Source organism: Hippopotamus amphibius, chromosome 11 (genome assembly GCF_030028045.1).
Source record: "Hippopotamus amphibius kiboko isolate mHipAmp2 chromosome 11, mHipAmp2.hap2, whole genome shotgun sequence".
Classification (NCBI taxonomy): Eukaryota; Metazoa; Chordata; class Mammalia; order Artiodactyla; family Hippopotamidae; genus Hippopotamus; species Hippopotamus amphibius.
In genome coordinates, this window is record NC_080196.1 from 13,806,076 (window position 1) to 13,950,254 (window position 144,179).

General features: G+C 40.2%; 1 protein-coding gene, 1 non-coding gene and 1 pseudogene across 2 annotated transcripts; 1 reads left to right on the forward strand and 2 right to left on the reverse strand.

The window, feature by feature from the left end:
- Positions 1 to 1,441: 1,441 nt before the first annotated feature.
- Positions 1,442 to 78,160, forward strand: RNF144B (ring finger protein 144B). Its single transcript, XM_057698827.1, has 8 exons — positions 1,442 to 2,527; positions 13,853 to 14,056; positions 41,141 to 41,245; positions 51,973 to 52,033; positions 66,871 to 67,075; positions 68,958 to 69,102; positions 73,303 to 73,392; positions 74,519 to 78,160. Exons 2-8 carry the CDS (start codon positions 13,889 to 13,891, stop codon positions 74,657 to 74,659), a joined length of 915 nt encoding a protein of 304 aa, XP_057554810.1. The 5' UTR covers positions 1,442 to 2,527; positions 13,853 to 13,888; the 3' UTR covers positions 74,660 to 78,160.
- Positions 41,426 to 41,498, reverse strand: TRNAG-CCC (transfer RNA glycine (anticodon CCC)). Its single transcript has one exon. It is a non-coding gene; the product is annotated as a tRNA-Gly (tRNA).
- A 56,768-nt stretch (positions 78,161 to 134,928) lies between the features above and the next one.
- On the reverse strand, positions 134,929 to 136,153 carry LOC130831130 (heterogeneous nuclear ribonucleoprotein A1-like; annotated as a pseudogene).
- Positions 136,154 to 144,179: the final 8,026 nt, after the last annotated feature.

A 144,179-nucleotide genomic window follows, 5' to 3' on the forward strand; every position in this document is an offset into this window, starting at 1 on the left:
ATTTGTTAGGCAGATCTGAAAGAGTTTTGATTACTATAGCTTTGTAATGTAGTTTGAAATCAGATAGTGTGATTCCTCCAGCTTTGTTCTTTCACAAGATTGCTCTGGCTGTCTGGGGTCTTTTGTGGTTCCATACACATTTTGGGATTGTTTGTTCTATTTCTGTGAAAAATGCCATTGAAATTTTGATAAGATTGCATTGAATTTGTAGATTGCTTTGGGTAGGGTGTACATCCTAACAACATTAATTCTTCTAGTGCATGAGCATGGAATGTCTTTCCATTTATTTATGTTTTTTTTTCAATTTCTATATCAGTGTCTTGTGGTTTCAGTATTCAGATCTTTCACCTTCTTGGTTAAATTTATTCTTAGGTATTTTATTCCAGATCTGAAAGACTTGTTAACATAATGCTATAGTGTTCTACATGTTTATTATGTCCTACTAAAATTTGAATGCAGATTTTATGAACTTGAAAATAATCGGTGTCAATATTATTTAATTATACAGTATAGTTTTTCCTTCCATCTGCCATTTGCAGCAGCAGGAAGCATGATTATTGCTTCACCCATGTTTTCATTCATATTAGCAGTAGCTTCTTCCCTTATCCTGTTGACAAGAGATTCTAAGAGATTATAACTTAATTGCATGGCTATTGAAAAGTAGATTCTGTTGAACTTTGGTTTAGGGCCCCAAAGTTTTATATTGACACTGATGGATAAAGTAACCTCTTAGAGGGTGCTTTGTTTATCTTTCCGGATTCCTGTACATCAATAATGGTCACTACACCAAGAAAATCCCTTGAAATTGATTATCCCAGAACCTAAGCCACTGCTAAATTTGAAGTTAGACATCGTGGGGTGGTTTTCATTAACAAATACCGTTTTCATTCTAACACAGATTTAGGTCTTGTTCCAGCTCTGCCCCTATGTGGTTCAAGCCTACCACTTAAATCTCCCTGGACGTTAGTTTCCTCATTGTTAAAGTTAGGTGTTTGGACTAAATTAGCTAGAGAGACTTTCCAAGCTCAACTATCCTTCAGTCCTATTATTTTGGGTCTCCACTGTATGTTCTCTTACCTTCTCATCTCCCTTGTCCTCCTCCCTTCCTCCCCCACTAGTGGACTGATCCTCCTGCCTGTCCTGCCATCATACACAGAGATACACTGCGTTCTTCTGCACTTGGCTTTCACCTCGACGTTTTCTTCAACTCGGAGAGCCGACGAGCAGTTTGCTTGTGTCCTTTGGCGCAGTGCCTACGGCCGATACTTCACTGGCACGCTCGGATTTCTTCCACAAAGGGCTGTGAGTCCCTTCCTTTTAGGAAGCACATTCCTGACTGTGGTTGCAAAAGTAGAGTGAGGGTGCCGAGGGAGCTCAGAAAGATTCCATATGGGAGCAGCGACATTTCTAAATTGCAGCTTTCACCAGATTTGGGACTGTGACTGTGACCTATGGGGAGTGTGGGGAGTGAGTAGGTATGTAATCTGTTATAAATATCACATAAGCTAAGTGTCTGAGGTTTCGGAGTGAGGAGGGCACATCCTAGTACCCCACAGCTCCTGAATTACCTCGTTACATTTTCTTTAGCTGGAGTGCAACCTGTTAGGTTACTAAGCAGTTCCTCACATAATTTGTTGACTAAGTACTTCCAGCAAAACCATTGTTTCATAAAAGTGTGCGGGTAAACTGACTGTCCTGATTTGATTTGCCTGCGTTCTAACTATCTTTAGATGCGAAAGGACAAATCAGGTACAAGGTGTTTTGGATGAGATGCGCACGGGAAGTGTTTCTACAGAAACAGTTTTCTGGCGAGGTGGGAAGGCAACCCTGGGTTATTAGAAGTAGAAGCAAGAGACTTAAAGAGCTGGGAAGGAGGGAGTAGAAGTAGAAGCAAGAGACTTAAAGAGCTGGGAAGGAGGGAGGCAGTTGTCCTGGAAGAACGCGTACAGAGAAGCAGCGAGTTCTGAGAGCCAGTAGGCGAAGTGTCCCTGTCGGGGCAGAGGGAAAGGACACCCAGGGACTGTGGCTGGTCACCCTGCTCGGGATTTCTGCAGCAGCCGTCCCAGAAGGACAAGAGAGAGGTCCTGCGCAGGAGGGCTGGACGGCTTGGGCGCGCTAGCAGCCGGATTCAGACAGGGTTAAGACCATCACCTGCAGTTGAAGTGCGACCCAGATGGGAAGTAGGAAGTGCCGCGCCTGAGCTTCCTGTATAAATAACCGCGCGGCTCCCGGCGCTGCTGCTGGCGTGCTGAGCCCCACGCTCTGCAAGGTTCCCGGGCATCGCAGCTGCGCCCCGAGGCAGGAGGCGGCTGTAGGTACTCCTCCTCCTCCAGCCCAATAGGTCTGGGAGCCCGAGCCCTGTTGCAGTCCTGCAGAGTGCAGAGCTGTCAGCCGCGGAGCTCGGAGGAAGAGGGAGAGAATGCAACAGCTCCTCGTCCCCAGCGTGCGAGCAGCCCCGGCTGGCGGTGCGCGCGAGGGAGGCTGCTGAGAAGCCCGGCGGCCGGGAGGAACGTAGCTCTCCCTCCAGGTAGGTTTAGCGAGCTTTTTAAACGCACCAGGCACTGCAAGACAGCTGTGGGGTTGGGCTAAGAAAAGAAAAAAGGACGGGAGACTAACTCTGATACCACGGTTGTTAGCTTCATTTTCTGCCTCCAGTGCTTAAACCGTACAGAACTGCATGCATTCTGAATGCCTGAAACACCTGTTAACTTAAAAAACCAGGTATCTTTGTAGAGGTAAAAAGAAACGAGTTTAATTTTCAATAAAACAGTTTCTACAGAATGTATTGTAAAATTCAAGATTAAATCAAACCTCCCAGTGTCTTCAGCAGAGACCAAAGTTGGTATAATCTCAGATGTTTACCTTCTGCTATTTGGAAGTACACAATGATACGTTGACATACCTGGATATGGATAAGATGTTATGTTAGTGGAATCTTGGTCATATATTATGCTGGTTATTTTGTTGTGTAATTGCTGATAAAACGGGGTGAAACTGATCTTATACTGCTGTTCTCAAGTTTAAGTTAAAATGAAACTGATTCCTGTATCAGCAGAGAAAAGGTATCTTTAGCTTAGCTCTTCCAGGGTACCTTTTGTTTTTCTTATTAGTTTCAGGCATTCTGCTGTAAGTCTACTCCTGAAGCATGTACTTCTCACACTCGGATTTCTCAGAAATCATTTCCCCTTTCTGGAAAAATGTTCTCTGTCTGCATGCTTGCCCTATAGTCTCACTTTCTTACTTCTTCCTGCCACACGTATCTTATCAAAACATTAGCTGGGGATCGCAGTAGGACTAGCAGTGTTCTTCTGATTTGGCATCTCTGGAGGTTTATTTGAACTATGAATTAAAGAACAATGTATCTAACATTTCTGAAGCAGCCAATTGGGGGTGTCTAGGCCCAGAAGCAAAATAAATGAACTTTGAGATGAGTCAGGTTTTAGGGTGTGGGTAAGAGGCAAAAGGAACCCAGCCAGTCTTCACTGAGTTGCTGGCTGATTAAAGTATCTGGCTGCTGTAGCTTTCACTGAGATGAGCCTCTTGGTCCCCAGTCCCTTTCACATCTAATTCCTCTGCTGGTCCCTCCTTCTCCTTCCTCTCTTCTCCCTTTTCAATCCTAGTCCTTTTCATGGGTAACAGTACCTTCAGTGTTTCTGAAGCTATCTTGGGGAGGAGAGAGAGGGAGAAAAAGAAAGATATCTCTAGCAGATCCACAGGGCCACATGGAGAGAATTGTGTTAGGAAACCCCAGACTGCATTTGCATGAAACTCCTGCCTTCCTTTTGCACACCTGTAACTGGAATTTTATACTTTGTGTGTGGGCATAAAGGCAGAAAAGTGGGAAAGAAAATAAATTGTTTCAAAAAGTAGCCTCTGCCTAATTGGAACTCTCTTGATGAGTAAACAAATTCAAGGTATGGAAAATGTAAAAAGATATCAAGTAGCAAAATAGAATTGCTTGGCTTTTTATTTAAAACAAACAGGAAAAAAAAATCACCCCTCCCCCCTAGGCCCCCCCCCCAAACCAATCACCCTAGATAACTTGCTTCTACAGTACTGTGCTGGACGTGAGTTCTGAATGTGGTCAAACACTGTCCATTTACCCAGAGTTTTACAAATATTTACAGTCATCTATGCCAAATATCTTTGTGCTGAGCCCCGAAGAACATTCTCAGCATTCAAAAGCCCCATTCTCATGAATGGTTTCAGTTCATTGGCAACTTAAAGGCATCCAGGCTTCCAAACTAGGTCAGTTTAAGACATGTCTTTTTTTAAACATAATAATTAGTTTTTGGGTCTTCCAGATTATGATCCAGGTTTTCAGAGCCAAACCCTACAGCAGAAAGGAAAGTATGCTCTATCAGAAGGAGAAAGCTCATTTTATTTATGTAGTAAGACTATTTAGCTTTCTGGAAACTATCTGTATCTTCAATAATACAAATATTTTAATCTGAGAAATTTATATTTAAGTTTTCCTTTTTGAAGAGTTGTTTCAATATTTTCGATGTTTAGGAACGTTTAGGACATCAGAATCATTGCTCTGTACTGTTTCTGCTAGTCCTGGCTTCTGTGTTTCCCCTGGCCTTGACTTCTGATATTCTTTCTTGTTGAGTGAGATTCTTAGTGTTTGAAATCTCTAGTTTGAGGTAGAGGTCAGCAATCATGCTGAACCCAGATGTTAGTAGAGGAACAAAGTCCAGACAGTTTGGGGACTAAACCAACTTTGTGCAACTGATTATTTTGGAGATGGGAAGTGGGCCAAGCTGAGCTTTGGGAAGCAAGTATCTGCAGCCACTGCTCTTAAGTATTGAGACTTTTTTTTCAGGGATGCCTGCCCACATTTATTGAAGTGTCTTAGCTACAACAAATTATCAATATTTTAAGCTTTGAATTTCTAGAAGTGAATACAGATGAGACTCAGGCCCTGAATGTTTTCTCTCCTCCATGTGCATTGGAGAAGTTATCTACTGTGGTAGTGAGTGACTAGAGGTTGAGGATATAAAGATGTATAAAATGTAGCCTCTGTCCTGAAGGAATTTGAGTAATCTTGGAAGTGACTTTAGACTAGAATGATAATTTTTTTTGGCCACTCCCCTCATTATGCGGATCTTAGTTCCCTGACCAGGGGTAGAACCTGTGCCCCCCCTGCAGTGGGAGTATGGAGTTTTAACCACAGGACTACCAGGGAAGTCCCTAGGATGGTAATTTTTACTCATGTTGTTTTACTTGTGAATGAAAAATACTTTGATGTTTGTCATCTCAGTTATGTTTTTATTTTTTTGTGTTTTTTTGGATGATGTTTCCCTGGTATCATCTGAGCGTTAAGTAATTTGAAGAGGCACAGGAGCACCTAAGTTAATTTATTTAATTACTTTAATTTTAAATCCTTTTTTTTCACATTTAGGCATATGTGGGTGATCTTGTACTAATGTCTTATTTTTATTAACATTGGCATTTGCTCTTTACTTGGTTGATGAGTATATCTAAACCCAATTCATCATGCTATAGTAGTTATTAAAAAATGGAAAGCTAGATATTAAAGAGTGAAAGTGATCAATACTTGTGCAACATGGAATGAGAAAATTCTCATCTGTGATTGGATCCCTTCCTTGAATTGAAAACATAACAGTCTAAGTGAAATATGCTTCTCTTATTCATAGCTGGGGATACTTCTGATCACATGGCTTGTGGTAGCTATTAAAGAACATGCTTTGAAAGCTGTGTCTCATTGGTTTCTAATTCCTCTGCAGTCATGAGTTTGAGTCTCAGAAGACCTTAAGTCAACTGGTTCTTTGTCTTTCTTGTAAAACAAGACTATCTCGTTTCTTTTTAGTTGGACTTGTGACTGAAGCTATAAACCCACAAATTGTCCTGTGTATGATTATATAAAACTGTCTGTTGACATCTCCTCAACTAGTTTACTCTTTGTAAGTGTGGAATTCGATTCTTTGTGGCTTGACCTTATTTCCTGCATTTTGCCTTTTCCTGCATTTGATTCCCTGAGAAACTAATTTGGCAAAGATGTACAAAAATACACACCCTGCACCTTGCTTAGTGTGGGTTGGAGGCATTCTTTTCCCAAACTGGTTTTAAATTTGTGTCTATAAAATGTCCATATAAAACTTTTAACTTTCACAGGAGAGGGTGATATTTACGCATGCTTTTATTCATTTGCAGAAAACATTTTGATTTAGATATTTGTTCTTTAGCAACTGTAGTTTCTTGGTAATGTCATGACTTGGGAAATCAGCCTATCTTGCTCTATGGGGCTTTCTGAAATAACACTTCTCCTTGATCTGTTAATTACATCATTGTCTGACCTGCCTTTAAGTGGCGTTCCTTCCTGCTTCTGAGCTTTGTTGTTATGCCAGGCAGGGGGAAGGCAGTTATTCAGCAGGGCTCTAAGAATAATTGTGGGAGGCAAGGGAACCACTGATTAAAAACGACGTGGGCAGGGCACCGCGATGGTGTTGAGGAGGGACCTACAATGATGAATGTGAAATTACAATGCCAAAAATATCATTGAGCTGTTATTCTCATATTCACTCCTACCTTCTCTGATAAATTTTTATTGTTAGAAAAGCTGGGAATGGATTTCTGCCTCTTGGGCCTTACTTACCTTGTAGTGGTAATGAGAACATGGAAAGAAGGCAAGGAAAAGAAATGCACTTTTTAGAAGAGGGATAGGCATTTTGCAAATGTTGAAACTTAATATCCCAGATGCCCTGTACTCTATAAGGTTTAGAGTTAGCTTATCACAATATCATGTACTTTGTTGGTCATGATCTCATATCTCTTTCCATATATTTCTCCTATATGTTTTGTAGGAAAAAAATATAAAAATTAGATCTGATTATTCTCATCTTAAAAAAATAACTGAGGTCATAGAAATGTTAAGTAACCTTATTATGCTAATCATTTCACAAAATATATATCAAATCATTATGTTGTATATCTTAAACTTACACAGTTTTTTGCATCAATTATGTCTCAATAAAGTTAGAAAAAATAGACATTAAAATAATGGACTTTATTCATTACATAATTTCAAATAGCAAAGAGACTGACTAGAAAACGGTTTTTGATAATATTCCAGATTCCCCTCCTAAGGGAGTGTCTGCCCTTTTCACCCACAAAAAAATTAATAGAGATATATTTGTATATCAGTTCCTTTTTTAAAAAATAAATTTACTTATTTATTTGTTGGCTGTGTTGGGTCTTCATTGCCGTGCACGGGCTTTCTCTAGTTGTGGCGAGCAGGGGCTACTCTTTGATGTGATGTGCTGGCTTCTGATTGTGATGGCTTCTCTTATTGCAGAGCATGGGCTCTGGGTGTGAGTGCTTTAGTAGTTGTGGCACATGGGCTCAGTAGTTGTGGCTCACAGGCTCTAGAGTACAGGCTCAGTAGTTGTGGTGCCTGGGCTTAGTTGCTCTGCAGCATGTGGGATCTTCCTGGACCAGGGCTCGAACCTATGTCTCCTGCATTGGCAGGTGGATTCTTAACCACTGCACCACCAGGGAAGTCCTCAGTTCCATTTTTAGAAGAAACTGGGTCTCCAGGTTACAAAATTATCATCTTATTGTCATCCTGGAACCTGTCAAGACAAAGATGTTAAAACTAAAGAATTTTAGACTGAATATTTTTTCATGTCTTGATTTCCCCTGAATGAAGCTGTGAAGCAGTGGGGAAGAAAACAGAAATTCCCTTTCCTATCATAGTGATAAACAGTGTTTTGCAACAATGCTACCAGCTCACAAAGCCTGAGTACATGAATATTTACCTCCATTATCTCTAAGAATTAAGCATTTCTTGGTTTTTTTTGGTACAGTCAGCCCTTTTTATACAGTCAGCCCTTTGTATTGGTCGTGGTTGGTGAAATCTGTGGATGTGGAAGCTGCAGGTGCAGAGGCCGACTGTACTAGGCTGTTTTATATAAGGGATTTGAGCACCTGAGGATTTTGGTATCTGCCAGGGGCCCTGGAACCACTCCTCCACGGATATCTAGGGACAACTACTACAGAATAGTTTCTAGTCTATTTTATTGTTTTCAAATAATGATAAAGTATCTTTTGTGTGATGCTATGTATCTAGTCATTGGCCTTAAGCATTATTTAAAAAACAAATAGGTATAAAATATACTTGAGTAATTGCATTTCTGTGATTACTAGTGAGGCTGCCTGTGTTCCCATTTGTTCTTACTCTCTCTAAAAGTATTAGAACTGTTTCTCTGATGTTACTGGTTGTGCACTGGTGCATCTAGTCCTTGAATGGCTGGAGAGTGGATCAAGGATGTAAAACGGGAGTAGAACCACAGCACTAGCCAGTAAGGAGGTCTGCATAATTCCTTGCCTCACTCACCACCAGTGTCCATAGCCCTTGCTACTCTACCAGCCAGCTGGTCTACCTTCCATTCCAGACTGTATTTAGGGTAGAATTTCAGCAAATGGCTAACAGCTGATGATGGTCAGCACTTTATTAGGTTCAGTCAGTACCATTCGAGTCACTAATAGCTTTTGTTTAGAACGTGAACCAGCAGTGAAATAAATCATTGCACTGGGCAGAAGTGCCAGGGTCAACACAATGCTAATTTTCAGATGTGTTGAGCTGGTTGCCTGACATGTCAGTCTTCGTCGATATGGGGAGGGCTTTTCTAACAAGGCAGAGATGGGACCCTTTTTTCTTTCTAACTCTGCTAGAGTATTGGCTTCCTGAGGATCTCTCTCCATCATACAGGCAGCACTTCAGCCCTGCCTTCCCCACCACCTACCCTTCCTGAAAACACTTCCCTTTGTTAGCTCCCTACTTCTCAGGATGACTCAGTGTCTTGCATGGGCATGTAAACATTTTGAGAACATTTCATGTGTCTTTTCTTCTGTTTTGTCCCTTGTTCTTGAGTAACTCTTAGACATTCATAGCATGGCCTGGAATTAAGACCCCTCACCACAGATCAACTGGATTTTTACATAAATTAATATTCCTATTACATCAGTAACGTCCAGCTGTTTCATAGTGTTAGCTTCCTTTTTCTCTTAGTCCCTTTAATCGTACTTTACCAATTTATCTAAATCTTAAAGTTTTTGTAGATGATGTAAAAATTCCTAAATAACTAGACAAGTGTCCTAGGAAAACATTATCCTCTGTAATCATGTTATCTTTTTGTGCAGTGGAATAACAGCTATGATTTTGGGTAGTGAAATAGACATAAACTACATTAGTTAAAAGTACTTTAAATGTTGGCTCCCTCACTCACTGTATTTTTGGAGCAGATTGCTTTTTCAGGCCGCCAGCAGAATATGAAAATTCCTTATACATCCTGAGCTTTCCAGCAGTTTCTGAAGCATTCCTTTCTTTGGCAATTCTAATGAAAACACAAGAGGGAAAAAGTGACTTTCCTGTTCTTTCCTATCAGAAGGTAGTTGCTTCTCATATAATGAACACTTTGTAGGGCAAGAGACGCTCAGGGAGTAGGCAGAGCGGCTGATTCCCTTTTCCTGGTAATTTAGTGCAAAATCAGGTGCTTTAGAGTGGCTTTCCTTCCTTGCATGCCCCAGCCAATCTGTCCTGCTATGTAGTTACTTATAGTTAAGCAAATGAGACTTCTACAATCTGGGTGAAGCCTGCCCTCACCACTCCACCCTCAACCCTGCCACTGACTTCAGAACATTTGAACTTGAAGTCAGCTTGTCAGGTTTTTCTTCTTCCTAACATGGCTCTTACATTCTCTAGCAACATTCTTTTCCCATTGAGTTCTTGACATTCAGTAAGAGGCTCAGTCACACTTGTACTAACTGTAAAAGTAATTATAATTGTTACTGTTTTAAATCAAGCAAGAGGGTGGAATGTTCAAGTCACTTTCTTATTTGAGGTAAAATGCAAGGTATGAGGCAAAACAAGTTGAGCAAGCCAGTAAGAATGAGTTCCTGGCTCTTTGGAAGGAAGACTTTTCTGGAAGCCTGGAGGAGAGTGTGTGTATTTTTAGTGTACCTATGAGGATGTGGTTCCATGAGAGGGTCAGTCGTCCTCTGGCTACCACCTCTGTGCTTCATGCCGGTTAGTTTAGTAGTTTATGGGGGAGCGGGGGTGGGCGGGGTGAGTTCTACTAGTGGTGGTTTCATGTTGTGGAGGCCAGTGAATCTTAATAAGAGAAAAATGAAGAAACACTAGGACACCTTGGAGCCATTCACAAATATCTGAAGTGTGGGGGAAATTCATCTAGAGGACTTCGGGATTCTCCTGATCATTGCTTGAAGAGCTCAATTTCTAATGGATCAATGGTGAAAAGATTTCTTGTTTGATATTCTTTTCCTGTGATGTGCTCACTGTGTATCACTCATTTCTAAAACATGCATTATTGATTTTGCCGAGAGTGAAAACCAAAGGGCAGATTTTCAAACCATGCATGGTGAAGCTTTCAGCTTCCGTGATGGTGTCTGGGAAGCTGCTGAGGGAAAGGTCAAGGGCACCTGGCTGGGGTCTCCCTATATTGTCTCAGCCAGCGCTAGTCTACCTTATCTCTTTTATCCAGTGGTGGTGTACTTAAGATTTTGTTTCTATAAAATTCCATTGCTTTAAAAATATTTGAAACCCTCACTTTGGGGAACTGGGGTTATTGTACATAGAAGAATAAATCACTTCTTTTTGAAGAATGATTTTGAATTGTTCACATCTCAAAGAGATGAAATATGTGACTTCTTTCCTCTGTCTCAGTCACAAGTTCTGCCTTGATTGGAATGCTTGGAATTTTTTAAAACAAAATCAGTCTCTGCTTTGTAAAAAGTTTTTATATTATAAAAAATTATATATATTATATATTTTTAAAATTTTATATATATAAATTTTAAGCCACTTTATTGAGGTATAATGGATGGACCCAAAACTGTATGTATTTAATGTATATAACTTGATGAGTTAGGAAATAAGTATATACCTACGAAACTGCATAATATCTACGGTTAACAATACTGTATTGTATACTTAAAAATTTGCCAAGGGTAGATCTTATGTTAAGTGCTTTTAGCACGCACCAGAAAACAATAATAAAGGGGCAGGAGATGGAAATTTTTTTATTTTTACAACTTTGATTTCATAGCCCGTAGGCATGTAACTCACAAACTAAGGAGTAAAAACTTAAGTATATGGCAAGAAACCAGATTATGTTTCAGATGTCCTTGATTCACACTTCTCAGCCTGCCTTCAAAAGAAGACAATTTTGAAGAGATAACCTTCTAAGAGGTACCCCATTATGTCTTCGTTGTTTGAGTACATCAGCCTGTTATATGGCTCCTTCTAAAAAATGGGTTGAGACTGTGAGAAATAAATGTGAGACTTTCCTGAAGAACACCTAGCTCTCTTGCTAGGTTGGGAGAGCAGGAATTATCTATTCTCAACAGCTTCCTCCACACGGGCTGTTAGTGTAATTGGCATTTGTGGTGTGGGATGTTTCTGGCCTGTCATTTCCCACCTTCCCTACTCAGGAAGCATTTACTGGCTTAGTTCTTCTTGTTGTGTGACTTGGGATCCCTCTTTTTGAGGGGGAAGAGAATTCAGAATATGAGCAGTGTTGGGGAAATAGAGATGAAAAGACAGATGAAAAGACATTGTTGATAAGATGATGTGTGTTACCAGTGGGGGAGTCTTGGAGAAGAAAACAGGTGATAGTTGTGTAAGCATAAACTGGGAAATGGGGACAAGTAAAATCATTCACTTTTACCCCTGATTGACCCTAAAGGGAATTTTTTTTTAAACTTCAAAATCCTGAATTTAATGTGCAGGTTGATTTGAATTTAATTTGCTCTTGGATGATGGATCATCAGTAGTTAATCGAATAAGAACACTGTGTCTGGAACCGTATTGGTCTTTTCCCAAGAAATATCTGTCATATTGGAACCCAGTTGTTGGTTAGCTTCCTATTCAATTTATTTTTGGTCAAGTCTTTTACTACTACTCAAGGAGTAGGTGATGAACCTTGAATACTTCGGGTGACTACAGTTAGAAACAGTTGACTCTTTCTGATATGACACTAAGAAAGTTAACACAGATAGATCTCATAGATTTTTTTCTTTCTAATCCAAATCTGTTTTTTCCTCCCATATTTTAGTACTGTAATATGTTGAGACTTAAGTCACTGGGGGACTATGTAACAAATGCTGAATACGTAAAATAATTTCTTTTGCCCAAAATTGGGAGGAAGAGAGTTTGGTTCTTCTGGAGGGAGAGGATACAATTATTTCTACAGCCAAATTTATTAGAATTGGCCATACTCTATTAAAATAGTAAGAGGGGGACTCGAGGGGGGGGAGTCAAGGAAGGGAGGGAATACGGGGATATTTGTATAAAAACAGATGATTGAACTTGGTGTACCCCCCAAAAAATAATAAATAAATAAAATTTTAAAAAAAATAGTAAGAACTTAAGGATTTTGCTTTTATTTAATCAGAACATGAAATTTCTTGATGTGATATAAACTATGGATCTGTAGGGAAATTGTTCTCACAATTATTTTACCTCTTTATAAACATTCTGAATAAAAACAATCTAATGGAAGGGCTTCAGTTATAATTTTTATTTTTTCGGTGTAGAAATGTCCTTTCCTATATGGTATGTATAGAGATAAATTTTATTTTTGTGCAGTTTCAGTGATCTTATGATAACCATAGTCATGGAATTCATGTCTCTCTCCTTTCTTTCCCTCCCTCTTCTCATATCTCTCTCTCCCCCTGCTCTATCTGTCCACATAGTATCCATTTGTGAGGCAGTTCTGGTGTAATGGACTAGGTGCTGGACTTGGCCTTGGAAGATGGAGATTTGAGTTTTGCTCCTCCGTGTTTAAGTTCTGAAAACTTTGGGAGATTACTTAACTTCTCAGGACCTCAATCCATCTACACATTATCACTGTGGTTGCAAAAGATTAAATACTACATGTGAAGGAACACAATTAACACTGACACCTTATTGGAAATTTTTTTATTGGAGTAAAATATACGTAACAAAATTACTCATTTCAACCATTTTAACTGTAATTCAGTGGCATTAAGTACATTCACAATGTTGTGCAACCATCACATTTTCCATTTCCAGAACTTTTTCATCATCTCAGAAACTCTGTACTCCGTTAGTGATAACTCTCCACTTGCCCTTCCTCCAGCTCTTGGTAATCACCTTTCTACTTTCTGTCTCTGTAAATTGGACTGCTCTAGGTACCTCATATAAATGGAATCATGCAATATTTGCCCTTTTATGTCTGGCTTACTTCACTTAGCATAATGTCTTCAAGGTTCATCCGTGCCATCGCATGTGTCAGAATTTCATTCCTTCCTAAGGCTGAATAGTATGCCACAGCATGTTTATATCCCATTCTGTTCATCCATTCATTCATTGATGGACATTTGGGTTGTTCCCGCCTTTTGACTGTTGGGAATTAATGCTACTATGAATGTTGGAGTGCAAGTATCTGTTTTAGTCCCTGCTTTCAACTCTTTTGGGTGTACACCCGGACGTGGGATTGCTGGATCATATGGTAATTCTGTGCTTAACTTTTTGAGTGACATTCTGTTTTTAAGTATTTTTTGAATCTGTTGAATTGATCACAGCAATGCGATTCGTAAATGGTGTGCTTCTTCCTAGTGGTCTTCTAATTTCCATAGTTAATATGAGTCAGGACACTTACATTTCCAAACTCTAGGAATAGGTTGCCAAGGTGGCAAGCTCTCTAGCCCATGGTTCTCAGAAATGCATTTGCTGTATGCTTAGATCATTGAGGGTGAGGATTTGCCCTGCTGGTGCCCAGATGTGTTGGTTAAACAAGAGCTATATCAATGGATATAATATTTTCTGCTTTGGGCCTTTCTGTAGGGACTGAGGAGACTGAAGGACACTGAAGACAGGCTGATGGGCTCAGTTGGTAGGCTCCACTATCTCACCATGACTGCCGCCGAAAATCCCACGCCTGGAGACCTGGCTCTGGCCCCCCTCGTCACTTGCAAACTCTGCCTGTGTGAACAGTCTCTGGACAAGATGACCACGCTCCAGGAATGCCGGTGCATCTTTTGCACAGCTGTAAGTTTTCCTTGAGGCTTTCATCAGGAGAAAATAGAGGGAAGAACTATAAAAGTATAGGATATATTTCTCTGGCTTACTGAGAAGCCAGAGTTTGCTACAGTATGATTCTGCTTGGGAGAGCAATTCCACATTTGGATATGATTCCAATTCTTGAATGGTAAATCCGATATTTACTGAGTTTAAGGTAGAGTGTAACGTGTATGAAATTTAATTAGTGGTTGAATAAGCAGCGTCTTTCTGTTCTTAAAGCTCTAGCTAAGGAACAAAATAGACATTTTTAACATGCCTTAGTTAACTACCACCTGTAAGAAGCTTATCAGGTGTTTTGAATGATGGAGAAATAGGTAGCAATTTACTGAATTTTCTTTCATGTACTTGCTCATCTCCTACAAAGCACATGGTATACAACTGTTTCGCTTTGTTGAATTTCCTTTGTAAATTTTTTTTCTATTTTCACAATATGCTGAATGCTGCTTATTCCTCATTATAAATATAACCCTATAAATCTTCAGAGGTGGGCTTTTCTCTTTTAGTTTGGCGCTTGGTATCAATGCCCGTGACCTTGATTGCATGCATCCCTTGAGGTTGGTTGGTTGAAGAATAAAGATAGGAAACAAACTGATGGGTTCAAAGGGACTACTATAAGTGTGAACCAGATGGTCTTGTTCAAATTTTCATTTATTCAAGCATTTTTTTGAGCTCTTACTATGTGCTAGGCACTTGATGTTGGGAATAGAAAGATAAATAAGATACGCCTCCTGGAAAAGATGGACACATTGAAGGAACTATACAGGAGTTTGGTGAAATCAGGGATGGCTAGAAGTAGCATACGGCAGGAGTGCCTCACCCACGTTAGGGGTGGGAAGGGGCTGCCTGGTGCAGTGCTCTCTCAGCTGAGGCCTTAAACAAGAGGTTGATTGTAAAGCAATTATACTCCAATAAAGATATGAAGAAGAAAAAAAAAAACCCAAAACCAAAAAACAAGAGATTGCAAACTGACACCCTTGGGCCACATCTGGTCTCAACACATTTTTGTTTGCATCCCCAGTTGGGAAATTTCAAATAACAAATTGATAAAATTTTTATGAAACAGTGAAAAAGTAGCAAGATATAGCTACGCTGGGCCTGTATTCATAGGTCCAGAAACAAATGATCTTTCCTCTGTTTATGGTACCTACCTCTCTCCTGTGTGTTTGAATCAGCTACACTTTTAAACTAAGGATGGATTAAGAGTCAGCTAGGAAAAGTACCGGGCATTGCAGCATGGTAGAGGGGAGGGCCTGATGCCTAAATTATAATAGTCACCATTTATCTTTGGTTTGGTAGGCCTTGTATGGGCAGTGTTAATATTTATTATAGAATAAGTAAAATAATCACCAGACAAATGTGGGTTTAATACCCCTGACTTGTGAAGGAAATTGACCAGTTTAGTTACAGTGGTCAGTGCTTCAATCAACGGGAGTAAGGAGAAAGGAATCATTTAGGAAGTACTAGAATCACTTATAAAAAGGCATTTTACTAAGCATACTTAAAAAAAAAAAAAAACAGCAAGTTAAGGTGAAATAACTTTTACTCTGTCTCTTTTTTTCCTAAGTTAACTAACATGACACGTTTTCTAGCTAGTGTATATCAATTTTCCTAAATTCTTTTGGATTGAAGATTAGGTTAGAGAGAAGGCTTGGAATAATTTTTAGATTGAAAGGAAAGCGACTAAAATCCTTTCCTTATGTTTTGAACTATAGGATCCAAAGATGGCAGAGAACAGTATCATTTATCCCTTCATTCAGCAGATATCTAGTGAGCAGCCTGTGTGTCCTGGGAATTGTTCTAGGCACTAGGATTTTTCAAAACCTGAAGAAACAAAACCCAGCAGAGATCCTTGCTCTTAGGAGTTACGTAATAAACAATAAGCATAATAAATAGGTAAGTTACAGAGTAGTGGGTAATAGGGGCTTAGGAAGAAGGGAGAGCAGGAGGCGTGTGGGACCAGGACGTTACAGTGATAGTTGGGTGGACAGGAGGAGACTTCAGTAACTGATGTTTGTGCTGGCTCTTCCTCATCTTGTCAGCGTGTATTACTTTACAGGAAGTGAGGAAATGGCCTTGTCATCACAGGGCAGCTTCAGTTTCCTTCGGTCTTGCTTTGTTTCTGAGTGCTGTGCTTCAGAACTGTTTTCTCTGACTTTCTCACCTTGGTTTCGGACCCTTGCTAATCCTTGAAACAAATGAGTCAGAAGCAACATTTGGTTAAAGCCAAAGTGGAAATTTCTGTCTGAGGGTTACCGATGTTTAAAAGCAGGATGTGGAATTCACTTTTTGCAGTGATATCTCAAAGAGCAGAATTCAAATTTGAGTGTCAACGTTGGGTAAAGAGAACAGACACAAGCAAAGGCTGTATTTCATATTCACAGATTGCGGACACTGCCATATTATTGTTTCCACAGCTCTTAGTTCCCAATTAAAGACAGCACAACTTCTCATTTCTCCTGCAGCAGTTTGTGGGGAGGAGTTAGTACAATTAGTTTATTCTGGCATCTAGATTCAGTCTTCTTCATTGTTGGGAGTACTCAAAAGCAGAAAGTCAAATGGCTTGGTATTTTTGGTATCCCTCCAATTTGGGAACTTTTCATCGCTGTAAACATTTAACCTTCCCTGGCTTCCCAATACCCCATTTGCTGTAATCTGCCAAAACAGGAAGCTGTACGTGTTTGATTACATTAGTGTCTGTAAATTTCCTATTGATACCAGACTCACCGGAAACACTGTCCTAACTTGTTTTTTAAGCATTCTTATTTCTTCTTTTTAAAAACCAGTTAACAAATGTGTCTGAGGGTACTCATGCTAAAAACCAGTTAAAAATACCGGTTAAAAATGTGTCTGATTCCCCCCAGATTTTGATTTACATTTGAATGAAAGATATTAAATGTTTTGTGTTTTCAAGGTTGAAAAGAAACCTGTGACATTTTTTAATAGGCCATATACTACTAATGCCCAGTTTTAAATGTGATTGGATGACATCTTCCAGTTACTGGCTGGGAAAGCCTTTTTGTACATACCATATATTTAAAATGGTTTTTGCTAAGTAAGATAGTTCTCTCTTCCCTCTCTCATGAGGGGAATGTCCAGATGTAATGCTTCTGCTAGATATGGTGCTATATACTTGTATATTTTCAGCAATTCAGTGAAGCTTTTTATACCTTCTGTCCTGGTCCTGTCCCTAAGAAACAGTGTGATCCATGTGCTTGGGGAGAGCAGAATGGACGGTGTCTGACTTGACCATTGGCTGTTAGCCAGCTCAGACCTGGTCCTCGAGTAAGTGTTCCCCCACCGAAGTGTGTTCCATGTCCCTCAAGCTCTGTGAAATAGAGATGATCCCTGAGTAAAGTGCTTCAGAGTCAAATTAGCTTGGAAACGGGTATGTTTTCTATTCTTCTCTTGGAGGCATGTAGAGCATATTTGCATTTCAGAGACTGAAATCTTGTGGTTAGGAAGAAAGCAAAGGGATCCTGTTGAACTTCTCCTGAAGAAGCATTTCCGTTTGACCAATGCTACCTTTTTTTTTTTAGTGGAATACCTATTAATTTCCCCACAACCAGTGCATGGAGGAATGCTGCTTTGACTTCCTCCAGGGAGGTAATTCTTGATTTAAAGGACATTCAGAGAAAGGAATGTGACAGATGGAGCTTCAAATAATCCATCGATATATCTAGTTTCTTGTTAAAGGAAGCTTTACCGTGTTCTATTTGGGAAGTTGGTTTCTGTTAGACTCTTTGCTCAGATTTAACGTAGAGATGAAAGTATAGGATAAAGGAAGGGAAGCTAAATTTACAGGACAAAAACGGGCGGAGCTCTCACTAGCGTGCCTGAAGTCATGAATCATTAGGTGTGTGTTGGAGCCAAAGAAGTTGATATTGTGGGGTTACAGAGAGACATGTTGGAAAATTACTTGTACTTGAAAATTAAATATCTCAGGGATGTTAGTCTACTAACTAATAATATGGAAAAAGTCTCTCTCCCCGCCCTCCCCCCAGATTTAAATAATGCAAATATGAAAATTCAAATTCCGCTTTTCTAGCTTTTGCAACACTCTTTCAGATAATATCACACAATTATAATTCAAGTGAAAGGAAAAAAATTAACAAAAATCAGTTATCAAAGGAGGGAAAATTTGTGGGTCGCTCCCTTGTGAGCAATATTTGCCTCTCTGATTTATTTTGGAAGCTATTTCTATCAGCCATGAATTAAAGAATAATGAAAACACAGTTGTTGCTTGTTTTCATAACCTAGATAATTTCACCTGAAAAGTGTTGGTATGTTGGCATGGCCTATTTACCATCCAGATTAAAGACAGGATGTTCTGAGCAAAAAGAAAATAAAGTCCAGCCATATTCTTGCCTTTTTTCCATTACGTTTTGTTGGCTCTAAGTAGTTAGAACTCCTTTTACTATTCATTTCTCTGAGCCAAATGGATTTTCCAGTGTTTAAAAAAGTGAGAGGAAATATAAAGCTTTTTAGACCAAGCCCTTCTTTTCCTTGGGGCCTGTTGGGTGACCTTTAAGCAAAGCCCACATATGGCCTGGGAGACATTTACAGTGTGGGAAGATTTGCAGTGTGTGTGCGTGCATACGTGTGTATGTTTCTGAGTACATCCAAACATATATGCGCACCCATACGGATTGGTAACTTTCAAATGAAGCAAAGAACCTGCAGTGGTTTTTTCCTGGATTCTAACCGGTATCTGCATAAGGAGAAAAGAATGTCATTTTTCTATCCCCACCTCCATTCTTCCCTTCCAGAGTTGCACGTAGGGTGGTTAAAAGTACAGCTACAGAGCTAGGAAGACCCAGGCTCATTTTCAGGCTTTGCTGTTCACTGACTAATGTATGACTTTAGGCAAGGTCTTTGGCTTCTGTGCAACTTAGTTTCTCAGCTGTAGGATGGAGGGAGGGTAGTGGGGGGTAGTACCTATCTTAGATTGTTGTAGGAAGCATCAAATGAGAATCCCCGTACAGCAACTAGCACAGTCCCAAGCCCCTAGTAAGTAAGCATTACTATTCCTCTCTTTCCTCAGTTGTCAGTATGCTGAGCTGTCCTGTTTTTCAAAAATATTTTAGAGGAAGGAAATCCTGTAAAGACTTGACTCGCTTCCTCGCTAGCCTTTTATAAAGAGGTGATTATATAGGTGATTTTAACTCACTACTATTCTGAGACACCCACAGACTAGCAGTTAGGATTGAGAAAGAGAAATTTCTCTGTTGGGTTTGTCCAAAGAGCGTCTTATGGCTGGATGTTTCAACTGAAGATCTAGCAGTAGGACTTACAGGAAAAAAACAAAAACCAATACAACGTGGAAAGTGAATAGATGAGCACGTTTCTGGTGGATGTAAAATATTTCAATTGGAAGAGTGTCTCGAGCTACCATTTAAGAGCTTCTGACCCCCGATAAGAATATAGTAATGTAATTATTTACTGGCTTGATATGTTTAGTCTAGGATCATTTTAAGTATCTTTTATTGAGAACTCTGTGGAACTGCAGGAAACAGTGAGGCAACTTACTCCAGCAATGTTATAGAACAATTTTCCCTCCCCTCTTCTGGTCATGTGACCTGCCAGCCGTTCCTGAAGCTTTAAAATCTCCAGCTCCCTGAATTCCCATGTCTTCTAGTAATATTAAATAGACAGAAGTAAATTCTGCCAGTTCAGAGCCCTCTCTTGCTCTTGGTTTCTGGCACTAAAATATACTGGCTTGCAAGGTCGGTTTCATGCTTTCCCGTATCTTGGATGATCAATGGTGAGTCGGTGAATTTATCTTTGTGTTTATTTGTAAATGACCTCAATATACTTGCTGCTTATGCTTGTTTAGAGTTTTAATGATAATACTGTGATGGCTTTTATGTTTGTCAGTCAAGCCACTGGTTTAAAACCCCAAGTTTTGATACTCTGTTTTTTCCTCTGACAACTGAGCCACTGCAGGTCAGATAGCATCTGAGGAATAAGAGCAAACTATAGCAGCATGAGAAATAGATTAGAGATGACTCAAGGAGGAGCTGGCTTCCTGGACCTATGATCTCATCCATTGCCTAATGCTTACCACTTAGTTATTTAAGGAAAGTGGTAAAATGTGGCCAGAGGAAAGAGCAGCAAGAGAAACGTACTTTTAAGGCCCTAATGATGGTGTCATGGCATCACAGTCCTAGCATTGGAAGGGACCTTAGATCTAGTGGCCCTACCCTCCTAGTGAAAGAAGTTCTTTTCCTGGATGCCAGGATGGCTTGACATTTAAGAGAATAGGTTTCAGATCTGGTTGTCTGGGCTTCATTTACTCAACAAAGATTTATTGTGCCGTGCATGGTTTTGATGGTGAAGATACAGTGGTGAATAATCAGATCAAGGTCTGGTTTTCAAAAAGGTCACAGGTTAGTGCAAGACACAGACACTAACAAGTAAATGCAGACTTCAGATGATGATATGTGCTCTGAAGAAAAACAAAGTGGGGGGAGGGGGATAGGGAATGCTAAAGGAGAGGGGGTTTCTATTCTACGTTAGATGGTTAGGGAAGTCTCACCGACGAGGTGTCATAGTCAGCCCTCTGTATCTGTGGATGTGGAACCAAGGAATATGGAGGGCCGACTGTACTGGGCCATGGCCATGTTATATGAGGGAGTCGAGCAACCATGCATTTTGTTATCTGCCAGGGGTCGTGGAACCAACCCACCTACCCACCCACCTCATGGACACAGAGGAATGACTGTATTTAAGCAGAGACCTGAAGAACATGGGGAACAAACTGTATAGATGCCTGGGAGAAGACAGTTTTAGGTAGAGGGAAGCAAAGGTCCTAAGCTGAAAGTGTGCTTGATATGTTTGAATACAGCAAGGAGACCAGTGCATGTGTGTGTGTGTAGAGAGCAGTAGGACATGAGGTCAGAGAGACAGTGGTATTTGTGGGTAGGGCCTTGCAGGCTATGGTAAGAATTTTGACGGTAAGTTGATGTGAGAACAGAAGCCTTGGGAGGGTTTTAACCCACAGTGTAATGTGATCTAATGTTTTTTTTTTTCCCTATTTTATTTTATTTTTTTGATCTAATGTTGTTTTAAATAGATCCCTCTCTTAGTAAGCGTTCTCCAGAGAAACAAAACCCAAAAAAGATATGTATGTTTGTGTATATATACACACTCTTACATATGGGTATGTATATACATATGTATGTATGTGTATATATATAAGAGCGTATATATACATACATATATACACAGACACATACATACATATCTTTTATTGGTTCTGTTTATTATTAGGATTCTGTTTTCTCTTAGATTTATTATAAGGAATTGGCTTATGCAGTTACAGAGGTGAGGTCTCCTGACCCACGATAAGCTAGAGACTCAGCAGAACCAAAGCTGTGGTTCCAGTCTGAGTGTGAAGGCCTGAGAAGGAGGAGAGCCAGTGGTACAAGTTCCGGTCTGAGGGCAGGAGAAGACGCAGTCAACCAGAGAGAGTGAATTCTCCCTTCCTCCACTGTTTTGTTCTATTCAGGCCCTCAACTGATTACATGAGGCCCATCCACGTGGTAGGGGTGGGGGCAGGTGGATCTGCTCTACTCAGTCTACCAGCTCAGACGCTGATCTCACCTGGGAACACCCTCCCCAGTACACCTAGAAATAAGGTTTAACCAAATACCCCGGTACCCCGTGGTCGAGTCAAGTTAACACGTAAAATTAACCATCACAGTCACCCTGCCAGCTGTGTGGAGGATGCACTACAGGGGCAGGGGTGAAAGCATGGAGACTAGTTAGAAGGTAAATATGATAAGGCAGGCCAGAAATGGTAGTGACTTGGACCAGCCAAGCCACTGGTAGCCATTTATGTCTTTGTATAGTCTGAGTCTTCATTTTCTTGAATATAATTTAGGGATAATAATAAATCATCCTTGAAGGTTAGAGAGAAGATCTAGCTAAAGCACATAGTACAGTGCCTGGAACACAGCTAGTATGTGTAGCTCTGCTGGTTTTGGTGTGATGATCTAGATTTTGCTTGAAAACATTCAGAATTGGGACACACCATAACACTGGCTATTTGGTTAATGGAGATTCTAATTCTAAACTGCCTTTTTCTTCTGCATTGATTTGAAACCTGTTTCTATATCAGTTCTACCTGTTAGTGTGAGTTCTGTTCTCTAGAATAAAATCAGTTGAAATCTGATTTTTATTCTACTCACTAGCCCTGTATTATTTGAATGCAGGTTATCTTTCTGTTAGAGGGCAAGGAAAAGGTTACTCATTAAAAATTCACCCACAGTGCTCCGTCCAATGTGGGAGTATTAATGCATTTGTTGCCCCCTTCCCTGCTTTGGTTGACACAATTCTTCTGCAACAAGCTTCATTTGCACAACGTTCTTGACTTTGATCATTGCGGGAACAAGTATTTTAGGCTTTTCTCTTAGAAAACCACATGGTATCAGGATGGGGGGGTGGTGTTAGAATATGGAACCAGATTTAATTTCCTTTTCACAAAGAAGGGTATAAAAAGATGGGATGTTGGTAATCTGTCTCACCTAGACCTGAAGTTCACCGAGGGCAGAAACCCAGGAAAGCAATTAGGTATCATTAATCATCATCGTTGTTGTCATAACAACAGTAGCAAGCATCTATCCAGCTTCGTGTGAGGCATCAGTCTGAGTCCCTCAGCTTATTTCATCCATGTAATGACTCAAATCAGTCATTTAAAAAATCCCTGTATAGTAGTTGCCTATTTACTAGTATAACAGTGTGTTGGATTTGTGTACTCATGTTTTGAGGCTTACTCAGCCATCCCAAGTAAATCATTCACCTGATTGCCAATTTCCAAAAGTACTGAGACAGGCAGGGACAACTGTGTGAGGACCAGATGGCTACTCCAGTTAACTTCAAGTACTTCTACAAAGTTTGCAGTGATTTCAGGGTGACATATGAAAGATTTTCGTTCTTCTTTTATCTCTTTGTAGAAATAGGAAGCCAACAGGGAAATGAAGGCCCCTAACAGAAGGGAAAGCTACATGGCTGAGTTCTGTCTTCCCTTTAGCTGTCAACTCAGAGCGGCTTTCAGTCTTAGACTGAGACCTCAGCTAAATGCAGAGGTTTTGGTGGCCAGTTTCATATTCGCTGATGGGAGTGGAGAATTTAATTAGAAATACAGTGAAATCCCAGTTACTGTTATTGTCTTCTCTTCCATTTTTCCTTATTCTCTTCTTTTTAAATTAAAGACTAATTTTGCATCTCAAATGTAACGTGCACGGGTTTTAAAATAAAATAAAAAACTTTTCAAAGTATTGATTATATGAACAGTTCACCTGTACCTCCTTCTAGACTCTTTGTGTGTGAATATAGGAATACACGGATGGATAGTATATTCATACTCATCACTTAGAGAAATGGCATCTGTAGCTTGAGTTTTACAAATTTAACCTAGTGTTTTGTGGACATGTCTCTATGTCATAATATACAGACCTAGCTTCCTCTTTAAGTGTTACGTAATGTTCTAGGGTATGGCCGTATCTAAATATATTTAATTAGGCCCCGCCTAATGATGGGGCAGTTTTTGCAATTGTAAGTGAACATGTTTGTACTTACAAAAATGTGAAAATATATCCAAGATAAATTTCTAGCAGTGGAATTGCCTAATCAAAAGCTGTGTGCATTTTAAATCATAAATCATTACGTGTTGCTACATTGCCTTCCTGGACTGTTGTGTCAGTTTACATTCCCACCAATGGTGTCGAAAAAACACCTTTCTTTGACACTCTGGGTATTTTCAAAATTTTCACCTTCTCTAATATGATATGTGAAAAGAACATACTATCTCATTGTTTAATCCATGCTTCCTTTTTTAAAGGAGGAAGTTAATTGCAGCAAGACAAACTTGTTTCATGAATCTATTGGGTTGGCCAAAAAGTTCATTTGGGTTTTTCCGTAACATCTTATGGAAAAACCTGTGTGAACTTTTTTTTTTTTTTTTTTTTTTTTTTTGGCACACGGGCTTAGTTGCTCCGCGGCATGTGGGATCTTCCTGGAGCTGGGATCAAACCTGTGACCTCTGCATTGGCAGGCAGATTCTTAACCACTGCGCCACCTAGGAAGCCCCTGTGTGAACTTTTTAACCAACCCAGTGTCTTTAAAAAATATGTGGCTTGTCCAGTGCCAGTACAGTTTCAGCTGATATTACACCTTGGTATTCACAGTGCTGTCAAAGTAGAAAAATGGGCCATGTCTAGAAAAGTATACACATCAGAAACATGAATGAATGTAAAAATAACGCTCGTAGCGGTGGTCCTAAGGTGATGGGAGATGTGCTATCACACTCACACACACACATGCAAACTCTCTGGTCAGTGACAAGATGTTACTAAGTAGGAAAAGAAACTTTTAAAAATTTAGACAAGTGGCAGCCGAAAAGGTTGTGAGTTATCTAGAAAATTCAGTTAACTCTAAAATACCATTTTCTGGACATTTAAGTTAATGAGCGATTGGTTAGGATGTGGATTTTGGATATGCATGGAACCTCTTGGAATCAGGCTGGACACAGTCAGTGCCCCATTTCCATGGAAATAAATAGCTCTGTGTTAATTGAAAACATCAGTGGTTTCCCACCCCCCAGTAAGGAGGTCCTTTTGGTTTGCCCCTTCTGAAAAGTGTTTGTGAGTTATTAGCCACGTGCATGTAGGGTTTTAGTTCAATCTTTTTGACCCTCTCTTTGTTGACCTATAAAAAAAAATCAAGGAGAGACAAGAGCATGTGAGTACTTGCTATGTAATATGTATATTGCAAGAGAACTATTTTCCCCCCATTTACTCTTATGCTGCAGTTCACAGATCAAGAAACCAGTGCAGAATTAAATTGCTTTGCCCAAGATCCATACTTTTAATTCCTGAATCATAGGATAGTTTGGATGAAATAAGAACAACCTCTGTGAAAATACATAGTGTACTGCTTAGCACATAGTATGTGCTCCCTGAACTTTATCTGTAAGCATGAACAATGGATGAAGCCCATATTAGGTTTCTGTGATCCTAAAAGTTTCTAAAGCTGGACAATAGCCTTTCTAATGCAAAACGGATAATTGGTTTTTATGTACATAAAAGGTGAATCAGTACAAAGAAGATGTAAGTAGCAAATTATTTTTTAAAAATCCAAGGAATTCTGCAGACCAGAGAATGTATGTATAATCTGAATACATTGGTGGCCATAGCCCCAGGTTGAAGGGATCAAGGGGTATGCTCTGAACTTTCAACTGTGTGACCTCAGGCAAGTTATTTGAGGAAACCAAGGGCTGAGAGATTAAGAGATCTGGTTTATACACCTGGAAGCTTCCAGTGCACTTAGTGTATATTTAGATGTTGAAACTGAAGTCAGGGTTCAAGCCTAGAATCCCTAATTCAAAAAATGGGTGTTTCACCTGTTCCAGTATCATGCTTGTGGAGTTACTGGTGTTCCCTAGAGGACCTCAATCTTCTAATTGTTTCCAAGTAATTCCTGTGTGCTGAGGGTAATTAATGAATGAGGGACTCTAAAGCCAAGAGATCTTTACTGCCACTGGAAAAAAAAATATTTTATAGCTGTAATATCTGCTTTTCCTGGGTACAGTGTGACATACAGATCATTTTAATATGGAATGGTGTCTAGTTTTTGAAACATTCTGTGGTTTATGGGGTTGATAACCTTCAGAAGGAACACAAGTAGTATTTTCAAGTTATAAAGATTCCAGTATTTTCTCATGCTTCTATTGTAATAACACAGAAATCATGGTGAGGTCGGGGAAAGCAAGCAAAGGCTGTGTCTCCATTAGACTTTGTTTAAACCTCAATTCCTATACTTACCAGTCATGGGAACTTAGGGAAAGTTAGCGAACTGCTTTATGTAAGATTGAGATCATACTGTCTCAAAGTTGCTATGAAGATGAGACGAGATAACTTTAAGACGCATACCACAGCTATCACAGGAGCTCGACAGATTTTCTCATTCCCATCATCTCCTCCTTTCTCCTGCCTCTCGTGTAATGAATATTTTAGTCCTGGGCCAGCGGTCCTGAAACCAGCAGCATCAGCAGCAGCTGTGAACCTGTTGGAATTACAGATTCTTGAGCCCCACCCTAGACTTACTGAAACAGAAACTCGGAATGGGGCCCTGCAGTCTGTGTTGCAGTTCCTCCTGCAGGGCCTTCTGACGCCCTGGACCAGGGTGTTTGCAGAGCACTCTGTGGGCGAAGCACCTATGAATTGCTTGCTATTGTGTTTTGAAATAATATGCTCCCTCTATCTCTTTAGTGACCACTGACACACATTTCTGAAACAGCCGGTCATGTGGCTTTGACTTAAGATCTTTGCTTTGATCATTTAATTTGCTAGAATATGGTGCTAAGTCAGAACATTTGGAAAGTGGCAGTTTGAGGAGAGTAACTAGGTTAGAATTTAACAACAGTGTCAAGAGTGTTTGGCTATGTAGGCCTATGGATTTACTAAGAGAAAAAAAAGGAAGACTGGTTCAAATTATGACAATTAAAATGGGGAAAAAAAAAAGAAAGAAAGCAGCACATGAAACCCCCGATTCTAAAAGCTTGCTTTTTTTAGGAAATGTCGGAAAGATTCACATTTTTTACAGAGTAAAGTCTTGGGGAAAAATGATGAGGTGAGAATATTTGCAATTTTGTTACCATCTAAATTATAAGTAGGAAGATATTCTGATTTTGCTATGGATAATTGAACAAGATCATTTCAAATAAATTTTGAATAAAACAAGATTGCTTGTTTTCAATCTAGTCACTGTGGGTCATTGTCCAACCTTTACAGAATTCACGTTTCTTAAATCTAATAAATTCTCCTTCTAGCCAAGGAGGAAATTTGCTTAAGGCAACTGAAGTAGGTCTATACTACACTGGTGGTACTTAGTTCCTAACCGTCACTCCATGTAGAGAAAGAGCATCCTCTTTAGGAAACTAATAGCATCACTGTTGTTCAACTGCGGGATCATTGATGTGAGCTCTTTTGCATGCTGGCTTTATAGGTTAAATCCTGTAGAAAAAGATGTAGTTAATGAGTTAGCTTCAATTTCTCATTTATCTAGTGTAAATATTCTTTTAAAATTTCAAAAATTTAGATAATTATTCATTAATAATTACTTCCATTAGTTTTAATTAATAGCTATTTCGCTATAATTTATTCAAAATCTGGTTTAAATATGAATGCAGATATTGGGATCTTACATAAAATATAATGCTTTAAGGAACATTAAAATCTGAGATTTAATGAATGGTATTTTTTTCTTTTCAATTAAAAAAATTGTACAAGTTTGCTATGAAATTTTTCAAACATAACACAAAGATGAAAGAATTTTAACAATGAATGTCTGCATTCCCACCACCTCTTAGATTCTAACTTTAAGTTTTTACTCTCCTTGCTTTGTCACACATCTATAACCCATCCATTTCATTTATCCTTCTATCCTTTGTATGGTGTAGTTTTTTGTCATTGTTTTGTTTTGCTTTGCTTTTTGGCTGCACAGTACAGCTTGAGAGAGCTTAGTTCCTTGATCAGGGATTGAATCCGTGCCCCCTGCAGTGAAAGCTTGGAAAGCCAGGGAATTCCCTGTATGGTATAGTTTTAATACTCAACTGTGAATTCTCTTGTAGAATATGAGTACTGCATTCTCCAGTTGTTTGCTTAGATTGGTTGAATGGTTGTATTTTATGCAGATAACTTGCTTAGCCTTGCATCATGGCTAAAGGAGTTTCTTGACCCTTTATTAATTTGGGATTTGTTCCTTTCTGGGTTGCTGAGACCTTGGGTGCATTCTGAGAGAGTCAGAAGGGCTGTTAGAGAGTTCAAATAGGGACTCTTAAGGGGCACAGGAGGAGGAGGAAGAAAGTGATAAATGAGTTCAGTGGAATCTACTGATGTTTAATCTGGGATGTGCTTATTCTCACTGAGTGTCCTGGGCCTGTTGGCTGGGGCTTTGGGGCCAGCTGAGGGCTGGCAGTTCTGAGGTCTAATGTTTCTTTGGAGGAAATGGAAGGATGTAAACTTGGCAAGCCTTCTTGTTTTTTTTCCTCCTGGAACCATTGGTTGCTTTTCTGGGTGTACTGTGTTGTAAGATAGCACCTGGCACAGAGGGATCTCTTTGGAACTGGTGTCGGAATTGGGGCCTGCCTCTGTTAAGAAAGGCAGCACAGGTGGGACAAAAGGGAATGCCTCTGGAAGGTCAAGTGAAGAGTTATTGAATTACTCATGTTGGAAGCAGGTCTTTACGATCCTAGTGCCTGCTCCCTGCTCTGACTGAAATGTTCTTCCAGTTTAGCAGATTTAATTGGCTTCATTGTGAGGACCGGACAGGACTGCAGCATTTCCAATGGATTTCTCTTCAGAGCTATTACTGTCACCAAGTTTCTTAATTTAGATGTTTCATGATCACTTGAGATAAAGATAGAAGCATTTGATCACTCTTGCTTGGTGGGAACTGGAGGTACTTTAGATTGGGGCCCAGATTTAATCTCCCATATTGAATGACTGTTCTCAAACTTGCAGGGTGGATCTGAATACCCTTTCCCAGAAAAAGTAACAGCACTGTTTTGGGGTAAAGTATTTCAAGATACTTTAAATTTTCATATATATTTAAAATTTGCATATATAATTTCCCCTTTAAACTTCTTTTACTATTTCTTCTGGAACTAGTTGATGCATGTGTTCTCTATGAAGATGTTGGCTAGCAAGGAGTCCTTCCTTGCTCTGGAGATCATGCCTCTGAATTTTCCAAAATGATCTAAAGGCAGTGATAATGGACATATTTTCCTTCATTAGACTTGAGGGCATGGATAGTATTGAACCTAGTAGTTCTGACTTGGTTGCACATTGGAATCACTTTGAGAGTTTAAAAACACTGAAAACCTTGCTATTTTAGCAAGGTTTCAGAATACAAAATACAAAAACCAATTATATTTCTATACACTAGCAAAGAATAATATAATGGCATTGACAACAATTAAATTTACAATAATATCAAAAGGAATAAAATACTTGGGAATAAATTTAACAAAAGTACAAAGCTTATACTCTGAAAACTACAAAACATGTTGAAAGAAATTCAAGAAGACTAAATAGAAAGATACCCCATGTTCATGGATTAGAGGACTTAGTATTGTTAAAAATGACTGTATTCCCCAAATGGATCTACAGATTCAACCCAATTCCTATGGATCTATGAGCTGATCGTAAATTCATATGGAAATTTGATGGACCTAGAATAACCAAAGCAATTTTGAAAAAGAAGCACAAAACTGGAGAGCTCACTTCCTGCTTTCAGTCTTACTACAGTGCTATAGTAATCAAAACTGATACATCAAAAGGATAGACAGATAGATCAATAGAATAGAATTGAGAGTTCAGAAGTAAATTCTCATGTCAGTTGATTTTCATCAAGGGTGCCAAGGCAATTCAAAGAGTACAGAATAGCTTTTCAGCAAATGGTGCTTAGACAACTGGATATCCATTTGCAAAAGAATGAAGTTGGACTGCTTCCTCACACTACTGACAAACATTAACTCAAAATGGATTATAGACCTAACTATAAGAGCTAAAGCCAAAATAATCTTAGAAGAAAATATAGGAAACAGAAAAAAATTTGATGACCTTGGGTTAGGCAAAGCATGAACAAAAGAAAAAAAATTAGACTCTATCAAAATTAAATACCTTTATACTTCAGTGGACACCATCCAGAAAGTGAAAAGATAATCTACAGAATGGAAGAAAGTATTTGCAAATCATATCTGATAAGGGGCATATGTAGAATAAATGAAGAACTCTTAAAACTGAATAATAAAAACAATTAAAAATGGGCGAAGAATCTGAATATTTTGTCAAAGAAAATCAGTGAGCACGTGAAAAAGTGCTCATAATCATTAGCCATCAGAGAAATGCAAATCAAAACCACTGTGAGATACCACTTTACACACATTTGGATAGCTAGAATAAAAAAGAAAACAACAAGTTCTGATGAGGATGTGAAGAGAGAATTGGAACCCTCATGCTGCTGGTGGGGAAGTAAAATGATGCAGCTGCTTTGGAAGATAGTCTCACAGTTCTTCAAAAGACACAGAGTTATCATATACCACATGATAACCACTCCTACGTATATACCTAAAAGAAAAGAAAACGTAAATCTGCTAGTGAAAGAAGCCAGTCACAAAGGACCACAGATTGTATGATTCAGTTTATATGAAATATCCAAAATAGGCAAATCCACAGAGACAGAAAGTAGACTGGTGGTTGCCTAAACCTGGGGTGGGAGGATTTGGGGGAAAATGGGGAGTGACTACTAATTGGCATGGGATTTCTTTTGGGATTATGAAATGTTCTAAAATTGATGTGTGATAGTTGCACAACTCTGTGATTATTTTAAAAGCCATTGAGTCAGAGCTATTAAATGGGCAGATTATATGGTATATGAATTATATCTCAATAAAACATACATACATATATACATATACATGTGTATATATCCTGATGCCTGGTCCTTCCCTCTGAAATTTCTGAATTGATTGGTCTGTGATGTGACCTGAGCATTGGACCTTTGGAAAGCTCCCCAGGTAATTCTATAAAACACTCAATGTAGAGAGTCTGTTACTAGACTTTCTTACTCAAGAGTGTATTCTCTGTGCCAGCAGCATCAGTAAGACCTGGAAGCTTATGAGGAGGGCAGAATCTCAGACCCCACTCCAGATCTACTGAATCAGAATCTGCATTTTTAATAGGATCCTTGAGTGATTTGAATGGACATTGAAGTTTGAGAAGCATTTTCAGGAACATATTTGAATAGTAAGGCTGGTGAGTGTTATCTTTGAAATTCACTACCTTTCTGTTGAAACACCCTTCTTCCTTCTACCCAGGGCTTCTCCTTAAGGCTACTGTTTTGGGTTCCTATACCCCATTCTAACGTGTGTGTGTGTGGGGGGGCCTTCCCCAGGCGCCACCAAGCAATTTTTTTCGAATACCAGCAGAGTCTGGAGATAGTATTATATTCCAAAGGTTAAGGGTTCAGTTGTACAGTACTCCCCACCTGCCACCCCTGCAACCCACACACCTGCTCAGTTCAGACACCAGTCACAAGCCCAGGTTGTTACTTGGGCTTCTGATGACTGGCTACAGATGTAGATTCCTACGACTTCCTCTGTAGACTTCAGACGCCTGTCTCAGACCCAGTTACTCTTGTTAACTGTACTCCTGGCTGATTGGCTGAAAATCAGAGGTTCCCATGATCTCCTCCTTGGGTTTGATTAACTTGCTAGAGCAGCTCACAGAACTCAGAGAAACATTTTACTTACTAGATTACTGGTTTATTATAAAAGAATATCACTCAGGAATAGCCACAGGGAAGAGATGCATAGGGCATGTATGGGAAAGGGCATGGAGCTTCCAAGCCCTTCCCAGCTCACCACTCTCCCCAAATCTCCATGTATTTGCCAACCAGGAAGCTTTCTGAATCCCATCATTTTGGGTTTTAATGGAGGCTTCATTACATAGGCATGACTGATTAAATCATTGACCTTTGGTGATCAATTCATCAACTTCCAACCCTTTTCCCCTTCCTGGAAGTTGAGGGTTGAGACTGAAAAGTTCCAATCCTTTAATCATAGCGTTGGTTCCCCTGGCAACCAGCCCCCCCATCCTTAGGTGACCAAGGGGCATTCCAAAAGTCATTTCATTAACATAACGAAAGACACAATGATCTCTCTTACTTAGGAAATTCCAAGGATTTTAGAAGCTCTGTGCTAGAAAAGCGATGAAGGCCAAGTATGTTTTTCTTAGTGTAAATCACAATATCACAGCTGCCCTTCCCACTGGTGTCCCATAGTTTCTAGTGTTTCTTTTCTGTGAAAACATATTGTCTTATATCCTTCTCTTTGGGGCTCTGCGCTCTGCTAGGGAATCACTGGCCTGTCTGACTAACCTGTATTAGTATCTTCCTGCCAGAATTCCTTGTGATGGTGACAGGAACATTCTAGAGACAAGGTTTTAATCAAAGAAATCTAAAGGTTGAAATTTCTGATAATGTTGACAGGATGAATGAGTGAAGAGAGTGAAATTTTGGGGGGGGGTATATAATTATATACACCTAATTTAAAAATCCTAATTATAAAAAGTACAACAAAGCAGAAATAAAGAGTACTTACAATCACAGAAGTGGTTTAAGCAAGTGAGAGAAGGTATCAGAATTAGATTTTTTAAACATTTCTTTTGCCTGCAGTGTGGAGAATTAGTTAGAAAGAGGCAAAAACAGATACAAGAAGACCAAGATACAAGAAGAATGGGCTAAGGCAGAAACCCAGGTAAGAGGTAACGGGAAGTGGCCTAGGGTCTTGGCTGAAGAGATTGAGAGAGGTGAACAGCCCTAATCAATATTTAGGAAATTGGATTGATAGGACTTGCGGATTTATTGTCATGCAATAATATGCTTTGTAGTACCGTCCATTGATAACGTTTTCTTTTTTTCTGGGATCCATCAGAGAATAAGACAAAGCGCTTGTGCTTCTAGCTGACCTTCTAGTGGGGCAGCAAGACGTTACACACAGTATTAGGTAGTGGGCGAGTGCCATGGAGAAAGATAAAGCAGGGTACCAAGGCTGGTGGAGGAGGGAAGCTTGGCCTTTTTGGCCAGGGAAGGCCTGTCTGAGGAAGTAACATTGAGCAGAGCCCTGGGTGAAATGCGAGTGAGCCGTCTGGGGGAAGAGCATCCCAGGGAGAGGAAATGCAGGTACCTCTTATGGTGATTGCGTTATGATGGTACCTTATGTCTGTCATAAGGTACAGAAAAACCTTATGACAGGAGCAAGTTGGACATGTTGGAGGAAAGAAGCCTTGTGCTCCCAGAATAAGGGGGGAATATGGTGGAAATGAGGTTGGGGCTGTAGCTTGGAGTTGGGACATGTTGGACCTTGTGGGTCATGGTAGGGAGCTTGAGGGGCAATCCAAGTGAAATGCACATTCTTTGCAGGGTTTGGGGCAAGAGGGTAAAATATGATTTATATTTTAAAAAGATGTATAAAGAGCACTCTGGCTGCTCTATGGAGTAGAAGCCAAGAGACCCCTGAGAAAGCTATTGCAGGGGTCTTTGAAAGAGTGATGGAGACTTGAATTGCAATGGGAGTGGTAGGAAGAGGTTAGATTTGGGACCTGTTTTGATTGTGGAGTTTGAGGAAAACAGGAATCAAGGATGACAGTGTTTTTGATTTTGTTTTGGTTACACAAGTGGGTAGTGGATTCCATTTACTGAGATGGGAAGACTGGGGGTATGGAGAAGCAGGTGTGTTGATGTGTTCAGGAAGGTGGATTCCAAGGGTCTGTTGAGTCATGTTTGAGACTGTGATTAGAAAACCAGGTGAAGATGTCTAGTAGCATTTACTGGATATACGGGTAAGGGAGGAAGAGGTATCATAGATGACTCCTGGGTTTCTGGGTTGTACGGTGGGGTGGATGGAAATGCTATTCACAGAGATAGAAAACACAGGGCAAGGATTGGATTTTGGGGAGGGGATCATGAATTAGCTTTGCATTTGAGTGTGAGGTCCCTGTGAGCCACTCAGGGCCCAGTATGCTAAGTTCCCAGTTTTATGTGCCTCTGTGGAGTGCCTGAGGAGAGACCTGGCCTGGACAGATAAATTTGGGATTCACTGATTTATTGCTTGAGATTTGGATAGAAGTCACTCCAGGTCTTTCAAAACAGGAAGTTTAATATAGGCATTTGGTTATAAAGGTAATGGAGGATTGAAAAGCCAAATAGGGCACTGAAGCACCCAGAGATTAGCAACAACAGGAAGCATTCTACCCTGGAAGCTGGGGGACCAGAGGGAGAAAAGGTATTACTAGAATAGGAGTTGGGGTATCTGGTGAGGGCTAGAGCCATTGTGGGAGCTGGCACAGTGGGGAAGGGTCCTATCCAGGAGGAGTGGGAGATCAGCGGGGAGGTCAGTACAGAAAGCAAAGGGTGGGGGTGGAAATGCTTAGGCTCCTTCCCTTCTCCCATCCTTCAGTTTTTCAGTAATGCCTCCCACTGGCCAAATGTCCCTGGAACCTGGGAAATACATTCTCTGTGTTATGGAGCGGAGCAGGAAGTGGAGAATGGACCCGAGAGCAAATAGGCAGTGGACCAAATAAATCACTAATTATATCTAGTTAATGAGGTGACCAAAAAGGAAGTGTAAAGAGAAGAGTTTCCATTCCATCCTGAAATTCCAGCATTTAAAAACCTAGTAAAGTGAAAGAGATTGAGGAGGAATGGCCAGAGAGGAAGAATGAAACTCAGAGACGTGTGTAATTCTGAAGGCAGAGGGAGGAGAAAATTCCAAGAAAGTGGGGGTGGTTCGCTGGGTCTTAGACCACCAAGAGGTCAGGAAGAAAGAAAATGTGTATTGGAGGTAGTGACATGGAGGTCGCTGGTGACTTTAGCAGCCACTTCAGTGAAATTGCAGGGGAGAGACGGGGCTGGGACTGGTGAAGGGGGTGAGAGCGGAGGGCTCTTTCGCACACTTGACTGAAGAGAGGAAGGAAGAAGGCAGTGTACAGCCAGCGAGAGGAGTAAGGGAGGGCTGTTTTTCTGTGCTGCTTTATTATTGTTTTTCTTTAATTAGGATATTTTTAGACATGTTTAACTGCTGAAAAAGAACCCAATAGATAGGGAAAAATAAAAAATCTAAGAAAGAAAATAGATAATCAGTAGGGCAAATTTCCTGAAAGGCAACAGGGAATGGGAACTAGAAAATAGGGGGGCTGGCCCTGGAAGGTGGTATTGGCTCATACGTGTCAAAGGAGAAGAGAGGGAAGGAAGGCTGCAGGTGGGGTGGGTTTATGTTTCAGTGATTGGAATGGAAGGAGTTGTTGCTGCAAAGCTGGTAGGTGGTAGATACATGCTTACAGCTCCCGTGGAGGTCAGTGTCTACCATGTACCAGATCCTGTGATGGGTGTTTCTGGAGGGTATGAAGAGGAATAAGATAGGATCCAGACTTTGAAGGACGCCTGGGCTACTGGAGAGACATGCAAGTTCACTGTCTCCTGCAATGTAGGGTGACACATGATTTCCATGTGCAACATCCTTCAATTGTTAACATCTGGTGTTTCCTAAGGTGCTGATGGGAATATTGGCAAGTAAGGAGGAAAATCCAAGTCTTCTGGAGAATTGGAGGAGAGGAGGCAGTTGTATAGTTTATAAAAGTCTCTTGGGAGGGCCTGATAGTCTGATAAATCGGGAAAATGCCATAACACCAGCCCCACTGACGTTGAGAATCACACCGTTCTCCTCCTTTTGATGGATTTGTAGGGATTCCCTTTGAAGGGGAAAATAATTTGAACCCCAATATTGAGATAGTTTTAAATTATTTTTGTTTTAGTCTCATTTAAACTGATACAAACACAGTACAAGGGATAAGCACGTTGGACGTCTATCCCACACGACAAGAACATCGGAATAAAAGCATAAGCTGAATATTAACTAAAATTATAGCCCAATAACATTTAAGTTAACATTAATGTGATGGATGATGTTTAGTTTCCACTAAATCACTTTTAACAGTTAACCTCTGAGTTTGGTGTGTTCCAGGGAGCAAGTGGTAATTCAGTGATCTTGCCACTTTTCTCTGTTGGAATCACTAAAAATCTTGATTTGTACAGCTTTCGCTTGGCTCACATACTTCCATTGTTTTCTCATCTGCCTGTGACAGTGAAAGCATCCCTACTTGGCAAAACAGGAATGTACCACAAACACAAGTGTGAGCATTGAAATTGAGTGGGAATGGGTGTCCTCTGCTTTTATCGATATCATTAAATAAACATAAAATGGGGAAAAAAAGACCCTTGCCATGGAGAACTTGGGAGCTCCCAAGAATGCACCTTTGTACCCAGTTTGAAAAGTACTGTGCTAGCTGGGCATCAAGGTGCTGCGAGAGGAGACAGGCCGGGCATTATATCAGACTGGGGTCCAAGGCAAGGAAGGCTTTTTGAATAAGAGAAACTTAAGGATGAGAAATGTAAAACTAAGCTCTCTTTTTAACATTAGTTATGGCTTATTGTTTGACTTGGGGCTTCTTTGTAGTCATCTGGTACCAGGTTTTCCCATCAGTCCTCTGATGTCCTGTGTAGTTGGCAAAGGGCTGTGAAGGTGATCCCTGTCACTAGGAATGTCGTATTTGTGAAAAGTCAAGGTTTCCGAAAGAGGTTTTATAACAAAAAAGGTTTAGGATCGTGCTATACCAGGAAACAACTTACTGCTTAGCTGTGGGTTGTTGATTTATTTGACTTTTTTTGAACCATTATGTGTTTCCAAGCCAGGATGCTTTGGGTGTGTTAAATGGCTTTTTGAATTGGGAGAGATACCGTCTCGAGTTGTACTAATAATTTAACTCAATCGCATCCAACAAAGAAGGCTTTATTCTTGGATCCTGAGCAGACATCATAGTCTGAACTGGAGTAAACAGAATTTTGGCTTCAATAAGAGATGTTATTTAGAACACACTGGAGACATTGTGGTGTAATTGTGTACTGAGACGGAGAAGTGTTATTCTACGTTTTATTAAATATCCATTTTAGTGTACAGCATTGTACCAGGAATGATAAAAAGCAAAACAGATACTTACTCAAGGCCTGTCTGGATTTTGGCCTTAAATATTGAGTTGGCGAAAAAGCCCATTCAGTTAATGAATACATTGTTCAACAAAATTCTTGGTGAAAATGAAAAATGTGTTTTATTTTTGCTTAAAACCGAATGAATTTTTTGGTCAACCCACACTTCCCCCTCATCACTTTTTTTCCCACCTGTGGCTGAGCGAGGGATGAGAAACCCTAAGTCAATAGGTCACCACCTCAGCTTCAAGCCACGTGGCCTGCCCGTCTTTCTTTGCCTCAGAACCCCAGAACCGGCATCTAGAAGTGTCTAAAATCCCGGGGCTCAATTTAAACTTTCAATTAATGGCACTCGTGACCTCTTTCCGCCCAACAATACCTATTCTCCTCTTACCTCCCCTCCCCGCCCTCTTGGGGTCATATATCTTTTGGGTCTTTCATTTCTGTGTGCCTGCCTAGAATTCAGAGACATCTGTTCCATTCTCTTCTTTTTAAAAAAAAATGTTTTTGTTAATTAATTAATTAATTTAGCTGCATTGGGTCTTCATTGCTGCACACGGGCTTTCTCTAGTTGCAGCGAGCAGGGGCTACTCTTCATTGTGGTACACGGGCTTCTCAGTGAGGTGGCTTCTCTTGCGGAGCACGAGCTCGAGGTGTGTGGGCTTCAGTAGTTGTGGCACGTGGGCTCAACAGTTGTGGCTCGCAGGCTCTAGAGTGCAGGCTCAGTAGTTGTGGCGCACGGGCTTTGTTGCTCCGCGGGCATGTGGGATCTTCCCGGACCAGGGCTTGAACCTGTGTTCCCTGCACTGGCAGGCGGGTTCTCAACCACTGTGCTACTAGGGGAGTCCCATTCTCTTCTTTACATTTGCATACCTCTTTCAGTTTTCAGAGTATTTTCATGTAGTTATCCTCATGGAGGACTCTCCATTTCCCTGAGAGTAGGCTAGGCAGGTGGTACTGTTCCATTTTGTAGTTGTGATTGCTTCAGGGGGAGAGGTTGATGACTTGCCCAAGATGCAGAGGAGGCTTTAGAGCTTGTACTTCAATTTGGATCATTACCATTCAGTTCCATCAACTATTCATTGTAATGTTTTTTTTTTTTTTTCTTAGAAAAAAGCCTTTAAGAAAAGTATAATCCAGTGACAGAGAATGAACAGCTGGGTAGTAAATATATTGATGTGTATGTGTGTGTAATTCTTGTGGTGGATACATAGGAGCTTTGTCTGGATGTTGTAGCCCCTTTTGCCTTGTCCACCTAATAGATGAGAATACCTCATGAAGAGTGCCCTTTGGTAAACTGGAAAATAACATCCCTGAATGGAGCCTAGAAGAAACCCCTTTCTGGGAAGACTCCGTTGTACATAATTCACAGACTCTCAGGGTTGATGGTTACATCTTTGGCTAGATCCCATCTGAATCCTTGAGGGCTGTGGAATGCTTTTGAGGAACAATCCTTATTATTATACATGAGCTTTAATGGCCTAAAGATGTTTCTATGTTCTGTTGAACTAAGTGAAGTGTTGGTAATTTAAAAGAAAAAATTGTTTCATTATTTTTTGGGTCATCAAGATTTTTAAAAAGTTCGGTTTTTGAAACATTTCCCTTAGAATTTGTTAGCTGTTATGAAAAGTACATAATTAGACATTTGTTTAATGCTGTTGTTTAATGGAATGTGATTTTTTTTTTTTAATGTGAGTAAATGATGGTAGTTTTCTTTTTTCTCTTTCTGTGTTTCTCAGTCTCTATTTACAACCTAGATGCCATTTCTCCCAGAACTGTTAACCATTGTATGTAGATTTAGTCTGTGTTAATATGCACAGGGGTTCATGTGAATGCTTATGGTTCTTCTGTGCTTTAGCCAGAGGTATTAAAGAGGAGAGGGAGGGTTTGAGATTAAATTTTAGTGAAAACTGATGGAAGACATGTAATGAACCTAAGGTACTTGAAAATTCAGTAAGAGGCCATAACGAGGGCTGGTTGTTTTCCCTCTTTGCCTTTGAATGGAAATGCGTGCTTGTTATAGTGGAGTGTCGATGCCTGTGCTGTAGCATCACTTAGCAACTTGCACTTACAAATCCCTATCTTGAACCAGTGTTTATCAGAATTTTAAAAAATGGGTCATATACTTAGAGCCTGTAGTCGGTGTATACAGCTCTAACTTCTCTCCGAAAAGCATGGGGTCAGATAATATTATGGTCGGGAGAGTCTTTGTGGGAAGCTTCAAAATTCACTGGGTTTGTGTATTGTGGTTGCAGTGTACCTAAGAGCAGTACATTAGCAAATAGAACATCCACAATAAACGCTTGGGAAAGCTTAGATTTCAGCTTTACAAATTTGCAGTATAAGTTGAGATGAATTTTTTGGCCTACAAAGAACACATAGTCTCTTTAGCTCCTGTCTAACCCCAAGCCTTTTCTATAGATGCAGATAGTTTCTACAGAGAGGCTTGACTAGCGGTGCCTGTGATGTTGATCTGCTCTGTTTATGGAGCTTCTCTATCACAAGCGGTTTAACTGGTTTCCTGAAGGGAGTGGAGGAAGAATAATCTCAGAAGGCTAAAGGTGTAAGATTTCTCCACAAAGTTTTTGGAAGTCTAAGACCAGGTGAAATGCAGTAGAACTATGACTAAATATTCTCCGTTTTGCACACGTCCGAAGGGCTTCCATGTATAAAATTTTAGGTTTGTGTTTGTGTATATGAGGGTTTTAAGTCCTTTGAAGCAGCTGTAACAGGTATTATTATCCCCATTTTAAAAATTAAGGGAGGCAGAGCAGGGTCATGGTTTAGGTAATGTTCCCATTGTCACCTGGTAGAGTGGCACTGAGGCTAGAGCCCATATATTAGGATTTGATGCCCATTCACTTTGTTTTTCTCAGATATCTTCCCCTTGAGCCTAGAGACCATACATTTTCACTCTTTCTATATCAGTTTCCAGTGGCAGGCAGGAGAGATGAAAGGCAGGAACGCTGGGATCTATGCGGCAGATGGAAGGCCGAGAGGTCCCCAGGAGCAGAGCTGGGTGGACAAGGCTTCACGTCGTTTACTCATTGATTTGTCCCTTAGCGTGACACTGTTTTTCTTGAGCCACATGTGCAGTTCCTCTCGAGTTGTGCCTGTACGTTGAAGCTCTTCCCCACATTTCACTGCTACTGCTTTCTTACCATCCTTCCTCATACTGGAGGCCATGTTTGGCACAGTAACTCAAGTGATTTCTCACTCTTCTTTTGAGCAAAACAGTGAAAGTTAAAATATCTATATGTGGTCAATTGTAAGGGAAGAGTGACTTAAGACAATATCTGCTCTCAGGTGTTGTTTATTCTCCCATTCATACCAAATCAGCTTTTATTCCCCAATTCAGTACTAAATCATAAGCATTTTTCCATGTCTTTAAATATCATTTGAAAATATTTTTCTTGATTTTTCAGCATTCTATTGCACGAATTTAGCATAATTTATTGATGTGTCTTTCTGTTTTGGATATTTAGGTTATTTTCTAGTATTTTTTTTTTTTGTGGTAAAAAAATTGACTCCTTGGAAAAGGGAATTTTTAGTACTTAAAGAGTTAAAAATTTGGTTTAAATGGTTTGCCCTAGTCATTAATTCATTAGTACGTTGTGACAGTAATTTCAGTCAGATAAATATGATTGTTTTTCTGAAATAATACAATTGTGATAGTTTTATTTTAGATGGGGAAAATGCATAAAGATGGCCAAAGAAAGGAAAAGATTTCACAATTATGTCACTGGGATTTATTTACTAGTTAAGCTTTTACTAGTGACACCAGTTTGTCCTTGGTATTCTACTACTTCTCTCTGGGTTTCTTATATCCTATCCAATTTTTTCTTTCCCCAGGTTCTACTCAAACTTCCTCATTGTACCATCTACCAAGGCCCATAGTTCTGGGAAGGTCTCATTCTCCCAAATTGTCTTTGCCATTTCCTTTTCCAGGTGTATTTGCTGTTGAGAGTATTCGTAGATAAGCCAGTGCCTTAATCGTATATTGATTTTGTTTGGTGAGCTTGGCATGAGGGTCACAGAGTTCTACTTCTGGGTAAATTTTGAGGGAGAGCACTACTGGGTAAAAATGAAACTAGGAAGTCACATAAGTTAAAAACCAAAAAGTACAAAGAAGGCTTTTGCCATTAGTGCAAAAGAGTGTTTCTCCTTTTCCCAATCTGTGGTGAATAAAATGTGTGAGCATGCAGGAATTTGACTTGTTGCCTTGGATAAACTCCGTATTCTTAGGATGAAGTCATGCATAATTAATACCTGTGTCTGCATTCTTTCCAGAGTGATGGCTCTTAGTTTTCACACTCATGATAACTTATGTTTCTTGAGTACAAGAGCCCCAGGACTGCCAATTAAGGAAGAAGAGGCAGTGGTGGTTATATAACCTTGGTGCTTCTGTAATGTGGTGGGTAATTGTCTTTTTTTCTTCTTAACTTCTAGTGCCTGAAACAGTACATGCAGCTGGCAATCCGAGAAGGATGTGGGTCTCCCATCACTTGCCCTGACATGGTGTGCCTAAACCACGGGACCCTGCAGGAAGCTGAGGTATGGATGAGTGCCCTGATCTTTCCCTCTTTCTTGTTGACATGATTTCCTAGAATCTTGATTCTTTATGTACTTCTCTGGCAGGGAGTCTAGAAACAAAATGCAGAGGTTAACTTTTTTTTTTTTAAATAGTTATTTATTTGGCTGTGCCGGGTCTTAGATGTGGCATGCGGGATCTAATTCCCTGACCAGGGATCGAACCTGGGCCACCTGCATTGGGAGCGCAGAGTCTTAACCACTGGACCACCAGGGAAGTTTCCAGAGGTTAACTTTTTAAAGGAGTACTTTATTGCTACACATCTTTGGATTCTTTATAGAAACTGTTAAAGCTGTTATTTACTTCTGTTCTATTTATAAATGTCCTCTGAGTGTTGAAGAAGCTCTAGAAGAGGCTAAGCTGCTAGAAATCAAATTTACCAAATGTGAGGCTTGGAGGCTGAATAGTCAGTGGCCTTGGGATCTTTAATACTTTAAAGATAAACAGATTAGCCACAGTTATAGATAATATAAATTATTGTGATTCTGTAAAGGTAGCCTGAGTCGAACCACTTCCAAAGAGCAGAGAAAGGCCTTTCATTCAATTCTTATCAGGCATAGAAATATCTTTTTTGAGTGAGTTCTTCTCGCATTGTATTAAGACTGTGATGTGTCTTTCCTTTGTTTTTTCAGTCCCTGATTAGTAGCTTGCCCTTAAGTCTGTTTTTAACCTTCAGGTCTTGCTCACTTTAAATCTTGTCTGTGTTCATGTAGTTGCTTTCTTAGCCAATACACCATCTAATCCTTTTAACAGACTTATAAAACTGAAGCCCAGAGTGTCTAAGTAATTTGCCCAAGTCCATATCTAAAAAGCAGAAGAGCTAGAATTCCAATCCAATTCTTTCTGACAAATTACATGGCTTTAAGAGTAGATAAATAGAATGCATGATAAAGGACTTGATAATTGAAAGCCTAATAGAGTGCATATATGTGTGTAGATATATATATATGTGGGTATATATGTATCTGTGTGTGTGTAAATATGTGTGTGTAAACACATACATACAAACATATGCTTTATATACAAATATATAAACTTTTACATATATTGGGTTGGCCAAAAAGTTCATTTGGGCTTTTCGTAAGATGTTATGGAGAAACCTGAATGAACCAAATTTTAGCCAACCCAATATATCCTATGCTTTGTAAGCAAAGCAGTCAGAAAGATATTATAGACCATTTTTAACCAATCTGCATCTGGGTGCCCTGTGTTTAGCTTATGAAATCAGGTAAGTAGTACAAGTGAGCTTGAATTGTTTTTTGGGGAAGAATAAAAGGAATACATAATGGTTTAGAAGTTGTTCATTTTAGGAAAGCCTTGAAATAAATTGAATTTTTAAAATAAAAAGGTAATATTGAATAGTAAATCTGGTGGTGAGAAATGTTTACTTTTGTGTGAGTAATGAGTAGAAGAACATTAAAATGGGGAAAGATTAGGTTATCCACCAAGAATAGTACTGATCTGTGCAACTTAGAAATGGTTTTTAAAATGGGACCCAGATTTACAGTATCATCTTTCTATATATAATCCTTCCAGGGAACATGCTTCCTTTTTTGACTTGCTTCCGTGATGTCTGATCAGTCAACAAGTATTTATTGAGCGTACAATGTGCCAGGCCCTGTTCCAGGCCAGGATGGAGAGGTGAATAAGACCATCCCAGTACTGTCCTCCTGGAGCTTCTGATCTAGCAGAGAAACATTAAACTGATAAAGAGCCAGATAATTGTAAGAGCCAACAGTGTGAGATGCAGTAGGCAGCAAGAGCTGTGTCTGCCTTGGAATCTTATTTAATTCTTTGTGCAAAATCTGTTAACCATAAATGAAGTGATGTTTCTGAACAAGCATTTGAAATTAATCACAGTCTCTCTTCTAGGTAAGCCTACATGTGGCTATTTACATCTAAATTAAATTAAAATTAGAGATTCATTCCTTTGGTTGCACTGATCACATTTTAAGCACTCAGTAGCCACATGTCGCTAGTGGCTACCAGGTTGGACAGCACAGAATAGAACATTTCCATCTTTGCAGAAAGCTCATTACATAGTGGCGTTCTAGACTTTGAATGAATGGTAACCATTAGCCATTGACACTTTGGATATCAAATGTTAGGGCTAATGTGTACAGATGAGTGAAGGCCGGCTATGATTTGTCTCAAAGATCCCTAGAACAGAGTCTGACTTTTCTGATTTTTTAGTATAGGTATTCTCTGGTCATCTTCCCCTATAGTTCTCTTCTCCTTCTTAATCCTTACTTTTCCTGCTGTTCACATTCTCATTCACACTTCCCTAGTTCTGATTCCATTTACCCAGCTCTACTCTAAAAACAATTTTACTTTTAGGCTGCATTAAAAGCAAATAAACCCATAATGGATCTTAAAAATGACAAAAGGATATTTGAAAAACAGAACGAAAACATACTCCAAACTAAACTATGCTATTTCTTATATTTTCCAAAGTCTGTTTCCTATTAGATGAGTAAGAGAAACGCCAGGGTATTAAAGGACCATTTCTGTATTTCTAGGTCTTGCTAAAAACCTGACTGAAGATGGGTGTGAATTACAGTAATCAAATGCGCTTAATTAACTTGCCACTATTTTTTTTCCAGAGTAAAAAAAAATGTGGTGATGCTGGTGATTCTCTCCTTTTTGAATTGAGAAATGAGTAGATTTTAATGAAGCTATTGGTGGCTTCATCAGTTTATGTGGGACTATTCCTTTCAAAGCAAATACCTTACGCACATGAACTTGAGCTGTAACATCTCCCTTTCTGACTTACTTGACATCAAGCTTTTCTCATATACCATTATTATTATTATAATACATGGCTCTTAATCTAGATATTATTGAATATATCACAGTGGGGCTTATCCACATTGTGCTTGACTGGGTTCTGTCTCTGTGACTTCTTCCGTCACTTAAAAAAGTGTTTCTTTTTATAGGTAACACATAAATGTACTTTGCTTGTTAAGAATAATTCTGGTTAAGGCTCAGGTTCCCTTTGTGCTGCTGCTATTTATGTTATAGTATATGGCTCTTCTCCATTCATTGTCTTATAAAATACATGTAAGTGTAAAATTATTCATCTTCAGAAGACACCAGGAATTTAAGCTCTTCCCTCTGAATGCTCTCCCATGTAAGTCTAGCTCACAAAGCTGATTGTGCTTCATGTGTGTCTCCTGCAAGCTTTCATGCTTCCAAATCAGCTCAGCTGTGGCTCTGCCCCTGCACTTCTCTTATCAGGAGTAGCTCCATCAGCAAAGCCTTCAATGCCCCATCCAAAGACTGTCTGCTTATGCAAGAAACAGTAGAAAAGGCAGCTTCCCTTCAATGTCATGGAAGCTGGTGGGAGTCAGTGACTGGTGGACTTGTGTCCTAGAGATGCATCCGCCTGGGAGCTGGGGAAGAGGAAAACTTTTCCTTTCTTGCATCATCTGGTACTTTCAGCTGTTGCTCATCAGCGTCTCGAATGCACTTGATCCAGGAATCTTGTCCAGCATGGAATTATGAAAGGCAGGGCACAGATAGTTGGCTCTGATAACATTACTTCAGGCAAGGGCCCTGCTTGAAGTTAGTAGTCCTGTTAAAAAGGTGACGACACCTTTAAGCAGTTTTCTTACTGTGTTAGGGAAGTAACATACCATCACTTACAGAGAGAGCCTGAGCCATTTGTCTGGGCCGTGTCAAATTTGAGTGGCGAGCACCTACCTGCCATTACATGGCCTGAGATGCTGAAATTCTTCCCACTGCCAGTTGGCGGTGGACGGCAGGGAACAGCTTCTCACCTACCAATCCTTCTTCCAAGTCCTGGGGCATTAAAATGACCTGCCTTCACTGCTGGTGCCACAGCATGCACCCTGAGGATGAATGGGTACAGCTGTTCTTGTCAAGAATGGTGGCTCCAGAATTGCTATAGAAAGGGATTTAGGGTTGGAGCGCTGTGCAAGGACTGGGATGGGGGGATGAAGGAGTGGGTGCCAAGAAGTGTGAAGCTACATTTGCAAAATAAACACAGTTTTTACTCATATCACATGTTTATTTAGGGTGGCTTTGGTAAAGGCTGCTGGAATTATTAGAGATCCTGTTGTTCCCCCCAAATCACCCTTTAGCACTGTCTCCACTTGCCATCGTTTCATTTAACTCTCCCCCCCCCCCCCAATTATCTGAGTATGAAGCTGGGGCAGAGGAAAAAATGAGGATTCCCGGGCAAGTGGCCATGTTGCTGTTCCTGTGATTTAAGGATCTGAATGGGAAGGGACTGAGCATGTCTGTAACAGGCTTTGGCTATAAAACATGTTGGCTGGAGAAGAGTAAAACTCCGGGGTGGCGCAGCATAAAGGAATCTGCTGTGCTGGAGTTAATAGACATGTTTGAGATTCCAAGCTGACTTTTGTTTGAGAACCTATTTAAAACATATTTAAAACTTTGTTTAAAAACTGCATAAAGTGGACAGTGATGTTTCTAAGCTTCTCTAACTAAAGGCAAATAGAAGAAGAGTAATCCGCAGTAGCAGTGGGGTGAAAGTAGCGGTGCACGTGGGCACATCCCTTTTACCCACCGGTGGGCTGAGAGAGAGAGGCGGGGGGTGATGTGGGAAGACATACTGAGGCCTCTCAGAACAGGGGGAAAAAGAAGAGCAAAAGCAGCCCTTTTCTGGAAGATTCCTGGCCCTGGAATTCCAGGTCTCTTCCATCTTTCACTTCTCCAATGAGCCCTGCCTTCTGGCTCTCAGACAATGATGCCCTCTTGTTTCTACAGCTAGGATTTGATAGCCGGTATGAGCGTGGTTTATTACAGTTAGATGAATTGGTGAATGTGCCGGTTCTTATCTTCTAGGTTGCAATAGGAAACATTCTTAGTTTCTGTGTTAGTGCGACAGGGCATTTATCCGTAAGGCCAGTACTATTTCTCTTGCCGGTATTTTTGCAAGTCATAGCCTTTCAAAAATTGCCAGAACCTTGACATGCTATAATGATCAGTTCCATCTCCAGATCTACTGATGTTTTGTATTCGACGTTCAGCCTGTTCCTTTATTTTTTGAAAGCAACCATAGCAAAAGTATGACTTAAAGGGTCAACTCTAAGTAAAGTCTGGCCTATTTCTTCCCTCTTCTGTCCTGGCTTTCCAGACCTTGATGGGTAGTACATACGTGAAAGCCAATCCCCAGCTTTTGTGCTTTAACCATTTTATTTTTCTAACTAAAAGACAGCATATATTGTGTTTATCAATATAATGAGAATACACTACACTGTTAGCATTAATGCTTCTCTGGCAAGCAGGCTTCCCTGTCTGCCCTTTCTTTTTCTTTGGTTTTTGTAGGGTTAGTGTCAGTGTAGGTGTGATGTCTGCTCCAATATTATGGTCATAGTTAATAATGGCCCACAAGGGTGTGTCTTTTCTTTCTTCTCATTTGTAGATGTTAGATATATCCAATCAACTGTTATGTATGATAGTTCCAGTATCCCACACATGCATATATTCTGAATTCCCTGCTTATGCTCTGCTATAGGTAGAGGGGGGTGGAAAAGTGCAGACTTTCAACAGAGTAAGAGATGGGTATTTAATAAGTATCCCCAGGTTCATTTTTAACAACAACAACAACAACAACAACAAAAATACAGGGATTGCAGGTAATTAGTAGCTTTTTGTTATTATTCTGATATTATTTTTTTTCCTATTAAAATGAAACTGAATTTGCCTTCTCTTTGAATTAAAATTGTTTTTCTTTTTGGAAATAATTTTTATAGTGATGAGGAGAAAACATGGTCTTTTATGCTTGGCTAGGAGGAGAGAGCAATTTTTGTTTAACAGGTAGATTAGTACAAATTTCAAAGGAGGAATAATGAAAAGTCACTTTAAATCAAGTTCAGAATTTTGTAGTAGTTGATTTGAGGGGAGTGTTCCTTCAGTAGTTGAGAAGATACTTAGAAATTTTTGTTTCTGATGCTTGAATATGAGTTTTGTTAGGAATGGATTAGAACTCACTGAGTAAAATAAGTCCCATTAGTCCATGCTGACCTAAATAAATAAATGAATAAACAAATACATGAGGGATAGGGACAACTCTTCCTTATAATAGAATTCTAATTAACAAATACATAATGAATGATGGAAATAGAAAACCATCATTAAGCAAATACCACAGTAATAATTGTTATAGGCAAGAATTATTGATAGATTCAAAAATTAGTGGGAAAAGGTGTGAGGTACAAGATATTTGCACAATCTCAAAATACCTCCCTATAAGATACTTGTTGGTTACAAAGAGTGGAGAAATCTGTTAAAAACAAGTTAAAGACCAAATAGTAATGAGATAGTTTGTCCTCATGTATCTCCTGATGGCCCAACATCACTTCTGTGATAGTCTTGCCAAAAATGTACAACTTTGGAACTTCCCTGGTGGTCCAGTGGTTAAGACTCGGAGCTCACAATGCAGAGGACATGGGTTCAATCCCCATTTGGGGAACTAAGATCCCGCATGCTACACAGTGAGGCCAAAAAACAACAACAATAACAACAACAACAACAACAAAACCACAACCTCAACCTAATCATGAGAAAGCATCAGACAGACCCACATTGGAGGGACCTCCCTGGTGGCACAGTGGTTAAATATTCACCTTCCAATGCAGAGGATGTGGGTTTGATCCCTGGTCAGGGAACTAGATCCCATATGCATGCCACAACTGAGCGTTCACATGTCACAACTAAGGAGCCCACCAGCTGCAACTAGGGGCAGACGTGCTGCAACTAAGACCCGGTGCAACCAAAATTAAAAAAACAAACCCACATTGGAGAACATTGTACAAAATACATGGTCTGAACTTTTCAAACATGTAAAGTTCATGAAAGCCAAAAGCAAACTGAGGAACTGCCATAGATTGGAGAAGGCTAAGGAGACATGGCGGCTAAATGATAGGTGGTATCCTGAATTGGATCTTGGACTGAAAAAAAAAAAAAAAAAAGACATTAGTGGGACAATTTGTGAAGTTTAAATATGGCCTTCATATCAATGTCAATTTCATTATTTTAATAATAAACTATGGTTATGTAAGGTATTCCCATTAGAGGAAGTTGGGGGAATGGCATTTAGGAACTGTATACAATTTTTTGCAAGCTTCTGTACGTCTAAAATTATCTCAAAATGAAAAGGTTAAAAAGGAATGTCTTGGTATGGTTTTGAATGACTTGGAATTTCTTTGATGGTAGGAAGAGAATAATTGTATACATAAGACACCTCATTATAATCTCTTTCATTATTCTCTAGGATTTTCAGGGGTTTTTTAAATTAATTTATTTATTTTATTTTTGGCTGCGTTGGGTCTTCATTGCTGTACACGGGTTTTCTCTAGTTGGGGTGAGCTGGGGCTACTCTTTGTCGTGGTGCACGGGCTTCTCATTGCAGTGGCTTCTGCTGTTGTGGAGCATGGGCTCTAGGCATGCAGGCTTCAGTAGGTGTGTGTGAGCTCAGTAGTTGTGGCTTGTGGGCTCTAGAGTGCAGGCTCAGTAGTTGTGGTTCATGGGCTTAGTTTCTCCGTGGCATGTGGGATCTTCCTGGACCAGGGCTCAAACCTGTGTCCCCTGCATTGGCAGGCAGATTCTTAACAACTGTGCCACCAGGGAAGCCCAGGATTTTCAGTTTTGCAATCAATTGTAGTGTCCTTGTGATTTGTTTCTATTTTTAAGCAGTTGTCCCTTAACCTGTGGCCTGACTGAACCTTCAGTAATCATCCTAACACATTTATTTCAATCTTATAATTGTAAAAGACCTTGAGCAATGGGGACTTAGCTCCAAAGAGCAATGGAACCAGGAATTTAATAGTTTGGATCAGCTCCCCACCCCCCGCCCCCTCATCGGGTTCAGCTTTCTCTCATCTGAAGTCAAAGTATATAAAAACATTTCAGAAAATTAGCTCTAATCTGTGAGATCTAACAAATGATAAGATCGAGGAATAGATCTTTTTTTAAATTTATGTGTACCTATTGCCTCCTGAGTAATTTAAGTTTCTCGACAGCACCTTCAGTGTCTCCTTCCTCTTTTGTATCCCAAGCTTCCAGCCAATGCTTTACCCATAATAGACTCTCAATGAATATATGGAGAAAATGCAAGTCCAGGACGTAGGGGCTGGAGAAGAGACTGGTGTGTTTTGTGTTAACTTTATTCCAAAAGGATCAGACAGAGTGAGAAGGGGTGGAACTTTTTATGATCAAACATTTCAATAGAAAAATTGATTTACCATATAAGACCTAATTCCATACAAACATTTTAGCTATAAAATAATAAATAGGAGATACAAAGTAGAATAAGAGACAAAAAAAAGTTAGAGACCGCTGACTTCCCTGTTGGCAGTAATATGTCCTCAGATGAAATTTATCTTTCTAATTTAAAATTTTTTAAAATTTATTTTTATTCATTTTTAGCTGTGTTGGCAGGCTTTCTCTAGGTGAGATGAGTGGGGGCTACTCTTTGTTGCGATGCGCGGACTTCTCATTGTGGGGGCTTCTCTTGTTGTGGAGCTTGGGCTCTAGGTGCATAGGCTTCAGTAGTTGTGGCACGTGGGCTCAGTAGTTGTGGTACACGGGCTTAGTTGCTCCATGGCATGTGGCATCTTCCTGGACCAGGGATTGAACTGTGTCCCCTGCATTGGCTGGCAGATTCTTAACCACTGTGCCACCGGGGAAGTCCCCTCTAATTTAAAATTAAACTTCCATCACTACCGTTGTTGATTTTTTATTGCATTAATTTCTGTCATTTTTCTCATTAGAACTTCATCTGTGTCTAAAATATCTTTGCTTTATTTTCCATCAACTCTGTTGGACTTGGCTGTTACATAAATTGCTTGTCATGGAAAAAAATCAGAAGTTTTAGAGGTTGACTTTCAGGGGTTTGAAGAAGGTCTTCATCAGTCCAGAAACTATTTTAGGTGGTGGCAGAGTACAAGACTGTCCCATATAATCAAAGACCTCACGTAGCCTTTTTTTTGGGGAGGGGGGGGGTTGTTAAAAAATAGATTTCTAGAACATCACTGAGGTCTGTCGGGCCCAGATAACATCATTCCCCAAGGACCCTTGGCCCGAAAGTTAATGTCGTATTAGATTATTTGCCCACCTGCGGTGAATCAGTGACCAAGTCAAGAATTATACTCTGATTCCTTAATGCCTCCCATCCCTTCACGAGCCTGTGCACCTTCTGTCTCCAACTCTAAATTTAATTTGGGACATCTTTGTCTTTCAGGAAAGATGTCCAGGTTAGTATTATAACAGATGAAACAAAACTGGCTTTCAGTATGATAAAAGCCTAACCATACTTTTAAAGAAATTATGGTAAAATACACATCATATAAAATTAACCATAATTTTTTTCCAATGATTTCTAAGGAGCTTTTATTTAAAGTGCCAGATGAAAATGCAACATTTTTCCCTCAACTGGAGAAAAATGTTATAATTAACTTTATGTTTTACCAGGTTTTACTTGGCACGTAGAAGACTGAACTTGCCCATTTTGTGGGTCTTCCTGCATTTTAGCTAACTTAGTGTAATTCATTTGCAGGATAAACAAGTTGAATTTTTTTGTGAGGGGGAGAATTAGATTTTCATTACCTTTTAAAATGTATTATGTTTGTTAAATGCCATTTTAGATGCCTCATTTTTAAACTCAGGTTTTCTCAAAGCAGACTTCCATTAGTTGCAAGAACTTTCATCTAGATATATTTTATACCAAAAATATGTCATGTTTTACAGTTGCAGTTGCCAAGGCTGCACTGTGTCCTTCAACAATTCGCTGAATGTCTGAAAACCTAAAGTCGTTTGATTTTCTCAGTTTTAAGTCTTTTGAGCAATGTCAGTATATTTATATGTTGACGTCAGTGGAATTGTTATTTTTAGAATACCAGTTTAAGAGCAGTTAGCTTTTCCTGCATGTGCCTTTGAAATGCAATTTAAAAATGATTAATCTAAAATGTCAGTTAGATATGAATCACTGTTGGTTACTAGTGCCACCTGAAATGGAAATGGGAGTCTAGCCACAAGAAATATCTTAGGCATTTCTTTTCTACCAGGGCATGGATGGCAATGAGAATAATCACCAAGGGCCCTATGAAGTGATTTTCATCAGAAGAAATGGTTTTTCTGTTGCTTAGAAAGTATTCTTCCCTAGGTGATTAATGACGTTTTCATTATTCCTGAGGCAGTAGCTACATGATCTTAGTTTTTCAAGGTTCTAAAGCTAGAACTATCATCTTTTTTTGTTTTGTTTTTTGTTGTTTTGTTTTGATGTCACCCCAGCCACTCCCTGCACTTGAATCTTCAGGCTTAAGAATGATGCGCAGTAGGTTAGCACTATAATCTTTTAAAAATGTCTGAAGAGAGAAGAGGAGCATTGTTCATATACGTGCACAGATAATTTGGGAAGTCCAAAAATTTGGTTGTCTGGTCTTGTTAGATGCTGATAAAAGAATGGGAGGTGATCACTGAGTTCTGTAGTTGATGCCTTGAGCAGGGAATCCTAGCCATGGCAGAGGACTGGGGATGATTTGGGAATTGCTGCTGTATGAACAGTATACGGAGAAAGAGATGTGCAGACAGCTGGTATAGAGAGGATACAGTAAGACAAACAAGAAAAGGGATCATAAAAAGACTGATACCTCGGGGCTCTGTGATGACTGAAATCTCATCTTTCCAATGTCTCTGGTTTCAGATTGCCTGTTTGGTACCTGTGGATCAGTTTCAGCTTTATCAGCGGTTAAAATTTGAACGAGGTATGTACACACTCTTCTTTTTATCCTGATAGTGAATGTGGTTTTACATGTGTCCTCTTCACACTAGCCTGCGTGGAAGATTCAGACAGCTCTGAGCTGTCAGTAGAGCCACCAGGGTACTCAGAAAAAGGCAAACAGTAATTGCAACATAAAATTTCAACTTTCTCAGCCACAGCCAGAAAAAAAAAAAAAAAAAAACGCAGACTAGCAGGAAATAGAATTTAGCTTATGTTGGTTGTTTTGTATTTTTAATTGGGCTCATGTGAGAGAAGTTCTGCAAAAGTTGGGTGGTTTCACAATAATAGTATGACAAAAAGAAAGTGACCCTCAAAATGGGTTTTACCGCCAATTTTCCCTGCTCTGGAAGATCACTTCAAAACATTAATCCACCCAAACATTTTCACTGCTCATTGTAATAGTCAGCATTTGTTCTTCTGATTACACTTGTAATCATAGTGATGGCTGAGTATGTCATTCTAATACTGTTTACAATGTATTGGACTGATTTTCTTTCTGATGTTAGACTTGGGGTAATTTATACAGCTTTTCTATTTATACTGCCTTTTTATCTGAAGGAATCATTTTTTTGGTGTGTTTTTCCGTATCTGAGAAGTAGGAGAAAATGGTTTCCCCTGGAACTCATAGGACTGGTGTGGCTTCGTTGAGTATATAAAATAAACTAATCTAGCATGAACATACAGTTTTCTGATTGCTAGCTTTTTAATCTGGATTAATAAAGTCTAGAGGTAAATGGGTTAGGGAAGAAAGGAACGTTTTTTTTAATGTGTCCCAGTAAATTTGGTAAACGCGATTTATCTCATTTAATTTTTGGAATTACCCCGACAGATAATTCTTATATGAAAGAAAGAAAGCAAACCATGTAGAGCATAAAGGGGTAAGAGTAGGAGTATTTGCAGGAGAATCACAAGATGGCATTCTCTACCTTTGACAAAAGTTTGGTTCAGTCTCATAGGCTTACTTTTTTCAGCAAGCCAAAACCAGATTCATCTCTCCTGGGTATATCGTTTAACTGAATTTATGAGACTGATATATTAAGGTGGAATTTATTTAAAAATTCTTGGGCTACATTACTTTGAGTTGCACTTTTGCCCTTTGGGAAGATGCAAATAGGGTATTGTTGAACGTGCTCTCAGAACCAGCTGAGTCGGATGAGTTTGAGGTTTAATGGATGAAAACATGGCCTGGTACCCTGTCTGCACTGTCCTGTGTGGATTCTTGAGCTCACTAGAGGAATTAATGATGAGGTAGTTTATCTTGGCCTCCCTAATCCATCCACATAGGCTGATTAGACTGAGCATTGTAACATCAGATGCCGATGAATGGTGTCAAACATCTGCCCTGCCAGTCTTCCACTTTATCCCAATACCCTCCATTATAAAAATAAATTACTGCTGGAACACAGGCATTCACTCCGTGGGTGGATGTGGCTGGTAGCCAGTGCCATGATTTGAGGGCTGTCACCTGGTGAAGGTCAAAGGCGTTAGATTTTCAGACTTCTTAAATAGTGAGACCTGTCAGTCTCACCAGTCCCCCCCCCAGTAACCAGAGCTCAGCCCGTTTATAGGGCTCCCTTGCCCCAGATGCACCTCTCCTCCAGACCATCAACCTCTTCCCCACCCACCTGCTGCCCCATCTGTCAGTAGGCCTTATTCCTCGTTGTTTACATTTTATTAGATAAAATGTCTTTTGTAATTAATTAGATTCTAATAGTACCAGAAATTAAAACTTCCTGTGAGTTGGTTCTCAAGGATGAATATAAATTTTTAGTGTATTCTAAAAACAGTGGCTAAGAGCCTTTGTGCAGGCTCCACCCCTTACTAGCTGGGTGACCTTAATTTCTGTACCTCAGTTTTGTAAAATGAGGATGTTAATAGTCCCTATACCGTGGGGTTGAGATGAGGGTTAAATGAATTAATACATGTAAAACACTTCCTTGAGTCCTTCCTGTGTCTCAGTGTTCAAAATGTTAAGTTGCTGGTAATAAAAATGCTAACAGCTTAAAGTATATTCAGTGTTTGGCTTCTATTCCCTTTTTCCTACGATGAGATAATCATAACAGTCTCTAGGAAAAATCCTCATATTGAAATAGGTATTATGATTGTCTTGTTGTCAATGGGATTAAAACACTTGAAATTAATTGGCCACATCAATTTTTTTTTGGTATTGTACATTCTGTGAGTTTGGAACAATTAATGATGCTATGTATCTACCAATACAGTATCACACAGAGTAGTTTCACTGCCCTGAAAATCCTCTGTTCTCTGCCTGTTTGTCCCTTCCTCCCCCTTAACCCCTGCCAACCACTGATCTTTTTACTGTCCATAATTCTGCCCTTTCCAGAATGTTCTATAGTTGCAATCATACAGTATGTAGCCTTCTCTTATTGGCTTCTTTCACTTAGTAACATGCAGGTAAGTGTCATATCCATCTTTACAGTAGGAATAGGCTTGTTATATGCAAGATACACAAGGAAAATTATTGGCCAGATTCTCACTCTGCCCCAGATAGTACTTGGATAGATGCTACCTCACTTTGCCTTCTGACAGGGATTTTTTGAGGTTCTCGTGTTCAACCGTATTTCTGACTGGCTTATTTCTTCATTGGATGTGATAATATGTTCAGTCTGGTTACAGGTTAAGCAAGTTGAGTCAGTCTTTCTTATCAGTGGCCTTGCATATTTCTGATGCATTATACATCAAATAGTTTTACTCATACATGGAATTTAGCTTTTCTCCCAAGTTCTAGGCAGATGCCCCATACAGATCCCATGAATTGACAATTGATTTTATTATTCCTATTTTGTAGATGAAGAAACTGAGAATTGAGAGATTGAGACTTGCCTAGGACCACCTAGGTGTGTCTGAGCTTCCTCATCTATAACATTTTTTGAGTTCTATAATTTTGAATTCTGTAATTCTATTATTGGGGTAAAATACAACATAAAATTTACCATTTCACCCATTTTAGGTATACAATTCAATGGCATTAAGAACATTCACAATGTTGTACAGCCATCACCACCATCCACTTGCTAAACTTTGATCACCCCAAGCAGAAACTCTGTAACAATTAAACAATGACTTTCCATTTCCCTCTTCTCCCAGCCCCTGATAATCTCTAATCTACTTTGTTCTGTGAATTTGCCCAGTCTAGGCATTTCATATAAGTGGAATCATACAATATTTTCCTTTTATGTCTGCTTATTTCACTTAGTATAATGTTTTGAAGGTTCGTCCACACTGTAGCATGTATCAGAACTTCTTTTTCTGGCTGAATAATATTCCATTGTATGTAATTTTGTCTATGCATTCATTGTTGACGGACACTTGGCTTGTTTCCACCTTTTGGCCATTGCAGATAATGCTGCAGTGAACATTGGGGTACAATCCCTGCCTCGATTCTTTTGGGTACATAGCTAGCAAGTGGAATTGCTGGGTCATGTGGCAGTCCTATGTTTAGTTTTTGAGGAACTGCCAAACTGTAAAACTCTGTGGTTTAATTAGACATTTATATTATTGCAAAGTATGGAAGTATTTTAAATTTGGAAGTATGTTAAATCTGGTGACCATTTGGTTCGACTTCCTCATTTTATAAAAAAGGAAACTGAAACCCAGAGACATTTTGATCTTAGGTGACTTTGGAAGGCAATTTGTAACCGTGTAATTCTTCCTTAGCATCCATTATAAATAATTATTATTAGAAAATAGACATTCCAAGTAAGAATAAGTTTAATACATGCTACATAATGCAGTTTATGTGATAGGGATAAACTTTAACTAAATTGTATACCTCCTTTTTACCTAATAGACTTCATATGCACCTCTAACTCAGCACTTCCCAGCTAGGTGACTTTGAGGTCTATGTGGTGAAAATATTTTATGTGGAACTGTTTAAAAGAAGATCTTGAGATGTATTAAATACTAATATTATGAATGGGTTAAATGACTAACGGGTGGAAAGTAAAACTCATTGGCTGGACTTTGAGATAGAATTAGAGAGATTGTTTTTACTCTGGAAAAAATGTAGAATCAGATTAGTGGCAGCTGTCTATCTTAGAAAAATTATCATTAGTGTTGTCCAATTCTTATTGCCTACCAAGTTTCTTTTTAGTTTTTAGTTTGTCATAGTGTTCTAATTTTCTTCTACCTTATGTTACGTAGGTGATTAACTTGTCTTTTATGTCTTTGTTTTCATCTTTGTCTTTGTGGGGAAAATCTTTTAAATAGAAATGGTCCCAAATCATCACTCTGTTTACACAAAGCAGAGAAATGCCACTTGGCACTGATTAGTTATTCTATGAATTCACTTTCCATCCATCTGTGATTTTTCCATTGGCTACTGCTGTGTTTGTGGGTTTTCTTTTCTGCCTCTGTCTTCCAATATTAACAAAGAGAAGGGAATACTAAGTTTGGCATGTGTTAGTGATTATTGCTTTACTTTCTCCTGGTTCTCAAAGCACACGTCTGATGATTAAGGCTGGAATTTTGTGTGTCTCTTATTTCCAGAACCTACTTTTTCAAATTAGTTTGTTTTGAAAGCTGGGTTAAGATTATCCATCTCTAGTCCTTAAGAGCTTTTTCTAATTTTCGTGACCCTTTTTATTTACTGTAATTGCAAGTTGCTTCAGTTCCTTGGTAGGTGAGTGTGTCCGTTCTTGGGTTTTTGTATTATTATATAGTGGTTAGAAACTCTTACAAATGGTTTAAGTGCCATTATTGTTCTCCTTCATAAAAAAGTGAATACAATAGGAACTTATTTTCCTGTTATCTGTTAATCCTACTGCATTCACTCATGTATTCAATATGTACTTGTTTATGTACTGAGTATCTATTGTGTGCCAGGTGCAATTCCAGATGTGGCGTCAAGCTATGGTTCCATCTTTTTTTGAAAGCTCTTTTGTTCTCAGCATTTTTCACAAGCCTCCTTTCATTTTGAGTCTTAACATTTATGAGACGGCTCTTCGAATTTCATCTCGCTCTTGTGTTTGTCCTTGGTGAAATGCTCCCACTCCATCTTTTCTATCTAATTATTAAAGTCTTATCTCACCAGAGCTCCCTGTGTAGCTATTTGGTTTCTTTTAATGTTTTTGCTTTTTAAGATGGGGTGATACTAAATGACTTTATCATCAGTTCAGTTTTATTTTTTAACGCCTCCCATCTCTCATTAGTCACCTTCCTTTTCATGATTTCTCATCACATGCTCATTCCTATCATCTGTGAGTGTGTGTGTTTTCTTTTTAAGCCTGATCTTCTGGTGTTTTGTGGTAAATGTATGACTAAGTCTAGGGTTTCCTTCCCAAGCTGTTCTGTGCTTTCAGATGGTAACACTTTCTCCTCAGCGTCACGCGTCAACTTCACCATCCCGTTCTATTTTGTTGATTGGTTTTAAACCTAAAACAGCGCCCTCTAGATATTTCCGCTCTCCTCTGAAAAACTGAAGTGTCTGTAAGAAAAGACGTTTTTTAGCTGGTTGGGTGAGGTTTCTAGAGGGACCTGAACAAGAGGCACCATATTCATCAGTGTTTGCCTCTTCCTGTCTGCACATCTATTCCCTCATCTAGAAAATGGGGATAGTAATGGAATGATGGTCCGAGGGCTGCTGTAGAGAATAAATGAGTTAATATTGTATACGTCGCGGTGTGCATTCAGTAAATTATTACTGCCATTATTGTTATTCTTCTTGTTGCTGTTCATCACTACCACCCCTAAATCTTGTCCCCAGTTTTCTAAACTGAGAAAGCATCTTCCAGAATCTAGATCATACCTTCGATTGCTTACGCAATAATATCACTCTGTTTTCTTTTCCTCTTAATTCAAATCTTTTTCAGTGTTTCCATCCTTATTGTCCTAGATTCTAGAGAGTTATATAGAAACTTGATAATAAGCCGAATTCCTTACCGCACCTATCATATCAGTGTCCTTCATGCTGTGTATTCTTACTCAAAGCGTGACTCCACCTCCTCTGACCACCTCCAAGGAGATTGTGACTTGCTGAGCTGGAGCATTCAAAGAAGCTGCTTCAAAGAGAAAAGATTCCCATGGTGATGGGGGGATTAAAATCTATTTTAAATCATGATCATGTTTTTACATAAATAATGGTATTCTAGGAGTAAAAAAGGCCTGATCCCATCATATACTCGCTTATGTGTTATGCAGACTCCTAACTTCTGTTGGTCTCAGTGTAACAGTGTTGGACTAGATAATCTCAGAAGTTTTTTCCAAGTTTAAAAGGCTGTGGTTCTTGTCACCTCTCTTGAGAGCAACCCCTCTGCTGATGGCCACCTCTGTTTGGGTAGATTTACTATAGCAGATGTTAATTGCAATCAGTTTAGTTAATTGCATTTTTACTATCTGCAGAAGACCTTTGTTCTTTGAGATAGCAGAAAGCAAATTAATTTGGGCATAATTAAAAATGCAGCGGGTCATAAAAGTTAAAACAGTTTGATTTATCTCAACTGATAATTAAATTAGCTTGAGTGCATGGTGTTTCCCATAATAATAAAAATTCATGCCATGTCTTTTTTGGCACAGTCTCACAATGGTAGAAGATGGCAGAAAAAACCACTCGTATTAGCTGAGAAAACATGTAACTGAATAAAAAGCAATCTTCACATATCTAGTTCCAGGTGGGAAAACCAAGGGTCTGGAGTTTAGTTTTTAAAAACTGAAAACAATTACTGGGGTCAGATGTGGTCTTTAGGCTTCATGGCAGTTTTATTTCTTGGTGTGTTTCTATGTCCTAATAATTGTCAGAAAACAGAAGTAGAAAATAGTTTTAAATAGCATTTCCTGATTTGCATAATTTACATGAAGCAGAATATGAAGATCAGATAGTCATGGGGCTTTACTTCAGTAATCAATTCTAACTTTCATAACTAAATTCCAGTTCAAGTCTGTGACTTCGTCTGTCTCTGATGTAAGTATGTTACAATTAATCACTTTTAAATCATGTTCATATTAAAGTGTTCAGGGTACTCTTTTTCTAGATTTCTGAGCTTTGCCCCATCTCAGAGCTACAGGAAGCTTTCATCACTGCTGCTACAGAAGAAGTTAGTTGAATATGCAACAGTTCTTTTTTTTTTTTTTTTTTTCATCTTTGGAATAGAAATTGGAAGAAGAAGCTGAATCTTAACTGTTTTGGATAATGTGCATATTGTTTATCTACAGAATAACTGTGTTTCCTGAGCCAAAAGCCAGCAGATAGAATTGAATTCACAATAATAGTAATCAAAAGTGTTTTAGAAAGTCCCCCATTTTGACCTGGGGGCTTTCCTTCCCTTCAAACTCCTCTCAGATAATTGGTGTGGAGGAGAGAGTGAGGTGAAGACAGCGTTTGCTCATGTGATAGCGATTTGGCTACCACCTGCTGTCCATTAATCTGTTCCTTTTTTGGCTTGGATTCTGGGAAGTCCCGTTAGCTTCCAGGGCTGCTAATGTCTGATGCCTCTTTAGCGTTTTCCCCTTTTCTACCAGCCTGGCTTCTAGGCCCCACTTGTGGTACCCCCTCTGTTACCTAAGGAATAAGAAGCAAAGTTGTGCTGTTGGTGGCACATTGGCATTATAATAATGAAATAAAGAAGTAAAACAACTCTTCTAGCCTCTGTTGACTTCTACTTGTAGCTGCTTTTCTGGGAGCCAGACTGAAGGATAATGTGAAGCACAGATGCCGTATTATACTCAGATCCCTTTTCAGTGTAACCTGGCCAGACTTGTACGTCCAGATCCCTGTTCTGTTGCGGGAAGCTCTTCTCCAAGAGACTCCAAGATGCCCTACACAGATGTCTCTCTGGATAGTTGTATCTGTTCTCTGGAAATATCTAGATGCAGGGCTGAACAATATAGAAACTTGCATTAGATGCTTTCATTATCTTTTATTACCATAGGGAATTGATCTACAGATACTATTTCTTACACTTCTGTTACGTTGCTTCACTTATTCAACGAATACTATGTTCCAGGTACCTGTCTAGGTCAGTAGTTGTCAGCTGGGATGACTGCATCCAACTGCATCTCTACCACGAAATCTTGACAGTTTCACCTTCAAAATATGCTCCACATTTTCAGTACTTTCACTTCTAACACATGTCATCTTGGATTAGATGTATCATCTTGAATTAGATAACTGCAGTAGCCTTTTACTAGATCTCTGTGCAGCCACTCTATTCTGCTACCATCTATTTTTCCTACAGTAGCCAGAATAATCTTCTAAAAATGGAAATCATATCACAGCACGCCCCTGATCCAAGTGGCCCTCTCCTCCAGTGGCTTCTCATCACGTTTAGGCCTTCTCATCACAACCTATGATCAGACCCTTGATGACTATCCCCAGATTATTTGCTGTGACTCTCCCCCCTGCTTGCTTAGCTTCTTGTCAAATTGGACCACCTTATTACATGTGTAAGTCTCTTTTTCATTATTTGGATAAAAGTTGGAAATCTTTCAGATCAAAACCATGTGTAGATTGGCTGCTTATTCATGGTTCTCACATATAGACTTAAATGTGATGTTTAAAAATGCACAGCTATAAAAAACCCTCAAAAGCAGAAGTGATGTTTGCTCACTGTCATCTGGTTCTTACAAGTGCAACAGTCCCAAAGGCTTATCTTTCCCAATTCTAACCAAATCAATAGTTACCCAGCTGAAAGAGTAGAAAGTGTGCATTTGAGCTGAGGGGTCTCTGTCATGAGTGAAAAATAGAGAAGGCAGAGAGAAAAACAAATTAAGTATTCTTCGTGTCTAAAAGGTCCAGAGACACCAATGTACTTTTTCTTCTAATTCAGAAATGTCCTCCATGAATTTCTGAAGCATGTGGCTATTTGACTGTAAGGGAGAAATCTCTGCAGTCCCATCTGTATCTCCAGTGAGAGAAACTGAGTCACCACTCCCTTGAATACTCCATCCTTAACTCCTCTTTAACTTACTTTGCTCCTTACTTTAACATAGAAATATAAAACTGAGAGGACTTTAATGAATTTGGCTAGATTGCCTCCACCCCAACCCCTGTCCTCCTACCCACCAGAATTTGCTCTGCCTTTAATGGTTTACCAAGAAGACAGTAGCACACTTCCTTTGGTAAGTATCTTTCACATAACTAGAGCAGTATTTAAAAGCCCTAGGACAGGCTCAAGTACCTATGTAAAAAAAATCTGTGCCCCAAAACAAACGTTCCATAAACAAAAGATATTGTATCGCAGCCGTGGGTACCTCCTGTGTGGATGGACATTTCTCCAGGTTTTAATCCTATGATTCTAACTAGCAGTGCTTTCTTTTTATTGAAATTATTTAAAAGGGGGGCTGATGGGAGAAGCGGGCCCTGTTTGAGAAAGAAGTCATTGGTTTCAATCAGTAGATATCTGGTCTCTGTTTTCTCCCCTGACCCTCTGCATTTTTAAAGGGAAATTTTTCGATCCACTGGCATGGATGGGAACATACTGACTGCATCCCATCTGACGGCGCTGATTGGCCTCGTGAGGGGTGCTTGGAAGCCTGGTAGCAAGATCCAAAAATACCTCCTTGTGACATGCTGTGTTTCTAAGTGGAAACTAAGCCTGTCCTCTAGGGTGGCTGCCTCTGGAGCTGAAGATCCCAGAAGATATGCAAAAAGCAATTAATGAATAGTAAACTAGAATACATAACCAAATACTAAATACTCTTTAGAGGAAGATATGGACATTCGTGAATGTGACTTCCGGGATAAATACCTGTCTACATATAGGATATTCAGGAAGTGGGAAAAGTCGATCAGCAAATCTGGTTGAAAGAACCATCCCTTCTATTATAGTCTTGACTTGGTTTTTTGCTGTGTGAGTTCTGTCCTTCACTTTCCCACTCTGTGCTCCATACTTGTCTGTGCTGGAGTTGGTTTTATGTATTTATGTGTTCACTCTCAATTTGGCTTGCTTTCAGTGATATATTGTAAACAGATTTTTTTTTTGGTAGGGGGAGGCTTTGATGTCTATACATCTATACATGCTTACCAATTTCTGTGGTGTAAATACTTCCACCTGGGCTGACTTCCAGTAGCCCAGTGTGATGTCCTTGAACATGGAGTTGGAAAGAGAGGCAATGGGCTCTTGTGAGCTGGTCATGACTGCCGGTGTCCTTGCTCAGTGTTTCCTTTAAGTGCAGAATCTTTATTCTAATATCTGGAAGGAGACTCTTCTTTCACTTTTACACCTTCCAAACTCTGGCTACCTACAGAATTGCTATTCCAGGGATTTTTTTTTTTAATCTGTGTTTATGTGGTACTTTAGCTCTTTCTAACTTAATCTCATTGTGTTTCATCTCAGCATGTGTCATCTGCTTTCTACTGTGATTAGGAGGGACCAGGTTTACCTCCTGACTTTAGAGCTGATTAAAAGGGGAAACTTGATTGTGGATACTTGAACGAAAAGGAATAAAAAACATTCTGTATATCAAAATGTTTCTGTATTTTAAAAACTTTCTTACTTCCATCCCGTAAGATCTGTTCGCAGATATTCATTAATAATTTTATTTTTGTTATCTTGTGGGATATGTCAGTTATTACATTGCTTCTTATTATTTTTTATGTTATGTTTAGAAATCTCTTTCCTTTTTCATACTGTGAGATTTCTGAGGATCAAAGCCTCTATTTTTCATCTTTGTATACCCAGGGTGTCTAGTAAGTAGCTGAAATTGGTCATTTGTTGAATGAACAATGAATAACAGACATTTACTTATCAGTCCTGGTGTTGAAAGTATGTGATGATTTATATTAGACAACAGATCTCCACCCACCTCAGTCACACTGTGTCAGGTGTATTGGGGCACACAAATAGGATGAGAAGTAGCTCTTGCCTACAGTCCGAAGAGAGAAAGGCCATCTTTATGAAATGAATAGAAAAGAGCACCCAGCACAAAGTAGGTGCTCAATAAGTACTGACTGGAGGACTGGACTTTCCAGTCCAAACCCTGGCCTCTGCAGGGACACCTCACTGGGGGACCTGGTGCTTCTCACATCCCCCTGGCCAGGGTACTTGCAGGGCCAAGCAGGCACCATGCTGCCCCAGGCCCACCCTCTGGAGCCCACAGGGGTCTGCCAGGGGTATACCCCATAACACACCGTGCATGGTCAATACACACTCCAAGTTTCTCCCTAAAACTGTTCAGAAGAACTGGAGCTCCAGGAAGATCCCACTACCCTCCTGGCCCCGTGGGTCCTCAGCACCTGGTACACATTCCCAGATGGAAAACGGGACCCCACGCCACATTCCCACTATGTAAGGGGAGAAGCCTGACTGTGTGGTGGGAAGCTGGTCCTTTTAAAGGACACTTGCACCTGGAAGATTCCAGAATGAACTAGAGATAGGCCTGCCCTCAGGGGGGTCACAGTCCAGTGTTTGCTTAGTGCCTGATGAATACGCACTCTGTGCCTGCTGAGTATCTGCTGTGTCTACGCCTGCTGCCAGGTGCCTGGTGAGCTCCTGCTGCGTACACCCTGTGCGCCTGCTACGTGCCTGCTGTGTGCCCACCCGTGGTCTGCTGTGTGCCTGCTGAGCACCTGCTGCATACACCCTGTGCGCCTGCTACGTGCCTGCTGTGTGCCCACCCGTGGTCCGCTGTGTGCCTGCTGAGCACCTGCTGCATACACCCTGTGCGCCTGCTACGTGCCTGCTGTGTGCCCACCCGTGGTCCACTGTGTGCCTGCTGAGCACCTGCTGAGCACACTGTGCACCTGCTGAGCATCAGCTGAGCGCCTGCTGTGTGCCTGCCACTTGCCCACCCAGTGCCCGTTGAGCGGCCGCTGTGCGCTCACTGCACACGCCTCCAGAATCTTCGCAGCAGCAAGCACGCTGTGAGCAGCTATGTGCGAGCCCCATTCCGGACACACGGCGTGGGTTAATCCACCTGTGTCTCACCAGAATCCTATGAGGCGGACACCACTGTGACCCCTGCTTCACGGAGAGGGAGAGGAGCCCAGAGGGGACTCCCAGGTCTAAACTCACCGGGGAGGAAGCAGGGAGAAACCCAGCAGCATGGCCACAGGCTGGGTACCAGGTGTTACAGAACCCTGCCCCCCACCTCGCCCCGCCCATCCCTCAAGCACTTTTTCCCCTCCCTGCCCATCTGAGAACCCTCAGGAGGAAGCCCCAGCCATGCTTCATTTCCATCAGGCAAATAATCTGAAAAAAAAAAAAAATCAGTAGAGGAGAACAATGAACAAGATGCATGTTCTGTGACACCAAAAGTAAGACAAGCACATGAAAGTAGTTCCTTTAAGAATGGATAGGCTACGACTTAGTAGAGAAGAGAGGGGATTTTTAGGGGGATGGAAAAGCACAGAATGAGAACTGTGTATTTGGAAAAGAAGGTGAAGCAAAGGGGAAATTTGAATATATCTCAGTGTTATAAAAAGTACATGATTTTCCAGGGGACACTTAGTTCCAGAATTATTTTATTAGTCTGTTGTTCATATGCCAGATTGAACATAGCTTTTCAGTCAGCTTTGAGCCGCTGTGTTCAAAGGCAGAAAGGCTGAAGGATGATGTCCCCCCCATGTATCAGGGAGGAGATCTTGTCCCAGCAACCCCTTGGTGGACCTCCCCTGACCTCCCGTTGGCAGGAATCGTGTCACATACCTGAGCCTTAGCAGCAGGGAAGGCTAAGAAAGCAAAACTCTGGAATATTCCACCGCTATAGACATAGACAAGAGTTCTCAGCAAGGAAGGTTGGCGGGGGTTAGGATAGATATTGAGTAGATTGTCTAGAGTTGGCTGGAGTAGCCAATTTCATTTTTGAATAGAGTCGCATCTACCTCCTAGTAACTCCACTTTCGGTGTTAAGCTCTGTAGGTTATCCTTAAAGAACAAGGCTTCTGATGAAAGAAATGAGTAGAAAGCTATAATGTCTCCCTTCTACCTCTTCTTCCACACTCCTTTTCATTGTCGCTTAGGTACTGCCATAGTGGAGAAAACTACAGACAATCACTGTTTTCTGCATCTCCGACTCTTCCCTTGCTTTTGCATTGGACTGTGTGTCGTAGCTGCACTGCATACTGAGGCCTCCCCTCTTTCTTGATAGGAGTTCATCAGAATCTTTCATTGCTCCCGTATTTATTGTTTCTGCTTTTATTGTGCCACCCAGATACCTGAAATAATAAAGCAGTGGAAACAAGTCAGAACGTCTACCAAATAATTTTAATTGATTAGAGTTATGAAGGCAAGTTGCATGCTTGAATCTTTTTAAGGTGATTAGTAGGGATGCTGTAAACTTTAACTATAATATATCTTAATTTTCCTTTCCTTTCCCTCCTTTGTCATCACACTTTTAAGAGACCTGTGATTTAGAATGGTAAGTAGATATTTAATGTGGGAATCTTAAGTGCTGAGTTTCATACCAGACTTCATTTCTTTGGGCTTCGTATTTATGAAGCAGTTTAAAGAGTTTGGGGAAAAATGGTATGGAAATCAAAGGTCAAGATCTTGGAGCATATGTGTGTGTGTCCCCTTTACTTTCTAATCATCCTGTCCCCAAATTTGGGGGATCTTAGAGGGGTTCAGCTCTCTTGGAGTCTGAGGACCTGTGAATCAAAGGCTTCCCTTTTCTGATTATATTTGGCCCATCATTCTCTAACTCCTGCCCTCCGGAATTACTGGATAAGAAAATATGTTTAAGGATGCTCTTTTTGAATGAAAACCTATAATAAGCATAGGTCCGATTGTTGCATTTTCTAGATAAAACATTATTGGAGACAGTGTTTCCTGGAAGATTTCATACTTATTTTCCCCCGGTACTGAATTTGTAAAATTATTACCTTTAAAATTAAGCTCATACTTAATACCTTCATTTCATTTTTGTATCACTCTTTGGGTTTGTTTGCTTTCTGAATGGAAATTTCCAAGAATCATAAGCTTTAAGAGATTTGAAACTAGAATCTCATCAGTTCAAAGTTTGCAAAATATGTTCGTTCAGAGCAAAAAGGGCTACTCTACCTCTTAAATAACATCATTTTCCACGTGATATTTTCCACTGAAAGTTGTATCATATGACAAGAATATGGAGTCTGTTATTGACTGGAAAATGGAAAACGGAACAAGGTTTGTGAACACTTGCGTAGAAAGACAGTTGTCCATCCCCCCAAACCCTGTCTTCTTTTCTGCACGCCACATGGATCTAGCTGATGTGTATGACGATCGTTTTATGGGCTGTGAAGGTCCCTGCCTTTTGTTTTTAGAGCATGTGGGTCTTTTACAAATTGTCCCTCACTAGCACATTGGCAGGGCAGCAGAGTATCCATATTGACAGCTAATCTGACTTCTTGGCTGAGCTACACCAGACACTGTTTAGTCCCTAAACTATTTGGTTCTTCTTTAATTTCTCTTGAAACAACAGAAGAAACCTCACTACTTATTTCTCAGTGCCTGAAAGGACAAGATCTTTTGTGAACTTTTGTTCTTTCGTTTTGGTTTGTTCTTCATGTCCAATTTTTCTCTAAGATAGTACCCAAAATAATTATAGAAGGGACTTGAGATTTTTGTCTATTTCAAGTGCTGAAAGGTGAGAAAGATTCCAAAAGAGTTGTGCATTTTGGTTAGTGAAAAGGCTCCTCTCTGTTCATAAGGGCAATGGTGGCCTATGCCACCTAAGAGTACCTGCTTTGGGAAGTGTGGCAGGGCTGGGTGACCTTGTAGGTCTGGATCTGCTGTGAAGACCAGTAGTAGAAATCATCACCCTTGGTTGTACTGAGCGCCCATAAATGTCAGCCTATAAAAGAGAATAAATGGAGGAGAGAAAGCAAAGCCTCAAGCTTGAATGAAAGGTAGATAGACCATCACATTTTCTTTCTTTATGCTTTAGAAGTTCACCTGGACCCCTACAGAACGTGGTGTCCCGTCGCAGACTGTCAGACAGTGTGCCCCGTGGCATCAAGTGAGCCAGGACAGCCTGTGCTGGTGGAGTGCCCTTCCTGCCACCTGAAGTTCTGCTCGTGTTGCAAGGATGCTTGGCATGCAGAGGTCTCCTGCAGAGACAATCAGCCCAGCGTCCTGCCAACAGAGCACGGGTAAGAAAGGAAACTTCGTCTTTGGGATCATTCAGTAGTGTTCTTAGACATATGCTGCTTGGAGAAGGAGTTGTCTTATGATGAAATTTCGAGATGAATTATTACCTTGCAGAACTTTCCTGAGAAGTGTCTCAGAATTGGTAAGTTATTAACAAAGAATAACCAAATAAACATGTCTAAAGAGATTTTAGTTATTTACCCCCGGAGAATCTTCCAGATATGGCTGAAGTTAGAGTCTGTATGAGTTTTGATTTCTCTTTAGGTAGGAAGCACGTGGTCCCTTGGTTGTCCGTAGGAGGTCATGGCTTCGTCCACAGTCATTTGCTTAGGTACCCTGACCGCCGACAATTGATACACCTCGTTCTTCCTGCTTGCGAAGAGGCACAGAAATGATTTTCTTACCAGACTCGATTGCCAGCTCTTGATGTGTGCCCATCATATCAGGAGGAACACAGCAGTAGAAACAGCAGCCCTTCAGGGTAGTACACTGCTGAAATTCAACGCGTGCTAGAGGAAGAGAGCTTACCTTCAATACTTTATGCTCTGAAAAAGCAGTGCTGAGGTTGAGATTTTGTTATAATGAGAAGCAGTTCACTCTGTACCTTCTAGGACGGAGGGTTTCTGTGGCAGCAGCAGGGCCCAGAATGAGAGACCTTTGTGTTTGATCCCTTGCTTTGCTTGAGGCTATGGCTGTTTTGCATCAGCAAGAACAGAAATACCAGTGTTGTCGTCCAGTTGGCATAATCACCCAGTGCCCTCGGAGTGTGGGGAGCCATTCTCCAGGAACAGAAATGCTAGCTGGCTGTGATGCTGTGCTTGAATCGCAGACCAGACACATCAAGAGGAGAAAAAGAGCTAACACACGTGGCAGGCATGTACCTGCTACATGTTCTCTGCCACGCAGCAAGGTCCCCAGGAATCACAGAACAATGTAAAGATCCCAGAAGAGAGATGGATTGAGTTCTGACATTGTCCCTTGGTATCTTTGTGACTTCATGCAAGTCATTTAGCCTTTATGAGTCTATTTCTCTATTTGAAGAAAAGGGGAGGGGGATGAAAATGGTGTCCCACTGCTGTCTAGGTATATTATGAGCACCAAATCCAATCATAGGTGTGACCGCACTTTGTGAGCCTGCTGTCCTCATGTGCTGGGTGGTGGTTGTGATGAACAGTAGCCGAAATGCAACCCAGAGCTTTGGTTCACCCAGGCCTCCATCCACCTCAGTTCCTTCTACTTATTTTCTATGCCGTTTGAGCCTGTGAGCCGTGCTGGCTTAGTCTTCTATTTGCAGCAGGTCTTTTCAATGATATTGGGCAACGATTTGAAAGAATTGATGATTGACTCCCTCCAGTCCTCTCCATTTGTTTATTTGCACAGATCATTAGATAGATGATCTTGCTCCCCTTCGATCCTGAGCTGGTTTTTCCGCTGTGTGGCAGACTTCTTGTACATTTTATTCAGACAGTGTGTGCTCAGAGAATGAAAGCCTAATTTGGCAAAACAATGAATTCAATCAGCTGTGGAAAATTCAATTAGGTAATTCACTCAAAGCCAAAGATAAATAAATTAAGGTTCCTCTTTGAGTTATCTAAACAACAAATAATCTGCATCTCTCCTATTTTTACCCTCATCCTTTTCCTGTGACTTGGATCAAGCAGAGATAGCAAAGAGTCCACTCTCTACCCGTCAGGAGCCCTGGGAATTCAGTTGATGTTACCATAAAGTTGGGTCTAGAAGAGCATTATAGCTGTTTAATTAATTAAATTCAGCCCACCTTTCCCATAGGTCTGGTTAGTGCACACCTTGTCGTCCTTGCTTTTTGAAAAATCAGGCAGCGTTCTCCATCCCTACCCTATAATTTCTCATTCATTTTGTTTCTAGGACCCTCTTTGGGACGGAGGCAGAAGCCCCCATTAAGCAATGCCCAGTATGCCGGGTTTATATTGAACGCAACGAAGGCTGTGCTCAGATGATGTGTAAGAACTGCAAGCACACGTTTTGCTGGTACTGCCTCCAGAACCTGGACGTAAGTGCTACCTGGTAGAGTCTCCTCGTGTGGTCCTTCTCCATCCTGTATCTATGCGATAGCCAGTACCCAATGAGCTTTCCTTTTAAAATATTGAACCTGTTTTTGTTTTGCCAAAGAAATTTATTTTTCTTAATGAGACATGCTGAGCCCGCTACTTTTTTTTTTTTTAATTCTTATGTTTGTATGTATATATGTATTTATTGGCTGCATTGGGTCTTCGTTGCTACATGTGGGCTTTTCTCTAGTTGTGGCGAGCGGGGGCTACTCTTCATTGTGGTGCATGGGCTTCTCAGTGCAGTGGCTTCTTTTGTTGTGGAGGATGGGCTCTAGGTGCGTGGGCTTCAGTAGTTGCCATGGGTGGGCTCTAGAGCACAGGCTTCAGTAGTTGCAGAGAGTGGGCTCTGTAGTTGTGGCTCATGGACTCTAGAGCACAGGCTCAGTAGTTGTGGCGCACGGGCTTAATTACTATGCAGCATGTGGGTTCTTCCCAGACCAGGGATCAAACCCATATACCCTGCATTGGCAGGCGGATTCTTAACCACCGTGCCACCAGGGAAGTCCCAAGCCTGCTACTTTAGATACCTCTCTTTGATTGCCTTAGGTGTGTCACCTTCACTTTATAGGCAAGCTTTTGTTTTAGGGACATTTCTTGCTTTGGGGGCATTGTTTCATTCTGTTATGTAAAGGGCTATTAGTGTAGTAGTTTTATATTGCTCTTGTAACCAATTGTCACAAACCTGTGGCTTAAGCAACACAAATTTATTATCATTAGTTCTGGGTCTCACTGGATTAAAATCAAGGTGTCCTCAGGACTGCACTCTTTCTGGTGGCTCTAGGAGAGGATCCATTTCTTTGCCTATTTTAGCTTCTAGAGGCTGCCTGCCTTCCTTGACGTACAGCCCCTTTTTCCATCTTCAAAGGCAGCAGCATCACATCTCTCTGACCCTTCTTCCAAAGGCTTAGCTTCCAGAGTCGTTCCCTCTGACAAGCTGGGAAAGCTTGTCTGCCTTTAAGGACCCCACATGATTAGACTGGGTGCATCTGGATAACATAGGGTAGTCTCCCCCATCTCAGGGTCTTTAATCACACTTGCAAAATCCCTTCTGCCATGGAAGGTCACATATTCACACGTTCTGGGCAATTGGCCATTGGCATGTTTCGGGGAGCAGTTATTCTGCCTACCACAATTAGATTGTTTTTTTCTTTTTGAATTTAAGGAAAGAAGTCATTCAACTCAATGATGCCTTTTTTTTTTTTTTTTTTTACATCATTGATTTTTCCCTTGGTTGCATCCATGTCAGCAGCATACAAACTCTGTTATTTCTCTTTTCTTTAAAAACAACAAAATAAAGACAAAAACCCTCGGGTGGCCCCATTTTCCCTTGCAGCTAGTATTCCTTTCCTCCACTCTCCTTACAGTCCACTTCTTCGCAGAAGTTGTCTATAGTCCCCATCTCTTATTTCCTCTCTTTTCATTGTGTCTTGAACACACTTCAGTCAAGCCTTGCCTCTACCCCTCCAGTGTAACTGCTTTTGTAAAGGTCACCATTGGCCTTGATATTGCTTAATCTAAAGGTCATCTTTTCACGCTCACATTACTTAATTTCTCAACAGTATTTGACATAATCCATCACTCCCTTTCGAAACACTTGCTTCAAGGACATCAATGGTGTCTCTTAGTTACTGTCTCATTCATTGGTGTGACAGTGGGGTTGTTACTGCTCCCTTAGGGTTTCCTTCCCACATAAAGGGGTGTGGTCTAATTATTCTCCCTCCCGCTCACCCCCCGCCATTCATGAAGTATGTCTTCTCAAATTCAGGTGCAGCTCCATTTGGTCCACTGCTGAGGCTGCTGGTAATCTCAGACTTAAAAGGTGATATGAAGGGCTGGTGAGAATTCTGTTGTTTTCACTGTTTCACCGTTTGGGGTAGCATAAATTGTTTATAGATATTCCCTGATTTGGCAATTTGGACCTATAAAATATGTTCCTATCAGTGTAAGTCCTCAGTCGTGGTTGGATGGGCGGTCACTCTTTATTCAGCTTTTCGTTTTAACTGCTTAGGTTGCTTCCATTTCCTAGGCCATTCGTGTAGTGCTTTAGTATTGTACACTCTTAGCGAGTGAGTGCAGTTAACATGGCATGCATGCTGGCCACCACATGCCTGATTTTGAACTGAAAATTAGGTAAGTTGTTTAGGCTGACATCTGTGAGTAAGAATCTTAATCAGCTTGATGTCAGGGTTTCAGGAAGAGGTATACCTTGGGGAGGAGAAATTGGCATTTCAGACTCTGGAAGCTCAGCAGCTCCAGTTGAAAGACATGTTTTCATTCTTTTAAAAAATTCTATGTATTATAACCCCTTGAATTACAATTACATTTGATATTTGAGACCTCTCCTAATTCCAGATGAGTGATACACTGGGTGAAGGTTTGACTCATGACTGTACACCTCTCATGCTTTACAAATGAAAGAAATCTTTTTTTGTTTTCCTTCAGGTTTAACCAAAATATTAATTGGATTCATATCCAGTAGGAGGCTGATCCCATGAGGTTCTCTTTAGGAGGCAGGAGAGTAAGGGAATAAATATGTGTGCCAGATCGCTCCATCCTTTGGCTGAAATATGTTTTGGGCATGGTGTTGCAAAGAACACGGTGTTCGGTCACTTGTGCTGTTCTGGTATGCCAGGTGAAGTGGTACAGATGCGAAACTGCTAGATACACAGCATCTTCTTCTGGTCATTGTGTTTTGTGGTCTCGTTTCGTTGGTTTTAACCAGGGGGCATTGGCTTGTGGGTAGTGATGTTTTTCTGTAGACAAGTGTTCCACATCAGATGGTGGTGTTGATCTTTGTTTATAGGAAAGTTGTAGAGCGTGGGTCGAGGAGAAGGGGGATTGTCCAAAAGCCAAGCCTGAGACAGACACCCAAAAGAGTGATTTTGAGTTTTGCTCTGGGGAGTTGGGTTTGTTTCTGCCTTGATTCTCATCTCTGCTGTTTCAGAGGATGAGAAAGTCTTCATCCTCTGCTTTGGGAACCTCAGAGACTTGTCCCCTTCAGTTATATCTTCTCTCTCCTGTGACTTCAGCTTCCATTCTCTACTCTCTAACCTACCCATACATTCAACTGTATCCCATTTAAAAACTAGTAATGCTTTCCTCAAGCCTATGTCTTTCCCTTACTGCCATTCTCTCTCTCCTTCCTTTAGAATTCAAGCCTCAAAAAAGCATAATCACCTCTAGCTGTTGACAATTGAGTCATTGCAGTGACTCGGAGTGCCACCTAGTCACACCCTGACTGTATTCTCCCAAGACAGAGATTCCTTCTGGGTAAAACCCAGTGGATACTTCAGTCCTCATCTTACCGGGATTCTCTGCTGCCTTTGCCATCTCAACCACCTTTGTTCCAGTGATACCATCTCTTTTGATTTCCCTTATTTCTGGCCACTGCCGGGTTCTTCGTTGGCCTACTCTTAAATGTTTGTGTTCAATAACCTCTTCACTTCTCAGTCTACACCCTCTGCCTGGGTAATCTCATCTACTTTGGTGGTTTCTTCACACTAAGAACACTGCTTCCTAAATCTTTTTCCCAAGATCCAGATCTATGCAGTCAGCTGCCTTTTGAACAGCAGAGCTTCAATGTCTTGAGTATCTCTCAAGTTCAACACATCTTCCCAACAAAATCCATCTCTATGTTGTCACTTCCCTCAACAAAGCCACTGCTTTCTACCCAGTGCTTTTCCCTCACCTGTGACTTTCCCTGTTTCCTTATCTAGTTAGTTACCTTATCTAGTTAGCTACCTTGTTAATTCCACATGACTGTATTGACCTCTTCTCCATCTCAGCCACTGGCATTTTATCTCAGCTGGTTTACTACAGAGCCCTTTAGCTGCCTCATTCGTGGTCCTCTCATTCCATACTACACCTCTCTCTGCTAGAGCTACCTTTCAAAGATAATTGGTCAGGTTGTTAATCTTGTTTAGAATCAGTCAAGAGTCTCAAGGACTTTAATCTGTTTTCACTGGATGATTTATAAAACTACTGAGATATCATCCAAGGATTGTCAGCTTGGAGTTCCTAGAGGCCGTCATTAATATCACCAGAAAGAGCCTTTGCTTCCACTGAGGTGATCTGATGGGGTTAGTATCCATCTCTCAATTCAAAACTGCATGTTTACCGAAACCTCTCTTTTTGCTTTTCAGAATGACATTTTCCTCAGACATTATGACAAAGGACCATGTAGGAATAAGCTCGGCCACTCGAGAGCCTCCGTGATGTGGAACCGAACACAGGTACCCTGATCTTAGAAGGAGCGTGAGAGAAGCCGGACTTAGAATAGGTTAAAAAGCCCACCTGTTCATCCTCCCCACTCTATTCCCTGCTTACCCAGCCCAGCCTGAGAGGTTCTGGGAACTTCTGGGGCCTGACGTTAATTCGTGTGCACACTCTCCTGGAGGAGAGGGGATGGGGCAGGGTAACAGAGCAGCCAAGTCATCAACAGTGACCAGCAGGATGAAGGTGAATGCTTGTTTCTCCTGAAAAAAAAAAAAAAAAAAAAAAAAAAAAAAAAACTGATAGAATGACTCTCCCAAAGCCCTTTGAGGCATAGTTGGTATGAAAGGCAGGGTTCTAAAATCCCATGAGCTCCTCCTGGGGCTTAGACCCTTCTGTATGTACTGATGTGTGTTTACGTGGCAGGTTCAAAGGAGTCCTGGTTTATTTTTAATAGCGTTTCATGTTTGTTAAAGGCCATGTACCTTTTGAGGGAGTCAGTGTTTGTAGCCTAGTGAACATTATTAAAATCCCTCTAGATAATGAAGAAACAGGTAGAGAGGGAGCCAACATCAACAATTCACCATCCCACTGAGCTTGTGCCAGAGCCCGAGTTGCCTTTGGGTTTGTCCGTCTCACCTTCAGTTTACTCCTTGGTATCTGCCTGCTTTATGTCCAGTTCAGACCATTGCTGGGCATTGGCTAGAAGGTCCCATAATTGTAACTGTTTTATGTGCTTGAGATGGTATCTTAGTTCAAGCCTCTATAACAAATTACCCTAGACGGAGAGGCTCAAACCGCAAATGTATTTCTCATGGTTCTGAAGACTGGAAGTTTGAGATCCAGGTGCAGTGTGGTTGGGTTCTGGTGAGGACCCTCTTCATGGTTTACAGATGGCCGTCTTCTCACTGTGTCCTCGCAGGGCAGCGAATGGAGAGACAAGATGCAAGCCCTCTGCTCTCTCTTCCACCCTCATGTCCTAATTACCTACCAAAGGCCCCCATTTCCAAACACCATCGTATTGGGGATTAGGGTTTCAGCCTATCAGTTTTGGGGGGGAGTGGCACAAACAGTCCACAGCTGATGGAAGAGTGTACACGTAGGAAGGCTGAACTGCTGATACAGGCTTTTCTTCTACATCTGCAGGTGGTCGGGATTCTCGTGGGGTTGGGCATCATTGCCTTGGTGACGTCACCCTTGCTGCTCCTGGCTTCCCCGTGTATAATCTGTTGTGTCTGCAAGTCCTGCCGGGGCAAGAAGAAAAAGCATGACCCACCCACAACCTAGAGATCTCCTTTCGTGTCCATGTGCCACAGACATCTGGGTTGTACGAGACAGAGCAGTGATAAAGCCCCACTTAAGTGAACTCGCCTCCTTCTCCTCGCCAGACTTTGGAAGTGCCTCTGTGTCCAGACTTTGAACGTACCTGCCCACCTTCGGCATCCAAAAAGGCCAAGCGCTGGTGCCTGTGTTCCTGTGTAAAGAGAACCGCGTTCGACAGTCCAGGCTGTGTCTTCGAAGCGTGTTGGGAAGCTTTGGGGTTGACAGGGAGGAGGTCACATCATACTGTCATCTGAAGGAGCCCACTGGACTGTTCAACTTCCAGCCACATCCAAGGAGCCTGAATGAACACTCGATATAATAAATGTGCTGCCGGTTATGACAACACACATGCCAACTGAGAAGCCAGAGTCTACTCTGTGTTGATTTGACCACCATGAGAAGCAGGAGGGAAACCTCCCATAGGAGGGGAATAATGAGGCTGTTTAAGGGGAAATTCTTATAAGCATTGTAATTCTTAGAAGAATTATAAGAGGGCTGCTTATCTTAGGAGTTGATAGGGGGGTTCTGCCGCTGCCCGTCACTGGGTGTGCTGATTCCCCCAGTGACTTGGCAGAAACACAATAGGTTTCTTTTGTGTGATCTCAGCTTCAAGCAGGAGAAACTGCTGTGCGGAGGGAGTTGTCCCTTCCCAGAAAAAAGGGCTGCAGCAGGTAAAATAATCTGGTCTAATTTAGTATCTCTCCCCTGGGTGATAAACTTTTCTTACAGCCAGGAGCTGTGGTCTCCAGGATTATTTTATATGAAGTATGGGTAAAGTGGCAGAGATTCAAAATCATTGTCGTAGGTCTCGGGGACCTTTCTCGAGCTCTCTGTTCATGCTCCCAACAGATGTAGAACTGGATCTACAAGTACACACTGGACCTACAAGTCCAAGAGTGTATATTAAAGTCCATAGGTGTATCTAGAATCCGTATAACTTGCTGCCTACCTAGAGTTTCTATTCATTGGGCATGAATGGATATACCCAATAGTACACATAAAACAAACATCTACTTAAAAGCCATTCTGTCTTCTGGGACTAATATGGTTTATTAATAAATCAACCTAAATACTTTTTGCATACTGTATATGTAAATTTTGGTTACAAGTTCATAAGTTACCCAAAGGTTTTGACTTGTAAACATAACTCTTTTAAAACAGCACTTAGTACAATGTGCCATCCCAGTTTGTAAAAACACTAATTGGTAATCGAGTTATGTCCTTTCAAACATGATTCAGAACAGCTCTCTTCCCAGCAAAGTTTTACTTTCTTTCAGTATCTGTGAGGGCAGTTGGAGTACTTTTTATATGTACGGGGCACTGGTAAAACGACACAAGATATCTGAGAAACAAAATGTAAATGCTTTATATATCTTAAGTGGTTTGGGTTTGTATCACCTCACATGGCTTATTTTTCCCATTATACCATCAGTCAGATTTTGAGTAAACGAGTTTTCAAAAGACAATAACTTTTACTATAATTGCCATCAGCAAAGTAGCCTGGTGCTTCATGAGAACTGTATTAAATGTTAGCGGATGGCTGTCCTTGAAGCTAGGGGTACCACATCAGGACCTGTTTCCCGAGGTAACTGGGTAACTAGACTATTAAATTGCTGCTATCCTGGACCTGTTATTAAAGAACGATGCTTTGCCTATGTAATGGATTGTATTCTAAGTGGAGATGTGTATATTTAAGGAAATTTAATTCACATGTACATATTGATATCTGATATATGTATAGTACATCTATTGGTTGTGTACATTTTTATTTACAGTTTGTATAGATCATAGATGAGAACTCTGGGAAAACTTTTGAACGGCAACCAACCCCAAAATATTTTTAATTATTCATTAGAAATTTCTCAATCTTAAGGGTCTTTATTTTCCTTTGAAACTCTAAACACTTCAGGAAAAAAAAATCAAAATCTTCTTCCATCACTGTATTTTCATATTAGTACAAATATAAATGGACATATATTTGAATAATTTGCTTTGTCTTAACACTGCCTCATGATAGTACAGGGCATTTATAACTGCTCAGGGGATCACAGGAACTCAATGGAAATTGAATTTTTCTATCAAGAATGTCTGTCATGGCAATGCACTCCCCCATATCAGTGCACTCTCCAAGCTTGGTTCCACAAAGAATCTTGAGACGGGCTGATTTCAAGTAACCTGAAATGCTATGCTATCAGAGGCAGAGCTCCTGGATTTGGAGTAAAGGTGGAAGAAAGCATCTGTGCTATTTCCTTGACACATTGAAGGAATATGTCTTCTGACCCAGATACTGTAAAAGAATTAGCTTACTTTTTTGTGGGGAGTAGGGAGTGTTTGTCAAATAGATTTTAAATAACTGGATTTAAGTTTTTAAATGTTGAAAAGTGCCTGGAAATTGGTGACTTCTTCCTTAAATCGCTCAACAATTTTGCCTATGTGACATTGTCGGAATCAACAGGAACAGGTCAGTTGGTTAAAACCCAAATATATCTCCAGTGCATTCAAAGGGCGAGATCCAAGCCAGTCTAGAGATTGTGTTTATAATGGGGAAAGCTGACAACTTTGATAACAGAGACTGATGTTTTCATTTTGTATGATTGGCCAGAGAAAGGGTTTAACCTTGGCCGCCTTCCTCTGTTTGTCAGCTTGATCCTTTCCTAGTGATTCTCTGTCTGTACTAGGTAGAAATGTGGGTCTATGTAATAATATTTGGATGCTGTGGCAAAACTCTTTTTGTGTTTGAAGCGGTATATAGTCCATTTGAAACAGAAACTAAACAAATCCTTGGCCACAATGTAATCTGGATGTAGTAACTCACCATCCAGAAAAGCTATATGCAATGCCATAACATCTAGCTGTTGCCCCTTCTAGAAATGTCTCTATGGTTATTAGGTAGGGAGGTGAAGAGGAAACCCAAATGGAAGCAAATTTTAGAATCTTAGGCATCCTATTTGTTCACATCATGGATGTTTGCTCTGGACTTGAAATCTCTAGTTTGAAAGAGGCCTTTGAAAAACAAACAATTCACAGTGTGAATTTTCTTGTTGCCTTCATCAGAAAAATCTTCCCTGTTCAGGTTCGAAAATCTTCATGGTTATTTGAATGTAAATCACCGTTTCTTGGAACCCCAGTTGTCTCTTAAAAATTATACAGAATCTAAATATGTATTACTTTAGCTTTCCCTGCGCAGTGCTTCTAAAAGACTCTGTTCATGATGGATGCCTTTATGTTTCTTAAAATATGTGTGTATGTGTAGCTTTAAAGACAATTTCAGAATGCCTTAGATGAATGACATTTTATGTAGCTGTTACAGTTGATATCTATAGGCTATTACATCTCTGTTGATTCATGATCCAGAAAGTTTTGTTATGTATTTAAGAAGTTGCTGTTGTATTATATTTTTTCAAGTATTTGAAAGGAAAATGGCGGTTTTAGTCTCTCTGGCCCCAATAAATGTGGAGCAGGAAATCGAATGTGTTAGTTTTTGTTACGCTGCTTGTTTCTAGACATGTTCAATTTTATCATCCAGGAGCCAACCAAGTCACTATTAAATCTTAGGTTCAGAATTGACCATAAGTAACCAAACCTGCAATACCATATTTGGAAGCAACTCTTGCTACCTTGTTTCTTAAAAGAAATAGGAGCAAGTGTAATGTCTTCATTTGTTGCAGATTTTCTTACCTGTGTGATACTCCACACAGGCCTGGTGCACAGGCGCTGATCGTTATCCAGAAAAATAACCAATAATTTAAGTCTTTGATCATCCTAATAAGGAATCCTGCCAGGCATCAGAGCCATTAGTTCTGTAAAATAAATGTTGGGCTCTGTGCTCTCTAAGGTCAGTTCTAACTTCCCACAGGTCTGTTAGAGGAATGTGTTTCCTTGTTATGATTTTTAAAGAAAGTATTTATATGTAGAGGGTTAACTTCAAGTCATTTCCATTTGATTAGTATTCGAGGCAGGATTCCCATGAAGTTGAGTGCCAAAAGTTGGTTAACAACTAGCGCTTGTGTCGCTGCAAAACTGGAAGCTCACCTTCCTATACTGGTGTTGATGCCTTTTTATTGAATGTTGTTTGCTTCTAATATGATACCTGAGTACGAAGATTTACAATTGACTTAGAATTTAAATTTCATTTTCTACACATTCAGTTTGGAGGAAATCAATAAGATCATTTAAAAACATTTTGGGGTTATGATTTCTTAATTTGCTTAATCGTCTCCTAGAATGTCAACATTATTTCATTTTTAAAGTGTGCTTATTATTTGCTGAACTTGAATTTGCATTCCCAAAGAATTACTGAATGAATCATTTTATACAGCAGTGATTTTAATTAATCCCCTAACCAGCAAACTCATTGCAATGTAAATTATGAATCTAGTGAGGTTGGAAGAGAATTACAATTAGGTTTTCCTGTAATTCAGTTATTTTCATTTGTTAGATAGTAAATCCAAGTTTTTTTAGAGCCTAAAGATAGTATCCAGCTCTACATTATGAGAAAGAAATGAATTTCTTCAAATAATTTAATAGCAATTGTTTTATTTATATATTTTTGTATATGCTTTTTAAAGAACTTTTGAGAATAACCTTATGAAATAAATGGAACAGACATTGCATCTACTTCATAGAGAAAGCAGTGGGTTTGTATACATGCCGGGGGTCATACTATTGTTAAGTGGCAGTTAGAAGAAGAATGCCAGACTCCTTGAAAGTACTTAACGTTCTTTTATCAGCTGGTAATTCTGAGCTAGCCTTTACTCTCAGGTTTGTGAGTCCCAAGAGAATGTCCTCCTTTCTCAGTTACCTGCGTCAATGGAGGTATCTATAAGAGAATTTATTTCAAATAATCATTTAGCATCTATGTTTTGGTGCATCGGACAGCATGCCCAGGGCAAAGGGCAACTCCTAGAGGAGAAGGGCAGGAAACAGGAGATGGAAGGTGATTCTTTAGAGAAATAATGCAGTGGTATGTATCCAATTTGCTAAAATTGGAGCTAGAATTATAGCTGCGTCCATATACTTACTCCAAAAGCCAAAGTGTTAACCTCTTCCCCACAAATAGGAGGTATATTGTCATCAGTTCCTTTTAATGTTTATAATCAAGACTCAAAGTGATGAGCTCAGATCCAAATTCTTTCCTATTAACATTACTCGTACTCTAAAGTGTATTTGTGGCTTAGCATTAAATAAATCAATCGATCAGCAGTTTCAAAAGCAAGAAAAGAGACTCTAAATAATGAAATTAATGAATTTCTGATCTGTTTAAAGAAGTGCTTTGAATTCCATTTTCTGAATAAACTTTCTTTCAATTTTATCAGTTTTCCTTTTTGTGTGTGTTAAGACTAGGATTTAGGCTTTTGATGAGAAGCAGATTAAATCTAATGTTAGCCATTTTATCTTGTGATTCCTTAATGACCTGGCATGATTTGAGGGGGTATATTTTCTTTTGGGGGGAGGGATGGGTGGTTGACATTAATGCTATTGAACATATTTAAATAAAATGAACATGAAGATTTTCTCGAGGTGAGTTGTGAGACTTCTGATTATTCATCAGCCTGAACTGATTTTTTTTGAAGTCAAGCCAGTTTGTTTAACTAAAAGCAAACAAGTGCAGAAATCCATACACTGCCCTGCATGGTGCATCCCAAATTCCAGCCTGGCCTTAGGACTTTGGCACCACAAAGTCACGTGAACAAGGTTGGGAGAGGGTTGGTACATCTGTGTCACTCCAGGCAGAGCAGGCAGTGTCCTCCGTTCTCTCTGCCCTTTGCCGATCCAGGCAGTGTGGGGTTGGGGGACAGACATCCAGTTTGTAATAAGTGGGTTCAGTTGCAGGCCTGGCTTTGCTTTTTTTTTTTTTTTTTATAAATTTATTTATTTACTTATTTATTTTATTGGCTGTTGGGTCTCTTTTGCTGTGCGCGGGCTTTCTTTTAGTTGCGGTGAGTGGCGGCTACTCTTCATTGTGGTGCGCGGGCTCCTCATTGCCGTGGCTTCTCTTGTTGCAGAGCACGGGCTCTAGGCGCATGGGCTTCAGTAGTTGCAGCACATGGGCTCAATAGTTGTGGCTCATGGGCTCTAAAGCGCAGGCTCAATTGTTGTGGCACACGGGCTTAGTTGCTCTGCGGCATGTGGCATCTTCCTGGAGCAGGGATTGAACCCATGTCCCCTGTACTGGCAGGCGGATTCTTAACCACTGTGTCACCTAGGAAGCCCCTGGCTTTGCTCTTGACTGGTGGTGTGTTTCGGGGCCAGCCATTTATCACATGGTGTCATTTCATCCGTCTTAGCACAGGCTTAGGAGGATAGGATGAGATTACGGATGTCAAAATGTTTCTAATTGTTTATTGGGAGGGGAGAGGAGAGGGAGCAATTGTACTGTGTGTGCTGTGAGTTTGGGTGACGAGTTGGCAGCCAGACACTGTTTTCAAAAGAGGAGAAAGCACTAAGAGAGGGTGGGAGGGTAATTCAAAAAGACACATGCACTCCAATGTTCACTGCAGCACTATTTACAATAGCCAGGACATGGAAGCAACCTAAATGTCCATCAACAGATGAATGGATAAAGAAGATGTGGTACATATATACAATGGAATATTACTCAGCTGTAAAAAGCAATGAAACTGGGACATTCTTAGAGACATGGATGGACCTAGAGACTGTCATGCAGAGTGAAGTGAGTCAGAGAAAAACAAATACTGTATATTAACACATATATGTGGACTATAGAAAAATGGTAAAAATCATCCAGTTTGCAAGGCGGAAATAGAGAGACAGATGTAGAGAACAAACATATGGACACCAAGTGGGGAAAGCGGGGAGGGTTGGGGGGGGAGTGAATTGGGAGACTGGGATACCAAATTGTACGCTCTAAATATATGCAGTTTATTGTATGTTAACTGTATCTCAATAAAAGTTCCAAAAAAAAAAAAAAAAAAAAAAGGAGAGGGTGGGAGGTCTCCAAAATACATTGAAAACTCGTGAACGTGTGTTAGGAAGGAATGACCTCCTCAGTAAATATGTTGTCTTCATAAATTAAAAAAATCTCTTCATGTCACTTTTTCACAACTATTTCACAAGCATGTAGCTAATTTTATGTTTAGTTACAATGGAGGATATGGGGAGAAAGATACAGAATTCATATCAGCACAATAAGTTTTTCTGGGGGGGAGGTTTATGGTAAAAACTTGCATTTACAAGATGCCTTATGGTGGGCAAAGTACTTTGAAACACATTTCCCTTGGCTTTTCATGCTATGCTGCAAAGTAGATATTAATATGCCCCTCCCCTCACTTACAGGTGGGAGTGAGATGCAGGGGCTAAGTGACATGGCACAAGGTCATGAAGTGTGTTGGTGGCAAAGCTAGAATTTGAACCCACATTGTGCATGAGCCAGCCCAGGGCCTCTTAGCATTATTTTAATTTTTAAAATAGTGGTTTAAAGCAACACATTCATTAATCTCAGTTTCTGTACATCAGAAGTTTGGCATGATGTAGCAGGGTTCCCTTCTCAGGCTCTCACTGGGCTGAAGATTAAGGTGTTGGCCCAGGTGTGTTCTCATTTGAGCCTTGGGGCTCTGTTCCAAGTTCACTGGTTGTTGGCAGACTTCAGTTGCTTCTCACGCCTTCTGTGTGGTGCCCTCCACCTTCAAGCCACATCAAGTCCTTCTCATAATTCAGATCTCTTTGACATCCTCTCCGGCTGCATCTCTCTGACTTCCATAATTTTAAATTTTAAAGTGGCCAGTGGGAACATGTTCACCATTTTCAATAGGAAATTTAACTTTTTGCCATTTTGTTTCTCTGCCCCGTGAAGCCAAGCAGCTTACAGGCATGAGAGTATCAACCAGAAGACACCACAAACCCAGGGAAGAGTTAAGAGCAATATCTAGCTTCCCATAAGGGAACTGTTGATCTGAAGTTTCAATTAAGCAAGGCATGACCAAGGTGTTAACAGTAACCCTGCTTCTGGCTGGCGTCCTTGGGAGGTTTGTTTGGTCTTTACATGAGACAGATTTTTCCACATGGGCTTAGCAGAGAACCTGATCTCATCTTTCTAAACAAACCTCAGAAGATTCAGGATTGGACTGAATCTTGCCTTGGATTCAGGAAGGACAACTCCTTTCAAGAGTCGGCTTAAAGTATGGGATGGTGTTTCCACCCAAGTCAGACCAATAGAGCACTGGATTTCAGTTAACCATTTGCTGCCTGTTGTTAAAGGACCTGCACCGAAAGTCAAGGTCATCACCACTTCCCTTTTCCCGCCCCGATGCAGGAATACAGACCCTGACCAGAGACTTTAGATGTTTTAAAGTAGAATGGCCATTTTTCTGACTAGAAATAGAAGGCTAGAGGGAGGTGTGAGGGCTCTACTAGTCTCTTTGGGCTCTGGACAATTTACAATTTATCTTGGCCTCAGTTTCCTCATCTAGAAAATTGGAAGTGATTGTTTTCTAGGTCCATTTCAAATCTAACCTTTTGTGTATGATGGAAAAGATCATCAGCACCCATTGTGAGCCTCATATTCATGAAAATAGTACACAGAAGAGAAATTCTCCTTATTAGACAAGGAACTGGTAATTGCTGGAAGATGCTTCCAGGCACAAAATTATAGATAATTCCAGAAGCATGTAAAATATACTACAAGTTTATTTAAAATAAGCAAAATTCAAAGAACAATGGTTGAACTTCATAGGTTTGTTTATAGCTGTTGCATGGCTGAAAAGACAACAAAAGTTGTTTGGGGAATTTTCAGGGATGTGTTTCCTCTAGTACCTACAATAAAAACGTCAGAACCTTAGTATCCTTATTTTAAGCACACAATGGACTATTTATTCTGAGCGTGTCAGTCTAAGGAATCTTTTTAACATTCAGTTGTTGGTATTAATTTTTCTCTATATTTCCTGTATACATGGCATGTTCTGTGACTTGAATTTAAGGTATATATATATGTGTGTTAATGGATGGTATATAGGATAGTAGACATGATAGTATATCTACCTATGTATCTATTGTGTGTTGCGTGTGTGTGTGTGAGTGAGTAGTAGACAGGTGGATAGATGGGTACATCTACTTAGGAACAAAGAAAATTTTATTCAGACAAATAATAAATTTTACTTTCAAAAGTAGAACACAAAACTACTGGATTTCAAAAAGAGTAAATTAAAAAGCAAAAATTAAATCAATATTCAAAAAATGCTTTAAAATTTTGATTTTTAAACTAAAATGTGTTTATTTTCCCATGTATTACTTGAAATCCACAATAAAATGTTCTTACAAATAATTGCTTCCATTTGTGACAAAATGTTTCCATTTAGGGCTTCTAACATTTGAGATTTAATTTTAAGAATGGTCACACTAAAATACATTTCTAATATTTAAATATGATGTCACAAATATATCATAACCAAACAAGTAAAATAAATTCTTGAAAAGAGCTTCAGGTTTAATTTCTATTACCCATTTTAATAAAAGCAAAAATATGTGCTGATTGTATCTTAAAAATGATGGGGCTAAAAGGGAAATGATTGTATTCTTTCCTTACTACCTATTCATAATCTACAGGGTATTTCTCAAATGTTTCCACATAAACATCCTCAACTGATACAAGAACATGAACTCACCCCTGGAAGGAAAAGAATGACCTGAAAGCATTGCCCAAAGTGAACCACAGAGGACTAGAAACTTTTTGACATCTCCTGTTTTATTTTTAATTTTGTCTTTAACATTCATCTAAAATGATAATCTCCATAATATTTTGATTTCATTTTAAAGATAACATTGTAAATTACCTAAGTAAAATTCCCTTCTTAAAGATGCTTCATCTTTATCTTGTTTCTCCCAGGACCACTCAACGTACCCCTGGGGTACACCTACGCCTGTTTGAGAAGGATGACCCATCTATAGTTGAACACACTGAAGAAGGCAAGTCTATTCGGTTATCATTCTCATTACCAAGCATGTATCCAGGGCCATCTTTGCACAAACAAATGTGTGGCAATTAGTTGCCTAAAGTGACTAGTCTGGTTCAGGAAAAAGAACACATCGGGCTATAGAAAGAGGAATAATCGTATCAGGTCATGCCTGATCCATACCAGGTGAGTGGCTGAGAAAGATGTTAGAAGCCTGTGGAGGAGCACAGGCATTGCTGAAACTTTTTTTTTTTTAATTTATTTATTTATTTATTATTTTTTGGGGGGTACACCAAGTTCAGTCATCTGTTTTTATGCACATATCCCTGTATTCCCTCCCTTCCTTGACTCTCCCCTCCTCGAGTCCCCCCCCCGCCCCGCCCCGCTCCAGTCCTCTAAGGCATCTTCCATCCTCGAGTTGGACTCCCTTTGTTATACAACTTCCCACTGACTATCTATTTTACAGTTGGTAGTATATATATGTCTGTGCTACTCTCTCGCTTGCTGAAACTTTTTGGTTAGGGCTTTTCAGAGACAGTACTGGACAAGGGCTTCGAAAGGTTGTTAGGATTGTGATTGCGAAGAAGGAGACAAGGACATTACAGAGAGAGGACATGATGAGAGCAGGGCAGTGTGGGGAGTGATAACTAGACTAATTAAGCCGAAACAAAGCACTTGTAGAACAGAGGAGAGCCAGAAAATGATGAGGAAAAGGGACTCTTGGGTGCCAGGCGCTGGAGTTGGTAGGTTCTTATTACAGTGAGGAGTTGAGGGGTGATATGTGCAAAGGTACACTTTAGCAGGCTAGTCTGACAGCGCTGTATTGGTTGAATTGCAAGGGAGAAAGCTGGAAGTAGCAGGACCAGTTAGGGGGATACTGCACTAGTCTGGGTATCATTTAATGAAGACCTGGTCCAGAGTAGCATCTGCAGAGAAAGGAAAGAAAAAAGCAAATGAGAAAGATGTTTATATGTATTTATATATATAAATAAAAAATACACACACACACATATATGTGTATATACGACACTTGTTTTATATATATATATATAAATATATATATCAGTAGCATTTTGGTGGTTATATCACCTACAGAATAAGTGCTTTTAAAAAGTATTATACTATCATTTTCTTACTTGAACATTATTACTCATACTTACATTGAATCTGAAAGCCTCCATACAGTTGCTATCAGTTTTTACCCAGAGCCAGTTTACAAAGGGTTATGTTCATGTGAGGCTTACTCATAGGACTTACCCTTAAATCCTTTTTGGAACAAAGCAGAAAATAAATAAACTTATTCATAGGGCATGATGAAAGAGCCAGACAGAATGCAGAAAAATTGTGTTGTAGATGTATTTCTACTTGGTTTTATAACTTTAGGTAATTCATAAGAAAGTAGAGGGCACAGGAGAGTTGCTTACATTAATGAATTCACTAGTGTTTAAGAAATGCTTTCAACCAAACTACCTTCTCCTTTTTCAGGGAAAGCTGGGAACACTGAAGCACACAACCAGCTTGACAAAGACAGGAAATGGAGCTGAGTTCTGAAAGTCCTTTGAGGAAGTTAATTGACCATGTTGTTTTCATTTACTTGGAAAGGAATTCCCTTTGAAATTTCAGTGAGGTGTGTCTTTGCCCTTTCTTAAGCTGCCACTCTGTCTGCTAATAAGATAAACTGATGTAATCTTATGTTATATACTTTAGCGTGTATTGTATGTGAAGAACTAAAGCTTGTAGCAATATTGCTTAGCTCAGTGATTCTATTTTACAAAGGATGATTAACTCATTCTCATTAGAATATTCTTTTGCCTTCTGCCCATGGAAATCATCCACTCTCTGTACATCAGACACAGTAGCTGTTGGAGCCCTGCTTGCTACAGCTGAACACAGACAGATGCCAGGGAGGAGAGAGGAGGAACACTGAATTTCTGGCCAGTTTGGCCTTTTGTTAATCAATACCCATTATTACATGAGGAAAAAAAAGAATAGCTGCATATAATGATGTGAGACCAACATGACCTTCCCTATAACAAATAGCAGGAGAGCTCAGCCTCCTCCCCACTTCCCCCCGCCAGCCCCGCCAGTCTCCCATAGTTCTTGTGCGCTGATCAACAGATGCTCAGGAAGGAAACGTGAAACATGGAGGGATGCTTGGACAGTTCTCCTAAGTTTTTCCATAGATATTGGTATATGTAAATCAGTTGTTAATACTTTTGTTGTATTGAGAGATTGAAGAATTCAGTCATATAGAGACATCTTTTATAATTAAAAAAATCTCCGATTCTCAGAGTGACGCATTTATCTGGCTTCCTCTCAGTTGTTTCTTTTTGTTTGGGGGGGTTGTTTTTGGTTGTTTTGTTTTGGTTTTGGGGTTTTTTTGTTTTTGCTTTTTCTTAGCCAGGCATTTGTCTGTTTTCTTAGTTTTTTCAAACAATGAGCTCTTGGATTTATTAATTTTATTTTACTTTCTAATTCATTTATTTTAATATTTATTATATTTTCTCTATTTTTTTAAATTGTCTTTACATCTTGGGTTGAATGCTTCACTTATTTTTGTTCTTCCTTATTTAGTTATAAAAGCATTTAAAGCTATGATTTTTCCTTTCAATATAAATTTGGTAGCATCTAAAACATTTTAAGAAATGCCCCTTAAGAACTATTTCTTTTGGGGACTTCCCTGGCAGTCCAGTGGTTAAGGCTCTGCGTTTCCAATGCAGAGGGTGCAGGTTTGATCCCTGGTTGGCCTCACAGCACAGCCAAAACAACAAAAATGAAAACTATTTCTTTGTTTGCTGTGGTCTTGTGGGTCTTGTGGACACAAGCCTCACTGGCTCTCAGAGCTAGTATTTTGAGGGCCATCCTTCAGGCGGAAATCCTAAGAGTTGAGGTGCTAGATGTTGGGTCTAAACTCTGACTCCTCAGGGAGAAGCTGGGAGTGTGCTTTCCTCCTCTATTGTATGTCTCTATGCCAGGGGTGGGGTTGACGGTGAGAGTATGTCTCAGCCTATTTCCTACCCTTTTCCATGTGGGTGTTTTCTTGTTTGTCTGGTGTGTAGGGTTGATCAGCTCATTTCTAGATTTCTTGCAGAGGGAATTGCTCTATGTGTAGCTGTGCATTTGATGTGTCCGTGAAAGGAGGCGAGCTCAGGAGCCTCCTGTATCACCGTTGTCTTCTTCTGAAGGGTACAAAGTTTGATATATAAATATTAAATCTTGCTTATTAATGCTATTATACAATTCCATTTATCTTTGCTATTAGTCTACTTTATCTACATGAGAGGAGGGTATTCATTTCCCCCTCCCCCATGCTCTCATTTTTGTCAATTCTCTTGTATTTCTGGTGGCTTTTGCTTATGTGTTTTTAAAACTATTTTGTTTAAGTCAAAATAAAATTCATATTTTAATACATGTTAGCATATATTGTTAATATAAAATTTAAAAATGTAATCGTGTAATATAACAGAGACTCTGACCTCTTCTTTCCATCTTTAGTCCACTCCCCAGGCAACCTTTAATCAGTTTGGTTTTGTATTCATCTAGTGGTGCCTCTGTAAGTCTAAATAGTATGTATACACCACAAATCCTTGTTTGAGAAGTTCATTTTAATATAACCACAATACAAATCGATTTCTTGCTACTAGTTATGAGGATTTAGCTCACTTACACAAACTCCCTCCTACCATTCCTACCTCCTTCCAATATTGTTACATCATTACTTTTCATTCCTTTCTTTCTTAAAAAGATATTTATTTATTTACATTTGGTTTCATCGGGTCTTAGGTGAGGCAGATTCCTTAGTCGTGGCTCATGGGCTCCTTAGTTGTGGCATGTGAACTCTTAGTTGTGGCATGCATGTGGGATCTAGTTTCCTGACCAGGGATTGAACCTGGGCCCCCTGCATTGGGAGCATGGAGTCTTATCCACTGCACCATCAGGGAAGTCTGTTTAATTCCTTTCTTGGTTACCTTTCCAAGTTTAAGAATTAAAACTTCCATTCCTCTTTCCATCCACTACAGACAGTATCTTGACTCCTTACTTTGTGGAAAAAAAGGCTCTTAACATCCTTATCCTTCCTTCTACCTTTTCTCCTCACTCTCTCCCAATTTTAATTTGTAAAATCTATCAGTTGTACTTTTAATGTTCTTAGTAAAAACAAAAGAGAAAGTATAGTATAATGGCTAAGACCTCTGCCTCTAAAGCCAGGCCATCTTTGTTTTTTTTTTTGGCTGTGTTGGGTCTTCTTTCTCTAGTTGCGGAGAGTGGGGGCTACTCTTTCGTTGCAGTTCACGGGCTTCTCAGTGCGGTGGTTTCTCTTGCTGTGGAGTATGGATTCTAGATGCACAGTCTTCAGTAGTTGCAGCATGCGGGCTCTGTCGCTGTGTCGCACGGGCTTAGTTACTCTGCAGCATGTGTGATCTTCCCGGATCAGGGATTGAACCCACGTCCCCTGCATTGGCAGACAGATTCTTAACCACTGCCCCACCAGGGAGGCACTCCCAGACCATCTTTAGGGTTGACCCACCCATTACTGTCTGTATGACCTTAGACAACTTATGCAGCCTCACTATGCCTTACTTTTCCTACCTGTAAAATAGGAATAGAGGCTGTTTCTAAGTTCAGTATCTGATACATAGTAAATCTCATTAAATATTTGTTGTTACTGTTATTATTATTATCAATACATTTCAAGATATTTATTTTCTATTTTATCCTTTATGCTTACATTTTTCAAGAGATTGATTCTAAAATTTGAAGCCTAGTAAATGTTTTTCTTTTTGTAAATACTTATTTTCTTTATACAGTCAAGTTGTGCGGTATGATTAAATTTCCTTAATAAGAGAACCACTTATAAGAATGCTCAAATGGATTGCTCTTTTTTGCACTTCACTAATTGTTAAAAATGCTACAGTTTCATGCCTTTTTTGCATAATTTTTGTTTATCCTGGAGTTTCTGATTGCCTTTTCTTTCTCTAATTGATAAAAGAAACATGTAACTATCATTAGATCATTATCACTTTTAAGAGTCTTAATCATTCTACATTTTACTTGAAACTTCTATTCTTTGTTTCGGCATCTATCAAGTTACTCTTCTAACTGGTTAATTTCCTCTATATTGGTACATGGCTTCGTTATGTAACTTCCTGCTTTTCCCTGAGTATATTTTGTATGTTTTTTTATTGCACTTGTGAATTTTATCGAATATTGAGGTACTTCCTCATCTCAAATCCTGTCTCTTTTACGGTGTTTACTCTTTACTCAGTGAATTCTCTCTCGGATCCCTGCTTCTTCCTGCCTCAACTTATACTTTTAGGCCAACTCCATAGCTGTCATGCTGAGACATCTTTTCTTGCTCCTGGTTCTGATCTGCTATTTCCTGGGTCTAACATCTTATTTTTCTTGGTTTATCCCCTTGTTTTGCTGGAGTAAATCTTCCACTGAAATGTGTGGGAGGCAACCTTTCTTAGTCCTTTCTTGCCTGAAATTTTTTAGACTTCCCTGACAATAGAGACTTTGGCTGAGTATTGAATTTCAAACTGTAAATGCTTTTCCCTCAGAATTCTGAAGACATTAATTCCATATCTTCCACAAACTAGTTAGTTTGTAGTGGATTTATTTTTCTCTGTTCTTAACTTCCACAGTAATGTTTAGGGTTATGAATCCTTTTCCTTCCTCCTTCTTCTTAGTTGGTAAATCTTTTCAATGTGAAGACAGATTTTCTTCTTAAGCCCTAGGAAATTTCCTTCTATTATTTCTTTGCCTCCATATTCTCTTATTAATCTCCTACTATATATTAAAGCCTCTGTTTTAATCCTGCATATTTCACCTTTCTTCTCATGTTTTCCATCTTTTTGTTCTCCTTTATGAGAGGCTTCCTTTACTGTTACCTTTCAACTGTTCTATTTTATTGTGTATCTTAGCAATCATATTTTTAATCCCCAGGAACTATTTTTTATTTTCATACTCTCCTTTTTCAGAACATCCCGCTGTAGATGTAATGTCTACTCTAATCTCTCTAAGGATACTAGTCAGAATTGTACTTTTAAAAAAATTTGCCATAGTTTACTTCTTTTGTGCTACAGGCTTCTTTCAACTGATGTTTCTTGATTGTTCATATTTAGATGAGTGAATTAAATGATCAGATATTCTGAGGGGTTCTGACAGTGGATGATATTAGATAGGTAGTAATTTTTGATTGTAAGCTGGAGGTCCTTTTAGGAGTGGGCAATTGGCTATGACTGTCGTAAATTAAAAGCAATGGAGACCTATAGTGGTAAGTCATCGTTTGGTAAATGGTTTTGTTTTTCTGCTTAATAGATCTAATACAGTAATCTTTAATCTAGGGAGTATAGAGCCCAAGGGTCCCTAGGAGGTCCTCAGGAAGTCTGTCACTACTGAAATTGTATGTAAAATTGTGTTGCACATATATTTTTCTGGAAAGAGGTTTCCACAGTTTTTCAGAGGCTGTGATGCTAAAAAGATTAGCAATGTTGAATGAGAACATTTATCATTTCGATTCTGGTGGATAGGTATTTCTGCATAATACTGGATTTAGAAAGAAGCATTCTTTTTGTTGGCTTTTAGTAAAATGAGAAATTTTTTCTCCTACAAATAATGGATTTAAGAGTGTTTCTAGGTATAGTTGATATTTCCGAGCTTGGGGCCGAGGCATATTTCTTACTGAAAAGCCTAAGTCATTCATTACAAGCCCAGAAGAGATTATGAATTAATTTCCAGCATACAGGGTGGCAGGATGAACATAAGCTGATCTCTCCTTCGGACCACCCAAGTGGCCGGTTACTCTGAATGCTTTTTCTTGTACCTTCATGTTTTGGGTTCAAACTAGCTAAATCAGGGTCTTCTAGAGGTTTTCTCTAAATAAGCTTGTGAGCATTTACCTGTCCTTAAACAAAACCCACAGGCATGCCTACCTAATTTTGGCAATCAAAGTCCTGTGGTCACTAGCAGGTTTGCCTCCACTTTGATCTGTGATGTGTGTGACACTATATTTTTTGGCTGCTCTAAAGCAGACCTGCAATTAGATCCAAATGTGTCAGACAGCCTTGGAGTGGGTACTAGTGGCCAAGTTTCCATTAGTGGTTACTGTTGATTGATGCCTGCAGCATTCTTTTCGCTTAGAAATAGAAAGCTATTCTCATCTTTAATCTTTGGGTTGGAAGAGGAGGTAATGGTGGGGTTAGGGGGAGAAAATCCCAGAACACAATTAAATCTCTTTATATCTCTCAACTTTTAACTTTTGTTTTTCCTTTAACCCAGGAAAGACAAAATAGTAGGAGGTTGTGATTCTGTTGTTCAGATTAGGGTATGCTTTTTATTTTCTCAGGTATAGAAGGTTGAAAGGAAGAGGAAAGAAAGCCACATTTATTGGAAAACAGCTCTGTGCCTGCAACTGTTTTAGATACTTTGACATGTGACCACACACGTGTTCTCTAATAATTCTAGAGGAGGAGTGTCTCTAACAACTCTAGGAGTTAGCATCTGTATACTGTCGAGGCAATCACAGTTCAGAGACAAGCAATACGTCTTCTATATTGCATACATTGTAAGTGCCAAAACAAATTCACACAGGTATCTGTTGGATTCAACAGTCTGTGTTATATCTGCTCCACTGCATAATAATGTGAGTGATTATGGGTTTAATCCCTCTAGCATCTGAAAAGAGCTTGGAAAAAGCATCTAGTGTGTAATGAAAATGGGGATATTTAGGCTAGAAGCTTACCTGTGGGTCACCATAGACCAATATAGAAAAAAATTAAACCAGGGACCTGATATCTCGATTTCAGCATTTGCATTCATACTTAGAAATGGACTGGGGTTTACTTTTCTTTTCAAGTCCTGGGCTACAGTTTCTTGAAATCAGATCATTGTTCTGAGAAGTAAACTACACCAGGGCAAAGGATGGAGGAGAAAAAAGCAAATGTCTCTTCTTTGTTAATGAGTCATATTGTCCACACTTGGTTTTTCATTGACACTAGCTGGGATGGTTTCTGCCCTCTTTCAAGGATCCTAATGTTGATTCACGGGGTCTGCATCTCATTTGTGGAACCAGTTAATTATGGGAACTCAAGATGCATTCAACTGAATATATGTTTAAAAACATTTTTTTCTTTCTCCCCCATGCTTTTTTTGGGAGGAGTGTAATTTGATATTCAGGACTGTGCTACACAAAATTTGGTGGCGTATACGTCACTATGGCTCTTCAGAAAAGGAAAGTTTATTGCAACCAGAAGTTTTAGCGGTAGTAAATAGCCTCAAGCAGAGGTTGGCAAACTTTTTCTGTCAAGTGCCAAATAGTAAATATTTTAGGTTTTGCAGGCCATATAGTCTCTGTGGCAATTTCTCAACTCTGCTGTTGTAGGGTGAAAGTAGTCACAGACATACTGGAACACAGAACAGCTGTGTTCCAATAAAACTTTATTTACAAAAACAGCAAGGGGGTGAGATTTGCCCTGTGAGCTGTAGTTTGCCAAACTGTAGCCTAAAGGATGTCTCAGGTTTTTCTGTGTATATAAGGCCTACTGGCAAGCAAACAGTAAGTACTCAAAAAAAATTTTTTTTTTAATGACTAAATGCATATGTGAAGGAACAGAAGAACTCTTTCACAATGGTCTGAATTCATATATTGAAATTCTTATACTGGAAACCTAATGCCCCAGGTGATGGTATTTGGAGGTGGGGCCTTTGGAAGGTGATTAGCTCATGAGGGTGGAGCCCTCATGAATGGGATTAGTGCCCTTATAAAAGGGACCTCAGAGCGTTAGCTTGATTCCCCACCACCATGTGAAGTCACAGCTAGAAGCTGGCAGTCTGCAACCTGAAAGAGGGCTTTCACCAGAACTGTACCATGTTGACACCCTGATCTAGGACCTCCAGACTCAGGAATGGTGAGAAATAAATTTTTCTTGTTTACAAGTCACCCAACCTATGGCATTTTGTTATAGCAGCCAGAACAGGCTAAAACATCTTCCAAGGCTTTATTACTATCAACTGTGTTATAAATTAAGGAAGGAGTTGGTAAGAATAGACTCAATTTATAGATAGAAGAATAAAACATGAAAAATTAGGACTCATAGAAGTTGTAGGCAACTTTTTACTTGGAATTCAAGCTTTTTTTTTTTTTTTTTTTGGCTGTGCCATAGGGCATCCTGGATCTTAGTTCCCAGACCAGGGATCGAATCCATGCCCCCTGCCTTGGGAGCATGGGGTCTTACCCACTGGACCATCAGGGAAGTCCAGAATTCAAGCTTCTTGACTGTATTCAATGCTGTATTTGCTGAATTCCCTTAGTTTCATATTATTTTATCATTTATTCTAAGGAAAGCTGCTTCTTTAAAAGATAACACTATTCATTTCTGCTGTATCAGATAAGATTCTCTGTGTTGTAGGAGATGGAAGACCCAATTCAGATAGGCTTAAGCAATACAGGCAGTTGATTGGCTGATGGATTTGAAAAGTCCAAATATGAAGTAGGCTCCAGACAGGCTTGACTCAGTCAATCAAAGTTACCAAGGACCCAGTTCCTCTTTGCCTCTGTTCTGCCTGCCATCTTGTTACCTTCACTCTTAGATTCCACCCTGTGAAATATCCCTTAAGGTTTTCTTGTTTGGGGATGGTGGAGTGGCCAAAATGAACTTCTCAAGCTTCTGCTAACCTTAACCGATTAAGGAAACAACATAGATAAGAATGGACTAACATGTGTCCTGGTTTGGTCATGGGGAGCAGAATGAAATTAGATAAGTTAATGGAATATTTGGCAGTCTTGAGAACTGGGAACAAACCAGAGAGTAGATGCATTCTAGGGAAAAGAGCACCTTTGGAGGAATGTACAGCCTAGCAGGGATGCTGAGCCCAAAGCCACTGAAAGTCACTAGAGTCTAGGGAGAAGTTGGGATATAAGGGTGGATGAACAGGTAGGGAAGAACCAAATCCTAAAGCCACCTGAAGCAGTTAGCTTTTATCTCCAAGATGAATGGGCCTTGCTGAAGAATTAAGAGCAAGGGAGTGATGGAACTGGACTTGAACATTAGAAAAATTATTCTGACAGCTTTGTGGAGGGAGGTTCAGGGAAAGGCGGGAAGAAAAGCAACAAACCTAATACAACCAGCTGCACAGAGCTTAGCAACAATAGGATGAAGAGAGGAAGAGGAAACAAGCCATTTAGGTGGAGTTAACCCACTACATATGGGGAAAAGTGAAGCAACCGGCATGTCTTCTGGGTGTCTATTTCAGTAGCTGGGTCCATGGTGGGGCCATGAACTGAGATGGATATGAATAAACATATCCCTGTGCCTTTTTTTTTTTTTAATAGATTGGTCATTTCCTTTATTTTTGGCTGCAATGGGTCTTCATTGCTGCGCTCAGGCTTTCTCTAGTTGTGGCGAGTGGGGGCTACACTTTGTTGCAGTGCGCAGGCTTCTCTTGTGCAGCACAGGCTCTAGGCATGTGGGTTTCAGTAGCTGCAGCACGTGGGCTCAGTAGTTGTGGCTGGTGGGTGCTGGAGCACAGGCTCAGTAGTTGTGGCACATGGGCTTAGTTGCTCTGCAGCACGTGGGATCTTCCTGGACCGGGGATCCAACCTGTGTTCTCTGCATTGGCAGGCGGATTCTTAACCACTGCGCCACCAGGGAAGCCCTGCCTTTGTTTTTGAGGACATGTATGTGGGGCTCTGGGCTGTATTGAATATTTTCCCAGATATATTGGTTGAGGAGAACCCTAACAGAGGCGACAGTCCTGTCGTGGCCTGAGCACGGGTTGGAAAAGAATTTCCAGACAAAAGGCAGAATGTAAGGAAGGTAGAATTTATTAAAGAGAGCAGTCAGAGCAGCAGGCTGACTTCCTGGTAGCCTGGGAGAGTGGAATGGAACATGTGCTATTGATCAGTTCTCATAGCCAGAAAACAAAGGAATGGTCCGTGGTGAAAAATGCATTTACTGATTGGCCGAGGCACATATATCTTCCTTTTATAGGGTGGGAGTGGGACAGAGCAGATGCCTTTCCTTATTTGGGAGAGAGGAATAGGTCCCTTCACCCAGGTGGGCTCAGGAATTTCGCACCCATCATAACATGGTGGGGAGGGTGATTGAGAGTTCCGTAGGGTGTGTACTGCTGAAACTTTTTCAGGCAGGACTGTCTTTTGTCCTTGAAGCACCTTTGTCCTTGGAGCACCCCAGATAGTATCCTAGTTGTGCAAGTCGGGGTGGGACTTCTGCAAAGGTCTGTAAATAGTTTAAAGCCTGGGTTCCTACCTCCTTTGAGATGTGCAGAGTGCTGGCCAGATTGAATTCTGATGCAGCCACAAAGCCCCTGGGCTACTCAGCCTCTTCAAATAAGCCCTGGGTGCAACCATTGTGGAGGGAAACGGGCCTTTCTGTCTAATCTCCTCGGGCTGCTCTTGTTAATAGAACAAATTTTAATGTCCAAGCCACCTGGCTCTGAAAAAAAAAAAAAAAGCCTTTCTTTTGCTTTTGTAAAGAGCCTGGCAGGGGGATTCACCATATGCAAATGCCTTCGGCATCCTGGTGGGGAGGCCTGGGGAGGGGGCAGTCCTGAGCCCCACGTCCATCTGTGACTCAGCCAGACCTCACAAAGAGCCTTCTCCAAACCTGCAAGGGAAGAAAGCCAGTTGAAAGGAGGCTTGTCATTGTTCTGGCCGTGGGAACATATGTCAGAAACATTGTTTCAGCTGCTGCAAAAAGGTTCCCAGCACTGCTTCCCAGGCAACATCATGCATTACATTGGTGACAGTAGCAGCTGCAGGGCCAGCCTGAGTGAGTGACCAGAGGAAGGGTGCATGCATGGAGAGAGCCGTGTGGGCGGTCACAATTTTGCAGGACACCCTCCCCTTCTTCAGGGTCTCAGCTCAGCCTGCCTCCAAAGACCTGAATGTTAGGAATGTGGCTGGGAGGCAAATTGAACATGTGATTTAATCAAGATGGGTTCTCTAATTAGAAAATGCTTTGAGAGTACGGTAAAAAAGGATTGTAAATTGAAATGCAGTGTCTTTCTCATTAGAGATCCAGGAAGGCTTTGAAAGCTCCAATGTGCGCAAGCTGCTTTTCAGGTAAAACCAGTCTCTCAATTCTAGTTGAGGTAGTGAGTGGAGCAGTAGGCAAATAGGAAGATCTGGCAGACAGAGAGCCATGAAGTACAGCTATAAATGTTACAGAAGGAAGCTTTTTGGTTTTCTCTCTAGCTTCCTTTCTTCTCTGGCCCTTCTGTTTCTTTCCTGTCTTAAAATGTTCTCTCCTGATATTATGGAGAAGAAAGAAATCTCCAGGACTTGGTTTTAAACACAAATAAGCAACTGAGGTGGTACAGAGGACTCTGGTCAGATCAATTCAGCAGCCTGCGTTGAATGTGCACGGTGGGTCAGGCATTGTGTTATGAATGGAGCTCGGGGGAGGGGTGATAACAGTTGAGACACAGTTCAGGGTTCTGAAGGTGCTCACCGTCTGTGGGGGAGGATGAGCATCTTCTCAAGTCATTGTAACACATGTCCCAGTGTAGTAAGGGATCTGGGGAAACAAACTAGCAGGCAATGCAAAGACAAGTAGTATTCTGACAAGAGACCTGAGGAAGGTTTCAGGAAAGAACTGACTTGAGGAAAGAGAGCCAGGGAAAGACAGAGGCTGTGAGAACAGACAGCACTGTTGCTGAGGAGGAACTAGAAGGTTCTGAGAGGAATATAGCTGTGAAAACTCTGTAGGGATAGGTGACACAGCAGGAGGCCACCTGTGATTCACTTGCTTCCATCAGGGCATTGGAATTTGGGACAGTTAACCTTTCATAGTTAGGAAAAGTTAACACCTGACTGAGAGTTTGAAACAGGCTAAATAGGGGTGGGTTCTCACTGGGGGGAGGCGGGAGGTTGCCATAGGAACAGATGAAACACAAAGCCTCTGACCTTTCAGAGTTAAATGGCTGAGTCAGAAAAGAAGAGTAGAGTTTTTCCTGGTCTGTTCTTCCCTAGTTAATATTTACTGAGAGTCCTTCTTGGGTGCTGTGGAAAGCACCTGATTACAAGGAATGCAGGGTCAGATTGAGGAGATACAGAAGCTGTTTTTATTGCTTAGAATATGAATTGATGTTTTTCAGAGCCTCTGAAGGCACTGAAACCGTTCATCTAACAAAACATTTCTCTTAGGCCTCTACTCTGTGCAAGCCAAGACAAATAGTAGTCCTTCTGGGGGTCTTGTTTCATATATTTTTTGAGGCACCTGTTTCTGAACACGTGAGTGAATTATACCTTTGCCTTATTTTGAGTCAGTGACTGTTTCTGGAGATGACTTGGTTGGATTGCTGGGTAGCATTTTTCAGGGTCTACAGAGCCCTGCCTAAGAAAAGTGGGAAAATGCAGAGGCCATGCCTAAAACACTACAGAAGGGGTGGTGTGAGGTGGGGAGTGTGGACAGGGCAGGAAGTCACATTTATTGAATATCTTTGTAGGTACTTTGCAGGCAATATATTCATTACTTTTTGAGACTCTTGAATGAAATAGCAGGTATCCCTATAGCAAGATGAAGAAAGACTCTGAGAGGTTAAGTAACTTGTCTAAGGCTTATCTACCCGGCAAAGATGCAGCCATGATTCACAGGCCAGACTCCAGGGCTTACACCACTCTGCCTGGGCAGCTCCCTCTGCTCTATCAGAAAACAAACAATACTGTTCTTTTATTGGACTAATACCGGGAAAAAAAAGACTACAAACAGTACTACTCCACTAGCAACCTTGCTATAGCTAGGGCAAAACTTTCAAACATGTTTTTGTCCAACACTGTAGTAAGAAATATATTTGACAAGAAGACCCAGTACAGTTTTACATATAAAATTTAAAAAGTTTTATGAAGCACTTCTTACATTTTGACTGTGAGGTGCTCTGTTTTCTATTGAAGTAATCTGTTCTATTTCTTTAAAAAAAAATGCTGATCCTGACTTTACAGCTTGAGTGGTGGCCTGCTTGGTGAAAGCACTCATTGCGGGTAACAAATCGGGGATTTGTTTGTAACTTTGGACAAGGGAATTTTGACAGCCTCTGTCCTCTTTTGCATCCACCCCTCTGCTAAAAATATGATGTTACCCTTTACGATTTATTTTTCCCCTAAAGGCTGTCTGGTTCTATTGTTCATAAAAGAAATAGGTAAAACTATTTACCTATCTACAAGAACTTTCACTCATGTGTAGGGTTACACCCCAGGGTAGATTCTGCTTCTTCTACCTTTCTAGGGACAAAGGGCTCCAGTCAGCCCTCAATCGAGAGGGAGTTTTGAATGTGAGGAAGCCGATCGTGTCTGCTTTTCAAAATTATTGTCCTTGTTCAGGTCATGCATAGAGATTCTCTGTTATGACTCCTACCTGTGAGTAAATAGAACTTTCAAAGCAGCATGCTTTTACTGTAATCAGGGAAATGTTGCTAGATCGGTTGAGAGGACTGAAGAGAGAGAGGTGGTGTTTAATGAGGTGGATTTTATGATTCCATTCACCCTGATGTGAGAGGCTCTGATCTGAGGATCATGTTTGCCAGATTTGTGGGAATAAGTCTTTCTGGAGACACTTGGTATGCTATGGAGTGCCATGCAAATACGAGCGATTATTGCTATTAGGTGTGATGCTTTGTCTTGTCTGTAAAATATGGCAGGCCTTTTCTTGACGCAGGGGAGTCCTGTAACAAATTATCGCTCTTCACCTGACCACGAGAAATTGTTACTCTTTATTTGACCAATAAATCCGAGACGTATTGATTCCCTATTACGTGCTACATGTTGTGCTGGACTTTGCGGAGGCTGAAACCAAATGAGATGTGGTCTCTGCACTTTAGGTGCTTATAATTGATCTTCAGGGAGAAGAGAAATTTAAGAGACAAAAATATGAAAAGCCCACAATGGTGTGTAACTCAGTGCTGAACGATATGCTACAGAAAAGCCAAATGGTCAGATTCGTCAGAGGAACCCAGACCTGCCGTAGGTCTGTGAATTTCCTCTGCGTTGGAAATTACAGGAATTAGGAGGGAGCCGAGCTCTGTTTCTCAGGAAAACTCTGCTCAGTAAACTGCAACATTTCCAATTTATCTGACATGATTTGTGGTGCTGATTAAACTCAGGCTTTAAGATATCCCATGCACTGTGTCGTGCACCAAAGCCTTGGTAAGGAATTTAATTGAAGGACTCTGACGTCTGGGTTTTGGTGGATTTGTCAGCTTGGGCTTTTGTAACAAAATACCATAGACTGGGTGGTTCAAACAATAGAAACATATTTCTCATAGTTCTGGAGACTGGGAAGTCCAAGATCAAGGTCCTGGCAAAGTAAGTTTCATTCTGAGGTCTCTTCTCTCGGCTTGTAGACTACTGTCACTCACATGACCTCTTTGAAAGAGTGCTGGTCTCTTTTCGCTTTCTTATAAGGGCATTAATTCCATCATGGGAGCCCCATCCTCATGCCCTCATCTAAACTTAAGTATCTCCCAAAAGCCCCACCTCCAAATAATATCACATGGGGAGTTATGGCTTCAACATATACATTTGCAGGGCAGGGGACACAAACATTCAGTCCATAACCCTTGGTATGCTCAGGTTCTGAGATGAAAGGGGGAAAGGGAAAAGCACAACAGAACTTCCTCCTCGTCTGCCACCTTTGAGCTTTGTTATAGCAAGAATGCATCCTGAATGTTCTCCTGTCAGTGATGGGGCCACTTCTTTAAGGCCACACTGATTTCAACATTTCTGTCATATCTGAAGATGGCATGTTGGAAGCCTGCCATAGTGGCATGCACCAACTTATGTGTTGAGTATTAGGGCCTCTTGAACGCATGCACTTGAGAAATGTATACTCTGTTAGGCAAAGCACACAATTTACCCATCAGCCTCCATAATTAATCTAATATACGGGTAGTACAGAGGCCACTGCTTGGTTCCTTCCTAACTGACTACCTATTCCTGATTTAATAATAGCCAAAAGTTATGAGCACTTTTATTTGTTTCTCCTTTAGTTCTTCCATTCAGTATTTCCAATGACATCTTTCTATGTGAGCCTTCTCTTCTGCCTCTTCTTCCTCGCACAGAAAGATGTGAATAAAGTAGCCACGAATTGTTTGTCTCCTTATTTTTCTGGCTATGGACCAGGAGGAACCATGCCTCATACATTCATTTAAGATAAGCAGGGGTGGGATGTTGTGTAATGTTTATAAAGAAAATTCCGAGGAAAACAGTGTGTAGGGGGTTGGATGGGATGAGTGCCCTCTGAGTACTTATCTCATGCTGGGCAAGGCAACACTTGAGTTGTGAGGAGAGAATCCCACAGCCTCAATCACCCATGGCCACTGGGCTTCTGGGGTCTTCCTTTCAAGTAAAGCACGCTCCTGGTCAAGTAGGGTGACCCTAATTTTCAACATTAGTTTTTTTTATCAACATTCAGTTTCTTAATATGCTTTTCCAAGGTAACCCAGGGAGGCATGTCAATCCTTTTTGATGACCCAACCTAAGTCACATTACTCAGGATATCACAGATGATATCCGTGTGATTATAAGGAGTCAAAGAAACTTGTGGATGGAGGAACTTTAGGGATTGTTAGTCCAGTTCTTGATCTCAGGTAAGGAAAGCAAGGCCCACAGGGATGGTGTCTTATGTCAGTCAGCAAAAGAGCTGGCAGTGTCTCTAGGCCTCCTAATTCCCACTCAATTCATTGTCATGGTCACTGTGCTCAGCTTGGAAAGTTTATACTTTTGTGTGTGTGTGTGTGTGTGTGTGATAAACTATCTTGGAGGATTGCCTAGTATTTTAGCAAAATGCTGAAAATTTTATAAGCTCATGGTTTAATAGCTAAGGTTGGCACTGATTTACCTTTTTTCACCTTTTTAGCAGAGTGAGTAGCAGATCTAGAAGTGATAAAGTTTAGAAAATTTGCTGGGGAAAAAATCTCTTAAGTCAACAAAATTAAGGCCACGTTTTGTCCAGGGCTCTGTATTAATTCATTCTGGGGTCAGACAGAATCATTGCCTTTTTCTAGGCGATTTTCATGGGCAGCAGTCAGAAGAGATGCTCTGTTTTCAGGAATTGTGATATATATTGGGTGGGGTGGGGGTGGGTAGATGGATGTGGTATCAGGGAGAAAGAGAGAAGAAGATGGCAATTTAGCCAGAAAGGAAATGGCACTGTGTCAGGAAATATATTTCTTTTCCATTATGATTTTGTTATTGAAATATAGTTTATTTCACATCTTAAGATGTCTACTTTTTTTTTTTTTTTTGCGACACATGGGCTTAGCTGCTCTGCGGCATGTGGGATCTTCCTGGAGCAGGGATTGAACCTATGTCCCCTGCATTGGCAGGCGGATTCTTAACTATTGTGCCACCTAGGAAGCCCAAGATGTCTACTATTAAGGGGAATAAAGATTAATTAAAGGTACAATTTATGACAGCTTGTATGTTCACAAAAGGTCCCACAACAGGAAATCAGGAGACAAGTTACCTCAACTCTGTCACTAAGAAGAACATCTACCCCTTGGACCCCAGTTCCTTTATGTCATGAGGAAGTGAATTAGATGGCTTTTTAGTTCTCTTTTAGTTCCCCAACTCTAGATCATCCCTGTTGGCAAGATACCCTGTTTCTGAAATTGTCCTGATTTGGCTGTGCAATACATACTACTACATACAGTCCGGAATCTCCAGGTTTGCTTGTTAATATCCTGAAGGTCATAAGTAGGAGGCTGTCTTTCTTCTTTACCAAAAACCGATAAGGAAGATTTTGTAATTTGGAGATAGATGGGATGTCCGGAAGGCATCTTGGCCAAAGAATTATGTCATACCCTATCTTGAAGGCTTGTGATAAAAGTACCCAACTTAGTGTCTGGCACTGCACAGCTTCCCAGGGAGTGTAGATCCCCTCCTGGTAAACATTTTTGATTGCTTGAGGAAAGATCTTAGGTTGCCTTAAATGAAATTGGCCTTGGGACATTCTCTGATGGTTCAGTGCTCAACCACATCACTTTTGGCCCACCAGTTATCCTTTTCTGGCTGCTCCTTGAAATTGCCTAATACTCTCAAGATGTCTCCACAGGCTTTAAAGCTGTCTCTTCCCTATGGACTCTCCAAAACTTGCCTGTCATGCCCCTTGTTTCTTCAGGTTCTAACCACGCTTCCACATGACAGCCAATAATTTCCTGCCCCCCTCCCCCCCCAGACATATACATACCTATATAAATATAAATATATATATTAGAAAATGGAGAGGGAAGGGATCACTGTCTGCAAACTCAGTCTATGAAAAATCAAAGAAAAACAATAGCTTCAAAGCTTCTGTCAGATGCTAAAGGTAATGGATCCTTTGTTTAGGAAAATACTGGATGGATCATTTTGGTTAAAAAAAAATTATGCCGCTTGGAATGATCTAGAGGAGAAGATGAGACCAAAGTGCTGAATTGCTTTGTGTAATAATATTGTGAGAATATGAGCTTGCTTGGGTGGTAGCTTGGTAGAAAATGGTGAGGACTCCTGGGACTGTGAGAAGACAAGGTATGGTAGAAAAGTCTAGTTGGATACAGCAATACAGAAAATTGTTGATGGTTAAGGGGTTGAAAAAAAAAAAAAAAAAAACCAGCCAGCAGGAATCCCCTGTGGCAGGATATGGAAACTTCAAGAACTGTAATACCTAATAGCTGGTGATAAGTTTCTCTTTAGGAGCAGTATGGTCCTTCTATTAAACCTAAGCTTTTAGTAAATGCTTGTAGTGATAGAGTTGCTTTGGGTGTTGAAAGGAGCTGGGAAGGTGGTCGCCAAAAGGTGAGGGGGTCGAAGGAGGAAAAAGTCAGCATTTGCAGGAAGCAAGATGGTACTAAGTAGGACTGAGAAACCAGCAACAGCAGGAATTTGAAGTGATATGAACCAAAAGAACATGGCTCCCGGACTCCTTAAAAATATCAGGGAGGTGATTAGATTTCTTAGCATTGTTAGATGGTAGCTTGAGTAATTTTATTTGCATATTAGTGAAAAGGGTGACCTCTGAATAGCTAGTAAACTTGGGGACATTTGGATTATAGGAACGGGACATGTACATACACAAAATGTGCAAAGTGATCTGGTATTGGGTGACATTGTGTACTCCCATGCCATCTAAGTTTGTGGTTGCATATTAACATCCTACAAGGAACTTTAAAAAATTAGTTTGCCCTGTCCATTCATAGATAGTCTACTTCAAATGCTCAGGGTTGTGAAGCCCAGGCACTGGTACTTTTTAAAAGATCCTTAGTTGATTCCTAATATGCAGGTTGGGAGTAATAGATCAAATGGCTCTTTTAAGATATGTAGTATCCAAATAATTTTGGCTCATTTCTACTCCAATTTTAATTGTAGAGATAAAAAGTGATCTGCAGGGGGTATTATCAGCAAGAATAATTCTTAAAATGAGTTTATAAAACATGGAACATTTATATCCCAAACTGTACCATATTTAATTGTACAGTTTCTAAGCAATGCCTGTTTGGTAGAGGATGACATGAATGTCATTAAACCTGGATTCTAGTTATGACTCAAACCAGCACACTGGGGACTTCCCTGGTGGTGCAGTGGTTACAAACCCACCTGCCAATGCAGGGGACACGGGTTCGATCCCTGGTCCGGGAAGATTCCACATGCTGTGGAGCAACCAAGCTGTGGGCCACAAGTACTTGAGCCTGCGATCTAGAGCCTGGGAACCACAATTACAGAAGCCTGCGTGCCTAGAGCCCATGCTCCCCAGCAAGAGAAGGCACAGCAATGAGACCCATGCACCCCAAAGAAGAGTAGCCCCCACTCACCACAATTAGAAAAAAACCAGCGTGCAACAAGGAAGGCCCAATGCAGCCAGAAAACAAACACACAAAAACCTGCAGCACACTGTATTTGAAGTTTAATTTCCTTATTTGTGAAATAAGGCTTCTAATGACATCTGCCCAACCTACCTCATGAGTTAGGAATGAAACAATACAGTAATAGATGCAAAAGTTTTTGATAAATGTAGAAAGTTTTACAGAAGTATAGGGTATCATTTTCTTTTCCTTTGTAACCCCATTTTTGTCACACACTTCAAGCATTGTGCGTGAATTTCGGACCCGCGGAGGTGGAACCCGGAGCTGGTGGGCTGTAGTCTGTCGTTTTGTGTAAGGAACTTGCACTGATACCAAAATTTGTGGACGTGCGTGTCCTTGAACCAATCCCCAAAGGATACCACGGGCCTACTCTATATGTATAGATGTACATATATACACAGAAATGTATATAAATGTATACCCATATACACAGGTATGTATATGTCTGTCTGGTGTTTATATGGGCCTTTGGAAGCAAGGCTGTGCTAGGGCAGTGCTAGGCCATGAGGAAAGAAACCGCTAGAGCCACCAAACTGCTAAAGAAACCACAACAAACCACTGTTGTTGTCCTAGGGCAGTGGCGATCACAACCTAACCTTTGTGCTTACAAGGCTTCTGGATGTGTTCTTAACTGAATAAGCTTCGGACCTGTTTCTTTTTCTGCCTTTGGATGCCTTGTGTGGAGGTTATCTCTAGGTATGTGATATAACAGGGGAGAGTCGTGTGGGGAGTGGGGTGCCCTTGAGAACTGGGGCCACTTTCCCAGCTGTCAGATGAAAGCATTTCACAAGGATGTGGAAAAGAGTTTTAAGAGGGGCCGTTGATAGGACTGCGTCTCAGAAATGGGTGGCCCTTCTCAATAATTCTTTTGAATTCTCCTTATTCCCTTTTACCTCTTACTCTGTGTTGAAACACTCAGGACTGAAGGTGTTCAGGTGCTTCCTTCCTGTTTTAGGGCAGAGAATCTCTTCCCAGGCCTTGGGCTCTCCCCAGCTGGGAAGGAGTGCCAGCAGGGTGAGGCGTGGCAGCTCTGTTGTGGGCCAAAGAGGAAGCCCAAGTAGGAATGGTCTAATGGGAGGAAGGGGTATTGGTGGGTGTACAGTTAAATCATAATAGGGGATTGCAGTAAAAACCCCAAAAATTATGTGGTGGTTCCCCTTCTTTCACAGCAGCCTAAAATGCCCTTTTACATGAGCTGCCTTCAGGGAGGATTAAGAAATCTGGAATCAAGAACATGGTTTTACTGCCCCAATTTTTTGCTTTCTAGAGCTCTTCTTTCTTCCCCTATCTCATGGTTTTTCAAGGTTGAATCTGGATATGGAAATGGTCCTCTGGGTCCTATTCAGCTCAGGGTGGGATTTGTCTTAAGTATTTAAGGAGATTGGGGGCTGAGATTGTACTTCTGTCTTCGGTCTTCTTTCCTCACCCCCAATGATAGTGAGGGCACAAGTGCTGGCTGTAGATATAATCTGCCTTTGGTCCCCATGGGAAGTCTGTGGGCCTGGAGGTGTGGGGCCTTAGTGTCATTCTGGTCTTCAGGTTCTTCTTCCATAGTTTTCAGACTAGTCCTTGGGTTGCTGGGAGCCAGGGGTCTGCATTTGGGTCTGAATCCTGCTGCCAGTTAGTCCTGTGACCCCAGGTAATTTACTGAATCTCATTTTCCTCCTTGTTGGGTGGGAATACTTTGTCAATTATAAATTAGTGTAAAGAGTTATAGTTCTGATACTTATATGGTAGCTAGCTTGATTTTTGTTGAACATGTATGCATAGGGAGGGAAGAGAACATCGAGTTTAGGGTCAGAAAGAAAGATCCTCTAAAATTAAAAGTGTGGTTACTGAGGGGCATAGAGAAAAGGAAAGCACAGTAGGTACATTTCAGAGTGTGGTCAGTTGCACAGACCACAGAGAAAAAGTGGGGTGGGGTGGGGGGGGGTGGGACGGGGAGCAGAAGGAGAAAAAGCTGGCTGGCCCTTCTAATAAAAGCTATGAGAGATGGATTTTCTAGTGCAAAGAGATGGTAACAAAAATCTCTCCACAATATGTCACATTCAACCATTAGAGATTTATTCCTTTGGATGAAACTGTCTTTTTGGTTACCATTCTCATTTAAAATATAGATATTTCTGGAAGGTGTGACATGTTAATCTATTTATTCCTGTTTCTGTTTATTTCTCAGCCTGACAGGGGTAGCCTGGGTAAAAGTGATGGTACAGGATTATCTGTGGAGGAGAAGTTAAATCAGGGTATGGATGAAGAGGAAGATTTTACAGACTTCACTTACTTCACCATTTTGCTTAGGACTCAGTTTCACTTGGAGTTTGCTGACAGTACAGGGAATGAGTGTGCCCAGACTTCTGCCTGATACTGGAATTGAGTCAGGGGCGATACTTTAACCAGAGAGTGGGGAGAACAAATCCCTGGTGTCTAGAAACTGAATAACACTTCTGTTCCCTCACTGTATGCTATTGAGTATGTTGGCCACGCTCAATGGAAACACTGCATTCCCGGGCAGAGCACCTCACACCTTTTGCAGAGAAACTGGTTTTCCCTCCATAGCCTGTGTTGCCTCCAGACAAGCTCTGATCTCAGGGGGAAATGTGTGCTGATCACAACTAATAAATAACCCATCACAGTTCACAATAGCCTTTCAAATCCATTATGGCATTTGGTTCTCACACATTCCTCTTAGGGAGCTAGATGAGATTCTGGATCTAATTAGTATATGAGGAAATGAGAACTCTGAGTTGCTGGGAAAATCATGAAGTTGACTTGAAGCCACATTGCTGACCCCTTGCAATTGAATCCGAGTGTTGACAGTGATAGTGGTAGCTGCGTCTTTTGTTAGAACATCAATTTATTTTTGTTTCTTTAGCTCCTCTCTGAGGAAAATGATACCTACGAGGGCAGATTTGAGGCTGAAATGTGGAATGCTGAGCTCCTGTGATGAGAAAGGAGACGTCCTAAGCCAAGGATGCTTGTGCGGTTACTCTGATGCAGCAGTTTTCTGGTGCCATCTAGTGCTTCAGAGAGGGAATGGCAGGTGAGTGCATCATAAAAGGACACTGATTGGAGCAAAGCAAGTTTTTAAGGTGACAGAGTTGAGTTTTTCTTAAACTGGGTCTATGATTCATTGTATTTATTTCCAGAGGTTTGAGAGAATTGTTTTCTTTAAAAGTTGTCTTCTCCCACAGATACTTTAGGATTGGGAGGAAAGATCTGATGAACAAGTTCATAGCATGTTATATTATTCATTTTATCTATGGGTAGTTGCATATTAAAAGGGCTCCAGAGAAAGAACAATAATTAACCCCAAAGAAGGGATCCCTTTAATAGACCTTGAGTCCCTTGAGGGTAGGGACTCAGCTGGTTACCTTTATACAACTAGCCTAGTGAACACTGACCTGTGAATACACGTTCTGTCTATCACTGATGATGTGATTTCACCACAGTGGCATCTGGATGAGGAAGATGTACACCCTGCTGGCCAGTGGTCTTCTCAGATAGTGAGTGAGTTATCGGCGTCTGTGCTTATTTTCACTGAGGCAGGTAGCCTGAGTATGGGTGGCATATATCTTTGAGACAAATACCAACCTGGTCCTTTTCTAGAGACAGGGCTGAATTTTTATTTTAAAGGGTAGTTAAGGAATATGAAAATACAAGAGCATTTAAGGCATAAAACAGAATGTTAAAAATCCATTTATAGGCGCCATCCTTAAACCTGGAATTAGGATTAGAGTCGGGGACCCTAGTTGAGCGATAGAGCAGGCATGGGCCTTCATTTTAGAATGGTTTCCGCTGAGGCAGAGCTTTCTGAGACACAACTCTTGCCTCTGAGGGTGAGCTTCAGAAAAGATACTTGGAAACAAATATGGCCAACCCTTGAACAACATTGGTTTGAACTGCTCAGGTCCACTTTTACTCGGAGTTTTTCAATTGTAAATACTAGAGTATTGCAGGGTCCAAGACTGGTTTATTCTGTGGATGTGGAACCATGGATACAGAGGAACTGGGTATACAGAGTATACAGTTTACATACTCACATTTTCTACTGTGCGGAGGGTCGGTGCCTCTAACCTCCTTGCATGCTCAGGGTCAACTGTAGTTTGTTCTTTAGACATTTTAATTCTTGCTCTTGGTGACCCAATGTATAAGGCATCTCTAAAGATCCCTAGTCCTGGATTTCACCTGGCTACTTATTGTGGAGCCGTGGTGAGGGCATGTAGCCGTGTCGGCTAATGTTCAATCTAACATCCACGTGGTAAGGTGCAGGCTTTGAGCCTTTCTGTTAGGAAGTGGGGGTCAATCTAAGGAGCCAGAGTCTAGTGGCCTAAAGTAAGTGTGATGATATAAAATCTTACCCTTCATTTCTATTTCATTTTTACATTTGCTTTTAGCAACAGCTGTGTGTGTGAAAATGTGTGTGAGTCAAAATATGCTTTTACATGTGACTCACGGAGACTGGTTAGTTCCTTGGAAAGCAAAGAATCTTTTTTGTAAAGTAGATAATTACACAAGTCAATTTTATGAGTTGGCCAAGATATGTTCATTAAGGGTCTCTCTTGTTAAATACATGTTCCATGTTTAAGGGGTTGCAGAAATTCATTTAGTCCTTGAACAAGAATTGGATTGGCTTATAGATATTTATTGAGGCAAAAGTGCATGTCCCTTTATTAAAAAGAATTACGAATCATAAATAGGTTTTCAGATCAACCCTCCAAAAGCTATTAAGCCCCTGAGGTAGGTTAAATAATGCAATTTGTAACTGAAGCAAGTAAAAAGAATACACCTAGGGCAGTCAAAATTATAAAGGAGATGACAGATTCAGTAGACATTTATTTTTAATTATTAAGATGTTTGGGTAAACGTAGTGTTAGAGAAATGAAGAAAAAAACTTTTGTATTGAGATGTTGGTGGCACTGATTCTTGTGTCTTAGTTAGTCTAAAAATGGGTAGCTTTCTTGTGTTTGCTTAGATGTATACCAACTTTTGCTTATCGAAGCTGGCCATTTTCCCCCTCAGAACTGAAACAGCGTAAGAGGAGGAGAGAGGTTTTTTTTCTGGACTTAGTGCGTAAGATCTAGAAAATAAAGATGGAATGATAGAGTTGAAAAAAAAATGTGTGGGTGTGAAAAAGAGATATCTTGAAGTTTCCAAGTGGCCTATAAGTAGAGAAATTAAGAAAATCAACTCATGAGAGTGTGCAACTTCCCTGATTCCCAAAGGAAGTGAATCTATGTCTGCTAGTTTCCATGTTGGCTGGCAGTTATGTATGTTAAAAAGAAAATAGTATTTTGCATGTTTAATGACTTTTGGAGATCATTTGCAAAGTTGTTTTCTTCACATAGCAACGTGATACAGTTTTTTGGGAAAGGAATTTCAATTCAGGAATTTTCTTTAAAATCAAAATCTAACCCCCCTCCTTAATCCCCTTTAGCATTGCTGTTTTGATTCCTGTACCAGTAGAGAGCCTAGCTTGGGCTTTTCAGGGTGACATCCCATCCAAAATCCCCTGGCAACCAAGCTTTTCACAAGTATCCAGCTGTCTTTCTATGTGTCAGACAGGCAGGCAGCTGTGAGTCATCAAATACACATTGGGGTCATTTGGGAGATAGCCTTTGTGAAAATAAAAAATGGGTTTGAGTGTTCATTGATTTTTTTTTTTTCCCACTTTAGTGTGGAATGAGAAAGCTCCATCCAGTAAAGCAGTGGGTCCTTAAAGTATGGTCCAGGACTAGCACCATCTAAGTGATGCACTTGGGAACTTGTCAGAAATGCAGTTCTCAGGCTCCATCCCACACCTACTGAATCAGAAACTATCGGTGTAGGACTGTTTTAATAAGTTCCCCAGGTGATTGTGATCCACACTCAAGTTTAAGAACTTCCAAGTAAGTTCTGTGTGGATGAGGTGGGGAAAACTAAAGAGGTAGGTTAGGGAGAGAAACCAGTTCAGGCCAACTCCTTACAAAATACTGTCATTATATACTGTCGTATATGGCTGAAAGAAGTTTGAAAGGAACATTAAAGGTGGTCTCCTTCAGGTTAGAAATTAAACCAAACATAGCTCGAGGGAGAGTGGAAAGGGATGGGGAGAGTACCACTGATTTTCTCTTGGGGTTGAAGCTAAAAGGTTAATCAAGTCTACAATTCCTTATCCAAAATTCTAACTCACAGTGCTCTGAAAACAAAATTTCTGTGTGAGTTTGGCACCAAAATTTACTGGTGGCAAAACCTGCCTGGAATTCATATGAGGTTATTTATGATCACTATATTTACCCCCATTAGAGTGAATATTTGTGTTTTGCTTTGATAATATTTGATAAAATATTAATAGATTTGATTATGGGGTAAGGCCCCAGATTCTACTGAAGGTGTTAGTAATTCACTATATTTGCTTTCTAAATTCTGAAAAATTCTCAATTCTGAAGCATAAATCTGCCTCAAAGATTTAAGAAAAGGGATTGCGGATCTTTATAGGTTCAAGAACCACTGCTCATTTCTCAGAGGCAGCCAACTGAGACAATTCCTTTTTCTCCCTTCCTTCTATCTCGTATAATGACCCAGTTGTCTGAAGTAAAGTGGTCCTTCATGCCAAGGAAGGCCATCTAAGTGATGCACTTGGGAACTTGTCAGAAGTGCACTTCTCAGGCTTGATCCCACACCTACTGAATCAGAAACTATGGATGTGGGACTTGATTTTTTTTTTTTAAGCTCTTTATTGGAATATAATTGCTTTACACTTTTGTACCAGCTTTTGAGGTACACCAAAGTGAATCATCTGTATTTATACATATATCCCCATATCTCCTCCCTCCTGCGACTTTCTCCCACCCTCCCTATCCTGGCCCTCTAAGGTTTTAATATGTTCTCTAGGTGATTGTGATCCACACTCAAGTTTAAGAACTTCTGAGTAAGTTCTGTGTGGATGAGGTGGGGATGTGCTTTTTTCTTGGCTTGGAAAACTCTAAGCCAAGCCCTAAGGATCACTCTGCTGGCGAGGCAGTGGGTCCAAGAGCCACTGTGGGAGCCAAGAGACTCACCCTTTCTGTCTGGTGCTACCCAGATTGGAAATTCCTTGAGTGTGAGCCGCTAGCTTGCACATCTTTGAGCCCCAGTACCTCGCACAGAGCCTGCTGTGCTAAATGAGTGGAAGAGACCTTGTGATGAAGAGGGATAATCCAGGCAGATGGAAGCAGCTCCAGTCACTAGAGTTGAGGGCGTTCTGCTTTGCCATCATCTTCCTGGGCCACATGACTGTCAGAGCAAAGACTAACTGGTAGTGAGTGTAGAGGTTATTCTCCTCCCCCTTGCCTACATACGCCCTTTTAAAAAATTAGCTAAATTCCATACTTTATTCATATTTTGTTAATTTCTGAATAATATCCTTTTTCTGTTCCTGGCTCTCATCTAGGCTACCACATTTACCTTTCATTTAGTCATCATGTCTCCTTAGGCTCTTCTTCCTGTGACAGTTTCTCAGACTGTCCTTGTTTTTGATGATCTTGACAGTTTTGAAGAGTACTGCTCAGGTACTTTGTAGAATTCCTCTTTGTAGAATTTTTCTTATGATTAGCCTGGGGTTATGGGTTTCTGGGAGGAAGAGCAGAGAGGTGAAGTGCCATTCTCATCACATCCATGTCAGGGATTATTCCTCCTTCTGGTGGGGCTCTCCTAGGCTGTGGCTGTTGATTGCACACCGTTGCTTCTTTCTCTTTCTATTGGGATCTCAGGTCCCTCTCCAGGGCTGTGCTCACTTCCACAGAGTTCAGTGCTGAGTTCTAGCTGGCTCAGCTTTGCTGACTCAGGCAAGTATTTCCAGTGGAAAAACCCAACTCAAAAAAAGAATTTCTTAATTCATGTTTTTACAAAACCCAAATTGTTGGTTTCAGGCGTGGCAGGATCTAGGAACTCAAGCACAGTCATTAAGAATCTGTCTTTCATATATTGGCTTTGTTTCTTATGGGTTGGCTTCATTTTTAGACTGGTTCTCTCTAAAATTGAGAAAAGATGATTCCTAGAAATTCAGAATCTTTATACGAGGGTGAGTCAAAAATTATCCACACTCTGGTTATAGAACTTATAGCAGTTTTAATATAACCGGAGTGCGGATAATTTTTGACTCTCCCTCTTATGATCCTTAGAGCTAGGATTTTCAGGTGAAAGAGCATGCTTTCATGAAAGTTCAGCACAAGTACTAGGGGAGGGAATTCTTGTCTCAGTTTTAGTGGGTGCTTGTTTCAGAATCTGCAGCAGAGTCTGCACTGCTCTGATTGCGCAGACTCAAGTTATGTGCCCATTCCCAGAGCTTGAGGGTGGGGCCAGCCCCGTCTAAACCACATGGGCTGCAAAGCAGAGAAGGGAAAGAAAGGTCGAATGAGTTATCTAAACTTGTTTGTTAAAATGGAAATAGTAATATGTACAGGAGATGTTCGGAGAGCAAAAAGAGAAAACTGGTATCCTAACTAACATTTCTTTGATGCTTACCATGGTATGCCAGGTGCTCTTCTAAGCATTTCACATGTACCAGCTCAGCTAATCTTCTGAACCACCTGTGGATGTAGAAACCATTATTACCTTAATTTTACAGGCAAGGGAACCCAGGCACAGTCATACTACTGACAAATGGTGGAGACAAGATTTACCCAGGCGCTCTGACCCAACATGTTCTTAGCAATCTCTTGATACTGCCTGTTGAGAAAACATTGGGCACAGGTACTGCGGTGGGTGCTGTGGTGCATTGTGGAGACGTCCCTCCAGGACCAGGGTGTTCATTCACTCATCTCTGCAGTTGCTGGGAGTGTTGGCTGCTATTGGATTGAAGTCCTTCACTTTCATTTGCCCCATGCAGAAGGGAGCAGCCTATCCAGGGTTCACTCTGTCCTTAGGGATAGCCAGCATCTAGTGACTGGTTAATGCAGAAGTTCAAACGCCTGTCTGCCTGGCCTCTGTAGGGCCGTCCCAGCTCCAGAGCTTCCTGTAAGACTAGTCAATATGTCATTCTGCCCAGTGCTGCTTCCCTCACAATCTTACAGTGTTGTCCCTGGAGCACTCCCGATAAACTCCTTCCTGCACACAAATCAAGATGGCTAGTTGTCATTCTTCATCCTCATGTCTTCCACAGAGTCAAGCATAATGAAACCTTTGTCTGAGATACTCCAAGATGAATGGATGAATGAAGATATGTAGAAATTACTTTAGTAATGTAATATTGACCCCATCCCTTCTCTGATATAAGGACGCAAAATACATGAAATATCTACTTAAAGTCTCTGCTTATAGGTCACTCTCTTAATAAAGTCTTTCCTTACCATCTAATATAAAATTCCATCTTCCTCCCTATACTGTCACTCTCAATCTCTCTTACTCTGCTTTGCTTTCTTATTATAACTTATCACCAAAGCTTGCTTTCTTTCTGTATCTATCCAGCTATTAGATAGATATATCAGATATATATCAGAAAGATGGATGTATATATCTTTTATGGAAGATATCTATAGATAGATATGTCTATATAGATAGATATCTATAGATAAATAGATGTAGATAATAGAGATATTTATATCTCTGTCTCTATATATTTTACACACACACACACACACACACACACACACACACACGCTTCTCCTCCTGCCTGCAACAGTATACACATGCTCCGAGAGAGAAAGGATTCCTGTGTTGCTCACTGGTGTAGCCTCAGTGCCTGCATCAGTCTCATTAAATGCCTTTTGATGTGTAAAAGAGCAAACAGATGAAATAAAGAGAGGGGGCAAACAGGCAGCTTGCAGAAGGAATAATGTGACGGCACAGCGAACAACCACAGCAACAACCCTGCTGAGCACATGTGCCATACGGGGGCTCAGATGACAGCTGTGTCTGTCAGTGTACCGCTGCCCCTCCCTGGCAAGGGCTTGCACCCTGATCTTGATTCCTAGACCCCTTTCCAATAGGCAGTCTTGAGTTTGCTCATTACAAAGTATGAGATCCTTTCACACTTAAGTTTTTTATCTGAAAATGGCAATCCTGTGTTTCTTCTCTGATAGGGACTAAATGTGGTACCTTACGTGAAGCTTTCAGGAGAGTGATACACAGGGTATATGTTTGATACATACTACCTCTTATCGGTGGTGATATTTGTGGCAGTACTAGGAGAAATAGGACCTGTCAGGAGGTTTATGGAAAGGGCTTATGCTCTGGACTGGGGGTTGGACCAGATGATGGCTCAGCCTTTAATTACTTCTAAGTCTGTGGCTTTGGGTGACAATCTGAGTGGAGGCTCATTTTCTTTTTCTAACCAGAGTAAAGCTCACTCTTTGTTTTGATCTGAGTAGGGTATATTTCCTTAGAAACACATATAGGTAGTTTTGCAATACAGCGCAGTGCAGTGGTTGAGTATGAACTCTGGAGCTAGATCACTTGGGTTCAGTTTTTGGCCCGACAACATGCTCGCTGTGACATTGGACAGTTATGTAACCACGCTTTGCCTTAAATTCTTCATCTGCACCATGGGGATAATATAAAAGGGGCTAGGTCTGCTGTGCCCAGTTTTTCTTAGATACTTGTTTGGGCAAACATATGGCCTGGTCAGGTCACAATTGTCATGTAACTGCCCATCTGTTATTGTAATGTCTTGGACAAGAAAGCAAGATGGTGCCAGTGGGGTTGGAAAGAAGCACACTTAGAACTGGGTGGTAGAGCCCACTGATGTGGCTAACTAATGTTAGTTTTTGCAGCCATATAAAGCAGTTGTTCAGAACTTCACAGTGACAGGTCTTCATGCAGCCTGGCAGGATCTCTCCCTGGACGGGTAGAATACCCGTCACCAGCCTGAGCCCATCTCCTATCAGATACTGAGGAGACCTGAGAACTCTCCCTCCCCTAGCATCGCCCCACCTTGATGGTCACCATTAACATTTGCTGAAAATGTATACTTTGAGCTTTGTAGTAAACTGAGGTCTTTAAGACTTAAGTCTCAGGATACTTAATTTTGACAGGCCTCCAACCCATTCGTTTGTAGGACCACCTTAGTTCTAGGCAGTTCTAGAGTAAACATTTCTTGTTTCTCTGACCACCTTTTGCTTACCCTTCTGAAAGGACGATAAATGGCTAATTGGGGAGTGTAAATCTAGGGTCATGTACAACACAGTGGGTAGAGTTATTATGCCTCCAAAGTGAGAATCGGACTTTATTCTTTTTCTGCTTGTCTTATAATTCTGCAGGGAGGGCAAAAGGGTTAGCACTGCCTTTCCCCATGAGGTAAGCAGACTGAACAGGACCTGCTTCAGTCTAACCCTGACTCTTCTTCGCCAGTACCTGACAGGATGTATGAGGGTGACCTTGCATTTCAAGGAGATTTCATTTCAAGAAGGAAGTCCGGTCTTGGCCTTAGAGATCTGCTTTTATTTTGTATTTTTAAAGATTAAGTATCAGCCATTAATGAAGCTGATACTCTGATTGCAATTTGGTCCAGTAAACTTTGTCAGTACTCTGGTAGATCAGATTTATGAGGAGGGGGAGTGAGGTAGGAGGGGATATTGATTTCCTAGCAGTCTGAGGTGCACAATTTTTTTTCCATTTTGGAAGAGACAAGACAAACTCAGGATGGTGAAACTATTTGTTGAGAGGTGAGGCTAGCTTTTAATGTGGATGTTTCTTTGAAAGAGAGAAGAATTCTGTGTCTTCAAAATTCCAATTGGCCTTGTGGTTACCTTGAGGCCAGTGGTGTTGCTCTTACCTCTCCTGCATATATTTGGATAGGGATGTTAGCTTGGTATACACAGATATGAATGACAGGACTCTCTGGAGCCAAGAGTCTGTGACTCAATTTCACCCACCTGTAGGATCTGAAACTCTCTGTGCCGGGTCATGCAGAAGTTGGAAGCACACATTTCCCTTTCTGTAAGGTGTCTCTTTTTCCCTCGATATGTCTGTGGCATCTCGTGGAGCCAGAACTCTCTTCAAAGGCAAATTGATGTAGAACCATTAAGTTTGTGCTGTGTCCGCAGGCAACATTTGGGTAGTGAAAGTATATTAAAAAAAAAAAAAGGCAGCTATGTCTCCAAAGGGTGATATTCCAAGAGGTTAACAAAGATTTCTCACGCATCCCAGAGCTGTGGAGCAGCAGTGCACTGCTGCTTGATTTTAAAGCCTGCCTGTCACAGCTGTCAAGGTCATACTGTCCTTGCCATTCCTCAGTGCTCATCAAAAAGGTGCACAGATAACAAAGACTGCAGCTGCTTGACTAACGCCTCCTGTACCCTGGGTTTTTTTGGCTAAACTGCAAGAGACTGCTTTGACTTTCTCTGGTGCACAGAATAACCTCCATTCTCTGCTTATTAGGAGAAGGCAAGGATTTGTGGTAGATGATATCAAAGCTGCACTGAGAGCATTATTACAGAAAATTAATTATTCTCTAAGCTCTCCCTCATTCCCTTTTCTCTAGACTAGCATGGTTTCTTCTGAAATCTTTCTATACAGCCATGTCAATGTTCATGCACAAATTTCCTCTTGGTATTCAACTCTCAACAAGCATTTGATACTTAACAGGGTTTATAGTCTTTATAAGATCTTTAAAATTAGTCTTTTCATTAAACATTTATTTTTAAAATAATTTTTATTATGAAAGGATTATATGATCACTATAGAAACCTTGGAACATAACTAAAATATGAGAAAGAAGATGAAAGCATCCAGAATCCCAACATCCATAGACACCTGTGAGAGGGAGTGAAAATTAAGATCTAAATAACTGGAGAGATATACCACGTCCATAAGAAAATTGGTCTCTTTCTTTGGTTTATTTTCTTCCTTTAGCATTTTGCTTAGAAAGGCATTCTAAATCTTAGATCATAAATTCAGATGTATTTCTCCTAGGACTCCTAGTCATAGTTTTTACACTTAGCATTTTAGTCCTTCCAAAATATATATTGCTGTACATGGTGAGGTAGTGATTTATCTTCCTCCTAAAATAGTTCACTTGCTATTTTTAGAACCATTTATTAAATAATACTTTCTCTTACCCATTAGTCATGCCATCTTTACCATATACTAAGTTCTTTTTAAATAGATGAGATTCCATTTCTAGAATATTTGGTTCCCCTATCATTTCTTACATGTGTACCACATTACGTTATTGTCGTGTCATCATGTTTTATTATCTGGTAGTGCAAGTTCACTTAATTACTACAAGAATCACCACACTTGTGTTAGTAGCTGCTGAAGTTCTGGCTGGGATTGTATAGTTTTGTGATGTCATCTCAAGATATTAATGTTAAATAGTTTACTTTTTGCAAAATGAACTTTTTTTTCATCTGACTATAATGTATCACAAGTTTGTCTTAAAAATTTGGATGATTCAGGCAAGCACAAAGGAGAAAATAAAAATCACCCCTATTCTATCACCGGAGAGAGCCATTTAAAGTATTTGAATCACAGCTACTTGGCTGTTAAAACAGTCTCATTTAGGTGACTCAATCCTGTTCATTTTTAAACTTCACATTCTGTTCAAGCGCGCCTCCTTTATCATCCAGCCCCAATCCTTATCCCCCAACCTCAGCCTTCTCCCAGCAGTCTAGACTCTTCCTTCTCACACACCTTCCTCTCCTTCTTCCTGGTACTCATGCTCTGCTGAGAATCCACTACTTAAGGACTTTTTTTCTGGTAGCAGAGACTCTTCCGTTGGCTTGGAGGTGGGTGGACCATAACCTTTCCTTCTTTATTTTTTAATGGAGGAAGTAGGTTTAAAAAAAAAAGCAAAAAATATTGAATTCTCTCAAAAGGTGATCTTCATCTCCCTTTCAGTCTTGTGGCAATCATTTCACAATGTATACATATATCAAAACATCAAGTTTTATATGGACCAGGAGTAGGAGGAGTTTTGAATGTTAAGGTGGGGGTGTCAGTGCTGTTTCTGTGCAACTGGTCCCCTTCAGGAAGCTCTTCATGGAAGTGGCTGGCTATAAGACCTAGTGAACTTCTGAACTTAGAATGTGCTCTGCTTAGAGACTTGTTCTTAGCTGTAGATCTAGTCACCAGTTCTGTCACTTCTAGCACCTAACATCATTGGAAATTTGAGCTAATGAAGATTAGAAAAAATAAAATAAAAACTAGAGACCGGTGAGTACACAAAATGTGTGCTATTGAGTCTTTGAAATTCCTGCGGATAACTCAATTCATAAAAATTGGCTCTGAGTTTTCTTGACACAGTAGGAAAATACCATCACTCAGAGAAATTTTATTGGTAATTAGCAATTGGTTAGGAGAAATAAAATTTTTCCAAGTACTGAGATAAATTGCTGCCTTGGCCCTTTTAGAGCGAACCCTGGGTTCTGCAGTGAACAATGTCCTCAACAATGTCCTCAAAGTTAATGTGTAACTTTTAACTTTCCATAATGTGAGCCAGTGGGGTAAATGTAAAATGCAGTTTGGTGAAAGCAGTTCTATGAGGGAGGGGAACCAAACAACTGTGTCCAGACTAGGTAAATTGCATTTTGACAAAATAGATTGATGTGAGCATAAATTTTTTTTTAAGGGGAAACTGAGATGAAGCGAGAGAGTACCACAGACATATATATACTACCAACTGTAAAATAGTCAGTGGGAAGTTGTTGTATAACAAAGGGAGTCCAACTCGAGGATGGAAGATGCCTTAGAGGACTGGGGTGGGGAGGGTGGGGGGGACTCGAGGGGGTGGGAGTCAAGGAAGGGAGAGAATACGGGGATATGTGTATAAAAACAGATGATTGAACTTGGTGTACCCCCCCCCCAAAATAGCTTTATTGAGGTATAATTGACAAATGGGAATTGTATATATTTAAAATGAACAACTTGATGTTTTGATATATGTATACATTGTGAAATGATTGCCACAATCTAGCTAATTAACACATCTGTTGCCTCACATAGTTACCATTTTCTTCATCTTTTCTCTCTTTTTATTTTTTTGGGGGTATGTATGGTAAGAATACTTAAAATCTACTGCTTTAGCAAATTTCAAGTATACAGTATGGTATCGTTAACGTTAGTTACCATGCTGTTCGTAGATCTCCAGAACTTACTCATCTTGCATAACTAAAACTTTGTGCCCTTTGACCAATATCTCCCCATCCCCCTGCCCACCATCCTACCCCCAACTCCTGGCAATGACCATTCTACTCTATGCTTTTATGAATTTGACTATTTCAGATTTTACATATAAGTGAGATCAATGATCTGAGCATAAATCTTATATCTAGAGGAAAATAGAGACTGCCTGACAGTCCTTTATAAATTTCTGAACTAGGTTTTGGTAAAAGTAAGTGGCAGTGACTTCAACATTATCCTTTCAGTAATCGCTGAAGAACAGGTAAGCCATGTTGCTGGCTGAGTGCAGACCAACGTGCTTAGCAGCTAAGCGGGGAGTTAAGTTTGACAGTTTGTGTAAGTTGAGGAGCCTAGTAGGATACATGCCACATGGAAAGCTCCCCAGTCTCCATTTGTAATTGGGTGGAACCCAGGCAAGGTCAAGACTCTTTTTGATTAATAGCTTCAGTTTTGCTCTAACACACAGACGAATGGGCAAAGGAGGCCATCAATTTCCACTCCAAGGAAAATGGTCTAATTTGTAGATCAGGAGCTGATCCCCACAAGCACTGTCTGTAGATGAAATATTGTGTATTTCATTCATTCAGTAATATTTATTGAGTACCATCTATGCTTTTGGCAACATTCTCTTAAAGTGTGTCAAGTATTTTTAAATAAATGGACATTCAGAGCAAAACTCTTACTCATGGGAGATCTGCAAAACTGTATTTTGATGTTTAGGAAGTTCTCACACTTTAAAAATTTGGGAACCATTGCCAAAGGCCATATTGCTATAATTTCAGCCTGCAAAACCTTAGTTGTTACAAAACATTTGCTTTGACTATTAAAAAATCTTAATAAAATTCCCATGATAATATAGAATGTACTGAAACTTCCCAATCAAGTCAGTTGCCTTCATAGGCCTGAAAGCTTAGTGATGGGCACCATTTCTTTATCCCAGCTTCTCTAGGGCTCTGCTGAATGCTTTCTTTTGGGGACTTTTATGCTAATGTTTTACCCTGTTAACAAGGGCACTTAAATTTGAAAATGGGTAGGAAAACCTTCTGGGATTTGTCCTGCAAACTGCCAACTGGCTTTTCTTCTGCTCTCTGCTCTTAACTTCGTGGCTTCTCTTTATCTCTTTTTCTGGAAGGAAAAGAAAGAATTTCTTGGTTGCAGGTATTTTAACAGATGTCCTTAACTTGGCTTGCCCTCAGCAATGGACCCAAGGGAATTTTGCTGTAATACTCTGGGTTACCCAAGTATTCCAGCTGGTATCTCCCAGCACTGGAGAAGAGCTATATCAAATTGGTGGATACCATCAGTTTTTCTGTTTTTTTTTTTTTTTTAATGATATTTTGCAATCTTAAAGCACTTGTTTGGTCTCTGTATGGAGGGACAATGCATGTCTAGCAGCGCTGTTTTTGCCTGAAGATGTCCCTGACTTTTAGAACCTCCCTCTTCCCTCCCTCCCGTTTATCCTCTCCTCTGCTCTTCGTCCCCCTTTTACTCCTTCCTCCCTCCTCCTGGCCCTCCTCCTTTGCTTCCTCATTGCTTTCCTCCCTCTTCCTTCTCTTTTTCTCCTCCTCCTCCTTCCAATTATTATACTTTCACAAAAGCTGCAGCCAAGGTCCAGTTGTCACTATTTTGGTAGATTCCCTGTGCTTCCTAAGGACTGCAGGATTACTTCTGAATTGCAAAGTGACATAAGTCTTGCTATTTTTAACATCCTAAATAGTTCTACAATCTATCCACTTTCTCATGTTCACAGTCATCTATCTAGCCCAAGCCACCCTTGTCTCTGGCCTAGAGAAGTTCGTTCCCCTTTCATGAAAGAATGTTTGAGAACAAGTTAGTATTTTTGCCCTACTGTCAAAGTGATTCCTAAGCAGAAGAGTGGCAAACATGCTAGGACAATAAATGAATTGCCTTTCACAATATTCCTCTGAGCTCTACCATTTCTTGGGTAAGGTATAGGTGCACAAAACCTTCTTAATCCTTGGGTGATGTTTCTATTGTAAAGATAAGCTGAAAACAATAATTTTGCATTTCTAGCAGGATTCAAAATGGTCACACAAAAGAGGCAGTCTTCCACTCAAATATGAGAGCTAATGAGACTTTCATTTTTTCATTTTTGGTTTTAGTATAAGCATAATACTATATTATATATTTTTATATTATTTTTGTTTTATTTAATAAATCCTATATAGCACTTACTATGTTTAATCTGTTCTAATAATTTACAAACTAACTTATTTGATAAACAACATAGAAAGTCCTTCCTACTACCATTCTTTAAAGATGATCATGCTCAATCATTGAAAGATTTTTCTTTTTTGAAAAAAACTTTATTTATTTATTGGCTGCGTTGGGTCTTCATTGCTGCGTGTGGGCTTTTTTCTCTAGTTGCAGCGAGCGGGGGCTACTCTTCATTGCGGTACTCGGGTTTCTCATTGCAGTGGCTTCTCTTGTTGCAGAGCACAGGCTCTAGGTGCTTGGGCTTCAGTAGTTGTGGCACACAGGCTCAGTAGTTGTGGCACACAGGCTTAGTTGCTCCATGGCATTTGGGATCTTCTGGGACCAGGAATTGAACCTGAGTTCCCTGCATTGACAGGCGGATTCTTAACCACTGCACCACCAGGGAAGTCCCAAGAGATTTTTCTATACTTTCTTTTCTTTTCCTTGAACACATAACAATGTTTTATGTTGTTATTGCTATAATTGGTATCCTTATTTGTATTACAATGGAGTAACACTCTTTTGCAGTTTGCTTTTTCACTTAGCCCTATCTCTTGGGCATCTTTTTATATGAGCACATCTAATTATATATCATTGTGTTCAATGGTTATACAGTTTTCCATTATGTGAATAAACCATGGTTTTTTTTGGCCATCTTTGTACTGAAGGAAATTCGTGCTGTTGACACCTTTTTACTCATAAACTTTGCATAGTATGGGAGTGCTTTCAAAGGCTAAATTCCTAAGAGTAGAAATGCTGGCTCAACATGTTTTCTAATTGTTCTCCAGTCCACATATCCTCCAGCAACATATTAGTGTACCTGTATCCTCACACCCTTGTTAACACTGGATATTATAAATTAAAAAATCCCAAATATATAAGAAAAGAGTAATAAAGTGCATGTGACTAAGGTATTAAAGACGAAGAAAGAAAAGAAGAATTAAAAGGTAATAATGACAACTAATAGAGAAAAAAATCCACATTGAAGCCTAAGTGACTGAAGGAATAGAGAATTTTAAATCTCAGTATTTAGAACACTGGAAGTTCAGTTGTTCTTTGCAACTATACACATGAAAGTCTGGATTTTTTTTTTTTTTTTATGCTACCTTTGCTCTGTGAGCTGTAGCCAAGAGAAAGTAAGCTGCTGTGCCCAGCACAATGCTGATATATAGTGATTGTCGATGAATACGTATTTCTCTTTTTATTTTCTGGGAGTGCCCTAGTCAAGGGAGAGAATGAATGATAGACTTGCTGCAAACCATCTGCTTTTCAGCATCACAGAGCTTCAAGAATGAAAGATCAATCATGGTAATTTATGTTGTTATTCATACAGGAAAGTGTCCGTGTGCAAGTTATCAATTTGTTGACTCTCAGTGGTAAAGCCTTGTTGTGTGCCTGAGTGATGTATATATAAATAGATAATTATGACATGCCGCAATAACTACTGTAATAGAACATGAACATTTTGCTTGGTCTGTAACTGATCAAACCCCCCAAATCTCAGTCCACTGTTTTTACCCACTGTTCCACGCTCCTAATAAAAATAACATTTAAAAATATCACTGGGGATATTGAAATAGATAAGTATTCATATTCTGTAGTATATGGTGTATCCTGTATATACATAGTCAATTTTTTTACCTCCCACATTTATGTGTTGTGGTTCTAGTTTCCTCCCTTTGTAACTGATTGCAAGCCAGAGATCCTTGACAACTTAAGTCATTTGAAAATGTTACATTTGGTACATGCATGATTAGCTATGAACTGCTGTCTCCTAAGGCACTTAGAAAGATGAGGGTCCTCATCATGCCTGTCTTTCATTTTAGACTGTTGATGTCACTGCTTCAGTCAGTCAATCAATGGTCTATGTGGAAGGTGGCAGTTGTCTGGTCTACCTTGTGAGGGAGCTTAGCTAATCAACCCTTATTAATTAGTCACTAAGCTGTGCTGTGTAGCAACAACTGTTTTCACTAAGTGGTGGCAGCATTAATTGTTGGAGGATAATGAGCCCCTCCTTAATTACAAAGAAACACTCCTCCTTACCTGTGTAGATGATCCCTTATAGATGAAGGGCCACTGAGGGATGGCTGGGACAGGCACAGGATGGCAGGGTCTAATTTGTTTTTAACCTGCTTTTAAGGAGTTGTTTAATTAATATGAGATCAGCACATTTAAAGGCTTGAACAGGTGCACACACACTTGTAACCAGCTGTGTAATTGACCACAGTGGAACAAGCCAGGGCTGAGGATACAGACCTTGCTAATCACCTGCTCACCTCTACCTGTGGGCCTGTTCTTTTTAGTGCAGGATTCCCTGAATCTATCTGGAAGGCCATATTGTGTTGGGAGGAGATTAAATTATGTCTTTGATCAAAAACTTGTAAATTGGTTCATCCCTACTCATTACTCACCATATATGTTGTTGCTCTTTTTTTCTTGTTTGTTTTGTAGCTTTCCTAAAAATCTGGGGTTCATGTGGATATTGTGTATGGTTGTGGGTAAATGTCTCCAGGTTCAAACCTCAGAGCCAAAGAATTTTAGAGTTCTAGGAGTCTTGAGGAGCAGCTTTCTAGTCTGGGGATTAGCAAACTGCAGGACAACCAGCCCAGCACATGACCTGTTGTTGTAAATAAAGTTTTATTGGAACACAGGCACGCTCATCTGTGCATGTATTGTCTACTCTGCTTTAGTGCTGCAATGGCAGAGTTGAGTTGTCAGAGGCCATATAATGCATTAAGCTGATATTATTTACTATTTGGCCCTTTATAGAAAAAGTTTGCTGACTTTTGGGATCATGGGTTCAATCCATATTATGTTTTCCAGCTTTTTTTGTAAAGTTCAAGTTGTCTTTATTTTTTATTCTTTTAAATTAATTTATTTATTGGCTGTGTTGGGTCTTTGTTGCTGTGCATGGGCTTTTTCTAGTTTTGACGAGTGGGGGCTACTCTTCATTGTGGTGCATGGGCTTCTCATTGCGGTGGCCTCTCTTGTTGCGGACCACGGGCTCTAGGTGACCAGGCTTCAGTAGTTGTGGCACACAGGCTCAATAGTTGTGGCACACGGGCTCAATAGTTGTGGCACATGGGCTTAGTTGCTCTGTGGCATGTGGGATCTTCCTGGCCCAGAGATTGAACCCCTGTCCCCTGCATTGGCAGGTAGATTCTTAACAACTATGCCACCAGGGAAGTTCCTCAAGTTGTCTTTAAAAAAGGTGGTAGATGTCAAGTGGGGTTGGGCAGCCTCAGAAGAACCTCTGTCTGAATTACGTGAGCCAAAACTGAATACAGTTTTCACTCCAGATTACTGTGCAAGTAGAATAAGATATATTAAACATGGCATACTTAAAAAATTTAGCCTCAGTACTTTTGTCTCATGTAAATTTTGTCAGAAACTAAAATCCTCTAATCTTTTTACATATAGTATTGTTTCACTATATATCTCCTATACGTACTTTTGCAGATGAAAATTTTAATCTGAAAGCAGGACTTTATGGTTATCTTTATTAAGTTAGGTTCACTCCATTGTTTTATTCTGTCATGATCTTCTTGAATCTTAACTCCATCATCTGATGTATTAGTTATCCTTTCAAGATTTATCATCTGCAAATTGGATACGAATGTAATTTATTTTTTTTAACTTTTTATTTTTTTATTTTTTACAATAAACTGCATATATTTAGAGTGTGTACAATTTGGTATCCCAGTCTCCCAATTCATTCCCCTCCCAACCCTCCCCACTTTCCCTACTTGGTGTCCATATGTTTGTTCTCTACATCTGTGTCTCTATTTCTGCCTTGCAAACTGGTTGATTTGTACCATTTTTCTATAGTCCACATATATGTGTTAATATACAATATTTGTTTTTCTCTTTCTGACTCACTTCACTCTGTATGACAGTCTCTAGGTCCATCCATGTCGCTACAAATGTCCCAGTTTCATTGCTTTTTACAGCTGAGTAATATTCCATTGTATGTATGTACCACATCTTCTTTATCCATACATCTGTTGATGGACATTTAGGTTGCTTCCATGTCCTGGCTATTGTAAATAGTGCTGCAATGAACATTGGAGTGCATGTGTCTTTTTAAATTATGGTTTTCTCTGGGTATATGCCCAGTAGTGGGATTGCTGGGTCATATGGTAGTTCCGTTTGTAGTTTTGCAAGGAACCTCCATACTGTTTTCCATAGTGGCTGTATCAATTTACTTTCCCACCAGCAATGCAAGAGCGTTTCTTTTTTTCCACACCCTCTCCAGCATTTACTGTGTGTAGATTTTCTGATGATGCCCATTCTAACCTGTGTGAGGTGATACCTCATTGTAGTTTTGATTTGCATTTCTCTAATAATGAGTGATGTGGAGCAGCTTTTCATGTGCCTCTTGGCCATCCGTATGTCTTCTTTGGAGAAATGCCTATTTAGGTCTTCTGCCCATTGTTTGATTGGGTTATTTTTTTGATATTGAGATGGATGAACTGTTTATATATTTTGGAGATTAATCCTTTGTCTGTTGATTCGTTTGCAAATATTTTTTCCCATTCTGAGGGTTGTCTTTTTGTCTTGCTTATAGTTTCCTTTGCTGTCCCGAAGCTTTGAAGTTTCATTAGGTCCCACTTATTTATTTTTGTTTTTATTTCCATTATTCTAGGGGGTGGATCAAAAAAGATCTTGCTGTTATTTACGTCGAAGAGTGTTCTTCCTATGTTTTCCTCTAGGAGTTTTATAGTGTCTGGCCTTACATTTAGGTCTTTTATCCATTTTGAGTTTATTTTTATGTATGGTGTTAGGAAGTGTTCTAATTTCATTCTTTTACATGTAGCTGTCCAATTTTCCCAGCACCACTTATTGAAGAGGCTACCTTTTCTCCATTGTATATCCTTGCCTTCTTTTTTTTTTTTTTTTGTTATTTTTTATTTTTTTTGGGGGTACACCAGGTTCAATCATCTGTTTGCATACACACATCCCCGTACTCCCTCCCTTCCCTGACCCCCACCTCGAGTCCCCCCCACCCTCCCTGCCCCAGTCCTCCAAGGCATCTTCCATCCTCGAGCTGGACTCCCTTTGTTATATAACAACTTCCCACTGACTATTTTACAGTTGGTAGTATATATATGTCTGTGCTACTCTCTCGCTTCTTCTCAGTTTCCCCTTCACCCCCCACCCCCTCCCATGCCTCGAGTTCTCCAGTCCATTCTCTGTATCTGCATCTTTATTCTTGTCACTGAGTTCACCAGTACCATTTTCAGATTCCGTATATGTGAGTTAGCATACAATATTTGTCCTTCTCTTTCTGACTTACTTCACTCTGTATGACAGATTGTAGTTCTATCCACCTCATTACATATAGCTCCATCTCATCCCATATAGCTCCATCTCATCCCTTTTTATAGCTGAGTAATATTCCATTGTATATATATGCCACATCTTCTGTATCCATTCATTTGTTGATGGGCATTTAGGTTGCTTCCATGTCCTGGCTATTGTAAAGAGTGCTGCAATAAACATTATGGTACAAGTTTCTTTTGGGATTATGGTTTTCTTTGGGTATATGCCCAGGAGTGGGATTACTGGATCATATGGTAGTTCTATGTGTAGTTTTTTAAGGAACCTCCAAATTGTTTTCCATAGTGGCTGTACCAACTTACAGTCCCACCAACAGTGCAGGAGAGTTCCCTTTTCTCCACACCCTCTCCAACATTTGTGGTTTCCAGACTTTGTGATGATGGCCATTCTGACTGGTGTGAAGTGATACCTCATTGTGGCTTTGACTTGCATTTCTCTGATGATGAGTGATGTTGAGCATCTTTTCATGTGTTTGTTGGCCATCTGTATGTCTTCTTTGGAGAAATGTCTATTTAGGTCTTCTGCCCATTTGTGGATTGGGTTATTTGCTTTTTTGGTATGAAGCTGCATGAACTGCTTGTATATTTTGGAGATTAATCCTTTGTCCGTTGTTTCATAGGCAATTATTTTTTCCCATTCTGAGGGTTGCCTTTTAGTCTTGTTTATGGTTTCTTTTGCTGTGCAAAAGCTTTTAAGTTTCATGAGGTCCCATTCATTTATTCTTGATTTTATTTCCCTGATTCTAGGAGGTAGGTCAAAAAGGATGTTGCTTTGATGTATGTCATAGAGTGTTCTGCCTATGTTTTCCTCTAGGAGTTTTATAGTGTCTGGCCTTACATGTAGGTCTTTAATCCATTTGGAGTTTATTTTTGTGTATGGTGTTAGGAAGTGTTCTAATTTCATTCTTTGACATGTTGCTGTCCAATTTTCCCAGCACCACTTATTGAAGAGGCTGTCTTTTTTCCATTGTATACTCGTGCCTCCTTTGTCAAAGATAAGGTGCCCATATGTATTTGGGCTTACTTCTGAGTTCTCTATTCTATTCCATTGATCGTCCTTTCTATTTTTGTGCCAGTACCATACTGTCTTGATCACTATGGCCTTGTAGTATAGTTTGAAGTCAGGAAGCCTGATACCACCAACTCCATTTTTCCTTCTCAAGATTGCTTTGGCTATTTGGGGTCTTTTGCATTTCCATACAAATCGTAAGATTTCTTGCTCTAGTTCTGTGAAAAATGCCATTGGTAATTTGATCGGGATTGCATTGAATCTGTAAATTGCTTTGGGTAGTACAGTCATTTTCACGATGTTGATTCTTCCAATCCAGGAACATGGTATGTCCCTCCATCTGTTTGTGTCATCTTTGATTTCTTTCATCAATGTCTTAAAGTTTTCTGCATACAGATCTTTTGCCTCCTTAGGCAGGTTTATTCCTAGGTATTTTATTCTTTTGGTTGCAATGGTGAATGGGAGAGTTTCCTTAATTTCTCTTTCTGCTCTTCCATTGTTAGTGTATAGGAATACAAGAGATTTCTGTGCATTAATTTTGTATCCTGCTACTTTACTAAACTCATCAATTAGTGCTAGCAGTTTTCTGGTAGAGTCTTTAGGGTTTTCTATATATAATATCATGTCATCTGCCAAGAGTGACAATTTTACTTCTTCTTTTCCAATGTGGATTCCTTTGATTTCTTTTTCTTCTCTGATTGCTGTGGCTAAAACTTCCAAAACTATGTGGAATAATAGTGGTGAGAGTGGACACCCTTGTCTTGTTCCTGTTCTTAGAGGGAATTCTTCCAGTTTTTCCCCATTGAGAACGATGTTGGCTTTTGGTTTTTCATATATGGCATTTATTATGTTCAGGTAATTTCCTTCTATGCCCATTTTCTGGAGAGCTTTTATCATAAATGGATGTTGCACTTTGTCAAAAGCTTTTTCTGCATCTATTGAAATGATCATAGGGTTTTTATCCTTCAAGCTGTTGATATGATGTATCACGTTGATTGATTTGCGTATATTGAAGAATCCTTGCATCCCAGGGATAAACCCCACTTGATCATGGTGGATGATTTTTTTAATGTGCTGTTGGAGTCTGTTAGCTAATATTTTGTTGAGGATTTTTGCATCTATATTCATCAGTGATATTGGTCTGTAGTTTTCTTTTTTTGTGACATCTTTGCCTGGTTTTGGTATCAGGGTGATGGTGGCCTCGTAGAATGAGTTTGGGAGTGTTCCGCCTTCTGCAATATTTTGGAAGAGTTTGAGAAGGATAGGTGTTAACTCTTCTCGAAATGTTTGATAGAATTCGCCCGTGAACCCATCTGGTCCTGGGCTTTTGTGTGTTGGGAGATTTTTAATCACTGCCTCAATTTCCGTACTTGTGATTGGTCTGTTCATGGTTTCTATTTCTTCCTGGTTCAGTCTTGGAAGATTGTATTTTTCTAAGAATGTATCCATTTTTTCCAGGTTATCCAATTGATTGGCATATAGTTGCTTGTAGTAGTCTCTCATGATCTTTTGTATTTCTGAGGTGTCCGTTGTGACTTCTCCTTTTTCATTTCTAATTCTGTTGATTTGCATCTTCTCCCTTTTTTTCTTGATGAGTCTGGCTAATGGTTTATCAATTTTGTTAATCTTCTCAAAGAACCAACTTTTAGTTTTATTTATTTTTCTTATGGTTTCTTTCCTTTCTTTTTCATTTATTTCTGCTCTGATCTTTATGATTTCTTTCCTTCTGCTCACTTTGGGGTTTCTTTGTTCTTCTTTCTCTAGTTGTTTGAGGTGTAAGGTTAGGTTGTTTATTCGATCATTTTCTTGTTTCTTAAGGTAGGACTGTATTGCTATAAACTTCCCTCTTAGAACTGCTTTTGCTGCATCCCATAGGTTTTGGGTTGTTGTGTTTTTGTTGTCATTTGTTTCTAGATATTTTTTGATTTCCTCTTTGATTTCTGTAGTGATTCCTTGGTTGTTTAAGAGTGAATTGTTTAGCCTCCATGTGTTTGTCTTTTTTGCAGTTTTTTTCCTGTAATTGATATCTAGTCTCATGGCGTTGTGGTCTGAGAAGATGCTTGATATGATTTCAATTTTCTTGAATTTGCTGAGGTTTGATTTGTGACCCAAGATGTGATCTATCTTGGAAAATGTTCCGTGTGCACTTGAGAAGAAAGTGTAGTCTGTCGTTTTTGGATGGAATGTCCTATAAATATCAATGAAGTCGAGATGGTCTAATGTGTCATTTAAAGCTTGTGTGTCTTTATTTATTTTCTGTTTGGATGATCTGTCCATTGATGTAAGTGGGGTGTTCAAGTCTCCCACTATTATTGTGTTCCTGTCGATGTCCCCTTTTATAGCTGTTAGCATTTGCCTTATGTATTGAGGTGCTTCTATATTGGGGGCATAGATATTTACCATTGTGATATGTTCTTCTTGAATGGATCCCTTGATCATTATATAGTGCCCTTCCTTGTCTCTTGTAATAGTCTTTACTTTCAAGTCTAATTTGTCTGATATGAGTATTGCTACTCCAGCTTTCTTTTGACTTCCATTTGCATGGAATACCTTTTTCCATCCCTTTACTTTCAGTCTATATGTATCCCTTGGTCTGAAGTGGGTTTCTTGTAGGCAGCATATAGAAGGATCTTGTTTTTGTATGCATTCAGCCAGTCTGTGTCTTTTGGTTGGAGCATTTAATCCATTGACATTTAAAGTGATTATTGACATGTGTGTTCCAACGACCATTTTCTTAATTGTTTTGGGTTTGTATTTGTAGGTGTTTTCCTTCTCTTGTGTTTCCTACTTAGAGAAGTTCCTTTAGCACCTGTTGTTAGGCTGGTTTGGTGGTGCTGAATTCTCTTCACTTTTGCTTGTCTGTAAAGCTTTTGATTTCTCCCTCAAATCTGAATGAGATTCTTGCTGGGTAGAGTATTCTTGGCTGTAGGTTTCTCTCTTTCAGGACTTTCAGTATATCCTGCCATTCCCTTCTGGCCTGCAAAGTTTCTGTAGAAAGGTCAGCTGTTATCCTTATGGGTTTTCCCTTATATGTTGTTTGTTGCTTTTCTCTTGCTGCTTTTAATATTTTTTCTTTGTGTTTAATTGTCGTTAGTTTGATTAATATGTGTCTTGGTGTATTTCTCCTTGGGTTTCTTCTGTATGGGACTCTCTGTGCTTCTTGGACTTGGTGAATTATTTCCTTTCCCATGTTGGGGAAGTTTTCCACTATAACCTCTTCAAAGATTTTCTCAGACCCTTTCTTGTTTTCTTCTTCTTCTGGGATGCCTATAATTTGAATGTTGGTACGTTTAAGGTTATCACTGAGGTCTCTGAGACTGTCTTCTAATCTTTTTATTCTTTTTTCTTTTTCCTGCTCTGTGGCAGTTATTTCCTCCATTCTATCTTCCAACTCACTTATTCGTTCTTCTGCCTCAGTCATTCTGCTGGTTAGAGCATCTAGAGTATTTTTAATTTCAGTTATTTTGTTATCCATTGCTGTTTGTTTTTCTGAGTTATTATGAACTGTTTCTTGTACTTTCTCTATTTTGTTATCGAGATTTTGTATCATTTTTACTATCATTACTCTAAATTCTTTTTCAGGCATTTTTCCTATTTCCTCTTCATTTATTTGGTCTTGTGGGTTTTTTTCCTGCTCCTTTGCCTGCATGGTGTTTCTTTGTTTCCTCATGGTTGTCCAAACTTTTGGGGTTGCTTGTCCTGGCGATAGAGGTGTTTATAGAAGACTGTCCAAGCCTCAGACTAATGTCCAAGTATTGGATTAAATGAATATTAAGTCTAGGAAACGCATACATGTATAAGACACACAGTTACTGAATCCGTTAGGACATAAGGCTCTAGAAAGACCTGACAGAACCCCAGTGTGCTATCAGATATTCAAAGAGAAACCCAGCAGAAATTGACAACTGAAACAGAACAAATCAGAGACAAAAGCAAAAGCAAACAAACAACAAATAACACCCTACACATACAAACATCAATCCAGGGAGATTTTGTAAGCTAGGATCAAATATAGAAAAGAGCTGGAGTACCACCAGAGAGAATGGAGATTCTCAGAATGTAATTAGACAACTGTACTAAGAACTAAGATAAAGACAAAAGCCTAATATTAAATACCAAGGCAGTGCGTCATCTGGAGAATAGAGCAAGGAGTCTGAGCAGACCGATAGTGTTGCTTATAAGTATGTTAAGATAAAATAAACTTAAAAAGGCTGGAAGAAAGGGGAACAGAAGAGCGTAATGTGGCTGGAAATATGCAAATAAAAAGAAAGGAATAGAAATGTATAAAGATAGGGATGAAAGGAAAGTATGAGAGATATTTTGTCCATACTACCAAAAACTTAGCTAGATGTAGAAGTATATAAAAAGGCAAAAAAAAAAAAAAAAAAAAGAATAAAAAATATCATTAAAAAATTATGTTATAAAACTTGTAGATCCCTTAGGGCTAAGATCGTATTTAATAAAGGAAAAAAAAAAAAAAAAAAAAGAGAGAGAGTGAGAAAGAAGAAAAAAAAAAAAAAATCCAGAACTGATCCCAGAATGGACCAGTTCAATAGGTATTGATACTACTATTTCTGTTTTCTTAGCGTCTCAGCTGTAAGTGTCCTTCTCCTTGCCTTGGTTTTTTTTTGCATTATTCTGTGACCAGCAGAGGTTCCTTTATTTTTCGTCTGTAAGGGTTGGTGTGTGGGGAGGGAGAGGGTACAATAGTGGCTCCTTCTCTTGGGAGTGAGTGAGCAGTGGCGCACTGTTGTTTCAATCAGGCTTGGAGGTGCCTGTTGCAGAGGGCGCTGGTGGCTCAGGCGTAAACAGAAAGTCTTAGAGTTGGGCCTCTCTCGGGGTTTTTTTTCTTTTTGATGCTGTTGTTTTTTTGTTTTTTGTTTTTTTTTCTCTTGGCAGCCTCCCTGCTGCTGGCCTTGCAAGGGGTTTTAATCTAGCCCCACCCGAGTGCCTGAGGGTGCTTGTTATCCCTGAGCGCCTTAGGTGGCCCGCAGGGCGTCTCTCCACTGCCTGTTGCAGAGGCGCCGAAAGAGAGGGAGAGGCTACGCGCGCGGCTCCTCCCCGCCGCCCGTGAACCTGCAGCCTCCAGCCGCCATCATGGCCAGGCAGCTCTCAGGGACGGGCACTCCTCTCCGCGGACCTCCTCCCTCCTGTCCTCTCGGTCCGTCACCCCACCGGCAACAATGTTTCTCACCCTGAACCAGCTCTCCGGTTCCCACGCTCCTGCTCCTGGACCCTCCGTTCAGCCGCGGATCGATGTCTGGGTCCGGGAATGCTGAGCTGCGCTGCGGACCCTCCGTATGTTTCTCACTCCCTCCTGTCTGCCACAGCTCCGCCGCTTCACCCTCTCTGAGCCCTCGTAGATGCCTCCCTACTGGCTATGTCGGGCTCCCTGCAGCCCTCTCTGGTGTCCGAGGCCGTCTGCTGGTGTTCAGCTGGTTCTCTGTGGGAATGACTGCGTCCTTCCGTGCATTCACAATGCATCTGTGGAGAGGGATGCACTCCACATCTCTCTACTTCGCCGCCCTCTTTTCTCTCCCTATCCTTGCCTTCTTTGTCATAGATTAGTTGACCGTAGTTTATCCCTGGGCTTTCTATCCTGTCCCATTGATCTATATTTCTGTTTTTGTGCCAGTACCATACTGTCTTGATCACTGTAGCCTTGTAGTATAGCCTGAAGTCAGGAAGCCTGATTACACCAACTCCGTCTTTCCTTCTCAAGATTGCTTTGGCTATTCGGGGTCTTTTGCGTTTCCATAAGATTTCTTGTTCTAGTTCTGTGAAAAATGCCATTGGTAATTTGATAGGGATTGCATTGAATCTGTAAATTGCTTTCGGTAATATAGTCATTTTCACAATGTTGATTTTTCCAATCCAAGAACATGGTATGTCCTTCCATTGGTTTGTGTCTTCTTTGATATCTTTCATCAGTGTCTTATAGTTTTCTGAGTACAGGTCTTTTACCTCCTTGGTTAGGTTTATTCCTAGGTATTTCATTCTTTTTGTTGCAATGGTGAATGGGATTATTTCCTTAATTTCTCTTTCTGATCTTTCATTGTTCGTGTATAGAAATGCAAGTGATTTCTGTGCATTAATTTTGTATCCTGCAACTTTACTAAATTAATTGATTAGCTCAAGTAGTTTTCTGGTGGCATCTTTAGGATTTTCTATGTATAGTATCATGTCATCTGCAAACAGTGACAGTTTTACTTCTTCTTTTCCAGTTTGGATTCCTTTTATTTCTTTTTCTTCTCTGATTGCTGTGGCAAGGACTTCCAAAACTATGTTGAATAGTAGTGGTGAGAGTGAACATTCTTGTCTTGTTCCTGATCTTAGAGGGAATGCTTTCAGTTTTTCACCATTGAGAATGATATTTGCTGTGGGTTTGTTGTGTATGGCCTTTATTATGTTGAGATAGGTTCCCTCTATGCCCACCTTCTGGAGAGTTTTTATCATAAATGGATGTTGAATTTTGTCAAAAGCTTTTTCTGCATCTATTGAGATGATCATGTGATTTTTATCCTTCAGTTTGTTAATATGGTGTATCACATTGATTGATTTGCATATATTGAAGAATCCTTGCATTCCAGGGATAAACCCCACTTGATCATGGTGTATGATCCTTTTAATGTGTTGTTGGATTCTTTTGGCTAGTATTTTGTTGAGGATTTTTGCATCTAAATTCATCAAGGAGATTGGTCTGTAGTTTTTTTTTTTTTTTTTTTTTTTTTTTTTTCATGATCAGACTATTACATTTAGCAATCAACAGCATGGGTGCAAAAAAAAAAAAAAATCTACATTAAAACCCTTTGTTGGAATGCTTTACACTTTCCACAGAACAGAAACTAAAATAACCTGTTATACAATTAGTCACAAATACAGTCCTCGAGTTTTTTTTGCCCATACACATGAGTGTTGTCTAAAACATGTCTTCTTTGTAGCAGCTAGGCCCTGCCACCACTGTGCTTGGCTGAGTTCACAAATCTGTTGTAACCTGTAGCTTCCCTGTCACTTCTCTGGCTCTCCTCTCCTGCTAAGCTTTGTTTCCTGGCAGTAATTAAAACCTTCTGCCGCTGCCATAGCTACTGCTGCTGCTGGAACCACCATAGCCACCTTGGTTTCGTGGTTTGGCAAAGTATTGGCCTCCACCGCCATAGGGGCCAGAGCTTCTGCCTTCAAAGTTCCCTCCTTTCATGGGTCCAAAATTTGAAGATTGATTGTTGTAATTGCCAAAATCATTGTAGCTTCCACCACCTCCAAAATTGCTTCCATCATTACCAAATCCATTATAGCCATCCCCACTGCCACCATATCCACCACCACCGCGGCTGCCACCAAAGCCACCTCGACCACTGAAGTTTCCTCCACGACCAAAGTTGTCATTCCCACCAAAACCACCTCCACGACCACCACCAAAGTTTCCAGAACCACTTCGACCTCTCTGACTCGATGAAGCACTAGCCATCTCTTGCTTAGATAGGGCTTTCCTTACTTCACAGTTGTGGCCATTCACAGTATGGTACTTCTGAATGACAGTCTTGTCTACGGAGTCATGGTCATCAAAGGTTACGAAAGCAAAGCCTCTCTTTTTGCCACTGCCTCGGTCAGTCATGATTTCAATCACTTCAATTTTCCCATACTGTTCAAAATAATCTCTTAAGTGATGTTCCTCAGTGTCTTCTTTAATGCCACCGACAAAAATCTTTTTCACAGTTAAGTGGGCACCAGGTCTTTGAGAATCTTCTCTTGAGACGGCCCTCTTTGGTTCCACAACTCTTCCATCCACCTTGTGTGGCCTTGCATTCATGGCCGCATCCACCTCCTCCACAGTGGCATAGGTGACAAACCCGAAGCCTCTGGAGCGCTTCGTGTTTGGATCCCTCATTACCACACAGTCTGTGAGCGTTCCTCATTGCTCAAAATGGCTCCTCAGACTCTCATTGGTTGTTTCAAAGCTCAAACCTCCGATGAAGAGCTTCCGCAGCTGTTCGGGCTCTTTGGGAGACTCTGACTTGGACATGACGGCAGTGGAGGGGGGAGACGTCAACGATGCTTACTCGGCAGTGTCCACGGGCAGAAAGGAGTAACCTATCCAACGCATCTGTAGTTTTCTTTTTTTGTAGTATCTTTGTCTGGTTTTGGTATCAGGGTGATGGTGGCTTCAAAAAATGAGTTTGGGGTTGTTCCTTCCTCTGCAATGTTTTGGAAGAGCTTGAGAAGGATGGGTGTTAGCTCTTCTCTAAATGGTTGATAAAATTCACCTGTGAATCCATCTGGTCCTGGACTTTTGTTTGTTGGGAGATTTTTAACCACAGTTTCAATTTCATTACTTGTGATTGGTCTGTTTGTATTTTCTATGTCTTCCTGATTCAGTCTTGGAAGGTTATTCTTTTCTAAGAATCTGTCCATTTCATCCAGGTTGTCCATTTTATTGGCATATAGTTGCTTGTAGTAATCTCTTATGGTGCTTTTTATTTCTGTGGTGTCCATTGTAACTTCTCCTGTTTCATTTCTAATTTTATTGATTTGAGTCCTCTCCCTCTTTTTCTTGATGAGTCTTGCTAGAGGTTTATCAATTTTATTTATCTTCTCAAAGAACCAGCTTTTAGTTTTATTGATTTTTGCTATTGTTTTCTTTGTCTCTATTTCATTTATTTCTGCTCTGATCTTTATGATTTCTCTCTGTCTACTCACTTTGGGTTTTGTTTGCTCTTCTTTCTCTAGTTTCTTTAGGTATAAGGTTAAATTGTTTATTTGGGATGTTTCTTGTTTCTTGAGGTAGGATTGTATTGCTATAAAATTCCCTCTTAGAACTGCCTTTGCTGCATCCCATAGGTTTTGGATCATTGTGTTTTCATTGTTATTTGTCTCTAGGTATTTTTTGATTTCCTCTTTGATTTCTTCAGTGATCTGTCAGTTATTTAGTAGCATATTGTTTAGCCTCCATATGTTTGTGTTTTATAGTTTTTTTCCTGTAATTGATTTCTAATCTCAGAGCGTTGTGGTCAGAAAAGATGCTTGATACAATTTCAATTTTCCTGAATTTACCAAGGCTTGATTTATGACCCAAAATGTGATCTATCCTGGAGAATGTCCCATATGCACTTGAGGAGAATGTGTAATCTGCTGTTTTTGGATGTAATGTCCTATAGATATCTATTAAATCCAGTTGATTTATTGTGTCATTTAAAGCTTGTGCTTCCTTATTAATTTTCTGTCTCGATGATCTGTCCATTGGTGTAAGTGGGGTGTTAAAGTCCCCCACTATGATTGTGTTACTGTCGATTTTTTCTTTCATAGTTGTTAGCATTTGCCTTATGTATTCAGGTGCTCCTATATTTATTTTTATGCATATATATTTGTAATTGTTATCTCTTCTTGGATTGATTCCTCAATCTTTATGTAGTGTCCTTTCTTGTCTCTTGTAACATTTTTTATTTTAAAGTCTATTTTATCTGATATGAGTATCGCTACTCCAGCTTTCTTTTGATTTCCATTTGCATGGAATATCTTTTTCCACCCCCTCACTTTCAGTCTGTATGTGTCCCTAGGTCTGAAGTGGGTCTCTTGTAGACAGCATATATATGGGTCTTGTTTTTGTATCCATTCAGCCAGTCTATGTCTTTTGGTTGGTGCATTTAGTCCATTTACATTCAAGGTGAGTATTGATCTGTATGTTCCCATTACCATTTTCTTAATTGTTTTGTTTTTGTTTTTGTAGGTCTTTTTCTTCTCTTATGTTTCCTGCTTAGAGAAGTTCCTTTAGCATTTGTTGTAAGGCTGGTTTGGTGGTGCTGAATTCTCTTAGCTGTTGCTTGTCTGTAAAGCTTTGATTTCTCCCTCGAATCTGAATGAGATCCTTGCTGGGTAGAGTATCCTTGGTTATAGGTTCTTCTCTGTCATCACTTTAAATATATCATAGCACTCCCTCCTGGCTTGTAGAGTTTCTGCTGAGAAACCAGCTGTTAACCTGATGGGAGTTCCCTTGTATGTTATTTGTTGTTTTTCCCTTGTTGCTTTTAATAACTTTTCTCTGTCTTTAATTTTTGTCATTTTGACTACTATATGTCTTGGTATGTTTCTCCTTGGATTTATCCTGCCTGGGACTCTCTGCGCTTCCTGCGCTTGAGTAGCTATTTCCTTTCCCATGTTAGGGAAGTTTTCAACTGTAATCTCTTCCAGTATTTTCTCAGGCCCTTTCTCTCTCTCTTCTCCTTCTGGGACCCCTATAATGTGAATGTTGGTGTGTTTAACATTGTCCCAGAAGTGTCTTAGGCTGTCTTCAGTTCTTTTCATTCTTTATTCTTTTCTGCATCAGTGATTATCACCATTCTGTCTTCCAGGTCACTTATTCGTCCTTCTGCCTCAGTTAACCTGCTATTGGTTCCTTCTGGTGTATTTTTCATTTCACTTATTGTGTTGTGTATCTCTGTTTGTTCTTTAATTCTTCTAGGTCTTTGGTAAACTCTTCTTGTAACTTTTCGATCTTTGCACCCAATCTTTTTTCAAAGTCCTGGATCATCTTCACCATCATTATTCTGAATTTTTTTTCTGGAAGAGTGCCTATCTCCTCTTCATTTAGTTGTTTTTCTGGTGTTTTATCTTGTCCCTTCATCTGGTGCAAAGTCCTCTGCTTTTTCATTTTCTCTCTCTTTCTGTGGCTGTGATTTTCAGTTCCACAGGATGAAATAATGCTGATACTGCTTGATTCTGCTGTCTGCCCTCTTGTGGAGGAAGCTGTCTAGGAGGCTCGTGGGTGCTTCCTGATGGGAGGGACTGATGGTGGGTTGGGCTGGGTTGGTGGAGCTCAGTAAAACTTTAATCCTATTTGGTGGGTGGAGCTCAGTGACACTTTAAGCTGCTTGTCTGCCAATGGGTGGGGCTGTGTTCCCACCTTGCTGGTTGTTTGGCCTGAGGCTACCTAGCACTACAGGCTTTTTGGTGGGGCTATTGGTGGACTCTAGGAGGGCTCACGCCAATGAGCACTTCCCAGAACCCCTGCCGCCAGTGCCCCTGTCTCCTCGGTGAGCCACAGCTGCCCCCCACTTCTGCAGGCACCCCTCCAACACCAGCAGGCAGGTCTGGTTCCATCTCCTATGGGGTCACTGCTCCTTCCCCCTGGGTCCTGGTGAGCACACTTTTTTGTGTGCCCTCCAACAGTGGAGTCTCCGTTTCCCCCAGTCCTGTGGAGGTCCTGCAATCAAATCCCGCTGGCTTTCAAAGTCTGATTCTCTGGGGATTCCTCCTCCCGTTGCTGGACCGCCAGGTTAGGAAACCTGACATGGGGCTCAGAACCCTCAGGACTTCTGTGGTATAACTGTTCTCCAGCTTGTGAGTCACCCACCCATCATTTATGATATTTGATTTTAACGCGATTGTGCCCCTCCTACCGTCTCATTGTGGCTTCTCCTTTGTCTTTGGATGTGGGGTGGTTTTTTTGGTGAGTTCCAGTGTCTTTCTGTGGATGGTTGTTCAGTTAGTTGTAATTTTGGTGCTCTTGCAAGAGGGAGTGAGCGCATGTCCTCCTACTCTGCCATCTTAATTCTTCTCTCGATGATTTATTTTTTAATATACACGACCGAATTGCTTAATTCTTGATTCCTCCCTGCCTGCAGTTCGCACCCCTCTGCTCTGCGTTTGGATGCCGCTGCAGTGACAGGGACCTAGGGAGGGGTCGTTCTGTAATTTATTTTTAAAAAAATTTTTTATTGAAGTATAGTTGATTTACAATGTTATGTTTAATTTCTGCTGTACAGCAAAGTGATTCAGTTATACACATATATATTATTTTTCATATTCTTTTCCCATTGTGGTTTATCACAGGATATTGAATATAGTTCCCTGTGGTATACAGTAGGACTCTGTTGTTTTTCCATCCTATATATCATACTTTGCATCTGCTAATCACAAACTCCTAGTCCTTCCCTTCTCCACCCCTTCTTTCCCTTCTCCACCCCTTCTCCCCCTTGGCAATCACAAGTCTGTTCTCTATATCTGTAAGTCTGTTTTTGTTTCCTAGATGTGTTCATTTGTGTCATATTTTAGATTCCACATACAAGTGATACCATGTGGCATTTTTCTTTCCCTTTCTGACTTACTTTGCTTAGTATAATAATCTCTAGGTCCATCTATGCTGCTGCAAATGGCATTATTTCATTCTCTTTAACAGCTGAGTAATATTCCATTATATATATATATATATATATTGTGTATATATATCTTCTTTATCCATTTGTCTGTTGATGGACATTTAGGTTGTTTCCATGTCTTGGCTATTTTGGCGATTGTAAGTAGTGCTGCTATGAACATAGGGGGTGCATGTAACTTTTTGAATGATAGTTTTGTCTGGGTATGTGCCCAGGAGTGGGATTGCTGGATTATATGGCAACTCTATTTTTATTTTTTTGAGGAACCTGCACACTGTTTTCCATACTGATTGTACCAATATACCGAATGTAATTTATTTGCCCAAATCATTGACAAACCTGCTGAATAAGACAAAACTTTGTAGGGATATACCATAGCTTTGAAGACAGTTGCCAAGTTTAATTCTTTCCATTAATCAGCTACTTTGTTCATTATATCCAGTTCACAACTATTTAACTATGTTATAAACCACTTTTCTAATTAAATGCTTTTCAGAAATAAACACCTTGAGATGACAGCATCCCCATATCTGCAACATAAATTTGCTTAAAGCAAAACAAATTAAAAAAAAAAAAAGTGAAGTTAGTCTAGCATGGAAATCCTATTGACTTTTATTTATAAATTCTCCCCTTTCAAAATTTCACTTATTCAACAGATATTGATTGAAAGAAAGTAATGTAAACGAAATGCCTATTGTAGTGCCTAGGACAAGGCCAACTGCACAATATTATGCTGATTTTTTTTTTCTATCTCCTTCCTTCTTTCTTCTCTTTCCTCTACCCCCTCCCATCTCCTCCCCCCTTTTGTCTCTCACTTTCTTTCACAGTTGTAGACGTGATGCTATATGCACAGAGGATTCAAAGATAGATAAGAACAATTCCTGTTTTCAAGAAGCCCATGGTCTAGTGGGGAAGATGAATACTCAAAATATATGTAAATTCCTCCCAAATTATACTTTGCCCTTATGTGAAATCTAATTTTTTTATTTGCTTCTGAATACTTTTTCTTCTCTAACACAGTAGATTGGGATCTAGGCTTAAATCTATTTCTCTTCTCAGTGTCTGTCACAGTACCTAGCTTCAGTACATCACATATTTGTTCAGTTGTTTATGATATATCTTCCTCACCACAATGCAAGATCCACAGGAGAGAAACTTTGCATTTGTTGTTCACATATCCCCAAGGTCCAGAATAATAGCATGAGATATACTAGATGCTCAATAAATACTGTATTATATGGAATCTAAGAAGCCAACAGTTGTAAGCTATACCATTATTTTACATATGCTAAGAAAGAAAAGCACTGCCAATTGATTTATGATTCCTACTGAGATAGCGATGAAAAGATGCATCCTTGTTTCAGAGTTGTTAAAGTGTGAAATAATATGCACCTTCAATTCAATGAATAAGGGTAACTGTCAAATGGATGGGGGAATTGGTGATCTTATGATAATGATTTTCAAGGTTAGCTAACATGTCATCTCAAATCGAATCAGAATCAAATAACAAACATTTATTGAGTAATTATCATGTGCAGTATTCTGGTTGGGTACTTCGTTCAAGTCATTCCTGACCATACCGCCTTGGCAAACTCCCCCTCCTATATCCCTGAAGCTATAGAAACTCAGGTCTGACAACACAATTTAGAACTTAATTATGTGCTACCTTTTATTGATCACCACTGTTTCTAATGAAGTAGCAGTCTTGTCTCCACAACTAAATTATAAGCCTTTTGAGCAAAGGAATCAGTTTTTTAAAAATTATGTATTCTTCACAGTGCTTCCCCTTTCTATTACCCAGAAAGGAGAACATGGCAATTTAAAAACTTGCAGGATTGAATATTAAGTATACAGAGAACCTAAGAATGCTTCTAGGCAGATGGATAAGAGACTAGTATAGATGAACAGATTGAAGGAATGTGTGAGAAGGTATAATGTAATGAAAAGAATATTTATGACACATCGTTCCAGAGGATGCCGGTGAGATTAATTCAAAAGCACAGGAGCAGGGAATAGGCTTATTAAGGAGCGAGGAGATGTTGCAGATGAAGAGTGAACAGGCAGGGATAAGAAAACCCCTCATCATTTACTTGACTAGGAAAATCCAAAACAGGCAATAAGGAAAGAAGGGGACTAAATAGGAAGAAATGGAGAAAACAAGGCTCTTGTAATCTCATTAGCTACACTATCTCTTGCCTTTTCTTCACCACCTTCTCAGGACTCCAGAGAGTTAAAGCTCAAATGCAGGCTGTTCCCTCTTCTTTGTTGTCAACATCTGCCTCCTTTTCTCCACCTCTTCTTACTACTTTCCTCAGCAACCCAAGGCTTTAAATACATTGGTCTCTCTTAGTAAAGCACCTCTCTTTCTAGATTTAGACATATTCTTGTAATTATGGGGAGAAAGAAATGGTAACAGGTGAATATGGGGATGAGGAAGAAGCCTATTATTAATAATCACTTTTTTTTTTGCATCTGCTAGGATCTTTACATAAGACCTTTTATTTAATCACAGTCACCCTCAGAGATTTTAAATGTCTGTCCACAGTATCAAAGGCATTAACTAGCAAAGCTGTTGTGCAAACTCTGGTCTGTCTCTAGAATCCAAAACTCATGCTGGTTTTTCACAACATCATGTTGCCATTCAGTAGAGTGTCTCGCCTCCTTCTAATTATGAAAGATTTGTTTTCTTATATATTCTTGTATTTAATATCTAGATATTTTTCGTCACTTAAAGAGATTTTACCAAGATTTAGTATGTTTTAAATATGTTTAGTTACACAAGTTATACGGTTTATAGTGAAAACAATTGGAAAGTATTGATAAGCAGAATAAAGAAAATAAAAGATCATTCACCAGCCTATGTGCCATGATTTTTAAAATCACTAAGATGTAAAACAATCCCTCCTTCATTACAAAATATTTTAAATAAGAATATAAGCTTAAGTGCTCACTCAGAGACAGATGCTTGGACGTGGACTAATAGCAGTGGCCTAGAATTTCATCTCTCGACCAAAGTATTAGTTTTAGGCCTTCTTGTTGTGGGGTCTGTGTTTTGTTTTCTTTCCTAATGAGCAATTGAATCAAAGGATCAGGTTTAATTATAACTAGAGTCCCTTTCTGTGTGTACATCACTGCAGACCTAATTGTAGGCTGGCATCCCTGCTGCGGCCTGAGTGGTCATTAGCTTGCTGATAACGGACTGTTCTTGTCAACAAGGCCTCATTAACCATTGTTTTTTCAGCAAAATAGTTGTAAGGGTTTGAACCTGTGATTGAGGACACACTGGGCTCATGGTGCTAAGGGAAACTTTACTTATTACATGGCCAGAACCAAGGACTCTCGACTCCAATAAATGATGCTATCCAGGGAAGATCTGGCTCTGCCCTACGGTACCAGGCATGTAATGTAACTGGAGGAACCCTGACCTGAGAGTGATCAGGCCAGCATTCTATTCTAAGCGCTGCAGCTGACTTTGGGCTAATCATTTTGCTTTCTATTCCTCAGCTTCTGCATCTGAAAGTGAGAAGGTTTTACTCAATGATTAGTGAGATAACTTTTTGCAAGTAAAAATAATTTTGCATGGTGCTTGTGCAATTTTCTTTTTTTTTTGTATCCATGATTTTATCTTCTTAGGTTACACACTAGAGGGCAGTGGTACATTAATATTATAACTATGAATGCGCTTGGTGCTGCACTCAGCTGAAATTCATAGACGTTTGGGTTAGTAAGGGAGTTTATATACTTATATTCTCAAATAAAATGTAGGAAGTGTTTTGTAGTTTCCCCCATTGATGTTTATCTTACCCTTTTTGAATATTGGCAGTGTTGGGAATCTTGCTACTTCACATGTCAGCTTTTTCTCTTTTTAGTTCTCGTTATTAGAGAGTTATTTCTTTAATTAAAGAAAAATCTACCTACTTACGGCTTCCACCAACT

Excerpts from the sequence above, each read along its gene's own strand:
- RNF144B (XM_057698827.1), top strand. The coding sequence starts at position 13,889 with ATGGGCTCAGTTGGTAGGCTCCACTATCTCACCATGACTGCCGCCGAA. Across the intron at positions 69,103-73,302 it reads ACTGCCTCCAGAACCTGGAC|AATGACATTTTCCTCAGACA; the intron begins GTAAGTGCTACC and ends TTTGCTTTTCAG. Across the intron at positions 73,393-74,518 it reads TGATGTGGAACCGAACACAG|GTGGTCGGGATTCTCGTGGG; the intron begins GTACCCTGATCT and ends CTACATCTGCAG.